The 144,179-nt window shown below is 31.1% G+C and overlaps 13 protein-coding genes across 28 annotated transcripts; 6 read left to right on the plus strand and 7 right to left on the minus strand.

Moving 5' to 3' along the window:
- Positions 1-4,581: 4,581 nt before the first annotated feature.
- On the minus strand, positions 4,582-8,669 carry LOC113846425 (ultraviolet-B receptor UVR8-like). The gene is made up of 7 exons (XM_027474674.1): positions 8,465-8,669; positions 7,732-7,771; positions 7,340-7,612; positions 6,884-7,233; positions 6,379-6,780; positions 5,658-6,042; positions 4,582-5,180 (listed from the first exon to the last, which is right to left on the minus strand). The coding sequence occupies exons 3-7, from the start codon at positions 7,553-7,555 to the stop codon at positions 4,938-4,940; spliced, it is 1,596 nt and encodes a 531-aa protein (XP_027330475.1). The 5' UTR covers positions 7,556-7,612; positions 7,732-7,771; positions 8,465-8,669; the 3' UTR covers positions 4,582-4,937.
- A 3,274-nt stretch (positions 8,670-11,943) lies between these two features.
- On the plus strand, positions 11,944-13,202 carry LOC113846235 (photosystem II core complex proteins psbY, chloroplastic). Its single transcript, XM_027474265.1, has one exon. It carries the CDS (start codon positions 12,327-12,329, stop codon positions 12,933-12,935), a length of 609 nt encoding a protein of 202 aa, XP_027330066.1. The 5' UTR covers positions 11,944-12,326; the 3' UTR covers positions 12,936-13,202.
- Positions 13,203-27,700: 14,498 nt separating this feature from the next.
- Positions 27,701-29,552, plus strand: LOC113874860 (uncharacterized mitochondrial protein AtMg00810-like). The gene is made up of 3 exons (XM_027513072.1): positions 27,701-27,763; positions 28,292-28,387; positions 29,196-29,552. The coding sequence occupies exons 1-3, from the start codon at positions 27,701-27,703 to the stop codon at positions 29,550-29,552; spliced, it is 516 nt and encodes a 171-aa protein (XP_027368873.1).
- Positions 29,553-33,272: 3,720 nt separating this feature from the next.
- Positions 33,273-34,004, plus strand: LOC113874861. Its single transcript, XM_027513073.1, has one exon. It carries the CDS (start codon positions 33,273-33,275, stop codon positions 34,002-34,004), a length of 732 nt encoding a protein of 243 aa, XP_027368874.1.
- Positions 34,005-35,712: 1,708 nt separating this feature from the next.
- Positions 35,713-37,660, minus strand: LOC113874862 (very-long-chain 3-oxoacyl-CoA reductase-like protein At1g24470). The gene is made up of 3 exons (XM_027513074.1): positions 36,962-37,660; positions 36,063-36,132; positions 35,713-35,985 (listed from the first exon to the last, which is right to left on the minus strand). The coding sequence occupies exons 1-3, from the start codon at positions 37,624-37,626 to the stop codon at positions 35,713-35,715; spliced, it is 1,008 nt and encodes a 335-aa protein (XP_027368875.1). The 5' UTR covers positions 37,627-37,660.
- Positions 37,661-41,053: 3,393 nt separating this feature from the next.
- Positions 41,054-41,885, minus strand: LOC113848091 (protein NOI4-like). Its single transcript, XM_027477476.1, has 3 exons — positions 41,650-41,885; positions 41,293-41,481; positions 41,054-41,182 (listed from the first exon to the last, which is right to left on the minus strand). Exons 1-3 carry the CDS (start codon positions 41,656-41,658, stop codon positions 41,156-41,158), a joined length of 225 nt encoding a protein of 74 aa, XP_027333277.1. The 5' UTR covers positions 41,659-41,885; the 3' UTR covers positions 41,054-41,155.
- Positions 41,886-48,359: 6,474 nt separating this feature from the next.
- LOC113847348 lies at positions 48,360-54,396 on the minus strand. Of its 8 annotated transcripts, XM_027476386.1 has the most exons (11): positions 54,155-54,396; positions 53,885-54,074; positions 53,658-53,750; positions 53,232-53,443; positions 52,836-53,060; positions 50,500-50,735; positions 50,069-50,129; positions 49,342-49,466; positions 49,174-49,236; positions 48,941-49,065; positions 48,360-48,785 (listed from the first exon to the last, which is right to left on the minus strand). In XM_027476386.1, the coding sequence occupies exons 5-11, from the start codon at positions 52,870-52,872 to the stop codon at positions 48,635-48,637; spliced, it is 798 nt and encodes a 265-aa protein (XP_027332187.1). In that variant the 5' UTR covers positions 52,873-53,060; positions 53,232-53,443; positions 53,658-53,750; positions 53,885-54,074; positions 54,155-54,396; the 3' UTR covers positions 48,360-48,634. The 8 variants fall into 8 exon arrangements, with proteins under 8 accessions (XP_027332187.1, XP_027332186.1, XP_027332190.1 ...); XM_027476389.1 differs by lacking the exons at positions 52,836-53,060; positions 53,232-53,443; positions 53,658-53,750; positions 53,885-54,074; positions 54,155-54,396 and adding an exon at positions 51,224-51,438 and having other exon boundaries at positions 48,608-48,785; positions 50,500-50,569; positions 50,624-50,735; XM_027476385.1 differs by lacking the exons at positions 52,836-53,060; positions 53,232-53,443; positions 53,658-53,750; positions 53,885-54,074; positions 54,155-54,396 and adding an exon at positions 51,224-51,448 and having other exon boundaries at positions 48,391-48,785.
- Positions 54,397-55,106: 710 nt separating this feature from the next.
- LOC113848442 (vacuolar sorting protein 39-like) lies at positions 55,107-67,598 on the minus strand. Of its 2 annotated transcripts, XM_027477953.1 has the most exons (13): positions 67,290-67,598; positions 61,459-61,926; positions 61,173-61,384; positions 60,639-60,770; positions 60,406-60,549; positions 60,107-60,219; positions 58,771-59,197; positions 58,094-58,417; positions 57,318-57,539; positions 56,842-57,084; positions 56,243-56,686; positions 56,039-56,137; positions 55,107-55,827 (listed from the first exon to the last, which is right to left on the minus strand). In XM_027477953.1, the coding sequence occupies exons 2-13, from the start codon at positions 61,856-61,858 to the stop codon at positions 55,624-55,626; spliced, it is 2,964 nt and encodes a 987-aa protein (XP_027333754.1). In that variant the 5' UTR covers positions 61,859-61,926; positions 67,290-67,598; the 3' UTR covers positions 55,107-55,623. The 2 variants fall into 2 exon arrangements, with proteins under 2 accessions (XP_027333754.1, XP_027333753.1); XM_027477952.1 differs by lacking the exon at positions 67,290-67,598 and having other exon boundaries at positions 61,459-62,007.
- LOC113848444 (protein FAR1-RELATED SEQUENCE 5-like) lies at positions 66,487-87,412 on the plus strand. Of its 4 annotated transcripts, none has more exons than XM_027477957.1 (8): positions 66,487-66,497; positions 73,310-73,315; positions 80,490-80,635; positions 81,731-81,893; positions 83,746-84,170; positions 86,126-86,337; positions 86,467-86,827; positions 87,123-87,403. In XM_027477957.1, the coding sequence occupies exons 4-6, from the start codon at positions 81,794-81,796 to the stop codon at positions 86,324-86,326; spliced, it is 726 nt and encodes a 241-aa protein (XP_027333758.1). In that variant the 5' UTR covers positions 66,487-66,497; positions 73,310-73,315; positions 80,490-80,635; positions 81,731-81,793; the 3' UTR covers positions 86,327-86,337; positions 86,467-86,827; positions 87,123-87,403. The 4 variants fall into 4 exon arrangements, with proteins under 4 accessions (XP_027333758.1, XP_027333759.1, XP_027333757.1 ...); XM_027477958.1 differs by having other exon boundaries at positions 86,752-86,827; XM_027477956.1 differs by having other exon boundaries at positions 86,126-86,827; positions 87,123-87,404.
- Positions 72,547-75,877, minus strand: LOC113848443. The gene is made up of 2 exons (XM_027477955.1): positions 75,191-75,877; positions 72,547-73,063 (listed from the first exon to the last, which is right to left on the minus strand). The coding sequence occupies exons 1-2, from the start codon at positions 75,767-75,769 to the stop codon at positions 72,932-72,934; spliced, it is 711 nt and encodes a 236-aa protein (XP_027333756.1). The 5' UTR covers positions 75,770-75,877; the 3' UTR covers positions 72,547-72,931.
- An 11,016-nt stretch (positions 87,413-98,428) lies between the features above and the next one.
- Positions 98,429-103,435, plus strand: LOC113846085. 3 transcript variants are annotated; one of them, XR_003501628.1, is made up of 7 exons: positions 98,429-100,275; positions 100,365-100,503; positions 100,701-100,848; positions 100,939-101,184; positions 101,608-101,895; positions 102,095-102,253; positions 102,884-103,435. XR_003501628.1 is itself a non-coding variant. In XM_027473954.1 (6 exons), exons 1-6 carry the CDS (start codon positions 98,646-98,648, stop codon positions 101,884-101,886), a joined length of 2,421 nt encoding a protein of 806 aa, XP_027329755.1. In that variant the 5' UTR covers positions 98,617-98,645; the 3' UTR covers positions 101,887-101,931. The 3 variants fall into 3 exon arrangements, 2 of the variants coding, with proteins under 2 accessions (XP_027329755.1, XP_027329754.1); XM_027473954.1 differs by lacking the exons at positions 102,095-102,253; positions 102,884-103,435 and having other exon boundaries at positions 98,617-100,284; positions 100,939-101,076; positions 101,107-101,184; positions 101,608-101,931; XM_027473953.1 differs by lacking the exons at positions 102,095-102,253; positions 102,884-103,435 and having other exon boundaries at positions 98,617-100,275; positions 101,608-101,931.
- A 6,857-nt stretch (positions 103,436-110,292) lies between these two features.
- LOC113847051 (endoglucanase 3-like) lies at positions 110,293-113,523 on the plus strand. The gene is made up of 6 exons (XM_027475896.1): positions 110,293-110,487; positions 111,608-112,111; positions 112,226-112,375; positions 112,481-112,592; positions 112,924-113,087; positions 113,178-113,523. The coding sequence occupies exons 1-6, from the start codon at positions 110,293-110,295 to the stop codon at positions 113,502-113,504; spliced, it is 1,452 nt and encodes a 483-aa protein (XP_027331697.1). The 3' UTR covers positions 113,505-113,523.
- An 807-nt stretch (positions 113,524-114,330) lies between these two features.
- On the minus strand, positions 114,331-117,408 carry LOC113848261 (zinc finger SWIM domain-containing protein 7). 3 transcript variants are annotated; one of them, XM_027477708.1, is made up of 6 exons: positions 117,353-117,408; positions 116,435-116,511; positions 116,322-116,343; positions 116,120-116,225; positions 114,525-114,632; positions 114,331-114,432 (listed from the first exon to the last, which is right to left on the minus strand). In XM_027477708.1, exons 2-6 carry the CDS (start codon positions 116,493-116,495, stop codon positions 114,331-114,333), a joined length of 399 nt encoding a protein of 132 aa, XP_027333509.1. In that variant the 5' UTR covers positions 116,496-116,511; positions 117,353-117,408. The 3 variants fall into 3 exon arrangements, with proteins under 3 accessions (XP_027333509.1, XP_027333510.1, XP_027333511.1); XM_027477709.1 differs by having other exon boundaries at positions 116,120-116,229; XM_027477710.1 differs by lacking the exon at positions 117,353-117,408 and having other exon boundaries at positions 116,120-116,229; positions 116,435-116,554.
- Positions 117,409-144,179: the final 26,771 nt, after the last annotated feature.

Below are 144,179 nucleotides of genomic sequence, written 5' to 3' on the forward strand. Positions count from 1 at the left end.
TACTTGAAAATTAAATATAAATTTTTTATAAATCATGCCAATGAATATGTAGCCTAGCTTTTTTTATGATTCTTTAAAAATTTGAGGGGAGATGAGTTTTTTTAGTAAAGTTATAAAAATATATATATATTTTAAAATTTATCACTGGCAACTTTTGACAGTTTTTTTAATACATTTTTAATATTTTATTAATTTTAAAAATTATTATTGACAATTTTTTATTTTTTCAAAATTTTAATATTTTAAAAAAAATTATCAATTATTTACACTTTTTCAATCTTTTATCTTTCAATTTTTATAATTATACTAATTTTTAAATTTTATTTTCTTTAATTTTGTAAAAAATAATCATTATTCAGTATGTATAATTTCTAAGTATCCTATATAAAAAAAATAAAAATTTTAGGTAAGAGTGCATTGCTGTTATTTGTTTGGGGGAAAAAAATATTCATGTGCGGATAATGATAACTACACCTAGTACAGCTTTCCCTTTGGCACATTCTAATCAAACAAGCTAGTAGAGAAATGGAAATATATACCCCGCAGTTTCAAGTTGTACTATTTATTCTCATTAATGATAAATTTCTAGAGAAAATTAATTAATTTGACTTCAAAAAACTATAAAAATAAATACAATTATGTTAGCAAAATCAGCTAATTTAAATTCTTTGTGATAATATTTTCATGAATCTGTTGGGGAGTCCCCTCAATCTCTTTACAACGCAATTTCACAATATTATATTAATATATATTTTATCTTTTATTATTAAACATAGAAGGAAAGAAAAAAACACTGCAAATACAATCAAGTTATTCCAATTCAAAAATCTCAACTTTGGACGGGTGTTCATCATGGCTCTGTAGCTACTTGAACTTCATCAATTAATATATAACAACCAACCAAGTACACACAAAGAAGCTGAATAATGGTTAAGTATTTGAACTAAAATAAGATCCAATCAAAATCAAATAAAGTTAAATTTAAAAATAAAATAATAATATTATATTAATATTTTTTATATTCTTAATTTTATTATTATTAATATTTAATTATTTAATTATTATATTAATATATTATATTATAATTTTTTATTTATAATAAATAGAAATTATTTAAATATAAATTATATTTTATTCAAAATAAAAAAATTTATAAAAATATAATAAAAATTAAATATATAATAATAATAATAATAATAATAATAATAATAATATATAAGGTAACTCTTTTTTATTAGTATAAAATTTTTAGTCACAGTATCTATAAAAAAAAAATTTAGGATATCACGACACACTGCTTATATTAATCCCTGTCTTTTTCATAATAATAAGAAATAATTAATTTTGAACACTCCCATGACATTTTCTCATTAATTATTTTATATAATAAAGAGAAGTTCCCGGATAGTGGGAGTACAAACACAGTTGATTAATTAATTAATATCAGAAAGATCCATGATAATGATGCCATTACACATAAACAAAAATTTAAAAGAAAAAATAATTAATGCATGCATGGACATCAAGAAACTATTGTTTCTTTGCATGCAACCTATATGAAAGAATCCAAGAATGTGAATGGCACACAGATGATGTGAACTTAGAAGTAGAAGAATCCGGCTAGAGCCGCAGCGGCAGCAGCAGCTCCGGCGACGGCAGAGAAGTAGTGGAGGGAATAGGTGGCAGCGCTGGAGGCAGAATCCTTACCAAAAGCACCAGGAGGCACGGGTCCACCAATGGGTCCAGCCACAACACCGTTTGGTGAAAGAGCTTTGCCACCCTTGATTCCATCCAAGTATTCATCATCATCCCCATCATAGTCATCAGCAGAAGCACCTGGTGCACTTGCTTTATCCGCAGCACGTGCTAGGCCTATGATGGCGAACATCACAAGGGCCAGAACCACAAATTGCTTTGTACGTGCCATTTCAATTCCCTTTTGTTGTTGTTTTTGTTAATTATTAATGTCTGCAGTTTTTCTCTAAGCGAAGGGAAATAGAGAAAAACTTTTATTCTGGTGGTTGAAGAAGGGTCCTATGGGGAGGGTTTATATAGGTTATGGGGTGCATTGCGATGTTTAAGGAAAACCATTTACTACAGCTAACAGGTTTTGGCTATTTAGAGTAACTTATAATTACAATTGGAACGTGGTTCATGGTTCCTAGGTAACAACCCTTCTTGGCTTTTGTTTGTTATGGCTCTAATTATAGTACTGTGCTAAAGAAATCTTCACCTTTGAATGCGGGATTGTAGCAGAAGAATGACAATGTGAACGTAAAAATGGGGTACAGGGGTATACTGAGGGAAATGAGTGGATGGAATGTGTGTATCTGTATATATTACAAAGTTTTATATAAAAATTATTTAATATTTTATTAATTAACTTTATTATAACATTAATATTTTATAAAAATTATGAGATACTTTCCTGTGTATAATATTAAGTTCATCTAAAATATAATGTATATAGTTATGAATATAATATTAGATAATTTAATAATTAATTTTATCAAACTCACGCGGTTAAAAAAGATATTAAGTAAAATAAGTGTTGAAAGTTTATTCTAGATGATCATAGAGAGAGGAAAAGATGCTTTTTATAAATCATTGCCTTGAAGACAATAATTAAGAAATTAAACATTGATCAAATATTTTATTATAATTTTTAATAAAAATTATTTATTAGTTTTTAACAATTATTTTAAAGATAACAATAAACAGAACGATAATATTTTTTCTCCTTTTTGTTTGATAAAAGGTAAAAATTGATTTTGGTGACACCAAATGGAGATTAACACATGTTAATATTGTTTGGGAAATGGTACACATTTTCTGAACTCGTGCTATCTGCAAAAGGAAAAAGTAGGGAAGCATGTGTCCAATATAACTTGAACAAGTGGAAAAAATCATTCATAAAAACCACATTTTCCATTAGTTTTTTATGTCATAATAAGTTACTCTATTACTTTGATTTATAAAACTATTCCTTTAACCTCAAGTGAAAACATTAGAAATATTAGAAACTTGTTTGAGTATTTCACAAATGTTTTAAAGTTTAAATAAAAAAATATGAATGGAAACAAATTAAAGAGAATAATAGATTATCAAATTATTAATAATAAATATTAGTTTGTTAAATATGCATAAATTAAAGAGATAAAAATTGTAAAAAAATGAAAAAAACTAGAGAAGTAAATTATCCAAATTAAGACATGTCATCTTTGTTCATATAGTGTGCAAAAATTTAAATTGGAATTTATTAAAATTTTAATAACTTCAAAATTTTAATTTATCTAAAGTGAAAGATGTATTCAAAAGAAATAAAATTAAAGTAAATATTATAAATCATGTAACTTCACAACTTTTAAAAAAATAATTTTTAAAGTGAGAACCTGAATTTATAATATAGAAGTATATTACTATTTAATTAAGGATTGATCACTCTCATTGTGTCGTTTGTTTTTATGATGTTTTTTTTTTTTACTTAACTAAAGTGGATACGGACATTTTTAAGAAAGTAGAGAAGACGTTTCTAAACTTAATTTTGAAGAAAAGTAAAAATGAAAACAATAAATGAAACCCAATACATATATTCACACTTTGCTTGACTTAACAAGTATTCTATGCATTCAAGTAGTATTTTAAATTTAGGTAAAGTTTAATGTTAGTATTCTTTTGCAACACTATTTGAGTTCTCTAGAAGAATAACTATAGTGACATTTATATCTTTCACAGAATGATTTAATAACACTTTTTTTATACGAATTTGGTGATGTTTAAGTCTTCAAAAACTTATATAGTGATAAATTGTTGTAGCCTCCCTAAATGTTACTTACCATCATGAAATTTATACGACCATCAAGTTGAATGCCTCCCTACCACATCTCAAGAGTTGATTTTATCTTCGTTCTTTAATTTCAAAAATAAATTTTAGTTTTAACTACTATTTTATCCATTTTTTTAAATATTTTTATCTTTCTTCAATTATAATATACTATTCAATTATCATACATAATTAAATACTATTTATCTATAATATCATAAAGTTTTTATTATAAAGTAAAAATAAATTTTATAGATCAATAATCTAAAAAAATAGTAATAAATATTTAATTATAAAATTGATTCACAATTTTAATTACAATCATAATGTGTGTATATGTATGTGTAATTAAAATTAAAATAATATTTTTTTTTATACTTTATCAATATAATATTTTTACACTTTCAACTAATTACAATGTAAGATAAATATAAATCCTAAAATAATTAAAAAATAAATAGTTTTGGTTTATATAATATGTGAATAAATGATAATATTTTTTATATTAATATATTTTAATACTTTTTAAAAAAATTACCAATATGATTTTTAAAAATAATTTAATTATTAATTATTTTAAATAAAAATACTCTTATGCGGAAATTAATCGTAGTTTTTCTAAAGTGAGAGAAAATAAGGATGTATCAACCAATTACGAGATGTTCTAATTCAAATAAAAATATAGTTTTTATGGACCTTTTTTACACATTGTCACTTTAGATCAATAAAATCCAATCATTAAAAACAAGTTAGTGATAACGAGTGAAAACTAAATTAGTAAATTTCACCAACTTTGTCTAAGCAAATTATCTTATAATAACCAATTCAAAAGTCAAGACAACTAAGCTGTATATGAACCTTCACCAATTTCAGCTATCAACCTATAGTTGAAGCCCAAGATATCTAATATCAACCACAGAATATAACAGTAACTGTGGATGAGAGGCCTTTGTTAGCTGTTGCCTAGCTTGGACCTTATCTATGCATTCTTTGATTCTATTTACAGAATAAACAAGGGACTAAAACACTAAGTGCTATGCATGGTGTGCATAAATTGGATGATGCATGTTGTAAGGAATTGGGGGGCACTGGCACACACAATTAGCACACACAATTAACCAAGATCAATATCAACCCTCTCTGGCTTTCCCCTTTCAGTCTGGTTGGCAACAAGCTCTACTCCTAGTTGTCCTTTGTCTCCAGCCCCAAAGGCATACAGCTTCCCTGATTCAGTTAGTGCAAAGGTATGTGCATTCCAATATATGGAATTGGTCAGACTAATCTGTACCACCCTTTCATTGACCTGTTTCAATGAAGTCACAAGCTCTGGACTTGACACATTTGCATACCTGTTTCCCTGCACAAGTCCAAACATATCATTGTTCATTAACTTCATTTAATTTAGGATTTTTTTATTGAATAATTTTTTTCATAAATCATCTACCTTATAGAAAGATTAAACTTCAATGGAATGCACAATAGTCACCAATATAAAATCTCATTTAGGTTTGTGGTACTTGTGCCCTGGCTATAGGGGCTTTTATAGGAAAATGTGGTCAAGAGTTCACTATGCGCTTTGCACATGAATCAAATAATGCAATGCAAGTCATCATTCAGATTTGGACATAAATTAACACATAATGCATAATATGATTTTAACAAGGGCAAACTTCAACTGGATGCTTCATTCTAAAACCGCTTCACATTTGGAACTCATCTACAAGTTCCAATTATTGTAAAGCAGTAACCACTTCATGGTGCAAAAATCAGTGAAGGCCACTTCTTTTGAACCAATCCAAACTAACAAGGAAAAAAAGAAGGAAGCAAAGAAGACCTGTTCATCATTTCCAGGGTTATGGCCAAGACTAGCAGATTCTCCGCAACCAAATGAATAAACGTCACCATTATCAGATACTACAAAGGTGGTATAATCTCCTGTAGCAACATGAACTGCTTTGACATTTTTCAATGCCTCCACCACCTTGGGCACTGATTCACATTCTTCATTTCCATGACCCAAGCAACCATAACGGCCCCATCCCCATGTGCAAACACGGCCATCCTGCCCCACCACAGCTGCATGCCAAGCACCAGCAGCAACCACCATGGGCTGAAGGTTTAACAGCTGAAATTGTTCAATCAAACGTGGATACTTCTCATCAGTTCTTGAGCCGTGTCCAAGCTTCCCACCCAAGCCACATCCAACAGAGTACACTGACCTGAGAAGATTTCAGAGAAGGATCACATAATCAATAAACATAACATACAGATAGATATTACTTATTACTCATCAAAATGATAATGAAATGAAATGTAAAAACTAGTTTACTTAAGAATAAAAAATCATCACACTTTCATAAATATTGAATTTGTGGATTTGTATTGCACATACATGTAAGAAATTGAAAAAACAGAATGGAAGATATGTGTTGACAGTTACTTTTTCACCCCAGCATGAAAGAGTGCCCAATTTGTAGCATATGATATAGCTCTCAATTCATTTCTTGTGAAAAAAAAAATGCCATAGTGAAGATAAGGAGACAGTTGGAGCTCACATTCCACTGGGTTGACAAGCCAAACAAAGCAGGTAGCAGAATCCAGCAGCTATTTGCACTACAGGTGTGTGTTCCAGAGCTCCTAATAAAGGGCGGGGTTCCACATCATTTGGATCAGTGTGGTGACAGAGTTTGCCATCACTACCCCAAGAAAATGTAAAAACCCTGCCTTCTCTTGACAGTACAGCTGTGAAATAATTTCCAATTGCAGCTTGCACAACAAATATGTTTCTCAAAGACTCGACTAACTGCGGACTAGTAGCCATTTTAGATCCTTGAATTCCAAACTCAGCTTCACCAAAAGAGTCTTTCCCAAAAGCATAAACCTTCCCAGAATCACTGATCAACATTGTCCTCCCAGCCCCAGCAGTAGCTTGTATTATTCTGATACCTTGCAAAGCTCTGCAACATAATGGAGTTATGTTAACTTCAATTCAACAAGTTCACTTTCCACTTTTCCTTAAGCTTACAGTAAAGGAACTATGGAATGTTCAAATGTTCCAACCTGATTGGTCGAGGTTGCCATTCCTCTTCAGTGGTGCCATGCCCAAGTTGTCCTGAACTATTAGACCCAAATGAATAAACAACCCCTTTTGATGTCACAGCAATGCTATGACCAGGACCTGCTATTGCCTGTGATTTCTCCCTTCTGCAACAAGCTTCTCCAGCCAGCAAAAACCTCAAAACCAATTTCCAAGAACCACCACATCTTTGCTTCAAATGTTGTCGTTGTTCTGTTGTCAGTGGCTTAAAAATGGCCCTCTTCTGGCACATGTCCAGCGCGGCAAGCTCCGACAACGACAAATTGAAATCCGGAGCAAAGTTTGCTGGCTGCCTGAAGAAGGAGCATGTTGCCTACAAAAGCACATGATCAGAAATGAAACCAGAACCATTAGAATTAGTACTATTAGTATTCAATTAGCAACTCAAAGGCTTAACTGCAGACAAGCACAGCACTTGCCTCTAGTTTAGCAAGGTCTTGTGGATACAAATTACATGCTGTAAGGACATGAAGGACAATGGATGGATTAGCAGACAAAGGAAACTCTCCGGGACCGGAGTTTCCGAAGCAATGGCGTTGCTGCCGTTGAAATGTCGGCAATTGTGTGGCAGTAATTGGCTGTTCAGGGATGTCATGGTATTGGATAGTTGGGGTTCCGCTTGTAGTGGCATCCATGGGCACTGCCAACCTTACACAGTGCCCAAATTTTGAAGAAGAGAGGATCTAACACTTCTGGGAATTACCAAAATATGTGCAAATGTATTACTACATCAATTCATTATTTCTCTGCTTCTCTAACTGTTATAGTATCTGAAACTCTACACATTGTTCTAACTTACAAAAGTATGTACCTCAAAAATATATTTGACTAGCAACTCTCAGGTCTCAAACCTACAAAGAAAAACATGCTTATAAAAATATGTGCCACAATTTTTTTTCTTAACACAGCTTAATTACACGATTATCTGTCTCTATTTAGTATGGCATTATAAATCAAAGGCACCAGAAGTCATGCATTTACACCAACAGAATCATGAAACTGATGATCATCAGAAAGAAAAATAGATTTTACTTTTCACAAATACCAAACTAAAAATTGTTTCATAAAACACTTGATCAAGATGACCCGTATGAGGAAAACTGAGGATGATGAAAATAAGGTGAAAAATCCAGAAAAACTTTGAGAAGTATAATGTTCCCAGATGATGGGATATTCTACAATTATACAAACAAAAGAAACCCAAAACAAAAAACAAAAAATTCTGATCAAAGGTGAAATCTTCGTTCACGTGAACTCATCGACACTCATCAAAGGTTGATCGTCACAATCAAAATGAATCAAACAACAAAAGTCTTCCTCCATGTAGAAACCAAAAAAAAAAAAAAAAAACTTTTTTTTTTTATTTTGACTTTCCCAGATCAGGGAATAACAAGTAACCCGATGAACAAGTACACTTGTGGAATACGCAACCATAAAAAGGAGAAAGTAAAACCCAAAAAATTATACAAAAAAAAAAAGGTTTGGGTGAATGGCACATGGAAACGTTATAGATCGATGGAAAGGCACATGGAAACGGTGATTACGTGGGAGAGGCATCAACAACGATTCCTCAAACTGAGTCTGCACCATCGGTGGAGAATTGTACAGAAAGTTGCTATTTTTTTTGTGAAACAAAGAAGAAGTGGGTATCTGATGAAATGGCGTAGTGGTAACAATCAGATTGAGAGAAAGAGAAACGCAGAGAGAGAAAGAGAGAGCAGAAATTTTGTATAGGTTTTGAGAGTGAGTGGATGAATCAATAATTTTCTAGTTTTATACTATAATTATTATTTTTATTTTTTTGTTCTGATGAAACCATGATGAAGATGAGGTGTCACTTTTACTACGTACCAACTAGCAACAATTCTCGGTTCTTACTGTTCAATATCGATCTTATGTATTTAAAACAGTATATTTTTATAAAAAAATATTAATCTCAGTTTTAAAAAGTAAGAATAAACAATTGAAAGTAATATTTTATTAAAAATTTTATCATTTTAAGAATAAAAATAATATAATAAATTTTATATTTTAATAATTTTATTATTATATATTTAAATTTAATTTTAAAGACTGAAGTTAATAAAATTATTTTAAAAATAACAAATATAATAAATATTTGAAAAGAAATACTATTATTTGATATTTAAATTTAATTTAAAAGAAAATTTTGTTATATAAAATATATTTTAATTTTTGACAATTATATTTTATATGAATTATAGTTTTTTAAATTGTTTTTTCGGAATGTTAAAATTATTAAGCATATCTAATATATTATTATCTTTAACTATAAAAAAGTATTTTTAATATATCAATTTTTTTTTTATAATCCTAGCATCATCCTTTAAGAGCCGCGAATAAACAACTAAAAAAGGTTTTTTTATTAAAAAAATAATTATCACCTTCACATATAAAAACGCCTTCAATATTATATTTTTTAATAAAATAATATTTTTAAATAATTAAACTTAACTTTTATAAAATAAAATTACAAAATCAGTTTTTTTATTTATTTATTACAGGGTCTTTTTACAAAAAAAAAAAAAAACCCACATGTATTACTATTTTAAAGTCAGCAATCTATTTGATAGACTTGCCTAAAAATGTTAAAAAATAAATAAAAGTTTGAATATTAAAATTAAAGATTCAAATGAATTTAGACGTTTTTAATTTGTTTTATTTAAACTCAAATCCAAATGAGTTTGAGATACATTAATCTCATTTGCAGCCTGCATTAATTTTTTCTGGCAAATAAATATATTTTTAAGGTAATATTTATTTTAAATTAAATTTATTATTTATAAATTAAAAATATTAATTTTTGTATATTAAATTTATTAATAAAATAATAATTAATTTTGTATTATAATAACAAAAATAATGATGATGAAAGTAAGGCAATATAATAAAATATATATAAAACTTTTTCAGTTTTATAATTGAGAACCTAATTATTATATTCGTTTTGAGCAATTAAAATAATCTTAAGTGTTTATTTAATTTTTTAATGAAGTAATCTGATAATATTTTTATTTTATATCTATGTGATAATTATTTGATGTTGTAAATTTTAATGCACTTAAAAATATATTTTTAATATAAACTTTTTTTATTTTTAATACATGTTAAATAGGGGAGTTGCATTTCGGCCAATTCTTTCAAAATTTGTACTCCTCTGCCAGCTCCAATTCTTTCAATGTCTTAATATTTTATTTTAATTATGACATGTATCCACTTCTTTTAACAAGGTAAATCCTTCTGTAATCTGAAAATTGAGAGAGTATCTTATATTCATGTATACGTAGAATAATTATAAGTATTAATTTTAATTTTAATAATAAAGTTAGTAGTATATTTTAAAAAAATGTAAATATTCTTTAATATTTTAACATAATCTAGACAAAGTCTTTAATATATCTTCAAGTTTAAGAGCACCACAGCAAACAGCAAAGACTTTTTACCAATACTATAATATATTAAAAAAATATATATTTTGAAATTTCAAAGTCTAATCTAGGAATCCTAGTTATTTGAGCAACATTTTTTGTGTGTGACTTTAATACATGCTTTATGCTTTAGATGAAGATCAACTTTTATACATTATATGATTTCCTAAAATTAATAAAAGAATAAATATTTTATTATTTTAAATAGAATTATATTAAAACAAAAAATGAACTTTTCAGTACTTTGTTAGCTTTTTTGATTTTTTAAAATAGAGTATTTTACAAGCTTACCTGCAAAGGATGAAGGGTGTATGCCTTTTAAGGGAAATATATTTTGAATTATCGAATGAGGCACTTAAGGGTGTCTTTTTTTTTTCTTTTAATAAGATGCAGTTTTAATTTCTCTTACCTTTCATAAATCAGATATAGTTTTGAGAACAATGTACGGGAAAAAAACAAATGATAAAAACGACCATATATAGTTATACAATGTCAATTTTAGTGATACAAGCAATAAAATTATAATGTTTTAAATTAATGTAAAATCATACATAAGAAAAATAAAAAAAAATAATTTTATTAAAAGTAATAATATTTAACAATATAACTACATTAATTTTTTTTTAATAAAAATATACTTTGTATAATTTATTATCACACACACAATATTATGTATGTTAAAAAAATTAATTGATAAAACAACTTTAAAAGCGAGTTTGCAAAGTATGAATGTATTGTCACCAAACGAAGAAACATCTGTAATCATCCCTAACTTCAAAACTAAATTAAACATTATCAATATCATCATCGTAAAACCTTTATTCATTTAAGGTATGTCAAAGCATTTGCTACGCCTGCTTAACATTGTCCCAAATTTGTCACCTCTTTTCACATCGTAGTTTTATGTTCATTTTTCTCTGTTAAAAGTTTCATCACTATCTTACTTTCAAAACGAATAGTGATAAAGATATGTATGTTTTACTCTTAATAAATTACAATAAGTCATAATTTAATTAATAATATACTATTTTTAATTTTATTTATAAGAAGTAAAAAATTATTTCTTTAAGATTAATAAATATATAATCATATCATAAAATTAGACTATATTTTAGAATTACACGTAATATTAAATGGCCCAATTAGTTACTTACATACTAAATAAATAAATATATCTACATATATAAGAAATGGATAAGCATTTTACTAATATAAATTTTACGATAGATAATAGTATAAATTTTTTTTGAGATTAACACATCTAAAAATAAATATTTATTTCTATAATTAAAATTAAAAAATGTTAATAATTATTTTTTTTGTTCGTTCCAAACCAAAATCACAAGAGTCACGTTGGAGAATAGGACTTCCATTCTCCCCTTTTAGGCATTAATAGGATAGGAACCGGAAGCCCGATTAACTTGGGCCAAGGACCCAGCTATTTTATTAACCATAATGTCTGGAGGCCCATTTTAATTGGGCCAATCCACCACATGTCTCAGACTCCCAAAAAAAAAGAAACCATAGGATTCTACTTTTGATAACGACTTAACGTGGCGTCAAACACTCAATTCATTAATCTAAAGAACTTTAATTTTCATACACTTCACTTATACAAAATTTCTATCTCACTTTCACTTTTTTTTATAATTTTTTCTTCCTTTCATAACATTCGCTCTTTCATTTTTGTTTTCTTATTTCATTATATATATATATATATATATATATATAAACATTTTCCCAATCTAAAACAAGCGATAAGAAAGGGAGGAACATGAGGTCCAAATCTCATCCAATGCACTGTTAGGATAAGAGGAGAATCTAGAATGCACAATACCATTGGACATCAATTCTCCGACGTGGCTTTTCCAAATATATTCCAAACGCAGAATGCTAACCGCATTCCTCCTCAGCTGCAAGAAATCAACACCACGTCACAAGGTTCACCTCATCATCAATGGCATCAACAATAGCAGCAATGGCAATGATCAACACAAAGTGCCTCAACACAGGGTCACCAAAGTTCCCAAACCCCACCAAGCTCATAACTTCGAAAAAACCCATTTCCCTTCTTTCCCTTCAGAACCTCCCAAAGGGCATGGCATCAAGAAAACCCACAGAAAACACAAAACTTTCAAGCCCCATAACAGGCACAGCAATTGCAGGAGCCATTTTCTCAACACTTGCAAACTGTAACGCCGCTTTTGCTGCGCAGCAAATAGCTGATATAGCTGAAGGCGATAACCGTGGGCTTGCACTGTTGTTACCCATAATTCCAGCCATAGCTTGGGTTCTGTTCAACATTCTGCAGCCAGCACTTAACCAACTGAACCGCATGCGCAGCACCAAAGGGGTGATGATTGGGTTGGGTCTTGGGGGGTTGGTGGGTTCAGCGTTGGTGTCAGCACCAGATGCTTCGGCTAGTGAAATTGCTGCAATTGCTGAAGCTGCTAGTGACAACAGAGGACAGCTTCTTCTCTTTGTGATAACACCAGCTATACTTTGGGTGCTCTACAATATTTTGCAGCCTGCTCTCAACCAGCTCAACAGAATGAGATCCGAGTGATTTCCTTATATAATTCAAATAATAGGCTCTCTTTTTTCTTCTTCTTTTTGTGGGGGTGTATGCAGTGGGATCTCATACATCAATTCTCATGTAACTTGTATCTAATGCTATATTTCCTTTTCCTTTTTTGTCTTGCCCTTCTATTTATTCTGTTCCTAAGCCAGTTTTTTTCTTCTTGCTGCAACTGATATGCTGCCTGAGATCTGATTTATCCATACCCGTGATTGAATATTGAATATTGAATTTATGACAAATTTGACACTTTTTTTTTTTTAAATCTTGCATAAAATTCTCTTAATTTTTATAATAAAATAATATTGTATGATTTTCTTAATTACATAAACTATTTTAAATAAAATTTGTTAAACCTTGTGGATAATGAATGTAATTTGCCCTTGACTCTATACGTTCTTTGCGGTTTCGAAAAGGCTTTTAGAATCGATTGTAATACTTGGCATGTTGCTTTGCACCTAAGCTGTGATAACAACTTGAAACAGGAAACAGAAAAGAGAAGGAAGAAATTAAGGCAAGAATGCAGAAATATAAAAAGAAATTTGAGATACGTTTAGTAGCCACCATGTTGTTTTGCTAATTTCTTGTATTCATATAGATAGTTACCACCAAACATTCCATTTCCATCAAACCACCCACTTGCCTTTGTTTAAGAGACATAAAACAGAAAACACGATGAATCAACAATAATCACTGGTGAAATTGGGGTCCAAAGAAGTACATTCAATGACAAAGGCAACCAAGGAAAAGAAAACACCACGGTGTAGTGTTAGAATCACCACGAACATAGATGATTTAGAGGGTGTTGAAACACTTGAAGAGGGGAAGTAAAATTGACTGAAAATAACTTATGACTGTTTTGGTTTTTAATTTTTAAAAATTATATTTTACAATAATTTTAAAAACTGTTTTTAAAAAACAGAAAACAAATAAACTCTTAATTTCTTCTCCTACTCTCTCTTTTATAAGATATTAAATTAAATATAATAAATATATTTTTTAATGATATATGCTATCAAATGTGATAAAACTTACTAAGCAGTTTAAAATAGTAGAATTAGGGACCAACTACTGTGACTGTAATATATATTGTTATTGGACAACCTACAAAGGCAAGGCAGAGTGCAGTTTAACGAGTTTATTGGTTCTTTTAGAAAATGATGACATTTTTACTGAATTAGGATTTTATCCATATAGCGGTGTATGCTGCAAATCTAGTTCTAGGAAATTATATTTTTAAAAGTTTGTTAATATGGCGGTTAGAATTGGCAAGTAGGAAGGAATTGATTCTGTTATTTTTGGTTATGTCTCTAGTAACATTTATTTTTAATTTTTGTTATCATTGTATTGTATAAAAATAGATCATACATAATCAATGATATATATAGAGAGTTTTATTCATCTTCTTTTAAAAACTTCTGATTCTTATATTCTAACATTTGGTATCTTGAGCTTTAGGTTCATGATCCACCATTGATTTTCACTGTGAGATTTGATTAAAAACATTAGTGACTGAGAGACGTTTGTTCAAGTTGTTCTTGATGGAAAGAACTAGGTAAGATGGAGGGTTCAAATGAAGACTCTTTTCAGGTTTCAAGAAATATCTAAAATTGTCGAGGAAAGATATGTTGAATTGGAGAAAACGACTTCTAAAGCTCATAAACTTTTGTATAAGAAATGTAAAAGTGTAGATGAAGCCGACTTTGAGAAGATTGCCACTGCCAAAACAATCATGGAAGCTTAGTGCATTTTTGAGAAAGCTTATTCTGGTGATGTCAAGCTAAAGAAAGTAAAGTTATAGACATTGAGGTGGTAATATGAATTGCTCCAGATGGAAAATTTCAGAAAAAGTAACTAACTATTTTACTCATGTTCTTACAATTACAAATTTAATGAAAGGTTGTCGAAAAAACCTTAGAGATCAAATGATAGTTGAGAAAATTTTGAGATCTCTTTCTTCTCAGTTTGACTACATAGTAGTTGCAATTAAAAAGTCCAAAGATCTTGAAACTTGAAAGTAGAAGAGCTTCAAGGATCTTTGGAGGCTCATGAGTAAAGATTGAATGAAAGAAACTCTAAGAGAGTCTCAGTTCAAGCTTTGCAAGCACATTCTACAAAGTCAAAGGAAAAAGAAAAATGGAATTCCATGAAAGAACGTGAAGAATTTTCAGGTAGTTATAAACAAAAGGAATGGAAGAGAGGGGAAGAAGTTTGATAAAAAGAAGGTGCAATGCTATAATTGTAGTAGATATGGACGCTTTGCAAGTGAGTTTCGTGACAAATAGAAAAATAGAAAAGTAAAAAAAGCTGATGAAGCTAATCTAGTAGAAGATAATATTGATTCAGACTTAGAACAAATCCTTTTGATAATGACAAAAAAATCAAATATAAAAGAATGTGAGACATGGTATCTTGACATGGATTGTTCAAACCACATGACAGGAAACAAGCATTGACTTATAGATCTAGACACCTCAAAAAATAGTATATTAGATTTGCAGATAACATAGACATAAAGTCTAAAAGAATTGGAAATGTTGTGATCAATAGGAAGGATGGGAGGAATGTCATAATTAGTGATGTCCTTTATGTTCCGAACATGAAAAGCAACTTGTTGAGTTTCAGACAGCTGCTTGAAAAGGGATATTCAATGAAGATGGAAGATGGCATGATGAGGTTATATGATCAGAAGGAGAAACTCATTCTAAAGGCTACAATGTTAACTAATAGTACATTCAAGATTAATTTTAAGGTAGCTGAAATGCAATTCATGGCAGTAGTAATGAATGACGACACTTGGCTTTTGCACTTTAGGTATGGGCATTTGAAATTCAATAGTTTAAATAAGCTTGTTACTGATTGAAATGGTGAAATGAATGCCTTTGATCAAACCACCAGCAAAGGTTTGTGCAGGTTGTATAGTTGGTAAATAACCTAAAAATTCTTTCAAGCAATCAACATCTCCTAGAGCTACAAGTTCACTTGAAGTTGTGCTTTCAGATGTGTGTGGACCTCAAGTGCATTAAAATCTTAAGAACAAATGGTGGTGGAGAATACACCTCAAATGAATTTGAAACTCACTGTGAAAGGAATAACATAGTATATGAAGTTACTGCACCATAATACCATAGCACAATGGCTTGACTGAGAGAAGAAATAGAACTCTTATGAATATAGTGAGAAACATGTTGAAAGAAAGAAAAAAACCTTCCAAAGGAGTTATGGGGTGAAGTTGTCACTACAACATCTTACATTCTAAATAGATCTCCAACAAAAAAACTGCATAAGATGACACTTGAAGAAGCTTGAACAGGAAGAAAACCTCAGCTTGTACACTTAAGGGTATTTAGTTTAGTGTGCTGGAAATATGTCATTGATGAAAGGAGAAAGAAGTTGGATGACAAAAGCACAAAGGTGATACTTGTTGGTTACCATCCCACAGGTGCCTACAAGTTGTATGATCCAGTTACAAAGAAAATTATGTTCAGCAAAGCAAGTTTGAGATGAATAAATTTGAAAAGCACCAACATAGAGAAATTCCAATGTTTACAGAAGATAATCTTGATGATAATGTCATTGAGACAAGAGGAAGCAGTTGTATGACTGGACAACCACAAAGACCATAAAGAGTAATTCAACCTTCAGTAAGGTTAAGTGATTATTGTCATGACCTATTTTTATAAAGGGTCAATGACATTCTGTATCACTATTCCTGATTTTATTATTTACTCATAGGATAATGTACGCGTAGATTAGAGTATAATTATTTTTTTTTAAATTTACTTTTCAGTGTCTCAATCAACAAAATAACAATGCTCCGAAGGCATTTTTATACAACCTAAGAATTTACATAAATAAGTTTATACATATACAAAAATTTGCTCTACTAGGAGCTCAACACACAAGTTCTCGAATAATAATAATTTCATTATTGAAAACTCTAACTAAATAATTTAGACCCATGACTTAAACCTAGACTATCAAAGTAAAATTACAATCTTCACCAAAAATTTTGACTTCATGCTTTTCTCAGTCAAACCTTCCAACATGATTAGTAGCTACAGAACCTGTCACATCTATTCACGTATCATAATACGATCATTGTCACACACACACATACCCCTAATACAGACAAAATAGCAAGGGTGAGCTTACAAAAAATAGTTATAACCATTAAATTATGTAAATTTATTTATATTAAATTACCAACACAATCATTAGATCAGCTTATTATTCAATAATTCTCCATCACCTTACTTAGCAATACAATCCCTTTTATTAAATCACTGAGTGTCGACAACTACTATGATGACATCAAGAACAACATCAACAACATCAACGTCATTAAATCTCTACACAATAATTATAACAACAATTCAGCTATATTCAGCATTACAACATTAGTAAATCCAGAAGAAACTTACCACTCAGTACATTAGCTTACCACTCAGCATATTTACCTACCACTTAGCATATTAGCCTACCACTTTTCCATACTATTTCAACAACATCATATATTAAACAGTTAAATACAACTGTCATAATACTTAATAATCATTTTCAGCATATTGTATAACTATATTTCAACAATTATTTTGAATATAAATAAATTTATATATTTCACACATCAAGCAATAAAACTTTATCATAACACTTCAGACTCAATATTCTCAACGCATATATCATAGTATTTCAGCATATTACATCTCATTATCGCATCCTAAGTACTATTTAGCAACGGAGAAATTCACTCAGATACATTATTCTAAGTTTTAAACTATGGTTTGATAATTCAACAATGTGTTCTCGGCTAACACCAAATTAAACTCCTAGAGAATTCAGCGTTTAGTAGACAAACAAGCTAACTCAAATAAGCACCCCTTACCTGAAATAAATTTTCCTTAGATCAAACTTCACGTGGGTCCTCAATGAAAGAAACAATGCTCGCGGGTATAGATTTCCTTACTAGCAAGAGTTTGAGACTTTAAAGAAGAAGAACCTAAGAAATAAAACCCAGAGTTAAAATTAAGGTCTCGAGACCTCACCTAGATCCACATAAACAATGGTTCCCACTTTGATTGGGAAAAACTTCAGCCTTGAGAAAGTTCTGTAAGGTGAGATGATGAGAGAACAGAGAGAAAATGAGAGCAGAAAGCTTTCTAGTGAGAAATAAATGTTTCTGGACGTTGAGGCTCCTTAAATACCCCTCCAGCTCGCGTACTCTCGCTTGAGCAAACTAATTCTCGTTTGGGTAAGCTCATCCTCGCTTGGGAAAAAAAACCAGACAGTGGAACCTTCCATATTTTTTGCTATTCTCACTTGAGCGAAGAACATCTCGCCTAGGCGAGTAGCATTCTCGCCTGAGCGAGATTGGGTCCAAAGAGTTACCCATTAATTCTGCTACTCCTCGCTTGAGCGAGCAGTTCTCGCTTGAGCAAGATTCTAGCTTGGGCGAGGGGACAGTTAGGGTGATCCTATCTTATCTCGCTTGAACGAGAACACTCTGCACCCATAACTCTAATTCTCTTTCCCGATTGAAATAATATCAACTCTTAACCATACTTTCTATATTATCTTACATACAACACACTTAATAATCATTTTCAACTCACACTGTACTTTACATTCAACAACATCATCACACAACATAGCGATCACACTGCTCCCAATTCAACAAACATACAACCTTTATATATATATATATATATACACACACACACACACACACACACACACATTTTAACATATGAAAATTCATACACTTAGGTGTACACGACACAATTCAAAGGGAATAGTAAATATATTTACACCAATCTGACAATTCTTCCCCTGAAAATAAATTTTCATCCTCAAAAATTTCACTCGTCAAGAAAAAAATGAGGGTGCTGCTCACTCATTCGATCTTCCAACTCCCACGTCGCATCACCTGTAACTGGATCCTAAACGACCTTCACAAGTCAGATTGACTTGCTCCTGAGTTCTTTAATTCTAGTATCTTCAACATTTGCAGCTAGAAGTGTAATCAACAAATCATCTCGTATCTGCACCATATCTGGTTCTATCACGTGAGTTGGATTCGGAATGTACTTCCTTAATTGCGACACATGAAAGACATTATGCAATCTTGCGAGTTGAGGTGGTAATGCTAACTCATAAGCTACTGGTCCTCTGCGACACAATATCTGATACGGTCCAATAAACTTTGGTGTTAATTTCTTTGCCTTTAGAGCTCATCCCACACTAGTGGTTCGTGATACTTTCAAAAATACATGATCACCCACCTCAAATTCCAAAGGTCTTCGACGCCGATCAGCATATGATTTCTCATGACTTTGAGTTGCCCTTAATCTCCTCTATTTAAGTTCAACTTGCTTTATGGTTTTCTAAAGCATTTTTGGTCCAACCATTAAAAGTACTTTGTCTTGAAACCAACAAATCATAGTTCAGCATCTCCTGCTATACAAAGCTTCGAAAGGCGCTATGCCAATGCTTGAATGGTAGTTGTTATTATAGGTAAATTTCACCAGAGGAAGCATGTCTTCCCAATCACCCTTCTGATCAATAACACAAGCATGCAACAAATCTTCTAAGGTCTGAATACTTCGCTCTGACTGACCATCAGTTTGAGGATGATATGTTGAACTCAGTCTTAACTGGGTACCCAAAGTTTCTTGAAAACTCTGCCAGAATTGAGAAGTGAAGCGAAAGTCCCTATTAGAGATGATGCTAGCAAGTGCTTCGTGTAACTTAACAATCTCTTTGACATAGAACTTAGCAAGTCTCTCCAAGGTATAGTTCATATTAACGGGCAGGAAGTGTGAACACTTTGTTAATCTATCAACTATAACCTAGATAGCATCATGATTCCTAATAGTTCTCGGCAAATGGAATACAAAATCCATAGTTATACTGTCCCATTTCCACTCAAGGATCTCCATGATCTGTAATTCTCTAGGTGGACTACGATGTTCGCTTTTGCTTTCTAACATGTTAAACATGTCTTAACAAATCTGGCTATTTCACCTCTCACTCTTGGCTACCAAAATATTTGCTTCAGATCTTGATACATTTTTGTTACTCCAGGATGAAGATTAAGGCTACCCTTATGACTTTCCTCTAAAATCTTTCTTCTTAACTCAGCACCTCTTAGAATACAAATTCGTTCCTCATACCAAAGAATATCGTCTGAGCTTCTATTAAAACCTTTGTTCGATCTGTGCTTAAGAGGAATACAATCTGGCATAACCTAGAATCCCATAACTGCTTATCTTTAATCTCCTATAGGAATCTATTAGTCAGTACAATCTTGCCACAACTGATCTTCTTAGGCAATAAGTTCATGTGTAAGTTTAAGTCTCGAAATTGCTATATCAAAAGAGACTTACTAACTCTAAGGGAGAAAGCTTGAACTACACTTCTGCTCTAAGCATCTACTACTACATTAGCCTTGCTTAAATGGTATTGAAGTTGAAATTCATAATCTTTAAGAAATTTCATCCAGCGCCTTTACCTTGTCTTCAGTTCTCGTTGATCGAATAAATGTTTAAGGCTTTTATGATCACTGAATACATCAAACTGTGATCCGTAAAGATAGTGCCCACCAAATCTTTAGAGCAAAAACTACTGTAGCTAACTCAAGGTCATGCATAAGGTAGTTCAACTCATGGGTCCTTAACTAACGCGATGTATATGCCACTTGTAACGCCCCTAAACATAGACTCCATGAGTTGAACTACCTTATGGGGTCTATGTTTAGGGGCGTTACAAGTGGCAAGCAATATCAGGAATTTGATTCTTTGTTGTCAAGGGTAAAATTGATCCATTTCTTTGCTTGGGGACAAGCAATCGTTCAAGTTTGGGGGAATTTGATAAATGCTTTCTATACTTGATCCGACATTGTAATTCATGAATGATAATTGAGAGTTTTAAGCTATTCATTGATAAAATTTACTATTATTAATTTCATTTTATTTATATTTCAGGAAAAATGATCAAGAAGTGAAAGCTTTAAAAGATATTGAGACTTGAAACACATAATGAAGCCAGAGATATACACGGGCAAGTACATGCTCGTGTATATGAGTGTGTATCTCACTGGTCGCGTTAATTGAAGTGTATCATCAAAACCAGAGATGTACACGGCTAGATACATGGCTGTGTACATGAGCGTGTACTTGTCAGGAAAGATTTGAAGGACACCTATTAGAAAACAGAGAAGTACACGACTAAAGTACACGGGCGTGTACTTTTACGCGCGTCAGAAATTTAACTTTTGCGAGAACCCTAGGACAGATCCTATAAAAGGAGAACTGGTCTTGAATGGAAGGGGGCGATTTTTGGAGACGAAAGACTCAGAGACGGCAGGAGGATAGGATCAAGCGTTTTAATTCATCTCTTTTGTAATTTTAATTTCAAGATGTTTAGGTTCTAACTTTCCTTTGAGTATCTAGATGTAATGAATCCTAATTGACTAAATTTTCTGGAATTCTTCTAATGTTATTTCATGCTCTTTTCTCTTGGGTTTAATTAAGTAGTATCAATTTTCTCTATCTTGTTTTCTTGTTTAAATTTGAGTAAAATTCCTGCATGAAATTAACATTGCTCAATTAAAAAGACTTGAATGTATTTCTAGAGATAGAAAGACGTAAGTTTTCTGTATTAGGATTAACCCTAATTATGGAATTCATAATGAACTTAATGCAACCTAGGGGTATTAATTAAGGAAGAGATTCTGATTAATCAACTGAGGGTTAGGAATTATTATCCTTGAGAAAGGTATTGATTTAATTTGGAATTTCCTGCAGCGATAAGGGTTTGGAACTAAGTAGTTGAAGAAGAATTTCAGTTATTTGGACAGTTAGGGGGATTTACAGTCTAGATACTTGCCTTTTTACATTGAATACCTTTAGTCATAATTTTCTATAATTTATTTTCACTAGAATATATGTTCCTTTTAATTTATTATTCTTTTACTTTTAGCAATTTCATCAACAAGGTTTATTTTTCATATTTATTAACAATTACGCAATTAAGGAAAAGTTTCTTAATAACAGTCCCTGTAGATACGACACTTGGTACTTTAATTTTAATTTTAATAATATTACTTCGACAACGGGTACACTTGCCCAGTGATCAGGTTTTTACACATCAATGATCTCTTGATCATAAGATATGATGAGTCTGAAATTAATCACTTCAAGGAGTAATTGAAGAAGGAGTTTGACATGACTGATCTTGGGATCATGTCTTACTTCCTAGGATAGAGTTTTGTCATAGAAATAGAGATCTAATCTTGCATCAGAGGAAATATGCCTCTAAGATGTTAGAAAGGTTCAAAATGAAAGACTGCAACCTAACAAAATGTCCTTTTTGTATTCTATCTAGGTTATGATATAGGAGCTTCTGGCCAGTAATGGTATCAGAGCCTTCAAATTATTTGATGCTCATATCCTCAGGGTTTATCGGCTGGACAACTGATGCCCACCTACTGGAGATGTTGTATCCACAGTCGTCCCTGTCTGTAATAAAGTCACGATCACCTGTATTTATTCAGAGCCTAAAGTCTCTGTTAAAGAAGGGGATAAGTGTGATAGTCATTATAAATAAAGTGAGTAAGAGTTACCACAACACCATAAATACAACCACTACACAAACATCTACAGAACTTTCTCCAATCTACCTAAACTCACCACTCTCTTTACCAAAAGAATGTATCCATACAGTAGCCCACAAAATTGACAACCTGGTCGAATATACATATGTCCCTAAAGAATCAAAAATAGAGGAATCAGTAGTCCCTCTATTGAGTCCTTACAATGTTTTCAGAAGGCACAAGTCTTTTGCCAATAAAGTAAATAGACTCATTCTCAGAAAAAAAATAACCCATTAAAGAGTATGTCTAATCCTCCAGAATGGATCAGTGTGAAATCAGTGCTTCACCAGAGGAGCAGTTTATCAATCTCGAGATTCTCCGAATGTTCATAAATCATTGGAGAGAAGAGGGATACACATCCTTTCACTTTGGAGCCGTCAGACTTATTCTATTATTACATGGTAGAAAGAATTTACATGTCTCTGCTAAGATCTCATTACTAGACACCTCTTATATTTGTTATGAACATGCACTGATTGCCACCCTTTTAACCAATCTACATGTTGGGAGTGTTGTTCACACAATTTTCCTAAACTACAATGTTTCCTTGAAAGATAAGACTCCTCCCACCAAACTAAAAGTTCAAATCCAACTGTCTGGAGTTGAAGAAGCTCTATTTGCAACTCTCCACCATCAGATTATATATAGGTTGCAGAATCATGCCCATGATTTACCAAGCCTAAGTGGAGCCCATGATAACATGCTTATAGTAGCAAATAGGGATGAAGATGATATCCCTTTCATTACTTAAATTCCAAGACAAATCTCTAGGGATGAATTGATTAAATTGATCCCTATAGAACGGACGACTAATTATGAAAAGATCATGCACAGTAGAAAACCAATACGATCCACTGAAGCAACTTTCAGAAAATTTGTAGATGGATCTGTCATTACAGTCTTTAAAAAACCTGATGTTAAAAGCAACTCATCCTCCAACGTTTTTCAATCTATGATGATCACTCTTGGAGAAGGAGAAGATGGGATCCCTATATACAGCTTCAAAGTTGATGGTACCCCCATCTATTCAGACAAGTTTGATAGACATTTCATGTGGGATGTTGATCCTTCTATGTGTGATCCAAACTGTGACTGTTGGATGCATACTGGAGATACCTTAGAGGAAGATTCTGATGAGGATAACCACAGAAAGAAGAAGTCATGCAAGTCTCCTCCTAAACCAAGAAGGAGAGATCCAGGATATTCTCCTTAGGTAGGGATCAGACAGAAAAAAGAACCTCTTTCCCATTTATCATGAAGGATTAAGAATCCTTAAGGAAGAAGGACTTTTGTTAGAACCTCCAAATGATCCTGATCTAATCACATGGCCTCCTCCTCCATCACTTTGCAATTCTTTTTTCCTTAATCCAGAAAAAATGCCTCAACCCATTCCATGCATGATGTTTTCTCAAGAAGATTCTTCTTCTCTTGAAAGGAAAACTGATCCAATTACTAAGGTTAACTATAGACCTTTAGTAATATCTTTAGAAGTTCAGGCTGATAGTAGCCTAAAACCTTTGTCTCAAGCTGAGGAAGTTTTAAACTAGCAAACTGAAAACTCCTTAGCTCAAAATAAGATTTTGAAAAAGATAGACAAAAAAATGGACAAGATAGTTGAATTGTCCAAAAAAATGATGAGAGATTACAATATCTATCTGAGAAGCTTCGCAAATATTAAAGAGTTTCAAAAGCAAGTAGTCAAATTAGAGACTGATATTGCAAAGCTTACAGAAGAAAAGGCAGTTTTTACATATGAATATCATAGAAAGGACAGAGAAATTAGGAGACTGAAAAATCAGTTGCAAGAAATAGATGATATTATTGCAGCCAAACAACAAAATAGGGAGACAAAAGTGAATCCTTTTTTTGTTCCACCACCTGTACAATCAAGTTATTACTTTCCTTTCAGTCCATCTCCTTTTTATCAAGGTACTTTTACAACACCATCTTATTCTTTACCCTCTGCATATAGACCTAAACCTAGGTCTTCCACACGAGACTCAAAAGGGAAAGGAAAGATGAGTATTTCTTCCTCAGAAACCAATAAAACAAAAGATTTAGACTCTTCAGAAAATGAGAAATCTCCACCAAAAAAGTCATCCAAGGGAAGTCAAGAAAAAACACCTTTTATAGGTGTAATTGTTGAAGAAGATGACCAAGTTGATGATTCAAGTTCCAGTTTATCTAAAGGGACAGAATCCCATGAATCCTTAACTACTAAAGCAGAATCTCATGAAGAATCTTATGAATCTTCAACAACTAGAGATTCTCAAAGTGAATCAGAACTTTCAAAAACAAAATCCTCAGAAGAAAATTTCACCGACATCACTGAAATGTTGATGGTTAATACAACACAATCTAGTAATGAAAGAGGATATTTTTATGATTCACCTGAAGAAGAGGAAGAAATCAACAGAAGAGAAAGAAAAGGATCTAAGATCAATGGAGGTCCTTATTTCATACTTGATGATGTGTCTCCACAATATTGGAGAAAAAGATTGTTTGATTGTGGAGCATGGCTAGACACTCAATTCATAAAATTAGATGCAGATCCATATAAAGTTATTGAAGAATTATGTTGCAGAATGACTAGCACCCTGAAAGAATGGTACCATAATCTTGGAAATGTAAAACAAGACCAGTTTCATCAACTGAAAAATACTCGTCAGGTTCTTGGAGCTATACATTAAGAATTTGTGGGTGACATAGATCTTTATGATAAGAAGACCAGTCAAGAATATTTTGAGATAAGAGGCTGCTCTTTAAAGAAAAGTGATTTAGAAAAACATCATAAGAGGATGGTAGAAATTTTCTATCTTTTCAATAGTTATAATGATGTTAGTCTAAAAAATATTTATGTTGCCTCTTTTCCTCAAGAATTACAACCAGAGATTCATAAACTTATTGCTGCCCAAGGACAAGACTTGACCAATCTGAGCCTTGGTCAAATTCATCAGAAGATATAAGAATCTCTTGACAAACTCTGCGGGACACATCTATTTATTTCTGATGTGATGAATGAGAGATCCAAGTTTACCAAAGCTTGCAAAAAGAAATTGGATGTAAAGACAAAAAATGTGTTTGTCTACCCATGAAGAAAGAAAAAGGAAGGATAAGAAAGTTTTCAAAAAAAAAAAGATGAAGATGATGAAGTTCTTCAAGAAGAAGAGCAGAAGAGGGAAAAATAGGAGCACAAGATGCTTCATCTGCGGGGAAAAAGGACACTCTGCAAAAAAACTGTCCTAACAAAGATTCCAAAGCTTAGAACTTGGTAAATTCATTAAACCTTGTTGAAGGAGATATTGAATCAGAATATTCAGAACAAGAAGAAGCATATCAGGATACAGTCTTTGCTATTCAAGAATCATCTAATGATTCTTTAGAAACTTTAAGCAAAGAAGAAGAGTATATTCATCTTTATTTTACTCAAGAAGTAAACAGTGTTTCTTAAACTCCAGCACAACCCTGTGTTGAAGTACAAGTTCTCTCCAACAAATATGCTACTCCAATAAGAGCCATAGCTTATATGGATACTGGAGCACAGAGGACAATGATGAATCCAGAAATTCTTCCAAAAGAATACTAGATTAAAAACCCAACTTTCTTTGTAGCAGCAGATGGAAAGCTCTTCAAAACAGACTTAATCTCCAAGATGTCCATTGGAATTAAGTTTTTCCCAGATTATATAATTTGGATGAAAGTCATTAGAAGCCATCTTTCTAACAAAGATATTCTTCTCAGAATGGATGCATACTGTTTAGTTGAAAAGCTTCAGATTCTTCCCAAAGGGATCAAATTCAAAAGAAATTTCAAGCCCTACACTGATGTCTTGAAACTTTATTCTCTTGAAGAAAGTCTAGAAGAATATTCTGAAATTAAGGAAAAGCTAAAAAATTTATGTGCAGATGGTCAGGAGAATTTTTCTCATCATAATTCAATTTGGAACAATTCAGAGTTCTTTATAAAGCTTCCCTTCAAACTCAATGAAGACATCAATCCTACTAAAGTCATTCATCATGGAATGAGTCCAAGTGATCTTCAAATGGCTAGACAAGAATGTAATGAACTCCTTCGTCAAGGATTGATTGAACCAACAAAATCAGAATGGGCATGCCAGACATTCTATGTTGAGAAGAGATCTTAAAAGCTCGGGAGAAAAAAGAGGTTAATAATTAACTATAAACCGCTCAATCATTTTCTCAAAGATGACAAATTCCCTATCCCAAAAACTTCTTCTCTCCATACTCTCATCAAAGATGCCATAATCTTTTCCAAATTTGATTTAAAGTCTGGATTTTGGCAACTTGGTGTTGATCCTACTGATAGGTACAAAACTGCTTTCTGTATACCTACTGCTCAGTACCAATGGAAAGCTCTTCCATTTGGTCTGAAGGTTGCACATTCCTTATTTCAAAAAGCTATGCTCAGAATCTTTGAGCCTATCCTTGATAGTATACTCATCTACATAGATGATGTATTATTATTCTCTAAAGACACAGAATCTCATAAAAACTTCCTAGATAAGTTCTTTAATCTTGCCAATACTTATGGGATCATGTTGTCAGAAAAAAAGATTCAGTTAGCTCAAACCCAGATAGATTTTCTGAGAATGCACTTTTCTCAAGAAAATTATCAATCTCAACCTCACATTGCAGAAGAACTCTTGAATTTTCCTGATGAGAACATCACCATCAAATAGATTCAACAGTTTCTTGGAGTTTTGAATTATATTAGGGATTTTATTCCTAATGCAACCAAATATACAAGTCCTTTGTCAAAACTTCTAAGAAAGAATCCTCCACCATGGAGCACTGAACAGACTGAAGTTGTTCGTCACCTTAAAAAGATAGCTCAAAATCCTCCACCGCTTAAGATTCCTGGAGATGGTAAAAGAATCTTACAAATTAATGCAAGTGATCATTATTGGGGAGCTGTTTTACTTGAAGAAATCAATGGAAAGAAAGCATATTGTGGACATGCTAGTGGACAATTCAAATAATCTGAGAAGCATTATCATACTACTTACAAAGAAGCTCTGGCAGTAAAAAATGGTATCCAAAAACTTGACTTCTATCTCAGAGTTCATTATTTTGAAGTTCAAATGGATAACTCTGCTTTTCCTGCACTTCTTGAATTCAAAAATAAGATGTCACCTGATCTTCAGGTTCTCAGATTAAAAAATCAGTTCTCCAAGTATGATTTTACTGTTAAGCACATAAAAGGAGAAAAAAATATTGTCCCTGACCTATTATCTAGATCAAAAAAGCCTATCTCCATTATTACCTCTGCACATAGTTATCCATTAATATTCCCACTTAATATATCTGAAGCAAGCACTAGTCACCAACCTCTTCACATCTTTCCACCTAAGTTCAGTAATGTTGGTTTCCTCACCATAAAATACATTAAAGATTTTGCTCGAAACCATATGTTTCATTACCTAGCCCTTTCTCTTTATAACCATGGTGTCATACCCAAACCTTTATGGTTCCATCCTGATGCTCCTTACCTGAATAATTTTGCCTTATTAATGGATTTTCCTATGATCAAAGAAGACCTTTTATGGTGTGTCACTCTCTTATTTCATTATCCTATAGTCTTTCCCACATTCAAGATGTTTGAATTTCTTCATAATCCTCAGCATAAAACATCTCTTTTATGGACATTCTTAACCTGGTTCTAACCTATTCAGTATTGGAAGAAAGACATTCAAACTGAAATGAAGAGAGTCTGCATTTGGAAAGAAATTGATTTACCTCCTCCTGAGTTTCCAAAAAATATTACCGTGGTAATTATTCATAGACCTTATTTCAAACATCCAGTTTCCAATTTAATCTATACTCAAAATCAAGTTAGATTTTGGAACACGTATGGAAGTATAAAGGATATAACAGAACTGGAAAGACTATCATTTCATCAGGCTGGTTTAATCACTCATCTCCATGTTGAAAATGGAGCTCAGAAAGAAATGATCAAAGTAAATTCCACATGTACAAAGTTAAAATCCATGGACATTATATGCCCTCCAGATCCTCATGATCAAAATATGTGGAATAAAATCCAACAAGTAAAACCACCTGTGATTTCTTCCAATATTACTTTTGAAAATTAGGAAAGAGAAAGTCATGTCATAATTAGTGGTGAAGTTGAGTCATCACATGTTGTTGACACAATAATGGACTCTCAAGATCGATACGAATTTGTAATGGATCAAGAAGGATGGGAAACTGATGATGACCCAAATTTGTCTCCAAGCTATGAACCTATTTGCAAGGACTGAAGAATCTTTGAAAAAGTCACTTTATGTAATAAAGCATCTTTATGTATTATGGTTTTTAGTGTGACTCATATGTACTTAAAGTTTTCTTCTTTGTTTGCTTGCCCAAAGACACTTTGTAAAAGGTTGGCTTCTCATCCAAACCTGTCCCCTATAATAATTATGTCTGTTGTCCATCCTCTATATATGGATGAACTCTTGCCCTTTAGAGGCAGATCGAACTGAAATAAAATTTGTGTTTTCATATATCATAAGTTCTTTCTAAACTTCTCTCTCTGAAAGCTTTGTTTATAATGACTATCATCTAATCCCTGACTAGAAAGAAGTATGCTTCAGGGAAAGGTCAATAGATTCAACTCTTTACAAGCAGATAGTTGGAATATTGAGATATCTATATCATAGCAGGCCTGGCATAGCATATGGTGTTGGCATTATAAGCATATACATGAGTAATTCCAGAGTATCTCACATGGCTACAGCAAAGAGAATTCTGAGATATGTTAAAGGAATACTAGATTATGGGCTTTTGTATCCAAGACCAAAACCTAATCAAAGTGTAAAGCTAATTGGTTTTTTAGATGCAGATTGGAGTGGAGACATTGAAGATAGTAAAAGTACTACTGGTTACATCGTCAAGTTGTTTGGATCAACAATTTGGTGGAGTTCAAAGAAGTAGGAATCGGATGGGCTATCAATATATGAGTCTGAATACATTACTACTGTCTCAGCAGCATGTCAAAGTAGCATGGTTGGAGTTCATTGTTGGAAGAATTGAAGATCAAGCTTGATGTTGCAGTGTTGTTCAATATCGACAACAAATCTACAATTTACCTTGCTAATAGCGATGGAAACAGGCCAGGTCAGGTTAGGCTTTACTCTAAACAGGCCTAGCCTGTAACATAATTATTAGGCCTGAGTCTGACCTGTTACCTGTTAAAGGCTTTATTTTAGGTCTGGCCGGACCTGTTTAAGTGGCCTGACCTGGGCTGAAGCCTGTTAACAAAGCCTGTTAAAAAAAAATTAATATTAATGAAAATATAAATATTTTATTATTAAATTAGTTGATACATTTTTCTAATTTCTATCTATGTTCTTAATAATTATAATAATATTTATATAATTTTATAAATAATTTTTAAAATATTATTTAAGTATTAATTATAAATATTTTATATTAATAAAATTTATATTTATATTTTTTTATTTATTTTTAAAATTATATAAATAGTAAATATTTTAGTTTTATTTTAGAAACATATTTTGTTTATTTAAAGACATCTTATATTCAACAAATAAAGTTATAGTAAATACATAAAATTGATAAAAAAAAAAAAATAACATTTACACAGTTTGTTGAATCAATTAAAATAAAATTATATATTTTCAAAAAAATAAATTGAAACTTACTGCAATATATATATATATATATATATATATATATATATATATAATGACAATAATAATAACTATTAAATTAAAAAAAATAATTATAAAAAATAACACTTATAAAATTTATTGAATCAGCTAAAAAATTTATTATATTTTAAAAAGTAAATAAATATCGTCATTATAAAAATTGTAGATGATAAATACTTATATTATAAAATTCATAGATGAAGAAAAATAACATATGAGCATAGGAAGAATTATTAAAATTTATATTTAAATTAAAATAACTTATATTTCTAAATTTTTATCTTAATTAAAATATATGTGATAAAACTTAATATAAAAATTTAAACTTAATGTACTATATATATAAAATGAAAACAATATTAACTATTAAATAAAAAAATAATTACAAAATATTTAATTTTATTTGTCTCATTAATTTGTTATTTTAAATTAACAAATAAATGTAAAATTAACTACACTATAATATTAATGTAATATAGATAATATTACGGATATAATAAATTAAAACACATACTTATAAATTACATATAAATTGATAAATTGACTAATAATTTAATTAAAACATGTGCAAGTTATGAAAATATATATTATTATATAATTTATTTATAATTATATTATTTATATTATTTGTTACATTGTCTGATTTTATATATATATATATATATATATTAATATATATTATAATAAGTTTTTTATTTTATTTTGTTATTATTTTTTTTATAAATTTTTACTTTCAAATAAAATATAGTTCAGATTTAAGCAATCTCTATTTATTATAAATAAAAAGAATTATAACATAATATATTAATATAATAATAAAATTAAAAGTATAAAAAATATATTAATATAATTTTATTATTTTATTTTTAAATTTTATTTCGTTTAGTTTTAATTACGTCTTATTCTTATTCAAAGACTTAACTATTTTTTAAATTGTTTAAATATAATAATTTATTATTAAATAAATTGATTATTGAAAAAGTGTAATCATGTATAAATATTTTTAATTTTTAATATAATATAATTTCTGTTTATTATAATTATAAATAAATAAAATTATAACATAATATATTAATTTAATAATAACAGAATTAAAAATATAAAAATATATTATTAAATAACTTTATTATTTAAATATATTTTGATAGCTCTATTTTTAAATTATAATATATATATATATATATATATATATATATATATATTTTATACAGGTCAGCTTGTCAGGCTTAACATGCTTTATAAACAGCTCAGACCTTACTTGTTTACTTAAACAGGCCTTAAAAAATGCATGAACTTGGTTTGTTTATTAAAAAGGCTAGGTCAGACCAGGTCAGACCAAAACCAGGCCAGGCCACATGCCCCTGTCAGGCGGTCTGACCTGTTTCCATCCTTACTTGCTAATAACTGGTAGAACATAGGAGGTTAAAGCACTTTAAAACAAGGTACAATTATCTCAGAGATAAAGTCAATAAAAAAAAGTTGAATATGATTCAACGTAAGATAGAAGTGCAAGAAGTTGACATATTGACAAAGCCACTTTAAGGAGAAAAATTTTACCAATTAAAAGAAAAGCTTAGAATTATGAAGATAAAGAAGTAGATTTAGATAATTATATTTTTGAAAGTTTGTTAATGTAGCTATTAGAATTAACAGATAAAAAATAATGATTTTATTTTTTTTAATTTGATCTGTAATAATATTTATTTTTAATTTTTATTATTCATTGTGTTACATAAAAGTAGATCATACGTAATTAATGATATACACAGTTTTATTCCTCATCTTCTCTAAACTTCTCATTCTTATATTCCAACATCATGATCCATTCAAATTATATTAAATTGAATTAAATAATATATTTTTATATACTAAATTCAAACTGCACCTTTCTGTAATGAAAATATCACCCTGGAGAGCATCCCATTGCGTTGTTCTGTAACTTAACAGTAATAACGAAGTTTTTGGTCAGTCAAATTTAACCGCACGTGATCTAGTTTCATCCTCTCCCTTGGCTTCGAGTTCGCTGTCCTCACAGTCTCTGTCTTAGTGTTATCAACAGCAACAGTAAAAGTAAAAAGTAAAAATATAAAATATAAAAGAATAAAAGAAAAAAGTGTGAAAAAAATAGAATCTATCGTTGTGCGCGATCTTCTGTGTCAATTCATTTCACTTTGATTTCTTGCGTACAATCATGGCTTTGCTCCGAGTGTTTGTCAATTTGTTGGCTGGGATTAATTGGACCCATTACTTTATTTAAATCCTTTTTATTTTTCTTTTGCCTGTCCCTGCTGCCCGTTGAACTCTGTGTAGCAACATAAATCAATATAATAATATTTCGGAAATAATTATTACATTTTTATATTTTTTTATCGTATTATCTATCACCTTCTTTACTTGCTCTCTCGTTTTTCTTTTCTTTTTTATTCAATTCACACATTCATCTAGTGAGTTTTTCAAATTAACACAATATACAAGAGGAACACCAGTAAAGCATTTTTTCAATTGATTGAAATTTTCAAATAGCAAAGAATTTTTTATAAAAAGGGTAAATTACAAGTATTTGAATATTTTTAAAAATTAATTAATCATAAAATATGTTAACAAGTGTTTCAGTAGCATTTTCTGAACAGACAAAAAGCAACGATTAAACAGAAGAAGCAGTGCCATCTTGACTCATTAATTGCTGCACTTAAGGCACCACACGAGTATTTTGGTCCCTGCCATTTCACAGTTGTGAACGGCGTATCTATCATCCTTTTCCTCTTTTTCTTATTTATTTTGTTTGCTTTGTAATTTGGCTTTCTTTTCGCTCTCTTGGCCTTGAAATTTTCAAGTTTCCAGAAATTTTCATAGTTGTCCCTCCCACCTGCCTCATCCGTTTCAATCTCAATCTCATGCGACACAGAAAGCAAAAGCTTGAACATATATATATATATACTCAGTTTATCTATTCTAAAGCATGAGCGATATGCACGCGGACATGAAAATCACGCTCCCGAAATCATTCATCCTAATCAGGTGCTTCCTCGTCTCTCTCTTCCTCTTCCTCTTCCTTCACCTATTCTCTGCACACAACTCTAAAACCATAACGACCACAACCAAATACCTCAGAATCCGACCCGGCTACTCCTCCTACGAGGCCTACTTACAGCGCCAACTAAACAAGACCCTCAATCCCAGGCTCCGAAAAATATGGACAACCCGCGACTGGGACCGGAAGATACCGGTTTTCGCACGCTTCTTCGAGGACCTTAAGGATAAGAAGCTTCTAGAAAACACGTCCAAAGCGCTGTGTATTGGTGCACGCGTGGGGCAAGAGGTGGAAGCGCTGAGGCGAATCGGGGTGGCTGACTCGGTGGGAATGGACTTGGTTCCCTACCCGCCCTTGGTGGTTAGTGGTGACTTCCATAACCAACCGTTTGATAACGGCACGTTTGATTTTGAGTTCTCGAATGTGTTCGACCACGCGCTGTATCCGGAACGGTTCGTGGCGGAGATCGAACGGACGTTGAAGCCGAAGGGCGTGTGCGTGTTGCACGTGGCTCTGTGGAGGCGCGCTGATAAGTACTCGGCTAACGACCTCTACAGCGTTCAACCCCTTGTCGGGTTATTTAAGAATTCTGTTTTGGTTCACGTTCGCAGCGTCGATGGTTTTGGATTGGACACCGAGGTTGCGTTCCGTAAGGTGGAGCCTCCGCGTCACCGATTCTAAATCAAATGCCTTCTCTCTCCTTCCTTTTTATTTCTTTTTTGTTTTTTCATTAAAGTGTCTGCATTACTTTCTTCTTTGAATTGGTGGTGATGACCATCATCAAGTTGCTTACTGCATTGTGTTTGTGTATTTGGCTAGGTGACGAAACATGGGATAGCACATTTCTTCGTTATAGGAAAATATTGTTTGTATTATTACAAACGAATTTTTTTTTTATATATTTTCTCTCGAATTATTCATTATGATTATTATTTTTTATCTTTTGTTAATACCTTCGATCTATAAGCCTTAATACTTTATATTATTTTTACTCTTAAATTACTGGAACCAACGTTACTAAGCACTGTTAATGTATTATTACATATTTCTCTTTTGTAGTGGGTGTAGACGCATGCTTACACTACGAATATGAACAGCAAGAAATAATGTAAAGCAAGAGGCAGAAAAGATAGAAGAAATCGTTGGAGTTCCACTATTTTTTTTACGGGAGTCTAACTAATATTTAGGATCAAGCTAATGGTTTATTACTATATTAAAAACAACGTTAATAATACATTAAATAATTTGTTCGCATTTTTCTTATTATAGTCAATATTTAAATTAAGTGTCACGTAATGGACAAATCAATAAAAAGGATAATTATGTCCACACTTTGTGGAACACAATTAGAACCTGCTGGTGATAACCACCGTTTACTTCCCCCTCTTTTTTATTAAGAAAAAATTATTATTTCCTGTCGTTAAATGGGATGTTAAACAGATGGAAAGTGAAAGAATAAAAAAAAGGAGAGATAAGATAAAATTATGACAAATAAAAGAAAGAAAAATGAAAATAATTGTAGAATTAAAAATATTAGAGTTTTTTTTATTAAATAAAAATATTTTTAAGAGTTATCTTAAATATTATTCTTTTTTTTGTTTCATTACTCTTGCATTAATATTTAATATTTTTATATAGTATAATAAAATATTTATTATTAATAATAAATTTAAAATTTTTCTAATTTTAAAAATAGTCATGTAATATGTTTGAATTCTTTTATTCAAAAAATTTATTTTAGTTTAATTAAGTATGTGCTGAGATAGGTATTATGTATTTGTGAATTTTAATTTTGGGAAGTACGAAATTTTATTAATTCATTCCTTCTTGCATACGGAATGCCATATTCTTGTTTCTTTGGTAAACTATGTTTTTTTTTTTCTTGACATAAATAAGAGTGGAACTCTTTCTTTAAATAATATTTTTATTTGTTTTTTATGTTTTATTATATGCAATAGTGAGTTTTAATATAATATTTAATTTTTGAAATTTTATTAAATTTAAAAATTCACGAAATATAGTTTTAGATAAAATATTGATTTAATAATATTTATGTAGTACACAGAAAATTTACTAATATAAAGTCCTAAATATATATTATAATTCTGATAGAAAATAAATGTAAATTATGTCTATAAAAAATGATTAATATTACTTTCCCAAAACTTGGTGCAAAATTAGACAATATTTACGAAGGAGCTCAATTTATAAACGAATCTATGAATTGGGAGTTTGAGCTATCTAAATTAATTAATGTGATCTAAGAGCATCTTAATCAGTTATATTAAGTGGGTTCTACAGAGGAAAGAGTTGCCTGCTTGTGCGTACAATTTCTTAAATATAAACAAAAGTCTTGAAAGTTGATCCAAGCATTAAAATAATATAAGGTCTAAGTGCATGATAGAGGACAATTAAGCAAAGCCATGTCTCCCTTTCTCCGTTGCAAACCAATGGACAAGCGCCAAGCATCAAGTAGTGGGTCAGGGATTAAGCGTGCGAAGAACCACTGAACCGAGTGAGCCCAATAAGGTGTGCACTTTGGTTCGTATCCAATTTTACGAATTGCAGCTCTTGCATAAGCCTCAGGTGTTGGTATGAACAAAGAATCTGTCTCAATAGATGCTACCCTTGACACCATATTCGTTGCAACGTACAGTGGTATCTACATTCATCATCTCCAAAAACACAGTTAATCATAATAATTGAAAAAACATAAGTATAACTACGGATTGTAACTACCTGACACTGCACGTGGATCCCATACTGTCTATACTCCACGTACAGAGATCTTGATAACTGATCCACGTAACTGCATGTTCCATCGTTAAAAAATCACTTTCGAAAAGATGAGTATAATTAAGCACATATAAAAATCACTTTCCTTTCCAACTGACGAAACAGACACGGGTCATTTCTTCATTATTCCAACATCAAAGGAAATAAATTAATGTAAGACTCACAACTTTGAAAATTAGAGAGAACTTGTTGGGGAGATGTATGTTTTATTTCTGTGACATCTCTCTTTCTCTAATCATGCTTTCCAAATGACGGCTTAAGTTCATTAGTTTATTAACATGTAAACAAAATTTTTATTTTTCATAACTTATGGATTATTCACAATTTGAAAATATTTATATTTCATTATTTCATTTGATAATTTGGTGATAAAGATATACGTTAGAAATTTAACTACATTTTCTCCTTGTCAAATATTCATTTAGTTTTCATTACCGACCACGAAAGAAGATCCAAATTAACCGTTTCTTTATCATTCTTATTTTCATAATAAAAATAATAAATTAATAAAAATATTGACCTTGTATATGAAGATATATTATTTTTCAAAATTATTATTATTATTAGCAAGTGAAAAAAAATGAGATAACAATATATATTGTTTATTTTATTGAAGACAAAATCTCTGTTTTAGAAATAAACATGATAATATTAAAAAAAAAAAGTGTGTTTTGATTTTTGTCTAAAAATAGATGTTTTAGATAAAAATTCTGAAAGTTATATTTTTTAAAATATTAAAAACTGCATTAATTTTTAAAGTAAAATTATGGTTAAAATAGCTGAAATAGTGTGTAAAAGTGTGACATGAGAGGTTATCGTAGAAGAAGGGTGAGAGAGCTTACGCCTTGGTAGCAGCGTAGATAGTAAAGAGAGGATGGGAAGGGACAACGACGGCAGCACCGGAACCAATATTAACAATGGCACCCTTTTTCCTCCGTAACATGGCAGGCAAAACCGCTTTGGTTACTCTGGTGGTCCCTTCGATGTTGACTCTCACAATGTTCATCCACACCTTCTCCTCCACTTCGTCAAAGAACGTGGCTCTCGGGTACGTGATCCCCACATTGTTTATCAAAATCCCCATATCCAAACCCTTACTCACCTCTTCTATTCGCCGGAGTCCCTCCGACAAATCGCCCGTGAAATCCATCTCAATAATCTTCACCAGACTACCGGGATGTTCTCTTTGGATTTCACGAGCAAGTTCTTCCAGCTTCTGGGAACTTCTACTGACGAGAACGAGGTTGAGGCCTCGCCGTGCCAGCTGGACGGCGAAGGCTTTACCAATTCCGTCGGTGGATCCGGTGACGAGGGCCCATGAACCGTAGCTTCTGCGGAGGTCCTTGGGGGATCTGAAACACGCGTTGAAGATGCGTATTAAGAGCGAGGTGAGGTGGTTGACAGTGACGATGAAACCGAGGCATGTGATGAGAAGTGCTGCCAAGTGCAGGTACTCGTGAACAGTGATGCTGCTGCTGCAGGAGGCTATAACTGTCTGGAAAAGCATTTCTATTTCCTTAGTTTTGCGTCTAAGCTTTGCATTCGTGTCTCCCTATTTTGAGTGAGCAAAACCGTGCCTCCATTTAAATTTTGTGACAGGTGTCTTCACCCACAAGCACATGCACGTTACCGGAAGTTGAGAATTTTAATTAATGAATATCGCACCAACACTGATTCCTCCACCTAACAGACCATAATTCCCCCCACACCTAATCTTCTTTCTTACCAATGTCCTTATTATTAAACAAGTTCTTCTATGATAAACTTCATTTGTAGTGTTGTCTATTAGAGAGACTATATAATAGATATTCATGATTAAAATAATAGTTATCTACCAATTATATAACTTTTGAAAAATGATTTCGTAATTTATATTTGTTATTTTTTAATAATAATTAAGTATTGTTATTATTATTTAAATGTTAGTATTTGTCAGAGTGGGGTGATGAAGTTGGCATAATGGGACTAGACCGTGAATCAATTAATGATTGAAGTTGTCCTAATAATCGACTTTGCATGATCGTATTATTTTTCTTTCTATTTATTTCGTCTTAGACCAGTGTATCCTAACACACTTCCTTGATCAGTCTTGGATCTTGAATTCTTGATTAACATTTTTTCAGTTTTTTGGTTGGGTAAGAATGGTTGTATCTTTGATTAATTCTTTTTGCACATTTTATGCTTTTCTATCGTAGCTGGTCCCTCTGGCATATATATGGTGAACTAGTTGCCGGCACCTCTCTTCTCTTCTGTAAATTTAACATGGTATCACGAGCTGCAACATGTATCTGAATATTTCTAAGGATTAAAAGTAAATTCATTGATGACAACTTAAGATATTGTAAGTACAAAATTGAAAAGAAAAGAAAAAGAAAACCCGCAACTATACACCTAGCACTGATAATGACGTCTCAAGTTAGATTTTGCAATGCATGTCAATTAAATAACAACTTTTTATATATAGTAAAAGATGTCGCGGTCTAATGAAATGCTTTGTTGGTCTAAAATAAAGAAAATCAGCCATTGATATAATTTATTTTGTTAATTATATATATTAAGTGAGTATTGTAACATAAAAACACGAAACACTTAAATAAGATTCGTAAATTAAATAATATTATTGTTTAGTCCTTCAAAAAATATAATTATCGTTGATTTAGTTTGTTAAATATTTATAACGCTAAGTTGTTTAAATATTGAAATATATAAAAAATTAATTTGTTTTAATTATAACTTAATAAAATAATTTATTAATCTGTTATGTGAGAAACTTATTTGATAACTTAAAATTTTTAATATATATAATATTCCAACCTTTCATATATGTGAAAATTTTGCAGGTGATTATTTTAATTTAAACTTATTTGATGAATAAAAACACAACTTATTACAAGTAATCTGTGTAAGCATAAATTACAAGTACACTCGAGGCAATGATTTTGTTAGTATATTTTTTTAACACGTTATTTTTAATTAAAAATTATAAAAATATAAAAAATGTTAAATTAAAAAAAAAATGTTAAAAAGTGTGTCGGTTGCATTCCTCGTATTAACAATCTATCACACCCCTTTCCCTCTGCCAAAACAGCTTTTCATAATTACTTTGGTGGTCCTTTGGAGATACAATGTGGTCCATCTGAATGATTTCTATATTATATTACAGTTTTTCGCTTGGATTTCGCCTGCAACTGTTTCAAGCTTAGTGTCAACTGGTTGGTGAAAACTTTCCCTGTGTCTGTGTGGTTTGGGGACTCAAACTAATGACCCATGTCTTACTATAATGTCTTTCTTAGATCCCAGACGGGTGTTGTAGATCCATGTAGCTAATGAAACGCAGTGCATGTTTAGAAAATTCACAAATTTACATTAAACTATGTTTTAATGCAAAAATTAGAACACTGTGCTAAAAGGAATCGAGTGAATTTGATGTCAATTAAAAATCCTATTAGTGATTGTGTCACAAGGAATGACATCATAATATTGTTATCTACTGCCAGCTCCTGTTACTGCCCAACTTTACTATATGCTAATTAAATTCAGTTTGTATTGTTATTATTTTACACTTACTTTATTTTTGTATATATATTTTATTTTTTATCAAATTATTTATTATTATTTTTCCATGTCTCTTATCCTTCTGCTCACTTTATACTTCTTTATTAGATGTGAAATAATCATTTCTCAATACATCATTTGCAGCTTTTAGACAAGATTGGGGGGTTCATTTTAAAATAACTTAAAACAAAATGAAAAGGATTATTAATTTGAAGTGATTTTTATGACATGATAAACTATTTTATTACTCTTTCGTATGTACTTCATATTGGCAGTGACAAAACACACTTAAATTAAATAAAAAAATAAAAATCGCTGTACACGTCACCTAGTGTATTCTATTATCTATTATTTATGATTATGGAGGAATCTATTATGTAAACTTAAACCTATAGGTGAAAATTAATAAAGAACCCAACTACAAATCTTACAAATTAATGGCTTCAATTATTTATGTTTCATATCTAAGTGACATTCAAGGGGGCCAACTCGACAAAGTGATGTAGGCCATTGCCTAATCAGTTACATAGAATGCCCGATTAGACCAAAAAATGAATGACTGATTTTGTTTTTAGGATTTGATCGACTCTTTAGGTGTAGTACATTTTAGAATATAAATCAATTTATTCTTCAAAGAGAGGTTAGGATTAAGTTGAGAATCATCAATTTTCATGAGCCTATTTGATTGGAATTTTTTATATTGACAAAGCAGTGTCAAAAGGAAATGTCTTTTAACAATAACAATGCCCTAATTAATTCTAAACCCCTCACCAATAACCTTCCTAGCAGCTTAAATATTGATTTTCAATTTCCAGTGCCAAAAGTTGAATATGAAACGAATAAGAAATAAGTAGTGTTCCACTCTCGGCTCTAAATAAAGTCCATGTCTTGCGTTATTTAAGAACAGCGCTTTGTATCAAGTTATTCGTTAATATTATAGTATTATTATACATAAAATATATATTCAATACATATCATCATCAGTTTCACCCAAACGTGGTCACCAATATGCTGCTGGAGTAAAGAGCCTCGCTTTGTCTTCATTCAACAAGAATCATCCCGGTCGTAATCATCATATTTAAGTAGAAGAAGCCTCTTGAAAGATGGCATAAGCTGAAATAACTATAGACAAAAAATTGCCATGTTGAGCACATCAATATCATGAAAGTAATAAGAACCAACACATCCCCTTTGTGTAATTGCAAAAGGTAGTTTATTGATTCACCTATTTACATATTACTTCTGACCGGTGCGTACAAGTAGCTAGATCCATGAAATGTATTAGGTGGCAATAGGAAAACAGTGAACAACTACAACCTACAATGATAATGGCTCAGGCTGCAACTATTTTCTCTCTCTCTCTCTCTCTCTCTTTTTTCCTTTTTCTCTAATCCGTGGTCTGGCGACAAATTAGCCTTAGAAGAAAAGTGGAGAATCATGATAATCATCCCAAGCAGCAGATAAAACAACCTTATTTATGTCTAAGGTTTAAAGCAAAGCCACTTTTTCTGCACCCCAAAACATAAGCATAGTATTAGCTATTCAACATCTTTGTAGAGAAATATTATTATTATTGTGTTGAAAAAGGAATATATTAAGATCACCAATTGACATGTACCTTGCCAGATTTATCGTCATCCTTGCGGGAACCATTTCTTCGCTGTGATGTAATACGCTGCGATGCTCCTCCACCAGTTTTTTTCTCATCTCTGGCCTTGTTGAATATAACAGTGAATCCTTCAGCTGAAGCAGGATCATTCACATCCCATTCCCCGAACTTGGGTAGTGGCCTTCCTTGTTGTTCATACTGCACAAGCAAATATAATCGTTTATATGTATGTATGTATATATATATATATAAAAACAGATAAATTATTCACAAAAATGAAAATAAAAAAGACCCTTTTGCTTATTATCATAAAGAATCATTGAAAATCTCGGTATTATTGCATCTGAAATGGTAAGATGATCTTACCGAAGCCATAAAGATTTGAGCTTTGTGATATTTGGAGGTTACCCAAATTTCTGGGGAAAAGGAATAGACAACAGAGGAGAAGAGATAGAAAAATGGAAGGATGGGAAGATATTGAAATGAATTGAATGATTAAGGAACAGGTTGGGAATTGCAACATTTTATAAAGGGGTGAGGAAAATGAAACGAGGCGCAAGCCAAGCTAGTTGTTGGGTCTTACCATCATGCGTGTCACACTCGTCCAAAACGCGGGTGATTTGGTTGCCTCTTCATTTTCCATTTTATTTTTAGGGGAATATTCCTTCAAAGGTTAACAGAAACCAATGTTGAGTCCCAAGCCAACGAGGCCATATTCCAAATATGGGAGACTAACAAATTCAAATACGAAACAAGCAAGCCAAGTGACCGCATTACAAAGTATTTACAAACCCAAGATACCTATTTATGGTAAATAAATTACATGACAGGTTTTCACACAATTACAACAGAAACTAGTAAATATATTAGTGCACGAATATATTTATATTTTTTATTAGTTAATTTAATTTAAAAATATAATTTAAATATAAAATAATTATTAAATATTTTTTTAATACGAAAGAAAGATTAAAAAAATTAAAAACTTTTGATTAATTTTTGAAATAGCTTATATATATATATATATATATATATATATATATATATGTGTGTGTGTGTAAAATTGACTACACCATTACTGAGTGTATTAAATTTTATAACGTAACTTTATCTACTTATTACTCTACACATTAAAATTTAAAATATATAAAGTCGTTCGCATTGACTCCACTTACTTATTACTCTGTACATTAAAACTTAAAACGTATAATTTATGAATTAAAATTATATTTTATTCACACTTATTATGTTTGAATTGTATTTAAATAATATTTATTAGTTTTATTAGTATTCATGGTTATATTATGTTACAAACGGCAACATAAATATTTATACTATAAATTAACTTAAATTACCGTTGTTAAAATTAATTATAATATTTTTTATAATTTACGAATTAAAATTATTATTGTATTTTAATATAATCTATATTTTATTATGTACTTCTAACACTAAAATATATTTTGAATTAAAAAATTAAACTTACAAAATAATTAATTTATAATATTTTTTGTTAAATTAAATTTATAATAAAAGATAAATTTGTATATTTAAATTGTTCTATTAATTAGTTTAACATAATCTATATTTCATATGTTTCTCTTATTTTAATGTTTTATTAGAATTGATAGTTATATTATATTAGAATATTCTTTTATTGTAATAGAAAATATTCAATTAGCTCAAAAATGAATGAATACTTAAAAAATAATAATTGTTGAGTAATGTCACAAAATTATTTTTTTATAAATAATATCAAAATAAAAAATTACACTTATAAGATTATTATTTTTATTGTAGATTGTTAAATTATATTTTTAATAAAAAATTTATGAAAAAATTACTTTTATGAAATGTAGTTTGAATTAAAAAAAACACATTTATAAAAAATTACTTTTATTATAGATTGTTAGATCAAATTTCTAATGAAAAGATAAGTTTACATATTTAAATTATCTATTTAATTAGTTTAATATAATATGTAGTTCAATATATATTTCAAAAACTAAAATTTACTTTGAAGTAAAAAAATTGTTAACTTAAATTTCTAACAAAAAATTTATATAATAAAAGTAATTTATTAGAAATTTTATTATATATTATATTTTATTATTAACTATTATACAGATGAAAAGATAAATTTTATTATATTATTTATTAATTTTATGACTTTTCATATATCTCTAAGTATGACTTAGTCTTTATTTATATAAGTCATGTTTAGTTGTTTACACAACTTTTAAAAACTTGCTCACCATCCTTTCTATTGTCATCTTAAAAGACAAATTTATATATTTGAATTGTCTTATTAATTAGTTTAACATAATCTATATTTCATATGTTTCTCTTATTTTAATGTTTTATTAGAATTGATAGTTATATTATATTAAAATATTCTTTTATTGTAATAGAAAATACTCAATTAGTTCAAAAATGAATGAATGCTTTAAAAAAAATAATTATTGAGTAATGTCACAAAAATTATTTTTTTAATAAATAATGTCAAAATAAAAAATTACACTTATAAGATTATTACTTTTATTATAGATTGTTAAATTACATTTTTAATAAAAAAAATTTATGACAAAATTACTTTTATGAAATGTAGTTTGAATTAAAAAAAAATACATTTATAAAAAAATTGCTTTTATTATAGATTGTTAGATCAAATTTCTAATTATTTCTAATAAGAATGACTATAAATTGCTTTAAATTATCATTTATTAAAAATAATTATAATATTTTTATAATTTATGATTTAAAATTATATCCGATTTATAAGTTTAAAATAATTTATAATTTAATATATATTTTATTATGTATTTTAATATAATCTATATTTTTCATAATTTATGAATTAAAATTATTATTGTATTTTAATATAATCTATATTTTATTATGTACTTCTAACACTAAAATATATTTTTAATTAAAAAAATTAACTTACAAAATTATTAGTTTATAATATATGTTGTTAAATTAAATTTATAATAAAATACAAATTTGTATATTTAAATTGTTTTATTAATTAGTTTAACATATTCTATCTTTCATATGTTTCTTTTATTTTAATGTTTTATTAGAATTGATAGTTATATTATATTAGAATATTCTTTTATTGTAATAGAAAATACTTAATTAGTTCAAAAATAAATGAATGCTTAAAAAAAATAAGTATTGAGTAATGTCACAAGAATTATTTTTTTATAATTAATATCAAAATAAAAAATTGCACTTATAAGATTATTATTTTTATTATAGATTGTTAAATTATATTTTTCATAAAAAATTATTATGAAAAAATTACTTTCATGAAATGTAGTTTGAAAAAAATATTTTTGTCCAAAATACAAACAATTCAATGCAAATAACACAAGTTGATGAGATCAAAGCTTATTTAGACAGCAAGTATGTAATTTTATAAATAAATTAATTTAATTAACCATTTAGTTAAAATCATTATATATTCTTTTTTATGCTAATTTCTCTAATACCATAAATTTATATATTTTTTTAGGTATTTATAATAAATTTATAATTATTAAGATTTAAAATATTTAAATTCACTATAGAATATATTACATAAACAAATTTGCTATAAATTACATTAGATTACAATTTATTAAAATTATTTATAATATTTTACATAACGTAACAATTAAAATTATAATTGATTCATATTTATTATTTTTGAACTATATTTAAAGAAAATTTATTAGAATTTATACTTATATAATCTTAATAATGGTAATAACAAACTATTACGAATGACAATTTAATAAATAATTACTAATATTTTATATATATAAAAATAATATTCTATAATTATAATTAAACAATATTCTATAATTATAATTAAATAATATTATATTAAACTATATATTTATTGCTTATTGTATATTTATTAAGTGTACAAAATTATATATAATTTTTATAAATAAGTATTACTAAATAAATAATAGTAGTTGTTATACGTATAAATTTTTAGTCAATTTTATTAATTAAATTTTATATTGACTTTGATATTAAGTGTTGTATTCTTTTTTTTTTTTTTTAAATAATATTGAACATATTTTTCTTTTTTATATACTCAGACTTTTATGAATTTATAAATATTATAATTATTGCTCATATTTCAGATATGTGTCAACATATGAAGTAAGTTGGAGAATTTTTAACTTTGACATACATTATAGAAACCCAACTGTTATGAGATTGATCTTCCATTTACCAGGAGAAAATTTAGTTACTCTACAAGATTCAGAACATTTGCCAACAATTATATGAAGAGAAGGAATAGAACAAACCATGTTTACAGAATGAATAAAAATGAATTCTATAAATTGTAAAGCATGCATGCTAACATATTCTGGCTTTCCTACAAAATTTGTTTGGGATGATAGAAACAAAAAATGGAAACAAAGGCAGACTGGAAAAACAATTGGAAGATTTATTATACTCATCCAACATCTGGTGAAAGATATTACTTAAGAATTTTGTTAAATATTGTTCAAGGATCAAAAAGTTACGAAGAAATCAAGACAGTTGGTGGAGTGACACATAAAACTTTCAAAGAAGCATGCTATGCTCTTGGCCTTCTAAATGATAATAAAGAGTGGAATTGCATTGAATGAAGCAAGTCATTGGGCCTTACCTTCTCAGTTAAGAGAATTATTTGTTACAATTATTCTTTTTGGTGATGTTACAAATGTTAAGAAACTATGGGATAACAATTGGCAAACACTATCTAATGATATTCTTTATAAAAAAATAAGGTTATTTCATCATTTTGGTTTAGAATTCACAGAACAACAGATCCAAACTTATTGTTTGATTGAAATTGACAAGATATTGATGAGAAATGGAAAAGTTCTCTTCAACTTCAATGGAATGCCTTTACCCGATAAATCAGCAGTAGAAGTGATGGACAATAGACTGATTAGAGAGGAACTTGATTATAATTTGAAGAGTTGAAATTGGAACACAAGAAATGTTACCCATTACTCAATGACCAACAAAGACAAATATACAATGAAGTTACTAATGAGGGTCTCTGCTAATGTAGGTGGACTTTATTTTGTGTATGGCCACGGAGGAACTGGAAAAACTTTTCTTTACAAGACTATCATTTCTAAATTAAGGAGTGAGAAAAGAATAGTACTTGTTGTTGCATCTTCGGGTACTTAACCACTTCCTTATACTTGATTTTATATTTTTATTAATTATATATTTCTCATATTAATTATATATTTTTGTTATTAACTTTTGTACTTACACATGTAGTATTTTATTTTTATTTTTCAAATTTTAAAATTTACAAATATAAAAATTTCAAATCAAATTTTTCGCTTTATTATATTAATATAAATTAAATTTTTCATTAATACTTACAATAAAAAAAATACATTATCTATAAAACTTATAAAATATTCTTTTATTAAATAAAATAAAACAAAAATATTATTTTATTAATATTACACACATAAAAATTCTAAATTTTAGTATTAGCATCATCAAAATTATTTTCTGTTTGTTATAAAAATTATAAAAATATCCATTAAAAATTAATATTTCTTACATTTTAACGAATACTTTCATAAACTATTATATACATGATTTTATTTATGTCTCATTTATTCTTATTTTAAAATTTTATAGGTATTGCATTATTATTGCTTCCGGGTGGTAGAATAGCTTACAGTAGATTTCAAATACCATTAGATCTTTTTGAAGAGAGCACATGTTCAATCAAATAAAATATTCAGCTTGCTCAGTTAATAATTCAAACAGATCTCATTGTTTGGGATAAAGCACCAATGATAAATAGATTGACTTTTGAGGCTCTTGATAGATCCCTCAAAGACATTGCTAGTTATAAATATCCTAACAATACGTCTAAGCCATTTGGAGGAAAAACAGTACTTCTTGGAGGAGACTTTAGACAAATATTACCTATAATACCAAAAGGACGATGACAAGACATAGTTAAAACATGCATTAATAAGTCATATTTGTGGGATCATTGCAAAATTTATATGTTGTCCAAAAGTATGAGAATTTTCAACAACTCCTCTTCAAGTAAGGAAAATTCCTTAGCACATGAATTTAATAAATGACTCATACAAGTTGAAGATGGAAATATACCAACAATTAATAAAGAAGGAGAAGACATTCTCATGTGGATAAAAATTCCAAGCCAATATCTACTCAAGCCAATGGAGAATTCACTCAAGCAAATTTTTGAAAGCACATATCCAAATTTTCAACAACAAATGCGGGATGAAAAATATCTTCAAGAGAGGGTCATACTTACTCCTTTAAATGATATTGTTGATGATATTAATAATTATATCATAAACATGGTTGAAGGATCAATAAAGTATTACAGAAGCTCTGACGAGATTACAAAGCAACTGATAAAATAACTGAGCAAGAGCTTATGTATCCCGTAGAATTCTTGAATACTTTAAATTTCAATGGATTTCCTCTCCATTGCTTGCAACTCAAAGAAGGAATGTCAATTATGCTACTTAGAAACATCAATCCTGCATTAGGAATGTGTAATGGAACAAGACTCCTTATCATACGTTTAGGAGAGTGGATAATTGAAGCAAAAATAATTACAGGAAGCAACATTGGTGCTAAAATACTTATTTCGCAGATAATTTTAACAGCAAGTGACTCCAAGTGACCTCTCCTTTTAAGAAAAAAACAATTTCCAATAAAGGTATGTTATGCAATGACAATAAACAAAAGTCAAAGACAATCGTTAAATTATGTTAGATTATATTTGTTAAAACCTGTATTTAGTCATGGTCAATTATATGTTGTATTGTCTAAAGTAACGTCAGCAAAAGGAATAAAAATTCTTATTATTGAAGAGGATGACAAATATATAGGATATACAAAAAATATTGTATATAAGGAAGTATTTCATAATCTTCCTCAATGTAATTATATTTAATATAATAATTTTTTTATTATATTTTTATATTTAAATTATATATTTTATATTTTAAAATAAATTAATTTAATAAAAATAAAACAAACTCGCGCAACGCACGGGCATATTTACTAGTATATATATAAAATACAACCGTTAAACTTAATTTATATGTCATTTTAGTCATTTTAAATCTTAATTGTAAATGCATATTTACAGAGGCATAGATGGATAATCTGTAATATAAGAACTTGAACATTTCCTTAGAAAATGGGGGAGACAACACAGCTGCCATTAGTTGCTGCATTTGCAAACAAACTTGGATTCGCCTCTGTATGATTTGTGTGTCACAATTGTTACACATATGTACAACTAATGGATAGATATGGATGCATCCGTGAATGGAGATCACTCATTTAATTTCCGCTTTGGGGTATCTGATGTATACCGCCATAAAAGCCCTCCAATCAGGTTGTTCAATGCATGGGAAGCCATGGGAACCACAACGCTAGAGGATAAAATTGCAGCATATCCATAAACAAGACCAACGAAGGTTGCCCTGGAACACACAGAATCTTATTCTAATTTAATAAATGGAAAATAGATGTGATCTAGAGGAAATGCCTAAATGGGGATGTCCAGGAGGTTCATCAAAATCAACCATACAATTCTCAACAAGAGGGAGGCAGGGTAAGAAATGAGAAAGATACGCACCAGATGGCAAAGGAATACTTCCGACCATTGCCTAGGTGCAAAATGCCAAAGATCAAGGCAGCCACCCCAACACTGTTCCAGTTCATTCCCAAAAGTGGAAGAATAGCACCTCGGAAAAGTAATTCCTGAAATTTGAGATGGTAACATAACATGCCATATCAGGCAAATGAATGAAATGATGAAAAATAAGCAACAAAGATAAAATAAGCCAAGGAGAGTAGCTCTCTTTTAACCTCACTAATACCAGGCAGAAATGCAACAACAATATAATCCAAAGGTTGAAGTGAGCTAAGGACCTGATTCAGAAAGCAAAATATTTCCAGAGTTCAGCAAGGCATCCATGTACCAATACAGCCAAAATCATAAAGTACATTTCCAGAGTCATGGCTTGATTCAGTTACCTGCTCATTGGCTGCTTCACTAGACTCAGCAAAATCTGTCCATGTCTTCAATAGTAAATAGCGACATGGTGATATTAATATCACAAGTCCTGCAATCAACTCAAGATGCCACATTTCGAAACCAACTGAAGCCAAAAGAAAAGAAAGAAAAATCTTAAGATACTTAACACATTATAACACATTCACAAAACATTTACCAAGAAACACGCACATTTATATTCACTTCAGGCACTTGATAAAAAGCATAACCAAAAGTCCCTATTCATGAATAGATCCTCTGGAAGTCAATGTATATTAGGCCTTAAAAGTTCCATTAGAAGAATTGAGGTAATATGGTTTCATGTCAGTATTCATGAAATTGAAAATGTCACAATAAATAGATCCGAACACAAGTAGCATTGCTCCAAATATATGAAAATATAAAGGGAAGGTTGTACTTTCATGCCTTGTGATAAAACAAAATCCAAATGATCAAACCCCCTGGTTTAATAATTCTCACGCAAGATACACTTGAATATCCAACATTGCCATACGCATTTCAGCGTTTCACAAACGTCAGTACTGGTCTAAGGTAAAAGCACATTCCCTGACGAGAACAGTTATTTTATGCAATTAAGAGTCCAAAAATTGTTCTTTATCTTTTTATATAAAAATCCCTTCAGGTAAAGGATAATCCATTGAAGTCTGAACCACAAACTAAAACTAAGAAGTAAATATAAGTACATACATGATACTTCTGTAGAGCAGTCCAAGATTGGTAATCCTTCCACTGATGCAACATGAGACACCTGCAAGTTGTAAAAACAAAACAAGGCACAAAATAGACATGATATCCCATGTTATAGGAACTTCCACAGCTAACCATCTTCAATCAAATTGTGATAAATTTAAGAACTCTCTTGTCTTGAAGAAAACTAAAAATTGACTGCAACTAATAACTCAGTTTAAAGATTAGAACTTTCAATCTCAATTTAACCTCTCCCAACAAATGTGTGTAAGGAATTGAAGATCGGACTGAAAATATCTTTATGATGGCTGAATAAAATATAGCTAAGCTTCATATGAAAAATCATATTTATATCATTAAGATAGACGACAAACTTGGGAAAAAGTGACAAATGGGGAAACTGATCTAGCAATGCCAAAAAGGAAGAGCACCTGCCGAATCACTATTCCGAAAGCAGCTATGAGAGCAGAAGTTATTGTGCAAGCTCGAAGCACAGCACTCCTCGAAGGTATGGGGTTAGAATTGTGGGCAATTGGATTAAGAGAAGTGTCCAACTTGTCATTTTGAACAAATTTATCATCTGAGAGATCTCTGAATGCTTCTGGTTCATCTCTTCCGGATTTGTTCAAAGTCTTCTTGGCAAAAGAACATGTGCTATATCTACTCCCTATGAGAAAAAGCAAAACTCAGATGTACCAATTATCCCAAAAGTTTAAGCTATTAAGTGAAGGTTCGTGAATGGTGTTTTATATAACATCTCTAACGCACCCCAGCACGCAAGATGGACTTAAAGCGTAAACAACGATGGTGCAGACCCACTTACCTTGTGCATAAATTAAACATTTTTATCAAAAGAATGAGGGAAGCATGAATCAAACTATGAAGTGGGATGTTTTGGGCGGTAACAGCTGACGAGCATTGAAAATAACAGTGAAATTATATCCAGTACATGACATAACCACATTAACACAATCACGGTTAGTTTATTGTACGTAATTGAAACTGAATCTACAAGGATTTAATGAACTTCACATTTTTAAAACAAACTGATTGAGCTTTCTCTTCATGTATTCTAACTAATTTGAGTAAATGGAAATACATAAAATAGAATTGAATAAAAAATTGCAGAAGCGGGTGAGGAAAGTATGAACTAACTGTGAGGGAGAGTGGTGAAGGAAGAAGAATATGTGGTGTGAGGAATCCAACAGTTGAGAGTAGACGAGAGTGTAGCCATACAATGAGTCTATTTACAGTTTTTTCTCATTCCAATTGGGAATTAGGAATTGGGAATTGGGATTCTTCTTCAAAATGCAAGTTCATGCTGTCCAAGCGTGCGATTCTTATTTTCGCATAAAAAATAGCAATTTTCAAACAGCCCCTTCCTTCTGCCCCAAATTTCCACCTATTTGAATGGAGGTTGTTTTTTATAATTTTTTTTAAGTATCAATATTTTATTAAAGATAAAATATAAGTATAATTATTTTAATTTATTAGTTTTTAAAAAAATTAAAAAAATATATTAAAATATTATTAATTTAATTTACACGTACGATTAAATTTTTAAAAAATAATATTAATTAAATATTTTATTAATATTTAATATACTTTATCAAAAATAATATTATTATTCTGAAATCAAATTCTTTATGCTACTACAAATTATATTAAATAGAGAAGAGTTGTAATGTTATATTTTACGGTATAAATAATTTATCTTTAGTAAAATAATATTTTTTTAATAATAATATATTAAATGTTAATAAAATATTTTATTTTATTAAATATTATTTTTTTAAGTATCTTGCAACGAGTTCTTAAAAAAATCGATTGTTTATATGAATTAGATTAATTAATTATTAACATATATTATTAATTCTTTTCAAAATTGTAACTTGTTAAAATATCTTTAAACTCTAAATTTATTTTAATAAAATGTTGATATTTAAAAAAAATATTAAAATTATTTCCTTTTTTATCTTCATTCATAATATATACTACTATTGTATATGTCATAAATTAATTTACTAATTTTAAAATTGTTTCTTTTTATTTCAAAACATAATCATATAGATTTTCAATTTTATATTAGATTTAATTATATTTTTAGTCTTTTAGTTTTAACAGAATTAATATGAGATAATTTTATATCTCAAAAGTAATAAATTTAGTGTAAATTTAATAAAATTTAAATAATTTTATAAAATATAAGATTAGGATACCAAGAGAGAAAATTTTGAATTTTTTTTTATTTTGAGTCAAATTTGATATTTTGATTTGTTAGTTTTAAAGAAATGTTAATTTAATTTATTTACTTTGTAAAAAATATGAGAATTTAACACATACGTTACTTGGTTGACAGTGAGAGGGACAAGAAGTTAAATAAATGAATTTGTGGTTATATAATTTTCTTCTTCATAAATTTTCATTTTTTTAATGTAAATTTTGTTTAAATCACATCACATATATCTACATATATTACATTAATGACTATTTAATTTTGAGTTAATTTATCTGACTAAATCACTAAATATCTTATATGGGATAATTAAAATTAATAATAAAAAAATGTCAACTTTACTTTTTTATTATAATAATCAATGAATATTTAATATAATTATATTTATCTGAATTCAAACTCAAAACTATGAATTAAGTAATAATTTCCTGTTAATTAACTTACGTGTGGAATGGTATAAATATTTTTCAGTACGCCAATAAAAATTATATTATTCAATATATCAATCTATAAATATTTTAAAGATCTTACTTGCTATTTCATAACACGCTGCAGTATCCTTTTTCATAAAATAAGTCTTTCCAAGGTCATGATCAGAGAGTCTTCATCATCCCAAACTTCATATTTTGGATCCATTTTGACTGGAGGGTCTCCTTCAACGTGACTCAACTTCTTTTGTCCCTTGAGCGTTGTGCAAATCAACTGAGTCCACTGTAAATAATTTCGCCCATCAAGGCAATAAGAACCTTGCATAACCTGTAGATCATTGGTACTTAGGACAGGGGCTGTCTTGTCTTGAGACATTGGAAGAATGATAAAATGCAGAAACATAAGTCTAGTGAACAGTAACTACTTAAGCTAAAATCTCCTAACAGTACTTAAAAGGCCGTATTAAGATGTGTGGCTGGGAAGCGGCGCGTGACGTACACGTGCCGGAGACAGAACCGGCAATTGGCAGCAAAATTTTGGGGATAGGTCGACCTTGAAGAAGCGCCCCTCCTGGTGTGTTTTCCGGTTGGGTCCGCAGTGGTCAGTGGCAGACAGCGGCAGACGATGCTAAAAGTGAGCAGATTCGCAGCAATGAAGCTGCCTAGAAGATGTGGAAGCAAAGCCCTCTAGATCGAGACCTCTGATACCAACTTGAGAAAAGGAACAGAATATTATTTGAATAATATTTGAATTGCTTAATTATTAAGAGCCTGCACAGAATACATTTATACAGACTAATAGTCTTCTAATTAAGGAAATAAAAAAATGTACAGATCAAATCTGTCCTAATTACGGAACAAATCTCCTAATTATATTTTACAACATCATGAAATCAGTAAAGCCACTCTATTTCCCGATACTCACATGAACCATCAAAGGCTGAATCCAAGAGATCTGGATGGTTACAGATCTTTCTAAGTTGAATAACCAAATTATTAAGCTTACTTGCAGCACATCCTGCAACAAAGAATTATAATACAGATCTGTTCAATACAATTTCATAGACAAAAACCCACATAACTGGAAGTACAAGTACATGAGCTGCAAGTACACTTTTTGTTTTCAGAGCAAAAGTTGGAAGCAAATCTTACTAATTGACAATTTTTCTTGTAAAAAGTTCCCCAATGTCTTATTAACTAAATGATCCTGCAAATTCTTCTGATGCTCAGTCATGTTTGCATAGATAATAATCTCCTTTTTTCGTGGCAACATAATCTCAACATCAGACTTCATTCTTCGCAAAAGAAAGGGTCGAAGAATGGCATGAAGTTTTGCTACTACCTGCATGTGATAAATTCATTAAGCCTTTCAGTTTATATGAGAATGGACATGTAACACAAAACCAATCTTAGTGTGCATACTTGTGTCCTCCGTTTCTCTTCAAGTTCTTCTTTAGTTGATCCATTACTACACTTTCCTGACAGATTAAACCTACAAGGAGTTTAATTGCATAGAAGAAATTAAAACAAAACATGCAGTTTTTCTTTTAGCATAAAACCAAAACCAATATTGTCAAATGACAGAAAAACCATTGATCATATAGAAAAGAGCAAAACAAAGTCCTAAGCAACAACTAGGTTTCATAGAAAAGCAGACTTTGCCTATGTAAAATTCATACAGGTGAGCAGAAATGGGGCTAGGGGCAGAACTAGACAGATTCTAATGAAAACGACATTAAAATTGAGAAAATATCTAGTAGTGATTGAAAGAAAAATTATAAATTAACTTAAACAATATCAAACTGATCAAAACTTATTGAATATAATGGAATCAGCCAAACTGTTTCCCTTCAATACGCTAAGTGATATTGATGCAAGTATATATATATAAAAAGCTCTCATTTGTTCAATATAAAACACATCAAACATTTTCAGGCATAGTTTTTTAACAAAATCAACTCAGAGTTGACATATCATCAGAGGTTACTCGAGGAAAGAAGAAAAGCATGATCTTAAATAAACAATAAGCAACGGATACTAACCATGACTCAAATTCTTCAAGGGATGAGAAAATATCAGGTAAAATGAAGTTCAACAAAGACCATAGCTCTGCCAAGTTATTAAATAGTCAATAATCCAATTGTCAATAATCATTAACAAATCATTTACTTATCTACCTAGAAATCTCATTCACCCAATTTGAGAGGGTTGATAGAGGAGCAATTATCATGTATGGTCCCTCCAGACCTTTCCCTTTTAGATGTGAGAGAAATCCAATTGTTTGGATTGTCTTTCCAAGACCCATTTGATCAGCGAGAATCCCATTCAATCCATTTTGCCACAATGAAATCAACCACTTTACACCCTTCAGCTGACAAGGCTTCATTTGAATTTGAATTTGATATATATGTATCATGAATTTTTTTTAGTTTCCATAGAATGGAACCATACACAGCCAAATCATGAAAATTCTGTGTAGTATACATTCTAGTTGTGGCGAGTTTTGTATAAGAATCCTAGATTATTGCAATTCTTCCCAATACTATATACAATTTATCAATATATTTTAATAATAAATAATATTGAAATTTAACTTTTATAAATTTAGTGCAGATAATACAACACATAAGAAAAAGGAGGGAAAATCTGCTCCTTTTCAATGCTTAACAAATAAATATCCGACCCTCTAACCCGAATATTTACATCACAAGAAAATAAACACATCGCGCTCTTCACATACCAAATCTCACATTTTACACGGACAGTAAAAAAGAATTCCGGAACACATTAGTGTCACTGCGGTAATAATCCACCGACCAGCAGGTACCATGGGTAAAAAGCACACACTCATAAGAGACAATTGGACCACCCATCGGTATGGCCTCTCACTTTTACAATCGCTTCCTCAATTGAGATCCTTTGCCTACTGCTTTCATATTTTGAGAATCTCTGAAACAGACAAAGTGTACGAGAGTGCTTCCATTGGGGTAGACTGCAAAAACACTAGTCCCTATTTTCTTATGGCACAGAGAACACATGCTATCACTGGTTATCTTCACAACTGCTTTCCTCTGACCATAGAGTTCATCTTTCACCTGTGTGAACAAATTGAATCATGCTCCTTGCTAGATACTAACAAAACAAAAGTATGCAAATGCGCAAGAGCGCGACTCATTGACTCCGCCATGTTACATCCTACAGTACAAATACTATGAGGTACGAACTAATGATGTTGTCCAATAATTCCATTCAGAAGTAAGAAACTTTTAATGATGGCTAAATTTTTTATTCCCGGTGTATGCTTACCTGAAGGTTCTCGCTCTGTCTCAAGCTCTTTATCACTGAACAATTTCGGTACATTTCACTAGATTTTCTCAGAAGGGGTCCAAGAAACGAAAGCAGGTCCTGCATATTATACATGCAATTTTATACCAGATTGAAGAAACTAACAAAAGTTTGACCAGAAAAAAGTAATTGTGTAGCTATAGTGCACTAGCAAGCAATGGATACCTGTAATTTAGTCTCTTTTGGTAAAAGTTTAAGAGCCTGAGCTCCATTTATTCTATCCCACCTGCGGCTCAACAAATCAAGGACCTCATCAAGCATGATAGTAGAACCACTCTCACTATATTCATCTGCATCACCATCACTCCTGCCACTGTCAGTGCTGCTCAAACCAACTTTTGTGTCTTCTGCACCCTCTATTGCAGCAATTTTCTTTGATCCTCGGCCTCTACTTTTTACCGATGTCAATGAACTAACTTTTGGAATGGTTGTATTCTGTGGGGATAACAGATTTGTAATTCTCTTCTCAAAACCTGCTGTGGTCCTTCGAGGATTCAAATAGATTTGTAGAAGCACAAGGTATATGTTGCTGGAATATTTTACAGATGGCTGATGGGTAGACTCATAGACCCGATCACAATAAGACAATGCCAGTTCCGGGACATTAAGCTACAAATGAAAAACACACTCATTCGTCAGCATTAAAACTGATTTATATGACACTCATACACGAAGCAATGATCTTATGCATCAGGGATATCAGAAAATGTCAACATCAATGAGTCTCCCCTTCACAATACAAAGATGATATATACTTGATCTACCTTGTGAACATACAAAGATAATGCCAGTTCATGTTGGTTCATTTTTCCCAACAATATTGCACGCTCTTCATACAAAGCATCTGGTGGAAGTCGTTTTAGCAAAGCCTCTGGACTGTATCCTGATATGCTCTCTAAGGCAGACAATAGCTTTTTCCTTGTCGGGGAATAAGCTTTCTCATCCCATTTTTGTTGAGCACTTAAATCAGCATGCCACTCGAGTACTTCAGAAAGATAGATGTGTACCTACATTGCAGAATACTGTAAATTCAGTGTGTTTCTCATACTATTAATCAAATAGAAAACATGTTGACAATAAAGCAACTGAGTTTGCAGCAGCATCACCATAATGCTTTTGCAAAATTTTTACAAGCTATTTACATGAAATCCACCAAAACCGCTGTTCCCATCAAGCCAAAAGAAAAAACAGAATTCATTCATTCCTTGTAGCCTTTGAATAATATGCAAGAGGTCCTCACCATTTCATTCTGCAAATTGCCCGATATGGCATTCTCATTCATTGCAAGCATGAGCTCCAAGTACCTAGCTTGCATGTTTGGAGAATGCTGCTTCAAATATGAGTTCACCATATCAGCTGGAATATTTCCAGACAGAAAGAGCTCAATAGTTTGAGATGGACAGCTTTCCAGAACAAGCATTGAGAACTCCAGAACAAGTATGGGGTCGGTCCCACATAGCGGCTGCATCAGAAACCACCAAATTAAAAACCAAGAATTGGAAACAACTTTTTACTTTGGAGGATTTGGAGTCTCCTGGAAAACTTAAAATCCACATGTAATGGAGATTGAAAACATCTTTTTATGATTAATTGGTGAGTGACTTTACGCAGACAACACTTTCCAGTACAGCTAGATGCAGAGGAAAAGTAGCCCATATAGGAAAAAGCTCAAACTATTGCTGCTAGCATATCAGAGCCACAAAACCAAAATAGTTCATATTTTTAACGATAAAGTGTCATTTGATCTAGACTATCAAATAATGCAAAAGAAGAATATCTTCATATAATCTCCATTAACACTAGAACACGTTATAATACCTGGCATAATAAATACACCACCAACTTCTGTGGAGTGTGGACTTACTATCTTATAGAATCTAATATTACAGATACTACTACTTCCTAAAAGCACCATCTATATTAGTCTTAGAGGCAGTAAAAAAATTAGCTGTGACAACTTTTTAAAAATTAGAAGGAAAATATATGAATTAAATTTTTAACCAAGTAGAAAATTACCTTGAGATACTCAACAATATCCTCAGGCTTGAACCTTTGAGTAATTTCCAATTGGCTAGATTTTGACTCATCCACCAATTTGTGAAGAAGTTCAAGAGCTTCCCGGTGCAATGAGTTGCACTTGTAAAGTTCTAATAAAGCAACATGGTGGTTGCCTTTTTGAAGTATTTCCTCACATATTTTCAAATCACAGTAGTTAATACCTCTCAGTAATTCTAAAGCCACTGATGATTGTCCAGTTAGAAGCAATGCTTGGAGTAGAGCAGTATCCAATATTGAAGCCAACTCCCGAGCTCCTGAACTAACAGGTATACTACCACGCCCCTGACACCAACAATTTCAAAATGATAACTTCAATAACAATGGATATAAATTATTATTATTTAAATGTTTTGATATTTCAAAAGAGATTAAGGACATTATATGTCCCACAGGCCACAGCTTTATCATCAATCTTGCATGTGTGTGTTGTGAGGAGAATGGGGCATATCGAGTGAGAGCACACAAAGAGCTAATCATTTTATGCTCTCATGCTCACACTTGATAAACTTCTTATATATTTATATAGTATATACACACACATGCATATCCACACACGGACATAACACTCACCTAGTTTGGAGATATATTCAATATGGAAGAAAACAAAAAAGTATAATAAAAACTAGTTTATTTACCTTATTGGTTTTCCTAAACCTATTATAGGATGTAAAGTTATCCCCAACGGCATCTAAAACAACTTCTTCAGTTCCTTCGGCAGTGGCCTTCTCAATAAAACTATATCTCTTCTTCTGTAAATATTTTATGAGAGCCATGAGCATATTATGGTTCATTTTTTTGGATTCAAGTACTGCATTCTCATCAGATTCTGACATATGAGATGTTGATGAGGGTTCCATATCATCGGACACACCTGAAGAACCTCTCGAGAGATATGAAGCATCCCCATAAAGATCCAACTTTTCTGGCTCATGAACAATAGTTGTCTTGGGAAGGATAATGGATGGATATAGAGAAAGCACATAGGTTATTTCCACTTGAGATTCCAGAAAATGTTCCATGGCCTCCTCATAGCTCCCATTGTCAAAAAGATAGTGAGCATATCTGTAACAACATGATACAAACACATTTAACAGAACTTTAATAAAAATGAAAAGTAAGCAATAATTAATATGTTGAGCTGATATAATTTCAAGAAATTACTAACAACTAAATATATAAATGCATGAAAGCAAAATCTTCCACCAAACAAAGTTAACTTTATCATTAATGTAAGCATCATTATGCAACTCATAGTGGCCCAGTGACCATTATCAATATTGTATACTGATATTGTGGGGCTAGAATACATGACTGAAATGAGCTTACACACCTAGTCTGGTATTTCACTTATCAGAGTGTAAAGACTTTGTTTATAACTATTTAATGATAAAAATGATTATGCATGACATATAGTTTAGTATATTTCTTTCAAAATATAGGAATTCCTGATACATTGTTCAGACCACAATCTACTTGTATCATACATAATCAAAGTCCTTTTGTTATCATATTTTAAGTCCTTTACCCATTAATGAAAAGAAGACAATCTACCGTTCTTAATGTTGGGAAAAAACAAATTGACCACTGCGACTAATAAGTTTATTAACATAAATGCATAGCGCACCCCAACTTAAGCTAATATCTAAAAACACGTTAAAGGTTTACAAGGAACAATCAGTGATGAATATAACATGCATTAGACATTTCTCTTTTTGTTTACATTAGCTTTGGTGATCATATTGATTAGTCCAGACGATTCATTTCGATCATAACTATCCCCGAATCCTACAAATTTCAAGACATTCAACAATTAATATGCAAAAGTTTGAAATAAATACAAATTTAAACTGCCCGCTAATTGGTGCCTAGAATTGAGATGAACTTAAAATCAAATGTATTCAACTGAATAGGGGCAACATGTCCAGTTTTTCTTTCTTTTTTTAAAGGAAGAAGCTCATAATGATATATGACCTTAAATGAATTGACCCCTCCTTTGCAGCACGAAGACTTGAATCTTCGGGTGGAAGAAGCTTGCACAACGACAAGGCCTCTTCAAAGTTGCCAGAAGCTGTTAATTGGACTATCTGCAATGAAATATCAAAATCCTTAACTTCTGATTCATGTTTAACATGTGACACAAAATCAAGTACAAAATTTGATAATGTAGTGTAAAAAGAAGTGATATGATTCATTGCTCTACCATTTGCATTAGAAACCATAAATAGAAGTCACGGCAAAGGACAACAACCATTCAACTATATTTGAAATACCTGGGCTCCAAGAGGAACAGGGAAGAGGCCATGAATAGAATTATCCGAAGAAAGTATCACAGAATTATTGCTTTGGCAAAGATGGCGAACATTTCGTAGGACAACCGTTTGTATTAGTGGATAAGGATCTCGGAGAGACCGAATCTGCAAAATGCAACCAAAATATAACACATTGATCCAAAACCTCTTGACAACAAGACAGATCCAGTAAATTATTTCAAAAAGTTGGCTACCTCCACAAATCTGGGCAGCAAAGCTATAGCGTACGGCTTCTGAATCACAACCTCCACAGGAGCCTCTGACCAACAAATCCTACCTTCAGGAAGGAGTTTCCCATTTTGGTCCACAAAGACTCCAATGTTCTCCTATAAAAATGCATCAACAAAGCAAATTACCTCCTCCAAAACGAGCAATACAAAACACAAAGCAAGGAAATTCGAAGAGTTGGCTAGGCCACAATTTGGATCAGCTTATAGCCTATGAAAACTCTTCAACTGAGACAAGTATTTTATTCCTAACGAAAAAGTCCATTTAAGTCTATAAGTACTCATAGAAAAGTTAGATAAAAGAACTTTAAAAGTTCAGTTGTATTAATTGATTTAACTTAACTTACGCGAGAAGGTTAATTCATTTCACCTCCTTAATCCTTTTTATTTTCTTCTCCTCTAAGTACTCGTTAACAAGTTTATCCCAATAAGAATCTACACCATTGTGATATTGCACAATCAATCACCACTCGGAAACACATTCGCAGACAGAACAAGTACCTTTCTAAGAAGAAGCTCTCCGGAGGGAAGTGATACGACGAGAGGTGGCGCTAGTCTCCCGGAAGTAAAAAGCTCAGACAAAGAACCGTTGGAAGCATTCAGAATCATATACTCTCTTCTAATCCCCAAACATATATTCTCACCACACCAACACATGGACTTCACCGTATCCGGCACACCAAATTCTTTCACCTCCACGAATCCTCTGCCACCTACACCCACACATTCAAATTTCAATATCAATTTCAATTAATCGTAAAAAAAATTACGTCAATCGAATAATTACCGTCGTGTCTGAAGATGCAAACGCGCTTTTGCCTGGCGAAGCAGAGGAAGCCTCTTTGGTGGTCCCAGCAGAAGACGTTGGCGCCCTTGGCTTTGGTGATAACTGCTATGGTTTCGAAAGAAGGAAGTTTGTGAAAAGTGATGGATTCGGAGAGCGATATAAGAAGCTCTCTGGATTCGATGACCTCCATTGAGAGGACGGGCTTCTTCGAAAACCCGACGAGATTCTTCTCCAACGCGTAAGGCTTAGACCGATTGGAGGATTCGATTTCCGCGGCATATATTCGGAGCGATCCATCGGAGCACCCGACGAGGAGCTTCGACCCGTACGATTCGATGGCTTCGATCTTGTCAGGGCAATTGCCTACCACTTCCAAACAATCGTATGCGCTGTGCACCATTTTCTTCTACCCCGCTCTTCGCTACTTCAATCCCACATTCTCTTTTTCTAAGCTTACCTCAGCTTGCTCTTCCAAAAAGAAGAGACAGATACATCAATTATAATAATCACTGTTTATTTTACGTTTGACGCATAAACAACTCTTTCTTCTTGATTCTAGGCTAAGTTACATATTTAATATTAAATTAAATAATTATATTATTGTTTCGATATTAAGTTATATTCATCAAATAAAAAAAGTTGTATAATTTTATAAAAGATCACAAAATATTATAGAAGATATGAAACGGGGCTAACAGCCTAGATTTATAACATTCTAATTGCTATGTAGCATGTTTAAAAAATATGCTACATACTCATTTAAGGTGGTCATGCATTATTATAAAAACCATCTAAATTTTCTTAAATTGCCGAGACTAAGCACTTAGAGGTGTCAAAAAGGGCACCAGCCCTACCCAACATTAAAATAACCCATTGCACTTATATTAACTAAAAAAAATTAATTAAGTTATGAATTATTTGGCCCATAATATATGGGTCAGGGGTATTAATATAAGATAAGATAGAATAGGATTTGTTTGTTATTCTATCTTGCAATTCCCTGTATATTGTTTTCTGTATCGTAAGCTATATTCTGCAATTCTCTGTATATTGTTTCATGTATCTTAGACTATATTGTTAAACTTATTGGTCTATATAATGGCCAATAAATGAATAATACTTTAAGTTGCTTGTTTCCCAGCAACTTCCTTTATGGTATTAAGAGCCTAATGTTTCTGCGTCAGTTTCCTTTTTTTTTTCACCATGACTTCTGCAAACCAGTCTCTCAAAATCTTCGATCCAAAATCACCATTTTATCTTCATCCCTCTGATCACCCCGGTGTTCTTCTCACTATTGTTCTGTTACGTAGACAATCTAACTATGAAAATTAGGCAAAAATAATGCATAATGCATTGAAAGCCAAGAACAAACTTGGTTTTATTCTCAGCACGGTCATTGCACCCACTGATGAGACCTCTGACGAATCATGTGCATGGCCTTTATGTAATTCCATGATTAATAGTTGGATCTATAATACTATTGACCCTCAATTGCAACCATACATCAAGTGCTTTGAGACGGCCAAAGCGCTTTAGGATGATCTCAAGGATTGCTTTGTTGTAGCTAACATTCCTCAAATTTTCCATCTAAAAGCTTCCTTTACAACTATGAAGCAAAATGGCACATATGTTACTGATTACTACACCAAGTCCATATGGGATGAATTAGAATCCAGTCGCACATCTAATGCTTGCACCACAGGTGATAATTGTGCATTCAAAAAATCTATTGATACCGAACAAGAAAATGATTGGCTCTATCAATTCTTTATAGGTCTTGACCACACTATCTACAGCAGTCTTATCACTCAGATCGTCAATACCACCCCACTTCCCACTGTTAATCGGGCTTTTGCCATGGTCATTCAAGAGGAGTCACATAATACAATAATTCGATCTTCTGAAATGCCTACTGATGCCCTCAGCTGCGCTACGACCAAGCCATCCACCACGTCATTTAAACCGCAAATCTCCCACACCCATTGTGGACTCCCAAACCATGATGTCTCACGATGTTATAAACTCCATGGCTACACTAATCGCACTTCTACTGGTCGTGGTCAAGGACGAGGATGATCCAATTCAGGACGTCCACCCGTAATTTATGCTCATGCAACTCAATCAGGTGCTTTCTCTAACGAAGGAGGCTCATCCAAACCTTTGACAATCAATGATTTCACTCCTAAAATGCTTCAACAGTTAATATCCATTGTTGTTTCCTCCAAAGCTTCCACCAAAAAATTATCGGGTATGGTGTCCTCTAACCATTATTGGCTACTCGACAACGGTGTATCTCAATATATGACAGGAAGTATTTCCTTCTTGTCTAATATTCGCACCATTCCTCCTTGCCCGGTAGGCTTACCAAATGGGGCTCATATTTTTGCAGTCAAGTGTGAGGATGTTAAACTAACCTCCATATTATTAATCACTAATGTTCTCTACGTCCCGTCGCTTACATACAACTTGATCTCTGTTTCTCAGTTGCTACGTCGAAACAATTATGTTGCCATGTTTACTGATTCCACTTGTTTTCTACAGGACCAACATACGAGGAGGACGATTGGACAGAGTGTTGAGCATGAAGGGGTGTATGTGCTGAGTCAACCCACATCGGCAATGGTTGTTCAATGTGATTCTTCTTCAAGCTTATGGCATCGGCAGTTGGGCCATCCTTCTCAGCAATGTCTAGCTTTTCTACCATTTGTTTCTAGTTCTAATAAAACAATAGATTGTGATGTGTGCCATAGAGCCAAACAAACACATTGTTCATTTCCAATAAATAATAAACAGAGTTTATGCCTTTTTTATTTAATTCATTTTGATTTATGGGAACCATATAGACGTGCCTCTTCCACTGGTGCACATTATCTTCTTACTATATTAGATGACTTCAGCAGACATATATGGGTTTATCTTCTGCGTGATAAACGTAAAGCATGCCTAACTATAATAAAGTTCATTACAATGGTACACACACAAGTCAATATCATGATTAAACAGGTTCAAACTGATAATGGCAGTAAATTCCTCACTTCTTCCCTACGACGTTTCTTTGAAAACCGCGGCATCCTATAACAATTGTCATGTGCATACACGCCACAACAAAATGGTAGAGTTGAACCCCACCATCGCTATATTCTCAACATAGCACGTGCATTACGATTTTACGGACAACTTCCTGTTACTTTATGGGGTGAATGCATTCTCACAGCTGCTCATGTGATAAACAGAACTCCCACACAACTGCTCAAAGGAAAAACTCCATATGAAAGACTTCACAACAAGCCACCCAAGTATGATCATATTAGGGTCCTTGGATGCTTATGCTATGCTATAGTACTCTCTAAACCAACTGATAAGTTTTTCGCTCGATCGCGAAAATGTGTTTTTGTGGGCTACCATTCAAATAAAAAAGGATGGAAGGTATTTGATTTAAGTACTAGAGAGATTTTTGTGTCATGCGATATCTCCTTTGTTGAGGACACCTTTCCATTTGCACTAAATTCAATTGATACACTCTCTACACAAGTCACTGCACCACCTGCAATCATATATGAACCGTATGAAACAGAACCACATTCCTTAGATGTTTCATCCCCATCACGAGAGCCTGAGGAAAGGGGGAGCACCACTATTTCTCTACAACAAGCTTCTATAGAACTTTGTCGATCCAGCAAGTCCCATCGCCCACCAGCATATCTAAAAGATTATCATTACTGCACAACTACTACACCCATTTCTATCAATGCCCTCTCCAATTGTTCTCCAGGTATTCTTTTTCCTATTGAAAATTATGTTACTAATAATGTTTTCTCATTACAGCATCAAAATTTCTTAGCAGCTGTTAGTAGCAACATAGAACCGCGATCATTCAAAGAAGCGATGAAGGACCCACTATGGCAAAATGCCATGAAGCTTGAAATTCAAGCTCTTGAGGATAATCAAACATGGGTAGTCACTCCTCTCCCACCTGGATCTTTCTCATCAAATATCACTCTGATGGCTCTATTGAACGTTACAAGGCCAAATTGGTCATTGCTGGCAACAACCAAATTGAGGGGGAGAATTATAATGAAACTTTTGCCCCTGTCGCAAAAATGGTTAGTGTACATATTCTTCTTTTTGTTGCTGTTGCAAAAGGATGGCATATTTCTCAACTAGATGTACACAATGCTCTTTCTTAATGGAGACCTTGAGGAGGAAGTGTACATGTGATTTCCTTCGGGTTTCAGTAGTGGTACTACAGGTTTAGCGTGCAAACTGCATCGATCCCTGTATGGCTTGTTACAGCCACCACGAAACTGGTTTGCAAAACTAAGGGACTCACTTCTGAGCTATGGCTTTAAACAATCCAAAGCCGATTACACTCTATTCACATTCACTCGTGAAGATGAATTTGTAGTGGTTCTTGTATATGTTGACGACATCATCTTGGCTGGTAACAATACTTCTGCTTGTGCTCGGGTTAAACTTCATCTCCAATCATGGTTCAAGATCAAAGATCTTAACAACCTTAAATACTTTCTAGGTATTGAATTTGCTCGAAGTTCTTCTAGTTTGTTTTTAAGCCAACGAAAATTTGCAATGGACATTATGAAAGAATGTGGTTTACTCGGATGCAAACCATGTGATTCGCCCATGGATCAAAATCATAAGTTAGCTCTTGCTAATGGCCCACCTTACAGTGATCCAACAAGGTATCAACGCTTTGTCGGACGTCTTGTGTATCTCACTATTACTCGGCCAGAATTAAGCTATGCAGTGCACACTATCTCTCAGTTTCTTCAAACCCCACTACAAGAACATTATGATGTTGTGCTGCGTGTTTTGCGTTATATTAAAGGAAATCCAGGGCAGGGATTACTCTTGAGCTTTAGCTGTAATTTTCAACTACGTGCATATTGCGACTCAAACTAGGCAAGTTGTCCGATCACTAAAAGATCCATCACGGGCTACTTTGTTTCACTAGGGAACTCTCCTGTCTCGTGGAAATCTAAAAAGTAACACAACATTTCTCGCTCCTCAGCAAAAGCAGAGTATTGGGCGATGGCAGATGCTACAACTGAACTATTATGGGTCAAAGGTTTCTTGAAGGACCTAGGCATCACACACTCCATGTCAATGAAATTATGTTGTGATAGCCGATCAACAATACATATTACCTCCAACCCTGTGTTTCACGAACGCACAAAACATATTGAACTCGACTGCCACTTTGTTCAAGAACATCTAATGAACAAAACAATCTCAACAGAACATATCCGTACTTCTATCCAACCTGCAGATCTTCTAACAAAAGCGTTTGGACAGAAGCAATTCTAGTTTCTCATATCCAAATTGGATATCTCTTCCCTCTATACTCCAACTTAAAGGGGAATATTAAGATAATATAAAAGTAGGATTAGTTTGTTATTCTGTCCCGCAATTCTCTCTATATTGTTTCCTGTATTTTAGGTTATATTCTGCAATTCCCTATATATTGTTTCCTATATCTTAGGCTATATTATTAAATTTATTGGTCTATATAATGGCCAGGAAATACATATTATTTTAAGCTGCCTGTTTTACACCAACTTCCTTTAAGGGGGATACCACATATTAACCCTGAAAACACTCCTAACTTTTGCCATGCAGCAACAACATAACAAAGCCATAACCTAATTTATCTTCTCCCTCCCCAAAAATATTAAGTTTTCAAAATAAAAAAACAAAGATAGAACTTCACTTGCATATACCATCCCTCAGCGATCTATGAATTCCGTTACAAAACCCAAATGCAGAATGCCATAATTTTTAAAAAAATAATAAATTGAACAGATCAATCGAACCAAATCAGCTAAGAAACACAGAATCTCGCGAGCAAAACCGCAAGAAAGAGGACTAGCAATGAGAAAGGAAGCTTCTAGAACCCGGATCCATAAACGGGGAGAACCAAATCGTAGAAAGTAAAAGAGAGGCACGGGATGACGTTTTTCGCTAGATTTAGAGTGCTGAAGCGAGAAAGGTCAGGGAGACGAAGGAGGCGTGGCAAGGTCCGGCGCCGATTTCAGCCACAAGCACCACCGCAAAAAAGGTATTCCGGGACCGGAATGGTGTGGCATGAATCGGATCCCGCCTTTTATGTTAAATCTTATTTTAGTAATTTTCATTGCAGAAAAGGAACCATAATTTATTGGAGGGAATCCAGTGTCTCCACCGACACTGCTCTCTCGCTCCTGTATCTGGACACGTGTCCGTCATGTCTCTCTTGTTTGTATGATCTTATTTACAATCAAGTACTACTCATCATCGTTATATCCTTTGTTAAGGATTTTAATTTTGGTTTTAAACAATATACATATATTTTTTTATATTGATTGATGTTGACTTCAACGACCAACTAATGAATTTTGGGGATCATGGATAGATATTGTTAGATAAAACTTAAAATTAGGAGACTGTTAGAAGTATATACTTAATTCAGGATATTTGTAGCTTTAAAAAAAATTCATATTAGTCATCTTGTGTATTTTGTTGTAAATTATGAGAAAAAAATGACGACTTGTTTAATAAACATAAATTTACATAATAATATTTTTTCTTTACATTTTTTTATTATAAAATAATATAATAAGTTCAGCTTGACATTTCAAAAATAATAGAAGATTTTTAGGTATTTTACATAAAAATTTATAGTATTTTCTTAAGAAAACAATTATGAATTATTCTTTAAAGAAGTTGAATTAAGATCTAGGTCTTAAAATAAACAGTATTTCTATAATTAGACATGACAAAGATTTAATATAAAAGAAATTTTAAATTGATTTTTCATTTTAAAAATAAAATTTCATGTCAAATTATATTGATTATCTGATCGAATAATTTCATTATTTGCAGTTGTCTAATTTTGAATAATTATATTGATTATTATTTTCAAGACTTTACAAAGAAAGGTTTAATTGTCATTTTTTCTTCTTATTTTTTGTTTGTATTGTATTTGATTTTACTCTTTTAATTTATTTTTAAGAAAAAAATTTCAATAATTTGAAATTTAAACAAAATTCATCTTATTGCCTCCAGATTCCTATTTTTTTATTTAAATTTTTACAAATTAATCTGATTAAATTATCAAGGGTTGTGAAAAGATTGATAGTAAAATCAATTACTTAAATTAAAAAAATAGTAAAAACTTAATTAATTTTTAAAAAATTGCAAGAACCAAAATTACACCTAAAAAAATAAAAGTATAATATTATTTATTATATACTAGAGTCTTTATTCTCAAAGACAATACAACCTTTACATCTACTCTCATTTTCACAAGCTATGTGTGTCTTATCCATTTTACTACACATCTTATGGATCTCGGCATCAAATGAAATCAAAGTTTTTTAGTTAGTTATTTAATATAAATATACATTTTCTATTCTCTTAACTATTTGAATTAATATGTAAATTTCTTCATTTAGTATTGAATATAATAAAATATTTACAAATCATTATTAAAATAACATTTTTTTAATTAAACTTAATTTGAATTTTTTAAAATTTTAAATTAAAATATACATTTCTTAAAACTGGTTAAATTTTAAATTTTATATTATGTTTGACATTTATTTAGAAATATTCTTATAACATACTGAATACTTGTTATTTTGTGCCAATATTTTGATGACTTTCTTTCTCCCTCCGCAGGTATACGAAACGATGGCTCCTTCGTACAATTGGAGAAGGAAAAGAAAAGTAATTTTAGGCTTTTAACCCCTCAGAAAGTAAATATGTGAACAGTGTATTGTACAGCTGAATATTAGTGGTTTGCATTCTCAAATTGTTTTTTCATATTTTTAAAATATTTTACAAACTCTCTGATTATCGCATTTCTTAAGATTGAGGTAAAAAAATTCAAAAGATATAATAATACGATGTATCCAATTTATAATTTTAGTACGAGGGTTAACACTCAACTTGGGCACAAACTTAGTACAACATGTGAAAATAAAAGAAGTATGAGCTAACATTGATGCTTATTTCGGAATAGGAAAGTGTTGATCGTGGAAGCTAATTAAGATTTGAGGGCCACAAAAGAAATTGCAAAAGCATTTTCTGAATCAACCATTGCAACCAGCAAAAGCTAACCTTGTGTTTAGACTACACCCTTTGTTCAGAAACTAAACAATACTCTTATTTTATCTTTATTCAGCTGTTATAGTATCTTATTATTTTGTATCCTCTCCATAAGCATATCTTTAATGTTTCAAAGCATAATTCCATTAAATCAAAACTATCTTTAATGTATTGACCACCACATATTGCTTTGAGACATTAAGCTTGCTGGTTTTTTCTGCATTTAGGAAACGCTTTATCTTCATTTATTTCTTCAATAATAAGGATGTTCATGTTTACAAGGTTGTATTTCAAAAGATATATCCATGTAGCGGATGAGTTTAGGCTACGGAAAATTCTAGCACAATACTTCTCACAGAATCCAATTTTATTCCATTTGATTAGTTCCTTTCAAATTTCCTAAAAAAATAATTTCAACAAACAAATATAGTTAAGTGACCTAAAAGTATTTGATTATAGTGAAAGTAAATTATAATCACAAACAATTTTTTTGTGTGATATTATATGCTCTAAAGTTGCCATCGTAGAAAAAATTTTAGTTAACCACCACTCTTATCCCCTGGCGTTTGTCTCATAGCTGTTAAAAGAATTGTCCATTATCATCACATAAAAAAAAATTGCTTTATTGAAGAAATCTATATACCTTATTGAAGATATTATTTGTCAAAGAATTTCTGAATGGATTTGAACGATCTCAGTTTAAATTATTCGACTGAATATCTATAATGAATATAACTTTCTTAATGATTCAATTATGGTTGGCTCTGATACCAATTGTTAGAAGACTCTCCATTATATATTAACCCAATTGATCATCCATATTAGATCAATAAGAAAGATAAATAACAGACCTTATTATTAGATATTCATTAGAGTATAAAGTACATACCCGGATCCATTACGCTTTTGCTGCGGTTAAATGACAGCGGAAGCTTTAGTCTAGGTAATGGACTTCACTATGAGTGATTATCGTTTCTGTTGCAAGTTGATTCAAGAATAGTGGTGTTATGGTCTTCCTTAACCAAATCGCCGTAATCCCAATTACAGGGACTTTAGAGCCAAACTCCTGATGGGAAGAAGTATAGAGGCAATATTTTTTATTTTTTTTGATTTGGTCTATTGGAGACCAGCACCGCTAGAGGGGCTTATTTTTATATTCACCTATTAGGATTCCCACTATACCGAAATAGGCCAAGTCCGGTATCCACTCATATGGACCCACATTACTTCCTACGGTAATCCAAATGGGCTCACCTGATGCAGATCACTTGCAATTAGCCCAATTAGCGTAAATAGCTTAATATAAATGTATTATTATATTTAATATGTAGCCCACACATTATTTATTGGAATAAAATAATTCCAACAAGCTTTGCATGTAGAGAGATCCATACAAATACAAAACATTGTTAAGTGATTGAATTATAATTCTTCTCTCAAAAAATGGCATTGATTACTGGAAAATAATCCTTTCTACATTGAAGAAAAGGAGGCACAAAATGCCTACAAACTAGAAGACAACCAGGACTTAAATTTGCAGAATGATAAAGCAAGATACATGTGTGAACCATCAACCCATCTTTATTTCTTAATTCATCAAGTTACTTTTCTTTCTTTATTTCCTAATTTTAAATTCTTATTTATTCTAATTTAAATTTATTTACCCCCACTTAATAACTTTTTATAGAACGCAATATTCAAAAATTTAACAGTTAAATTATTTTATACGAGACATCAAATTTTATACAATTTAGACATTTGAAGGTATCTTATCTAAAATTTGATATTTTATTATATTTTAAAAATATATTATCGGTTAAAACAAAATAATTTGATAAAGTATTTATTAATTTTATTTTTATATAAAACTTTGTAAAGTTAATTTACTTGATAAGAACATTCAATTGAATTGATTAATCTTGTATTTTATAAAAAAAATATTAAGTAGTATTATGAATCAAGATTCATTAGTATTAGGTGTCAAATTTGAACTCTTAAAATACTTAAGAATTTATCATATAATATAAAATTGATCAATTCAATCGTCAACTTATTTTATATTATCTCGATAATTATGTATAATGTGAAGAGATCAAATTATATCAATATAAATCATATTTACTCTTATATAACGAATAATTTAATCTAAAAAATAATTTTTATTAATTTAATTATTAAATTATAATTATATATTATAAAAAATATTTGTGTCAAATTTTGATAAAATTAACATATATAATATTGTTATTAAAGAGTTATTGTTTTTATAAATTTTAGAAGTACATATTACATTATTTTTAATATATATAAATAAAATATTAAATAATTTTGAATCATTCTCAAATTTTGCATATATAATCTACCTAATTATAAGTTTTAATCTATGTTAATAGAATTTTTAATTTAACAGTTAATTTTATTATTAAATTATTCAAAGAAAAGTTATTAAAATATATAATTTGAAAATTTCTCCTTATATATATACACTTCATTTTTTTCCTACTTATTTTTTATTATTTAATCAGGCTACTTATTAATCTTTCACAAAACTAGATGACCTAAAATTTCCAACTCACTTTCAAAATGAATGAATTTGTATAACTCTACTTTGTAATTGATAAATAGTAGGACAAACCGATACCGGACGCCTTTAATTTGTAACCACTTGAAATTATAATCTACATTTTTTAAATATTATTTATTCGAAGCTTATTTTGTGCCGTGTTGCTGTTTGAATTAGATTTTATACAAGCTTTAAACATCAATATATTTAACTTATTTCAGAACCTACACTTTCTAAATTTATTTAATTTTTAACTTTTTAGAGAAAAAAAAACTAATTATCTAAAATCTTTAAACATTTTTTGATAAAAAAACATTTATTTCTTTAAGAACACTATACCCGCAAACACAAAAATAGCAATAACATAGTGCCAAGATTCATGGTAAAAATATAAAAGTCAGCATATTGCTTTTCCCTCGTACATTCCCAATCTAGAATATCGTAAATTTCATCACAAAATCTAAATCCTAATTATTGTTTTAATCTATTACAGTATTACTTTCGGCAATTTTCTAGTTAACAACGATAACTAAATACATCACACATTCCAAGCTCCGTGTTGTTTTTCTGTTTGCAGTGTTCCCCCAAAATAAAAAGTGAATTTCACAGCAGAAACATATTTGCAAGAGAGAAATTAACAATATGATACGATGTCATTCATATACAAGAAGCTACTGAAAAGCTTCATAAAATTCAACTCCCACACACATAATAGATACACGTAATCATACAAAAGGATTTTTATATTATTACAGCCATTATTGCATTTCACACTACTTTCAATCAAGTAATATATAAAATCCTTCATCTCATACTCATCACAGGCCTCAGAGTCACACTTGAAGCTGGCAGAGATGGTCGCACTATGGGAACACGTCTCACAACTGAAAATGCTTCATTAAGACGTGCAACGCGACCCATGAGCTGAGATACCTTCTGAAAAAATCACTTTTATGAGATAAACATTAACAAAACCATGATATGCAAGTGGATGTGGATGCATAACCAGTCCTCCGCAACAGAACATTAATAATCAGCAGATAATAATTTAGACATGAATGAAACTGTAAAATGTTTTCTTCATGGAGTGAAAGTGAAAGTCAAACATATTAACCAACTAACATATGTAGTAGATTACGGGAAAATGCACATCAGTTTCTTGAACTACTGTTTAGACTAAAGAAAAATGTGAAATAATACTTGAAGATATGGAAAATTATAATATATAGTGAGTCATTTGAAAACACCATCACTCTGGAATATTATAGAAATCACTTGCATAAATTTTCAGTAAATTTTTTCAACTATGTACTGCCTTTCATTTTTTATTCTTCTAATCATTGATGATTTTTTCTAAAATCTTAATGAATCCACGTGTATGACAAAACCACTAATTGAAGCCATACATTCTGAATTTATGATCTCCACAAGCTTTTCTTAACTAATGAACTGCAGTGAAACAAGTAAGGATGACTCCATACTAAGGATAGTCAGCATAATAAAAGAAATAGTAAGAGAATTGATCCTCGTTATGCAGGGCAGAAGCCAAAAGAACTTATCCAAGTCAGACACCAAACAGGGTATTCAAACATATTCGCATTTGTCTTTGCTCAGTCCTCCTGGAATTGTGGTTCACTAAAAAGCTTTTGGGTTACTAAAAAAAGTGAATCATTTAGACTTCATTGGCACTACACCAGAAAAAGAGGATACAAAACGGAGAATATGAGAAGAAATGATAAGACTAGATAAGATAAAGCCAATAAACTCTTGTACTATCCATTAATTGGAGCAGAATTATTTGGTGTGTACATATCTCAAGCTAACACGTTTACATCAATACATAATGTATCCTTTATTTTTATATTATCACCAACAAACAAAGCATTTATTAGATAAGAATTAATATTAGAGACAAAATGCATAAAATATAGCTCAGGACTACGAGGTGGGGTCGGCCACATGCACCCTTAAAGATGAGATCAGTCTGATCCTCCCACTAAATGCACCACAGGACTACACAAACTACACACCAACACTAAGCTCCAGACTCCTTAATTTTTATCTTCTACAAAAACTGCTACAAAGCTAGAAGCAGCGCCGGCACACTAACAGATTTACAGATCAAATTCACGCTTTTCACATCATTCAAAATCTCAATCTAATCAAGTTCCCATTGTTAAAATTCAGTGGCTATCACAAGAAATTCTAGCACTATACATAATCCCCTCTCTAATTTCTCTTTGCCCAGCTAAAAACACAAACCAGTGTCTAGAAATTCCAATTCCAACGCTTGTACACCCAGCAGTTCAAATTCTTTTTCTCAGGACTATGAGCAGCCAATTTGAGTTGTGAAACATTTATTGGCTTTCAGTTATATTTAATAATGAAATCAGCATATAACTACCAGTAAATATACAATTTATTCCCAAAATAAGATGTTGATTGTGTTGTTTTGGTCATTGAAAGTCCTTGCATACAAACCAATCCCCAAAGTGGTCAATTCACAAACAACACACATAGACAAAGAAAACCTTTCAGAGATTAAAGCAATATTGACAAGTAACATCTTTCAGGATTTAAATTGTATAATTAAGATGTGTTTGGAATAACTTATGAAAAGCTTATGAAAATAGCTTATGACTCTAATAAGCTCTTTTCAACTTATTTCAATAAATCTCTTCATATAACTTATCAAAATAAGCTCTTTTCAAATCATGTCAACAAGTTTCAAGGTCAAATTTATGATACAAACTCCATATGCAATAAAAGCTTATCGAATAAGTGTTTAATTAAGCTGTTACCCAATCGGCACCCATTCGTATACTATTTGCCAAAAGGAGCCTTTAACTTTAACGCAACTCCCAGACAATTTGCAACATTACAAGTGCACGTTTGGCTAATTTTCTAAAAGACCTCTGGACAACAGAAACACAAAAAAGAGACTTTCTTTTTTTTAAAAGAAACAATTGAAACCAAACATACATTATTAAGTGCGTGTTTCGTTAAACTTAATTCGAAAACGAAAAAGCGAATATGTTTGATGATAAGAAAGAAAGAAAGGACCTTATCATCGAGAGCGAGGTTAAGGTTGAAGGAGGATTGAGTCTTGCGCTTCATTCTGTACAGTTTCCTTCCCAGCAACATCAATCCCAAAAACGCAGCAGCAGCAGCCACGGAGAGAGACCAGAGAGGAAGAGGAAGAGGAAGAGGATTGAGCCAATGCTTCAACACCTCAAACGGGACCTTCCACCAGACGATTTTCTTCGGTTCTTCTTCTTCTTCTTCCTTACCTGAATCGAGAGGAACGAGGTGGCTTTGGGGCTCCGGCGCGAGAACAGCGGTGGAGGCGTCGGAATCGGAATCGTTCCAGAGAGGGTGGTCGGGGTTGGGGGAGGGAAAGAGGTGGTTGGCGACATAGGAATCGTCGAAGTTGCGATCGAGTTCGGAAGAGGAATTGGAACTGCAAGTGCTTGAATTGGGGTTGTGGATGGGAGGGTTGAGGGAGAAGTGATCGGGCCTTAGAGAGCCCAGTGGGGGCCCATGAAAGACCAAAGGGTCTTCCTCTTCGACGTCGTTTTGGTGGTGAAGGAGTTCCCACTCCCCTCCTTCTGGTTCGTATTCTCCTTTTCTTCCATCCATCATAACTGATTGAACGAAGAAAAGAGAATGAAAATGAATGTAACAAACAAAGAACCCTCTTAGACTGTTACCCTAACCCTAAGTACACTCTCAGCAATAGCATAGTAGCATACCTGCACACGATAGGAATTTCCAATTTAATAATAACCCTCACACCGTTCACTCTTCCTTCGCTCCACTTTCAATATCATGTAAATAAAATAAAGTTTTAAATATTTAATCATGGTTCTTTACTCAAATTTGGAAGTTAGTATCTACGTATAAAAAAATTAGTAAATTAATTTTTATATTAATATTTATTTTTAATTTAGTTCTTACAAATAAGTTTAGGATAAAGGTTAAACAAGTAAATAACTAAATTAAAAATAAATATAATATAAAGATTAATTTATAAAGTTTTTACATGTAGAAACTAATTAGAAATTTGAGTTAAATGTATTTTTATAAATCTATAATACAACTTTGGTTTGTATTTAAATTTTGATGATACTAAAGAAGTGAATAAAAACGTAGATAAATGCGTTGGTAATTATGTTGCTAACAATACATGTGAGGGTATATTTGAAGATAGAGAAAATTTTGATAAGAGATTGAAATTTGAGATAGGTGAGTGTGGGTAAAGACGGTGAAGTGATTGAGAATATAAAAGATTTTAGTAAAATTTGTTAAGAATTAATTGAGTTTTTAGAATGGGAAGTTAAGAAAAAAATAGACTTTGACTCTATTAAAGGTTACCCCAAAGGAAGAAGAAGAAGAATGAAAATAATAAAATTAGAGTCAAGGAAAGGGAAGGTGTGAGTGAATTGTAAAATTAATATATAAATCAACAGTGTATTATAAATATATAAAAATATTTTTGACTTAGATGTGTAAATTAGTCTCTACATATAAAATTTTGTAAGTTAGTTTCTAAATATAAAAAATTTATAAATAGGTCCTAATACTAAATTTATTCTCAATTTAATCTCTTACTTATTTCACGTTATTTATTTTAAATTTAATGACAAGAATTAAATTGAAAATAAATATACGTATAAGAATCAATTTATAAATTAGTCTTTAGGATTTAGGGTTTATAATTTTTTTACATGTAAAGACTAATTTATAAATTTGAATGAAATATAAAGATTAAAACATTATTTAAACTTAAAATAAATTTAATTATTTAAATATAAAGGTATTTAAAAGGAATTATATATATATATTCTAAAAATATATTTTCTATAGATGATATTTGTAATTCATCTGATATATTTTAGAAGTGTTTATTATTATACTCTTAAAATTAAAGAGATATTATATATATTTTTTATATTTAGTGTTGTAATTTATTTGATATTTTATAAATTAAGAGTGTTTATGTTTTTTTAAATAAATTATTAATAATAGTAAAAAAATTATTAACTTCACTATGTAAAAGAATATAAAATACATTTTCATTTTACATAATACGGTAAAATTTACTTATTTTACATATTAAAAATATTTATATTTTTAAATAAGTTAGTAATTTTTTATTTATTAATATAAAATTAATAACAATAATTATAATCGTGAGAAGACATAAAATGTAAAATACCGTAGAAATTACTAAATATAAGTCATTATCGAAAGGGCAACTTGTTGTTTTAAATTAGATAAAAATATGCTTAAAAACTTAATGAAATTGCAACATTGTAAGAAGTTGTAAATTTGTTAACCTCATAATATCAAGAATAGTTAGAAATGTATCAGTACCCCAAAAATAAATTATAACAAAAATCAACCTTTAACTCGAATTCAAAAATATATAAATAAAAGCAATTAATACTTCATTATGCATAATGAAAAATAAAAATAAAAAGAAATCAAAACCTATAATAAAGAATCATAAGAAAACATAACATGAAGAAAAATAATAAATAAAAACAATTAATCAGGTGTTGAAAGAAGAAAAGTAGTGCACAGTAGAAAGTAAAATAAATCAATGACAATGTTTAAATTGGCCAGAGTTTAGCAAAAGAAAAATATAAATGATGAAAATCCGACATTTTTATAATTATAAAAATACATTAATAAATATGATTTAAAAATTAAATTACTTCCTAGATATTCATTATTTCAATTTAAATATTATTTTATTTAAAATTTTAATTTTGTACTTTTTTCAAATATTTATTTTATTATTTAAATAATATCACCATTTGATGTAAAGTCTTTATTCTCATTTAATATAAATATTTATCCATTTGATTGACATATTAATATAATTTCAAGTAGAGGTTGAAATTTTGTTGTAAAGTAACAACTGTACACATGTAATGATCGGGAAATTTTAAGGGTTTGTCAATTATTATAGAATATAATTACATTGTTTAATTAATTTATAATAATATTAAAACATATTTATTATATATTATAAAATATAAATAAGTTAAAAGTTTTATAATAAAAAAAGTTATAAATTATTTGTGTAAATATATACTAACAATATAATATATTACACCAACAAATAATTTTGTCAATAAAAATATTACTCCTTTTAATTCTATTTATAAAAAATAATTATTACTGTTTTTTGTTTTAAAATATAATAAACAGAAATATTTTTAAAATACATTAGTTGTTAAATTATTTTTATATTTTTATTTATTATAAAATTTATATTATCAAAACATTTATCTACTTTCCGTATAAAATAAATAAGTAATTTATTTTTTTTATAAAAAATATTATATACTATCAAATAATAATATAATATTTTATTTGTTAATATAAATTTTGAACTCTAAATTAAATTTTTTTATATATTTTTCTAATTAAAAATTAAAAATATTTATATATTTTTAAAATAAATCACTAACTCTATTATTTATTAATATAAAATTAATTATTATAATTATTTCACATGTAAAAATCACATAATATCTTCTCATTTTACATAGCATTATAGAATTTACTTAAATACTAATACTTTGGCTATTTTTATTTATTAATAAATTTTTATAATATATTTATCACTTTTTTTACTTTATACTATAAATATTTTTAGTTTAAATATATTTTAATTACCTCTAAAAAGAATTTATTTCAAATTATTATCTGTTAATTTTTTTTATTTTGTATATAACGTTAACCTCTATCAGTTAAATGTCACGTCACTCATAATCTTTCTTCTTCACTTCACTCATAAATTTTCACATTACGAATCCACAAAAATAAAATGAAATTTAAATATGTTTTAACTATATGTAAATAAGAGTTATTTCGTGTATTAAACACTCAAGTTATTTGTTAGTGATGGCCATGTCTTGTGTGGGATCTGATGAAATAACAACAACAAAGTGATGACAAAATAGATCTACATAATGGGTGACCTTTTGTGTAAAATTACTCGATGACCTCTTGTGACAACATTGAGAATGAAAGTAAGATTAAGGTAGAAAAGTTCAAGTATTAAATGATAATAAGAAGTTGACACATAACATATTTTTTTAAAAAATTTTGAATTTAAAATTATAAAAAAATAATGAATTTATTTAAAATAATATAATATAATAAATAATATATATATATATATATATATATATTAATATTAGTATTTTAACTCGTGTACTACACAAAAGTATTTTGTCAAAAATACAAATTTTTAAAAAATCATTCTAATGAATTAAATATTTATAATGTATATAAATTTTAAAAAAAATTTAAATAAAAGATAAATGGTTATAATAAAATTTTATAATAAAACATTATACTTTTCTATTCAAAAAAATTAACAAATAAGAATTGATAATATTTTTTATATTATATATTTTTTCAAAAACTTATTTGAACGTAAATATATGGTAAGAATAATATTAGTTAGATTTAATAGATTATAGTTATACTTGTAATGTACATGTTGAATAAAAAAATATTATTTTAAATTAAAATATAAAAATAAAATTTTAATATTAATAAATAATAAACTTACAGTAATAATAGATAATTATAAAATATATAAAATATTTATAATATGTTTTTATATATATATATATGATACTCATACCGCACCTATCCCTATTAAAATTTGTGAATATTTTAGCAGATGTTGTGGCTAAATTTTGCGTATGTATATTGATTCTTTTACCTTTTATCATTCTTATTTTAAACTGTTCATTGATTTCTTTATCCATTACCATCCTTTCTATAAACTCTAAAATATATAAATAACAATTTATCCATAAATAATTTATTCAGTACACTAAAAGTAAATAAATAAATACTTGCTAAAGCAACAATATTAGAAAAGTGCATATATAATTATAAATGCTAAAATATTCTATGCATGTATTAATATTAGTAATATTACAATGATATTTTTTAAATATATAAGTCCTGATTAATAATGCTTAACAAATTAACTTATCCTAAAAAATAACTTAAATTTATCTACTATTTTATTAACAAAACGTTTAAAAAATATATAAAAATGTAAAAGAAGTAAAGGAATATGATTATAATAAAAATGATAATTTTAAGGGGAGTAAACTCTTAATAAATAATATATTTTTATAATATAAATAAATGTTAAGTTTTAAATAATATATTTATAAATATTATAGTTATATAAAATTTAATATATATAATAATAAAAATAATATAAAATAATTTAATAATTAAATTGGTTTTGTGTTATGTGAAAAATTATTAAGTTTAAATTTCAAGATCTAATGCGTGCTTTAACGCATTCTACCGCAAGACTGAAACAAGCATTGCGGAAAATGGTTCACGTGCGAATCAGGTTTTATGAAAAAGAGTAAACGCTAAAGAGTGCACGTTTTTAGGGCATTGAAGTCGAGACAATTACAAACACAGCACTCAAACGGCAGGGAGGACCACACACTGGTTTGTTACTACGTGAAAATGTTCTTCAATTTTCATCATTCAATTTTCTCCTTATAAATACGATATTTCTTGTTCTTTTCAAATATTTTACTCTCTTTTCTTTGATATTTTCGTGATGAATTTGACCCTTTTTTGGGTTTCGATTTCGAGACATGACTTGTCCACGTAATTGGTTAACTAATTATATGATATTTGTTTTCTGGGGTAGCTATGGAAAGGTTCGAGTTAATCAAGGAGTTTTGCACTCTGCATTTCTTATTTTAGGTTTTGTGGAATGGAGTAAGAATTCGGGTGATGAATAGATTAACCAACTGGAACCCATTTATGATTTATGAGTCAGAATATCTTTGGATATTTTTTTTAGACATGTTTGCTGGCTGATTAGTTTAGAGAAATAATTGCTTGCTAAACTAAACTAAGTTGTATGCTGAAATGAAAATCTTCACTCTGAAAACCAATTTATGATTTACAGTAAGCTAAACTACATTGGTCGCCAAATGAAAATCTTTACTTTGTGGAAGCTTTCTGTACATTGATAGTCCTTGTAATATAACAACAGGTGGTGTCAACGTGGTTTAGGGAACATGTTGATACTTTAGAATTGTATTTAAAATGGTTGTGATGTGGCAAAGATGGTTTCTGAAAAAGATGCTCCCATTCTCATTGTTTTCTCTTTACTCCTCTTCTTTACTGTCGCTCCTGTGCTCGATTAAATTTTCATTGGCAAATTCCATATTGCGCATGTAAATAATGCTGCACTACTTAGCAACCTGGATTTTCATTTGAAGACTTTAGAAACACTAGGAGACAAAATCATATACTGTTTTGTCCTTCATTTTCTGGATGCATCAGGACTATCTCAGATTCTCATAAGTGGTAATAATAATATTTTTGTTCTACCGGAAAATGTACCTGATTAATTTGAGTTGCATCATAATTTTCTTAATGCACGCCATTTAAAATAAGAGGGCCTAAATCACTTCTGATTTGAATATGGTCATTATCACTTTCATATTTTCTTGTATAAAATTTATTCTTATATTTAAAACAAAATTATGAGCTTATTCATTATAACAATCTGTTAAATCTGGACAGGTTCTATATAGCAAGTCTACATCTATTTTTGTGGTTTGATGATACCATACTTTGTTATGCTACATGGAATCCCGATTAATTGAGGGAAATGGCGAGATGGAAGTTTCTGGGGATGTTAGTTTGAGTACGTATGAAGTTCAGATACACCAAGAAACATATGAAGGTATGCTATTTAATTTGTTTAATTTTGAATGAATAAAATATGATGCATGTTTTAATGTTTAAAGCCCTGCATGCTGTGTTTATTGCATTGCCCTGGGATGTCTTAACACTAGTGATTTAACTAGGGTTCATTCTACTTGTTCATGGTACTCCTCAAACATAGTTCCACTTCTCAGCATTCAAATATTGTTACATAAAATCGAAGAAGTCTAAAAACTATGCTACAAAGTACAAACAGTATCACATGTGTGGAAAGCCCATTGATACATGGGAATCAAAGAGAGTTTGTATCGGCAGTCACCAATCTTAAAGCCCACTTAACAGTAGTGGGGATGGAGTTACAAATCTAATTTACAGTTTGTTGCATGCTACTTAATTTTCTGTTGTGGTGGACATAGTTTATATCTTTACAATATGCCTGAATTTGATATGGTTAAATATTTATTCAATATTCATAGCTTATTCCTACAACACGCAGCCCCTCCCAAATGTTGTAAATTTTGTTGTTGCTTCCCAAGCTCCACCAATGAAACATTTTATGTGCTTGTTTTGCCTATATCCTCCTTAAACAAGAAAATTATGAAAAACACAGAGCTTAATAACTCGTAATGCAATATGCTGTTCAATTTTTATGCATATAAGACAAGGAACCAGCCAAAATAAGCCATGGACATAACATCAAAGAGAGGGAATAAACAATTCTTTCCCATAAATTGTGTAAAAGGTAGCACAATGCCATGCCCTTGAGGATGTAAATATTCAATTTATGCTCTAGTCATCTACTCCAGCAAATAATACAAATTGCAGATTAACATAAAGTATTGACCTCTGCTTTTTTTCTGTAAAGAAAGTCATGAGATAGTGCTTAAGGGTGGTAGGACACACCCTGGATCCTCCTAGCATACCAAAACAGATTGTTCCTTGAGATAGCAATGGCCTTAAAATCAAAATTGTATTGGTAGACATTTCCGAGCCAACATTACACTTTCACATATATATCAGGAAATATCTGACTAAGGTCTGCAAAGTATTAACATGTCTTTGGTATTTACAGATTACCTAAAAGGTGCTTTACGAAAAAACTCATGATTAGAATGAATAAGAACAGAAAATAGGGTGAAAGAATCTAGACCAAACTCTTCACTTGTATTGTGAAAACTGGAAGTATGATTAGAAACATGAATTTTTCTATCATTTAGATCCTTAATCAATGGAAATTCTGAGGGGAATTAGAGCCCTAAGTAGATGTTATTTTTTTAGTGGAGAATTTTATGATGGAACATATGATAGAGATGGGGAAAAGCTTCCAATAAAGAAATATTCCCTGACTGAATGTTCTTTTAAAACCTCATACAAGAATCATGACCCAAATCCAAAGAAACCAGTAGTCTATCTCAAAGAAGTGTATTGTTGAGAGATACATTTCCAGGGATTCACATGAGTTGCAGTAATTTTTGGGATGGCATCCTTCCACTGCTCATCTTTATTGTTTTTCTCTTTTTCTTGATGTGGGGAGGGGGCAGGGGGCGGAGCTAAGAAAAGAACCAGAATAAGATTTATGCCTGTCTCTGACTCTATGCATGTTTGTACATATGTTAGGTAAAGGTTCTACATAGGGAGAAATGAATCAAAATGTCAAATCTCAAATGACATTTAACATTTAGACCTTCTAGTTATATATAGAATTCTTGATTTCTTTGTTTCTCTGCAGTTGAATGACTGCACTCTTTGAATTTAAAGTACTTTCTCCATATATCATTATTAGCAAATGACACAAATGTTATCTCCTGTATTATTAATTCTCATTACAAGGAAACATTTTGATGGGTTCAGAAGATTTATTTTTGTGACAGTGGATCCAAATGAGGGGTGTAGAGCACTAGAGAGTTCTTCAGGGGGAGAGTTGGGTATCTGTGATGATCATGCTATTCAGGAACCATATGAAGGCATGGAATTTGATTCTGAAGATGCTGCGAAGATATTTTATGATGAATATGCCCGGCGTGTAGGATTTGTCATGCGTGTTATGTCTTGTCGACGCTCAGAAAAAGATGGTAGGATTCTTGCCCGCAGGCTTGGATGTAATAAGGAGGGTCATTGTATCAGCATTCGAGGGAAATTTGGGTCAGTTCGAAAACCAAGGGCCAGCACAAGGGAAGGTTGTAAAGCAATGATTCATATCAAATATGATAAGTCTGCAAAATGGGTGATAACAAAATTTGTGAAGGATCATAATCATCCACTGGTAGTCTCTCCACGAGAAGCACGCCAAACAATGGTAGTTTCATATTTCTTATCTAACTGAATACTGGAGTATTTGACAAACATAGTACACTTCAATTAGTCTTCTGCAGTGTTCCTTTCTTAATTCAGTATATTTTTCTGGTTGGTAGACGTTGTATCGTGCCTTGGTTTTCCAATGGTGAAAGATTTAAATGCCAACGTTGGTTTGTGGAAACTGAGTTAATACTTGTATGATATCACGCCTTGAATCTATCTTCTGTCTTATTCCTACAACACATATAAGTTTTTGATTCCAGAAGCTTCTCTACGGAACTCTAGTTAGAGATTACTCTGTTATATTCATCAACAATGACCATATCTTTTTTATATAAAGCATTCATTGGGGCACAAAATTTAGGATCATTGAGGCACAAAAATTTAGGATGTGTCGAATAGGTATGTCCAGTATAAATGTAGAAAGGTATTAACTGAGTCAACCCTTCGCATGTACCTATTTATGAAAAACCTTCATTTCTCCACATACCTATCCCTCCTAGGTCAAATATATGTGATACAGACACCTTTTTTATCAAGAGCTTCGGCAAGACTTTTTTTTTATTTTTTATTGTAGGCTTATTTTGGATTGAATACCATGTGTAGGTCTTTTTATTTCATTTTGTATGTTTGCATCAAACAATGCAATAAGATATAGCCTGAATCCTGCTTGTTTTGGCCTTCTTGTCATGAATCAACTACTGTGAAAGATTAAGCTATGTGGTGAAGACACTTAAATGATTTTGTATTTATTATGCTATCTCTCGCAAGAGCCCTGTGGGATTGAAGTGTAGATAATGGATACCCCTAACCTTGTACTGAAATTTAACAATTTATAATTTAGAAGAGTGAGGGCTACACAGATGGGATTCTACAATTCTTGACTTGTGGTCATAGAGGTTCTGATAATATGTCATGACTCAATTATCCTAATTGTTGAGCCATTAGGTAAGATGATGGTAGTTAAAATCCTGATTTGAATAATAAAATCCCCTGATTTTACAATTTTGGAAGCCTTACCAATTTAAATCATGGGTAAAATCATTGTAAAATCCGATTTGGATTGGAAAATCTATCAAATCATGGATTTCACAATTTCATTTCAATTCTGAAAATCCCTAAAAAAATCCTCTTTTGCTGAACCCTAATGTAGTTGATGCCGCTTTCTTATCTCTTTTTGATTGATCCCAATTTGCCTCTAGCAGCTTTGAACCCCCTATGACCATAGTCAACTTTCATCCCACTGTGTGTGCAACCTGTTCTGCAACTAACCTAGCAGTGTGATACTGCTGAGTTTGAGTCTAGTGCTGTTGTTCTTGTTGTCCTTGCATCTTTTCTGTTCTGCTCTATATTTGGCCTATGAGTTTGACACTTAGTGGCTTAGGCATGACATTCTTATGGAATATGGGTTATGATTTATGACTGCTAGTCTATTTATTGTTTTTAATGATTTAATTTAATTTATGCTAGCATGTATATGAATTTTGTAAAATCTTATGATTCGATTTATGATTTTCACCTCCCTTTATGATTCAAAGTAAAATCATGATTTCAACTGCTTTGTAAGACAAACGGTTTTATGTCTGACACCTTGCTGTTTAAACTAAATGGTTATCTAACCTAACGTACATGTCTTATGTTTTTATCAGGCTCATTACTTTTTTTTCTCAATTTCATACTGGCCTACCTATCCCTATGTAATTTCCACAAAAAGGAGAACAGTTGATATAATTAAAAAGGTTATTAACCGCAACAACCACAATAGTTTAAAATGCTTCTGTACCAGTACAATGTGTTGGCAAATCTTTGCTGTCTTTTAGTTTTAAGGCTTATGTGCAAGTAGTATAACTTTCCATTTTATGTGAAGAAAATTGTATGTTTTGGGGCATTTTATATGACATATCTGGTTCCTTAAAGCAAGGTGAAGTGTTTGCTAACATTGCTTTTTTGTTTTAGGATGAGAAGGATAAGAAAATTCAAGAATTAACAGCAGAGCTTCGGAATAAAAAACGATTATGCGCAACATATCAGGAACAGTTGACTTTTTTTATGAAAATTGTTGAAGAGCACAGTAATAAGCTTTCTACGAAAGTTCATCATGTAGTTAATAATCTTAAAGAATTTGAATCCATGGAAGAGCTGTTGCACCAGACTTAGCCCTGCATTATGTGAGTATTTTAACTCTACATTTAGTAGTTAACAAATTTTTTCATAATATATCTATGCTTGTAAAGAAAACAATTTTATTTCTCACTAAAGATCTGATGAAATTTTTTACGATGCTCTTTCCTTTTCAGTCTAAAACTGTGTACAGCTTGTACATGTATCCTAGCAATGGTTAATGCTGTCTATAGTTGGTTTTGCTTAATTTCAAATGTCATTAGGGAACTAGATTTCCATTTTATACTACTGTGTGATGTATTGACTTAATTCATGTATTTACTTGGGGCACTGGTTATTATAGCTCTTATCATTTCAAGCAGAATTATATTCATATGTCAATTGTCTAACAATTTGTATTTGCATCTGTGCAAACTTGCCTCCTATTTACTTTTATATAAAATATTGGTTGTATCTTCAAGATTTGGGATTCAGATTGGATGCTATCTCTTAAATTTGGACTAGGACTTAATTCAACCCTAAAAACTAGCTCATAAGGTGAGGATTAGACATTTGAAGCGTGAAAATTGTAATTAATTTTTTTTTAATATTGCATTGGGAATGCCATGGGTCCAGCAGGTAGGAACTGCATTGGAAAAGCCCGAGATCAGGCAGGTTGTGCTGAGAAATCTAAAGGGCCAGGTTAATTACATTGAAAAAATCAGTGGGGCTGGATTTTTATTTTTGTTTACTTTGTTTAGTCAAGGGTGACCTAATTTTGGATCTACAATAGACTCCGACACTCTCTTAATTTTGACTAAGGCATAACTCAATCCAAAAGCTAGCAGGTAAGGTGAGGATTGCTTTAGTCTTTCTAAGTTCTACTTTAGCTATATTTGTAGTCAATGTAGAACTTCAACAATGTCAATAAATGGTGTAGAACTTTGCAGTCAAGAGAATTTCAGCCATGCAATTCATCTAAGGCTTGTGCAACCTCGTCACCTCCTAAAGGCTAAAACTGAAAGTCAACATGGAAAATCCAAACTCTACAAAATGAAAAACATGCAAGTCGTCAATTATGTTAATGATAAAGAAAGAGGGACCCCGTTCATCTCAAGTTTTAGAAACTATTCATAGCATTACACACTGTGTGGTTCAAAGGAAGGGAGGGGAGGAATTTTAATGTAGGGAAGAGATACCTCGTTCATTTGATTCACAAGGGGAGGATAGGTGAAATAAATGAATTTATTATTATTTACTTAGAATGGTTAAATATACATATTAAGGATAATTTTGTCCGATTAGTTGAGCGAGGAGGGATTTTGTCTTCTTTCCCCCTCTTCTTTCCAAAATATTGAACCAATCATGAGAAATTTAAAAAATCCCTCCCTTCCCCTCCACTTCCTTCCAACCAAACAGTATGTTAATGTTGGAGGTTTGAAAATATAACTATTTTCACTGACACCCTTTAGAGGATTTGGATTCCTGATAAGGATTTCTGGTCTTTAAGGATGCAACTAAAAGCCTGCAGTAAGCACACACTTGGCTCCTGGTGGTGTACCACACTTGGTTGAGTTGCATTTCTATGACATTGTTAGTCTTGCTCTCAACTTGCTCTACTTTGATGATGTGTATATCAATGGGTAGTAGGGTACATTGTATATAGGAAATCTGATTATAGGGCTGGTGGGTTTGGCATGGTCTACAATGAAGTGCTAAAAAAATGTGAGGGTTGCTTTCTAGAGAGATATAGGGTTCAGACGGGGCCTTCCTAAATTCCAGACTGAAATAGCAATTTTGTCAAAATTTTGCCATCACCACTTTGTTTCACTAGTTGAATTTTGAATTCGGTCAGAAATGATACTTTTCTACTAGCATAATGGGAAAAAGTCATAGGAAGTAGTGTTTGTATGGTTCCACTCAACTCTCACCTGTCTTGGAAGCAGCCTCCTGAAATATGCATTAGTGCATAACGATATCTGCACAACGTGTTCATTGGTTAGCATTAAATCAGGCAATGCATTGCTTGATGAAAAATAGTGGCCAAGGTTGTTGACTTCGGTCTTTAGTGGTGCGTAGTGTTGCAAACTTTTATTTATAAAATCTCGCTAATTAGTACTTTTAAGGCATTAGTTAAGAAATTAAATATATTAAAATTTTATTGGGATTTTATGTTAGATTGTATTAAAAAATATGGAAGAATGTGTATTTATTATATTTTTTAACACTTTTTTTTACTTTTAGTTTTTTAATTAATGCTCTAAGGTTATTAGTTAGCATTCGTTTTATTTATATAATTAAATTTCTTTAAATGAACAAATACTATTGTCAAACATTAACTTTATTTAATACAAAGAAGTAAATAATTATCATTCATAATATTACATATAAAATATGCGGTTAATATTTCTTTTATCCCAAACGTTTGATTGTTTGATAATTAAGTCACTGGGTTTTAACAAATAAGTTGAATTTAGAAATGTCAAAAAGTTCAATTGGTCCAGTTCTAACTTTAGTCCATGTAGGTTAGGGCCAAAAAGTACTATAAATCAAAAGTTCTATAGACAAAAAAAGTCACTGGATAGGGTTAGGGTTAGAGCTTCAAGGATTAAAAAATTTCAACAATTTTAAATTTTTAACTCAAATTTAATTTTATAATTAATTATTAATCATTAGTGCAATCACAGCAAAATGGAACATAAAATGACTTATTTAAAGCATTTATAAAATTTAAAGGAGAAAAATAATTAAATTAAATTAGAGGATAAAATTGAAATTTTTCTTAAAGGTAGAGGATGATTTGCTTAATTAATATGTTATTTATTAAATATTATTTACCAAATAAGTATTAATTATTAAAAAATTAAAATATGATAAAAAAATTCTTACATTTAAGTGTTTTTATATTAATTAAAATTATTATTTTTTATTAAAAGTGACATTGCAATACGATAAAATATTAAAGAAGAAAATATATAAATAATATTCTTTCAACACAATTTTTTATTTTTTATTCTTTAACTGGTATTTTAAAGGTGTAAAAGTCATTTGTTATCATTTATCTCTCTCTCTCTCTCTCTCTCTCTCTCTCTCTCTCTCACACACACACACATATATATATATATATATATCTGGTAATTTAAATTTTTCTAACACAATTTTAATAAATACTTTTAATGTTTTAATTTATTAATATTTATTGAAGATTGTACGATAAAAAAATTAATAAATAATTTTTTTATTAAAAGTAGAATATATAATATTATCAATTTATTAAATTGTATAATATTTTAAAATTATATAAAAATATTAAATATAAATTTTATCATGTATTTTTAATTATGCATATGAAAAACTATTTTTTAATTAATATCCTTTATAATTGAGAATTGTAAAATAATAGATATCTTTTGTCTAAAAGAACAAATACTATAAAATAATGATTATATAATTTTATTATTTTATGTTTGTAGATAAATATACTTTTAAAAAATTAATAAAAGATTCTAAAATAAGTTTTTGAAATATCATTTTACTAAAATTGATTTTAATTATTAAAATTTTTTAATTTAATTGTTTAAATTTAAAGGATGTAAAATTAAATAAATTAAAAATTTAAATATAAAATTAATTAATAAAAAATTAAAATAGTGGATTTTTTTATAATAAACTAATAAAAAAGTTTAAGATATATAGTTTTATCTTTATATATTTTTATATTTTTTAAAATTAGTTTTAATTTCAATTTTTTCTAAAGAAATTACTACTTTTAATAATCATCGTAAACTATGATTATTTTTTACGAAAGATAAACAGATGTTATTAAAAAAAAAGGTACTCTAGTTTTATTTTAATAATTCTTTTTTATTAATATAATTTTTATAATAATTACTAGTAGTTAATAACACGTTTTTCTTTTACAAATGGAAGTGATTGTCGTTTAATCACGTCAAAATATAGCAATTTTCTCAATAATTGATGTAAAATAGGTTGACATAACTCCTCTTTACTTCCATGTAAGTTAAATTTAATTAATAAAATTAAACAAATGTAAAAGTTAAATTTAATTTAATTTTATAATATAATTATATTTGATATTATTTTATGATAGAATTTTAATGTATTAAATGAATATTTTTTATATTTTAAATGTAATTTTTAATTTATTTAAATAAAATAATTTAATAAATATTATAAAAAATATATAATAGTTATTACTTACTTTGTAAAATAAGTGAGTTAACTCACTTTTAATCCTAATTTTAGTCTATTATTTTCTTTATTTTAGGACTTAGGGTTAATATAAACTCATTAATTATTGACTTTAAAAAACACAGATTTATATAAGGGACTAATAGGGTTGGACTCGAATTTTAACCTATTTTGAGCTCTAGTTGAATTAAGTATATTTAAAAGGCAAAGCCTTTTAAGTGTAATTTTTTTATTCACAAAATTAAAAAATAATGCGTAATTTTAGTCATTTGCTAATCTAATTTTTAAAATTATAAAAAAAGTTAAAATTATTAGAAATTGATCGTTTTGGTTTTCAGAATTTTGAAATCAATAATTTTGAAATTATAAATATCTATTAATTTAGTTCTTTAAATTAAAAAAAAAAAAATTAGTCCTTAAAGCAGCCTCTTGAAATATGCATTAGTGCAGTAGGATATCTGCACAACCTGTTCATTGGTTAGCATTAAATCAGGCGATGCATTGTTTGATGAAAATTAGTGGCCAAGGTTGTTGACTTCGGTCTTTAGTGTTCCTTAATTTTGCAAGATTTACTGGCCGGGAGCCTCTTATATCATAACCCAAAAAGAAACTATCAGCACTTTCTAATACTTTGAGCAAACCCAAGAGCTCCTCCTTATATAGAGGATGGACAGCAAACCTAATAATTACACACGATAAGGTTGGATAAGATTCCAAACCTTTTACAAAGTGGCTTTTTTAAAGCATATAAAAGCTTAAAACTTTAAGTACATCTGAATCACACAAAAAACAAAATATCTAAAGATACTTTATTACATAAAGGTTATTTATCAGAGATTCTTCAGTCCTTGCAGATAGGCTCGTGACTTGGTGACAGATTGGGATCAGTACTTGAGCTGTAGCTAAGAGAATCATCTGGATCTTGTGAATCCATGAATGTATCATTATGTGAAGACCCTTCATCTTTGATTATTACATGACTTGCTGTTTCCCAATTGCCAAAAGTAACACTGGAACAGGTTACTGGTGGATTTATCTGTTGAATTTTATTCCAGATAGATGGATTGTCATTATCAGAAGGGCAAATTATGTCCATCGCCTTCAATTTGGAGCATGTAGATTTTACTTTAAGCATTTCTTCTTGAGCTCCATTTTCAACATGAAGATGAATATTTAAGTCTGCCTGATTAAAAGGTGGTCTGTCTGGTTGAGATATTTCTTTGAGATTGGGATAAGTATTCCAAACTCTGACCTGATTCTGAGAATAAAGTAATTTTGTAACAGGATGTTCAAAATAAGGTCTATGAATGATTACCACCGTCACATGTTTTGGAGTTTCTGTTGGAGGCAGATCAATTTCTTTCCATATGCTGAGTCTTTCCATTTCAGTTTGAACATCTTTCATCCAATCTGGAATAGGTTGGTACCAGGATAAAAATTTCCATACCAATGTTGACTAATTTCGAGGGTCACTGAGGAACTCAAACATATTGTATGTAGGAAAAACTATGGGATAATAGAATAAAAGAGTAGCACACCAAAGATACCATACATCTTCTTCTATTAAGGGGTAATCCATTAATAAAGCAAAGATGTTTAAGTATGGTGCATCAGGTTGAAACCAGGTAGGTTGAGGTTTAACATTACGGTTATGGAGGGAAAGAGCCAAGTAATGAAACATATGAGTTTTGGCAAAATCTTTTATATATTCCACTGTAATGGCCCCATCATTTCTCATGTCAGGAGGAAATGGAGGAAGAGGATTGTGATTAAAGCTAGAACTAGCTTCAACAGTGTTGAGGGGGAAAATTAATGGATATGTGTTTAAGGAGGTAACAATGGCAATAGGCTTTTTTGGTCTGGATAAGAGGTCAGGGACAACATTTTTTTCTCCTTTGATGTGTTTAACAGTAAAATCATACCTGGAGAACCAATTTTTCAGTCTGAGGACTTGAGGATCTGGTGGCATCTTATTTTTGAAATCAAGCAGTGCAGGAAAAGCAGAGTTATCCATATGGACTTCAAAATTATGACCTCTGAGATAGAAGTCAAATTTTTGAATACCATTTTTGACTGCAAGGGCTTCTTTGTATGTTGTATGATAATGCTTTTTAGATTCCTTAAATTGTCCACTGGCGTGTCCACAATAAGCCTTTTTTCCATTAACTTCTTCAAGTAAAACAGCTCCCCAATAATGATCACTAGCATCTGTTTGTAAAATTCTTTTTCCATCACCAGGAATTTTCAATGGGGGAGGATTTTGAGCTATCTTCTTCAAATGTCGAACAGCTTCAGTTTGTTCATTACTCCAGGATGGAGGATTTTTCCTTAATAACTTTGACAAAGGACTTGTGTATTTGGCAGCATTAGGAATAAAATCCCTAATATAATTCAGTACCCTAAGAAACTGTTGAATTTGTTTGACTGTAAACTTTTCATCAGGAAAATTTAGGAGTTCTTCAGCAATGTGAGGTTGTGGCTGATAATTTCCCTGAGAAAAATGCATTCCCAGAAAGCCTATCTGGGTTTGGGCTAACTGAATCTTTTTTTCTGATAACATAATCCCATAATCATTGGCAAGCTCAAAAAATTTATTCAAAAGGATCTTATGGGATTCATTGTCCTTTGAGAATAATAATACATCATCTATATAGATGAGTGTACTATCAAGAATGGGTTCAAAGATTCTAGTCATGGCTTTCTGGAAGAGAGAAGGTGCTACCTTTAATCCAAATGGAAGGACTTTCCATTGATATTGAGCATTTGGTATATAGAAAGCAGTTTTGTATCGATCAGAAGGATCAACACCAAGTTGCCAAAATCCTGATTTTAAGTCAAACTTTGAAAAGATTATGGCATCTTTGATTAGTGTATGCAGAGAAGAGGTTTTCGGAATAGGAAACTTATCATCTTTGAGAAAATGATTAAGAGGTTTGTAATCAATGACTAACCTCTTTTGTCCTCTGATCTTCTCAGATCTCTTTTCAACATAGAAGGCTTGGCATGCCCATTCAGATTTGGTTGGTTCTATCAATCCTTGACGAAGAAGTTCAGCACATTCTTGTCGAGCCATCTGGAGATCAGTTGTACTCATTCCAGGATGTGTGGCTTTGGTGGGATTGATGTCTTCATTGAGCTTGAAAAGGAGTTTTATAAAAAACTCTGGATTGTTCCAAATTGGGTTGGGATGAGAAAAATTCTCATGTCCATCTGCACATAAGGTCTTCAACTTTTCTTTGAGTTCTAAATATTCTGTTGGGCTCTCTTCTAGAGAATAAAGTTTCAAGATATCTGTATAAGGCTTGAAATTTCTTTTAAACTTAATTCCTCTTGGAAGTATTTGAAGCTTGTCAGTTAAGCAATAAGCATCCATGCCAAGCAGAATATCTTTATTAGGCAGATGAGTACCTATGGGTTTGATCCAAATGATGCAATCTGAAAATAACTTGATTCCAATAGGCATTTTGGAAATTAAGTGAGTGTTGAAGACTTTTCCATCAGCTGCTATAAAACTGGTAGTGTATTGGGTCCAGCATTCTTTTGGAAGAACCTCTGGATTCATCATAGTTCTTTGTGCTCCAGTATCCATGTAGGCTATGGCCTTGATTGGAGTAGCATATTTGTTAGTGAGAACTTGGACCTCCACACAAGGTTGCGATGGAGTTTGAAGGATACTATTTACTTCTTGAGTAAAATAGAGAGGAATGTATTCATCTTCTTTGCTTGATGAATCTGAAGAATCATCAGATGATTCTTGAATAGCAAAGACAGTATCCTGATCAGCTTCTTCTTGTTCTGAGAATTCGGATTCAATATCTCCTTCAATGGGATCTAATGAATTTACCAGATTTTGGGCTTTAGCATCTTTGTTGGGGTATTTTTTAGCAAAGTGTCCCTTTTTCCCACAAATGAAACATCTGGTTCCTTTGTTTTTCCCTTTTTTGGTTTTCTTCTTGAAGTACTTCATCTTTTTCTTCTTTTTTTAGAACTTCTTTACTGTACCTTTTTTCTTGGATGGACAGACACATTTCTTTTCTTTGCATCCAATTTCAAGGTATTTTTTCTTGCAGGCCTTAGTAAATTTTGATCTCTCATTCATCACATCAGAGATGAAAAGATGTGTCCTGCACAATTTATCAAGAGATTCCAGTGTCTTCTGGTGGATCTGGCCAAGGCTTAGACTAGTTAAGTCTTGTCCTTGAGCAACAATGAGTTTGTGGATCTCTGGTTGTAGTTCTTGAGGGAGAGAAGCAACATAGGTGTTTTTTAAACTGACATCATTGTATCCGTTGAGAAGATAGAAAATTTCTACCATTCTTTTATGATGTCTTTCTAAGTCATTTTTCTTCAGAGAGCAACATTTCATCTCAAAATAATCTTGCCTGATTTTCTTGTCATAAAGATCCATGTCTCCTACAAATTCTTGATGTATGGCTCCAAGAACTTGGCGAGTATTTCCCAGTTGATGAAACTGGTCTTGTTTGACACTACCAAGATTATGATACCATTCTTTTAGAGTGCCAGTCATTCTGCAACAGAATTCTTCAATGACTTTATAAGGATCTGCATCTAATTTCATGAACTGAGTATCTAACCAGGCTCCAAAATCAAGTAATCTTTTTCTCCAGTACTTTGGAGAAACATCATCAAGAGTGAAATAAGGACTTCCATTGATTTTTGATCCTTTTTTCTCTCGTCTGCTAGTCTCTTCTTCCTCATCAGATGAATCATAAAAAGATCCTCTTTGATTACTGGATTGTGCTGTGTTGACCATCAGCATCTCAGTGATATCTGTAAATTCTTTATCAGAGGATTTCTTTTCTGGTGATTCTGATTCACTCTGGGATTCTTCGGCTGTTGAAGATTCATAAGATTCTCCATGTTCAGCTGATTCAGTATCTGAAGGATTAAGTTCATCTTCTTCAAGAATTACTCTTATAAAAAGAGTTCTTTCTTGGCTTCCTTTTGAAGATTTTTTTGGGGGAGATTTTTCTTCTTCAGAGGAGTCTAAGCTCTTTGTCTTAATGGTTTCTGAAGAGGAAATACTCATTTTTCCTTTACCCTTAGAATCACGAGTGGATGACCTGGGTTTAGGTCTATAAGCAGAGGGTAAGGAATATGATGGTGCTATGAAAGTTCCTTGGTAGAAAGAAGGTGGACTAAAAGGAGAATAATAACTTGATTGATCAGGAGGTGGAACTAGAAAGGGATTTATTTCAACTTCCCTATTCTGTTGTTTGGCAGTGATTAACTCATCCATTTGTTTTACTTGTTCTTTGAGTCTCCTGATTTCTCTATCTTTCTTGTGGTATTCTCCAGTGAAGACAGCTTTTTCTTCTGTCAATTTTGAGATGTCTAACTCCAGTTTTGCAATTTGCTTTTGGGACTCTTTGTAGCATCTTCTGAGCTTGTCAGAAAGATATTGGAGCTTCTCATCATTCTTATGGACAGTTTCGACAATCTGGTCCATCTTACCGTCCATCTTTTTCAAAAGTTGGTTTTGGGCCAAAGAATTCTCAGTTTGCCAGTTGAGAACTTCTTCAGCTTGAGATGGAGCCTTAAGAGTTCCATCTGGTTGTATTTTTTAGGGTATCACTAAAGGCCGAGTGTTGACCTTAGTGACAGGGTCTACTTTTCTTTCCAAAGAAGGAAAGTTTTCATCATACTTGGTAAACATCATACAGGGAATAGGAATTGTGTCCTTTTTAAGAGGTGCACTGAAAGAATTGCACAATCCTGGTGGAGGTGGCCATGTAATAAGATCTGGGTCACAAGGTGGTTTGTTTAGCAGGCTTTCTTTTCTTAGGATTTCCAAAGCCTCATCATAGATAGGCAAAGGTTTTCTTTCATTTCTGATACCTACCCATGGAGTAAATCCAGGGTCTCTTCTCCTAGGCTTAGGAGGAGGTTTGCAAGGTTTCTTTTTCTTCCTTCTTTGATTTTCTTCATCATCATTTTCTGATTCTTCATCAGATGTATCACCAGTATGCATCCAGCAATCACAGTCAGGATCACACATAGAAGAATCAACATCCCACATGAAGTGTCCATCAAATTTATCAGAATAGATGGAGGATCCATCAGGTTTAAAGCTGTATACTGGGATTCTATGTTCTTTCCCAACAGGATGACCATTAGTGATTGGAAACAGTCAGAAGAAGGGCTTGGTTCCTCTTCAGGCTTTTTGAATATGGTTCTAACACCACCATCAACAGATCTTCTGAACGTGGCTTCAAAAGATTGGATAGGTTTGTTGTTTTGCCTGATCTTCTCATAGTCAGTCGTCCATTCAAGTGGAATTAGCTTGAGAAGTTCTTCCCTGGGAATTTGTCTAGGAACTTGGATGATGGAAGGAACATCATCTTCACTTCTATTGGCTATGACAAACAGACTATCATTTGCTGTTCCTGAAAGAGGTAGATCATGAGCATGATTTTGTAATCTGTAGATCATTTGATGATGAAGAGTTGCTGTGATAGCTTCTTCGATTTGTTCAGCTCCAGTGAGCTGAATCTGGACTTTCAGTCGGGTTGGAAGAGTTTTATCTCTTAAAGAGACATTATAGTTTGGAAAAATGGTGAGAACCACACTTCCAGCATGAAGGGTGGTTAATAGTGTTGCAATAACAGCATGTTCATAATGGATGTAGGTGGAGTCAAGGAGAGTGATTCTGGCGGTTACTAGAAGATTTTTCCTTCCATGCAAGGATAGGACTAATCTTATTGCACCAAAATGTAGAGCAGAATATCCCTCAGTCTTCCAATGATCTATGAAAGTTTTAGGGATTTCAAGGTTGATGTACCTTTCCTTCTTTGTAGCAGGTATCTCACACTGGTCCATTCTGGTGGATTGGACATACTCTTTGATGGGGGATTGCTTTCTGAGGATCAAAGCATTGACTTTGTTGGTCCAGGATTTATGTCTCCTGAAAACATTGTAAGGACTTAAGAGAGGAGCTATGGATTCCTGAATTTGAGCACCTTCAGGAACATAGGTGTATTCTATCAGGTTTTCTATTTTATCAGAAGCAGTTCTGATACAATCTTTAGGTAATGAAATGGGAGAATTTACGAGAAGAGGAGAGATTTCAGTAGAAGTGTCTGTGGGTGTATTCATGGTGTTGTGGTAACTCTTACTGACTTTATTTGTAATGAATATCATATCTCGCTAATTAGTGCTTTTAAGGCACTGTTTAAGAAATTAAAAATATTAAATTTTTATTGAGATTTCATGTTAGATTGTATTAAAAAATATGAAGAATGTGTATTTATTATATCTTTTAACATTTTTTTTTACTTGTACTTTTTTAAATAATGCTCTAAGGTTATTAGTTAGTATTTGTTTTATTTATATAATTAAACTTCTTTAAATGAACAAATACTATTGTCAAATATTAACTTTATTTAATACAAAGAAGTAAATAATTATCATTCATAATATTACATATAAAATATGCGGTTAATATTTTTTATCACAAACCTTTGATTGTTCGACAATTAAGCCACTGAATTTTAACAAGTGAGTTGAATTAAGTATACTGAAAATGCAAAGCTTTTTAAGTGTAATTTTTTATTCAAAAAATTGAAGAATAATGCATAATTTTAGTCTCTAAAATTATTGAGCATTTGCTAATCTAGTTTTTGAAATTATAAAAAAAGTTAAAATTATTAGAACTTGATCCGTTTTAGTTTTTAGAATTTTGAAATCAATAATTTTAAAATAATTTGTTTAAATATGTTGAACGTATCATAGTGTGGACACATTCTTAAATTTTAAAAGTAATTTATTTAAATAATAATATTTTATCATTTTAATTTACAATAATATGTCAACTAATTTTTTTCTACTAATATAAAAATTAATTAACATATTATAATACTAATTATTTAAAAATTAAAAATAACATACCTTTTAAAAACTTGAAATTTTTGGTGCTTCCTCATTCCTTGGTCAAGTGAGTTCCCTCTTCCCTCTTGTGAAGGAAGAGAGGAGTAACACTGCATGCATAATTGCATATCATGTGTCACATCAAATGTCACGTGAAAGAAGAATGACATTTATGAAGGAAGAGAGAGACTGTCTGCGCAACTTCATCACACAACTCAAAATCCAGCGTCTACTCTACTCTGTTTATGATATTGTGATAATAACAAAACAAGAAAATATGCAAAGGCAAGGTGACACTGTGTTCCTTGAGGATTGGCTGAAGCGCAGGTCTGGTGCCGACCCTAACAAACCCCCCCCACCCAACGCCAGAGCCATCGTTCAGGCATGGGCCGACCTCCGAGCCTCCCTCCAATCCTCTTCCTTCGCTCAACAGCACCTCTACCATCTCAACACCTTAGTCAATTCCCAAGCCTCTCTCCATGTTGCCGAACCCCAGGCTCGCCTTCTCCTCGCCATTCTCCAATCTCCCAACCTCTCTCTCCCACGCCACTCCTTTCCTCTATTCTTCAGACTCCTTTACGTTTGGGCGCGAAAAGCCGCAAACCCTAACCCTGCCGTTATCGATTCCGCGGTTGAGGTTCTCTCTCGTGTCATTTTCTCTTCTCAGTTGGATTATTGCACTCCGATGTTTTTCTCTGAAGCGATTCTACTTTTGGGTGCGTTTTCTTTTGTGCATTCTTTGTCTGAAAGAACTAAGACGCTGTGTTTGGACATGTTATGTAAAGTGTTGATAGATAGGGGTGAGATATTAGGTTCCTTTGTGCCTGATGTGCTGGCTGGGATTGGGTATGCTTTATCGTCTTCTGTGGATGTTCATTGTGTGAAATTATTGGGTTCTATGTTTGGGATTTGGGGTAAGGTAAATGGGCCTCGAGGTAGTGTTGTTGATGGGCTCATGGTTCTTTATCTGATTGAGTGGGTTGTGTTGAACTTGATTAAATTTGGTTATTTGGATAAGATACGCGTTTTTGTTGAAGAAGGTTTTCGGGATTCTGAGGGGCGTGCTTTGTTTGCTGTTTTCATGGCTGCGGTTGGAGCTTTGAGAGCTGCTGATAGGTCTGCGATGAGTGGTGTGAAATTGGATGTTTTAGCGGGAATGAGGGCTTCTGCTGTTGCTTGGATTGAGGGTTTTGTTAGTGGTTTGGTTTCTAGGACGTTGAGGTTTAATAACTTGGCCAGTGATCCTGAAGACAGGCTTTTGCTTCGGTGTGTCTCGTTGGGATTGGCTCGAACTGGATCATTCTCGGGCCATTCCTCCTTGTTTGTTTGTCTTGCTTTGGCATTGACGAGTGAAATATTGCCATTGACACGTCTTTATGAATCGGAAAATGAAAATTCAGGTAGTTCGAGTGGACTGGAGGTTAATGAGATCAAAGAACATCTGGATAGTATCTCGTTCAAGGAAGCAGGAGCCATAACGGGGGTTTTCTGCAATCAATATGTTTTAGCTGATGAAGAAAATAAGGCTATGGTGGAGAATCTTATATGGGAATACTGTCGGGGTATCTACTTTAGACACAGGCAAGTGGCCATGATTCTTAAAGGCAAGGGGGATGAGATGCTTGAGGGTCTGGAAAAAATTGCAGAATCTGCTTTCCTTATGGTCGTGGTCTTTGCCTTAGCTGTAACAAAGCACAAGTTAAACCCCAAATTTTCTCAAGAAGTACAGATGGAAGTCTCGCTGAAGATACTTGTTTCATTTTCTTGCGTGGAATATTTTCGCCATGTCCGCTTGCCAGAGTATATCGAAACCATTCGCAAGGTGGTTGCAGGTGTTAAGAATGAGCATGCTTGTTCTTGTTTTGTGAACTCCATGCCCTCTTATGTTGACTTGACAAATGGCCCAGGTATGACTTGTGTAGTTACATTTTAATGTGAACTGATCATTTGTCATTTTATTATTTTTTGCATTTTGTAAGATTCCGTTGTCTTCTAGACCAGAAAACCAAATACTTATGGTCCAAGGATGAAGTGCAAACAGCTCGCATTTTGTTTTATCTGCGGGTCATTCCGACTTTCATTGAATGTTTGCCCAGGCCTGTGTTCCGTGACATGGTAGTTCCAACTATGTTCTTGTATCCTCTATGAAATAAGTACACATTTGGTTTCGCTTTGATTTTTGTGCACAATAGTTGCAGCCAAATGTTTTATCTAGAGTATTTTATTTATAATCTATTATGGACACTAGATATGCTAATCCAAACATGCATTAAATAACCTGGCCACATTATCGTGCAAAGAAAACATTCTTCCTTATTTAAAATAAAACTAGATATATGGAGCACCCAAATGGAAAAGTAGCTCGAGCCTCTCATTCTGTGTTCATGGCATTTATGACTATGGGGAAGGAATCTGAAAAGAATGATAAAGTTTCATTGAAGGAGCAGCTTGTTTTCCATTACATACAAAGATCCTTATTGGTACTTGATTATACTAAAAATCTTAATCCTAAATGACTGCACCTGATAATTATTAATGCATTTTCATATTATCGTGTGATATGAATATAGAGATATCCTGGCATTACTCCCTTCGAGGGTATGGCTTCTGGGGTTGTAGGAATGGTCCAACATCTTCCTGCTGGAAGCCCTGCTATTTTTTACTGCATTCACAGTCTTGTTGAAAAAGCCAATCAGCTCTGTTCTGAAGTATTTGCTCATGAGGCTGATGCATGGAAGAAGCGGCAAGGAGAACCAGAACCAAGCAAGAAATTAATGGACTTGCTCTTACGCTTAGTTTTCCTTGTTGATATACAAGTAAGCTGTTAATTAATTATGATTAACTTTTTTTTTTTATATTATTTTTCCATTTCATTTAAAGCTAAGAAATCTAAACCTTCCAAGACCCAAAGATGGTACATGCTTATAAGTTGGGCAGCCTGTTAAAAAGTAATTCATTTAATGTTTAAGGATTAAAATTGATATTTTGGAAATTGTATTATTCCAGATGCTAAATATTGTCTTCTTTGAACTTGATTATGCTAGCCTCTTTGAAGTTGAGCACTCTAGACCTTCCAAAACTCAGAGATGGTACATGCTTTTAAGTTGGGCAGCCTGTTAAAAAGCAATCCATTTAATGTTTAAGGCTTAAAATTGATATTTTTGGAAATCATATTATTCCAGATTCATGAAGTATTGTCTTCTTAAACTTGATTATGCAAGCCTCTTTTATTACTTTAGGTCTTGCCCGATTTGATGAAACTATTGGCACAGCTGATCACTAAGTTTCCACAAGATGCTCAGAACATTGTTCTCAATGAGTTATATTCACAAGTGGCTGATTCTGATGATGTTGTCCGCAAACCCACATTGGTTTCATGGCTGCAGTCATTATCTTACCTTTGCACAAAGACTACAAATCAAAATGCAGCTTACCACAAAAGTGAAAGTGAAGACAATCTGACTTTGGCTGGTATTGCAGAACCATTAAACAGTGGAAGAGCAACTGCACGACTCTAAGAGATTCAGGTCTCTCTCTCTTGTGGGGTACTCCAGTTGTTTTTGACATTATTTTTTATCTAATAAAGTCTATAGTTATGTTAGATCTTACTAATGGATCTTGTTACTGTATGTCATATATGCTGAGTCAATTTTTCATGTCATTTGCTGCAGTTAGCTTTTCTAGTATTCTGGTTTGATACACTATTGTGATTGTGCCTGTTCTCAGGTTTCTCAATCGACTTTTCATATCATACTTGAGGAAGGATTTTATCAGCCTCTACAGCTGTTCATTCTCATCCTCCATAGCTTCCCAACCAAGACCTGTATTCAATTCAGCCTCCAGAGCCGTGAGGACTAATGTTGCTTACCAGAGTTCCTGATTCAGGTCCATTTCAATTTTCCATTTGATTTCCTTTTTCTATTCATGTTTGTGATTCAACCTTATGAAGTTCTGTTCTTTCTGATTCAACTTTGCTTGAAATATTTAATGAAGTTTTGAACCTTCTGTTGTTGTAGTTTTTCTGTGATTTCAATGACAATATGATGAGGATGTGGTTGGTTCATTTTGAATGTTTAATTGGCAACTATAAACAATACACTGAAAATATATCGATCATGGGTTTGGTTAAGGGAATGTGATATGCGTGTTCTCCCTTGAGTCCTAAGTATTTATAATATATATTTCTTAAGTCAAATAGAAATGCTTCTTTGTTGGGTTTAGAACAATATAATAACTTTCATTTTCTACCTCTATCTGTACGAACTGCCTTCAGCCTTTTTAAATATGACATGGATTATAACTAGATGATGTTGTGGGTTGGTATTTGAAAATGCTGCCAGTTCTTTTTTATGCTTATAAATAATAATCCATTCCTAAACCTGGAATAGTAATCCAAAATAGCTCAAGATTGCGACAAATCATAAAGTAAGGATCGATTGTTGTTAAAATATTAACTGAACATTCATTTAAAATGAATTAAATAAACCTAAGTATTTGTTATATTTTTTTATGCAGATGTCTGTAGCAATTAAAAGAAGATTTTGTATGCTACTGATGCAAAGAATCAGCATTATATTCAGGATTTCCTTTACTGAACCTTGAATCCTGTTGAAGCTGAAGCTGAAAGTGAAACCTGATTACTCCCAAAAGTGAAGCAGAAAGTGGAGCCTGATTACACCCAAAAGCCTTCTGTGATGACGAGATAGCGACTAATCCTTCCCCATGATATGGCCATATGAACTGTCATAGTTGTAGCGGTGTGGTGCTCTTCTTTTCTTGTAAACTGGATGGATAATCAGAGGATATTCTCACTGGTCTTTCCAGTAAACAGTGCTCTTCTCATCTTCCTGTTCACCTCTTTCAAGAAGAGCTTTTCTGTTGAACTTGCCTTAAATGGATGTGGTGCTGCAATTGTATTTTGTATGATTGGAGCCTCTGCTGTATAAATTAGTTGTTAAGTCTTTCTGAATACTTGGTGATGTGAAACAATTCTGATTCAAAATGACTTAATTGCTGTGTCCAATTTTGGTGTTATATGATTATGAAATCATCCTTAATTGAATTCTTCTATTGTTCTGCAAAGTCCCCCATCCCCTGTATCCCTACATCTGTTTGTGTTGCATGAATGGAGCAAGAGAGTAAAGATATGATGCAGACATTATTGAATCCTATTGGTACAAACTTTATAACTAACCGTTTGAAGTTGATATAGATTTTTTGGTGTCACGTCTTGCACAATTGATGATTACTCGATCGTTGATCTGTCACTAATGCCAACAGAGGCGTATGGCAGAATTATTCTATTGGCTATGATGTTCAAGGATTTTTGTTGTTTTTCTTTGTGGTCGACGTTCAAAGAAGTTTTTAGTTAAAATGTGTGACTTTGCATTTGAGCTGTACATACGTTGTTCTGCGTGTTTTTCATTTAAAAGATTTTCAATTTTTATTATCTAAAGGAATTTTTTAAATATGAAGAAAATGAATTTTCTTCTTTCAAACAAGAAATTTTAGAACTGGAGAAAATTTAATGCAAGCAATTGGTCTCATTTTTCCCATTCCAAGACTAACAAACCACCAACTTCCATGACAATGACAGATCTTGACTTAAAATTTTGGGAGAGTCATTAGATATTGACTAAAATTATTCTATTAAAATTCATATATAAAATTTTATCAAAACTTCTAAAATAACATGTTAGCAATAATAAACAAATATATAAAAATAGTAAAAAAAAAAAAAAAAACTTGATGTAGAATGGTTAACATTGAGAGTGCTTAAAATTATAAGCAGTAAAAAAATTGACCACGGTCCTTCGCGGCCCCAAAAAGTTCTGCCACTGTTCTTTGAAAACATAATGGAGATTGTCTATCATCATTGCTGTTACCATAAGCATGATAACGAGATAAGTCAACCCTTATTGGCACCAAGTTAATCATTTAATTATATTTTTCGTAAGTGTCCTTCTTAATGTAAAATAAACACTAATTTAGTGTCTAAATTAATGTTCAAAGATATTGTTTCACGATAAACTTTTCATGGACATGATTGAACATTATATTACCCCCAATAACTTATGAAAGAACATCTAAAATGGTCCCTGAAAATATTTATAGACCCAATTTAGTCCTTGAAGAAAACAAAGTTATCGAATAATCCTTTATTTTTTTTCATGGGACAGGTTAGTCCTTTTTATTAAAATACACTTGTTTAAATTAATAAATTTTCTGTTATATATAATACAATAGGTTTTTAGAAACTTTTTTTAAGCCAAATTTATCTCTAAAAATTAGCTCTAATATTTAGAAATATGTAAATTGACTCTAAAAATTATTTTTAGAAACTAGTAAACTAATTTAGTTAAACAAAAAAGCTTTTAAAAATTATTTTATGAGATAAAAATTACATGTGCCACCTTAACTAATCAATAGCTTATAGAAGCAATTTTGTTAAGTTAAACATAGATCTTTTAATAGTTTCTCTAAAAAGTTTAATAAATTAGGAACCGTTTAGTGACTTTTATTTTTTTTTTAAAAAAAACTAAATTTTGTCTAAAAATTTTTAAGGACTAATTTGATTGCTTACTTTAAACTTCCTGTATTTTTTTTAATTGATGTTAAAGATGAATAGAATCTTGTGATTCCAAAAGTGTTGTGGAGTTTAGAGTTGAAAAATAAGAGAAGGGAAAATTAAATATATTTTCATAAATATATTTATAAATTAAGAAATTCATTATTAAAAAAACAATAAGAGTAGTTTATAAAAAATAGTTGGATCAAAGAAAAGAGTGTAGGTGAAAAAAAAGCAATAACACTTAATAATTTATATTGGTTCACTTAAAAATATGTTTATGTCCAATCCTTAACAATAAGTAAGATTTTTACTATTTAACTCAAGTTATAGAGGATATTTAATATACTCAAGTATAGCACAAGTCTTTTTAACTCAAGTTATAGAGGATATTTAATTATAAGTATTCTTTACACAAATGTCTTTTTAAGTAAAACTATTTTTTCAAGGATTACTTAAACCTTTTCAACCTTTCTATACACTTAGAAATGTTGAGTTTTTTTTTTACATTGAAGATAAAGAAGACTTTGATTATTTAATAATACGAAATTCACTTATATCGGTATTTTAGTTTGCATGGATGCTTATCTTCATTACATAGTTTAACAATGATAAGATTATGTTAGACACAATCATATATCTATTAAACAAAAAATATTTTTTTTTTTATGAACATGTATCTTTTATTGTGTCAAAATTAATTTTTTTCTTTTTTCTTTTTGCTTTTTTGTGCAAATGTAAAAAATAAGTAAAATAATATTATTGCCTCATTTAAATAAGTATAATTTTTTTTAACATTAGTTCTCTTTTAACTAGAGCATGTTTGTTTATTATTTTTTTAAATAAATTTCTCTTTTTAAAAACTATAAATACATGTATTTTTAGTTTTTAAAAAGAGAAAACTCTTTTACAAATAGTAAACAAACATAACCTTAAAGTTGTGTTTAGTTTTTAAAAAGAGAAAATTCTTTTATAAATAGTAAATAAACATAACCTTAGAGTTGTGTAACTTTAAAATAATGGTTGTTGAATTTTTTTTAACGGATTGTCAATTTTTAAAAATTATATATTATTTTTCAATCATCTTACAAATAATATTTTATATTGAAATACCTGAACAAATATATTAAATACATTATTAAAATCATCTAAGATTTAATTAATTTTTAGTCATTAAAACTAGTTTAGACCTTCAATCATTGATGGATTTATTTTTACTTTAATAGGTAACATATATTTTGTTCCATAAAAGTAAAGATACTGTTGTACATTATTTGACATATATATCTCAAACTGTTTACTAATTTATCTTTCACTCATTAGAGTTTTGAAACATGAAGATTTACTTGTGTATACACAAAATTAAGAGACTAATTCAAATTCTTAGGATGTGTTTATTATCATTTTTATTTAAGTTTTTCCCCCTCATATAATCATATTATTAATATGGATATTTAATATAAAAAATTAATAAAAGTGGTAATAGGCACATAAGAGTGATAATAAACTCTCAAATCCTTTAAGCTTAACTGTTGCAATTTTGCTAATCTTTTGTACAAATTTATTAATATTAAAACTTATTCGTAAGTTTCTTTGGACTTGTTTAGCCCGTTGATAATAATAATAATAATAATAATAATAATAATAATAATAATAATAATAATAATAATAAATAAATAAATAAATAAATTATTTTACACTGTATATTTCATTATGTTATAAGCATGGACCACCTTATTTGAAGGACTTTAATTTTGCTAGTTAAAGTCCAACCCAATAAATAATTTTTTAAAATATTGATGAATATCACATCATATCTTATATATTGAAATATAAAGGAATAATTCATGAAGTTTTCCTTAATTTCAAATCTGAAAGATTATAATAACAAATACCGAAAAGTATAATCTAATAATATACTTGAACATCGCACTTTTTTCTATAAATATTTTTTTACACTTTGTCATAATATAATATAAGGACCATTTTGATAAATAAGATAAGATAAAAAAGGTATAAAGACAATATAAGAGAATGATTAATTTTTATCTTATTCTATGTTTAATGAACATCATGCTAATAACACAAATAATATTATATTACTCTTTTTAATGTTTGAAATAAATAAAAAATAATAGAACAAAATATAAATTATATTTAAATGACAACATTATTTTTTTATATAAAATAATATTTTTTTAAAATAAATTTTATTTAATTTTTTTACTTTTAAAAATATATATATATTAAAAATAAAAAAATTATGTACATATAATATTAAAATATTAAACTATGATAAGTTTATTCAGTTTTTTACAATAAAAATTTATTTTTAAGTAAGAAATTGTAATTAGAACAAAAAATTATAAAAGTTTAAAATATATTTTATAAAAAGATTAAAATATTATTTTTACAAATTTTAAATATACTTTTCTGAAAAAATTATAATTATAAAAAATACTCTTTTAAAAATAATTATAAAAAAGTATAAATTATAAGCAATAATGTAATGAAAAAAAAAAAGTCATAATATCCACTCATAATCATTTTTAATATAAGAATTTAAGTGTATGATATTGAGATATGCTGTACAATAATGAACAAATATAAAAAATAAAATAAGATGATTCCGATCACGCAAGAAGTCTTTAAGAGTATCAAACTTAGAACATTTGTTTTAGCATCTTTCGTAAATATGAAAGAACTGAATTGAAGTATAGAAATTTTAGAAGATCATTTTAGTGTACTGTGTATGTTTTTAATAAAAGATTATTTGTTTAGAACATGATTACCATCATTTACTTATATTAAGGGTTATGGGAAGGCCTTGAGAATCAAATAGCGTAGAACACTGATGAAAGCAACCCCAAAAGCCTTTCTTAGTGCATTCTCTTTGCCCATATCAGATGCATCCTACACACCAATCTCCATTTTTCAACTGTCACTAACAGTTTTGACGTTATATTTCACTTTTTGTTGGTACCCAATGCCATCATTTTCTTCATTATTCATTCTCCAAAGCTATTTTGTCTCGTGAATGCATCAACGTTGGACTTCTTTTCTGCTTGAAAACTTCAATTGGGAGATGCTCTATTTTACCCTCCATCCTCTTTTTTATTATTCTTTTCCCAAATATGTATACAATTCCCTTTAATTTTAAGTCCTCATTAGATTAAAAATCATTTAAATTTTCACATTTTAACACATTTCTCTTCAAACATTATATTAATTTATGATAATTTCTAACGTGCCTTCTAAATCATCAAGACATTCCATATCTTTTCACCCATGAAACAATGGTGTTAGTGATTTATTTAGAAAAAATATATAAATATCTTGTAATATCTAAAATAATAGAGAAATTATAACTATCAATTTAACGAGAATATATAATGTATAGCAAATACCTCAATTTATTTCCATTTATTTATTGCTGTTAACTTAATGATTTATTTTTATTTATTTAAATCTAACTTGACTAAAAAGTTCACTTAACAATTTTTTGCCAAGATTTGAAGGTTTGTTTTTATTCTAATTATGTAGAATGATAACAAAAGCCGGGGGAAAAGTCAACAATGGAAGCTTTTACGTAATAAATTGTTTATGGAACTATTTAACAAAGTTAAGGCATTAGTTGTTGAAATGAAAGGTTAAATAGTATATCATCAAAATCACCAAACACGTTTCTACATGCATTAAGTTAGTTCTTATTATAAACTAGCTTTATTTATTTTTTCAAAGTATAACAAAATGTTTCACAAATATTTAGAAATATACTCTGAAACACACTTTTAATTTTCAATTAAAATTTATTTAAACTATAAAAGTACATTTTAATAATTTTTTTTGTAATTTTTAATAAATTTTAACTAATAATTAAAATGTGTTAAATAGTGTATGTTGGTTTTTTTTTCTCCCACTAAAACAATTCTGACACAAGGTTCATCTCACATTTTGCAAGGTTTAATTTAATTGGTTCATTGCATGCATGTCCCACAATTTTAAAGGAAGCGAAATCAAAGAACTTTGAATGGTTTGGTCCAAAAGGATAGGGAAAAAGAAGATAGGATTTGAGGGGGTCGAAGAAAAGCACAAAATTTGAAAGGAAAAACAAAGAAAAAGGGAAGAGATTAATATGCTAATTGATCCCTTTTGGATGCACAATTCGGCGCCGTTTGCTTAGCGTAATTGGAGGCCCATTTTGGTATAACCCTCAAAATGGCGCCATTCACGCCTCTTCTTTTGATGACAGTTTTGACAAAAAGATAACAATAAACGAATGAGGAATATTAGGAACTTTGAGCCAACTTTTCCAAACTGTTTCCCCAAACAGGGTTTTAGGGCCTCCAATTTTAGTCCTTTGAGGACACACATGCCTATGTGATGAATGATGATGTTTCATAAGTTATTCACATGAGCAACACAATCACACACTGCTTTCATGCTCCTACAATCTCATGTCCTCTTTTCACGCTTATGCCCTCCTTTTCTATTTCTTCTTAATATTTTTTTTCTTTGATTTTATAATGTAAGTGTTATATGAAAATTAAAATTCACTTGTTAAATGTGTATATTAAGTTAAAGGAATATGGATTGCAGATGAAAAATGACGTAATTGGTACATTGGGAGAAAATGCATCATTCAATCTGTATCTAATGCTGATTTATTCAAATATAAAATACCAATAATTTATATTTGATTATATTAACTGCACCCTTTTTTTTAATTGCACTGAAAATGGTAGATATTTAACCAGTCACGTTTTCACTATTTTGTGCATTTATAACATGATAACAAATCACGAGAGCAAAATTAAATGACTGATTTTCCTTATTTCATACGTTTAAAAGGAAGAAACCAACACGGAAAAGAAAATGATATACCTTTAAATTCACGAAATATTGATTCTATTTCCAGTAAAAAGTGTCATCATAACTTGCAAAAATAGAGATTAATAACCACTGAACTACAATAAAGCAAGACGAAATTGGTGGCAATGCATAATAGAAATGGTTTGAAAACCGGTTTAAAACTTTAACGTTGGAATAATGCTTAAGATTTATTTTTCATATAAAAATCTCCATGCAGGGACGTTTGAACATTGTCAAATTCTAAATTTTCAAATTCCCACTTGAATGGTTAAGGAAGTCTATAAAACAGTATATTATGTGCTTTTTCTCTATATGTTTTTTATATTTTTCTTGTTATGGTCCTTTAAAAGCCTTAATATACGGCAAGTGATTGACTCTGCTTTGCATATTATAAAAAGGGTAGCATAGAACTCAATTGCTTCAAGCAAATAGTGGCAGAGAAAGTAAAAGCAAAACACTTTGGTGCTTCTCCAAGGTAGTGAGCATGAGAACTTGCTTTTCCTTCTTGTTCATGCTCACATTGTTGTCGTTGGGAAATGTCCAATGCAACCCAAATTATAGAGAAGCATTGGCAAAATCATTGTTATTTTTTCAAGGCCAGAGGTCAGGAAGGCTTCCTACTGACCAACAAATCTCATGGAGATCCAGTTCTGGCCTTTTTGATGGTCGCTTAGCCAATGTAATAATCTTTTATTCTCATTATCTTCTCACATCTTGTTTTGTTCTGTTTGCTTCTTTTAATTCAACAAAATATTGGTGCATTCCAATCTTATATATCTTCTTGTGTTTGTTACTACTTGTAGGTTTTAGTAGTAAAATTCTAATTTGTGTTTCAATGTAGGGGTATCTCTTTGTTAGTTAATAACTCTTTTTTACTCTGCTTCGATGCTAGTTTTCTTGAATTCATTTTTTCTTTTTTGGTTGAGTCTTATTTTCTTGCATGTTTGGGGGGCATTTGTATTACCCAAATTTGTTTTTTATGATGTCAGATTGAATTTTGCAAAAAATAATATTGTTTGTTTTTTAAATTGAAGTTTGCTTGTAGAAGTACAATATGATCTATGTATGAAGATGAGAGTTATATATTAAAATTTACGATGATTTTTTTAAATATAAATGATTTTACCTAACTGCCAACAATGGTATATGACTTCGAGTGAATTTTGGTGGGCGTTATCCGATTGCTCTGTAGACTGTAGTGATTTAATCAGGAAAAGGACCGCTGTAAACATTAAGTCAGCGGCTTCAACGACGCCGAATATTGATAACTGCATTCACTCCTTTTTCAAACGATTGAAGTAACTCATTATTTTCACTATTTTATGTATGAAATTTTCAAATTAAAATTGCAAAAGCATTTTAGTTATTGAATTAAAATTATTTATGATAATATTATATGATAAATTCTCCAGTGCTCTGAAAAGTAAAAAAATATCCTATACTCTTATATCGTTAATTAATCATAACTATTAATTTTAGTAGTAAAATTAGTAATATATTTAAAAAATTCATAAATATTCTTTAATATCTTATTATAATTTAGAAAAAGTATTCAATGCTCTTTCAAGCTTAGGAATACCGTAACAAGCACTATATTATATTAGTTCATTTAACAACAATTGTCAAAATATTGTGTGCAAGTCATATGCATAGTTATCATTCTTATCAAACGATGTACTTAGAAAATAGTTAATAACAATTATCATAATAACAAATGTATTAATAATCTTTTCAAAAGTTCTTCATTAAAAATGGTTACATTACATACAATTGATTAATAAATGTACTTTGTTTGGCAGGTGGATTTAAGTGGAGGATACTACGATGCAGGAGACAATGTGAAATTCAATTTTCCAATGGCATTCACCACTACAATGCTATCATGGGGCACACTTGAATATGGCAAGAAAATGGGACCCCAAATCAAAGAAGCAAGGGCAGCAATTCGTTGGGCCACGGACTACCTCCTCAAGTGTGCCACATCCACACCTGGTAGGCTCTATGTTGGGGTTGGAGACCCAAATGTAGACCACAAATGTTGGGAGAGGCCAGAAGATATGGACACTGTTAGATCTGTGTATTGGGTCTCTCCCAATAGTCCTGGTTCAGATGTAGCTGCTGAAACTGCTGCTGCCCTTGCAGCTGCATCAATTGTTTTCAGAAGGGTTGATCCAACATACTCTAAGCTGTTGTTAAGGACTTCCCAACAGGTTTACCACTTTGCTTTGCAGTATCAAGGTTCTTATAGTGATTCACTTGGATCTGCAGCTTGCCCATTTTATTGCTCATATTCTGGTTTTAAGGTAAAATCATTTTCTTTTTAGTTGCTAGTGTTTAATGCCTATTTGTGGTTTTCAATCAATGTTGTTTGATTGGACATGCAATGTTGGGTGGAGGTAACTTTATTTGTTTTCTAGGATGAGCTATTGTGGGGAGCTGCATGGCTTTTCAGAGCAACAAATGCTGTCTACTACTATAATTTGGTGAAGTCATTAGGAGCCGATGATCAACCAGATATCTTCAGCTGGGACAACAAATATGCTGGTGCACATGTCCTTCTCTCAAGGGTACTATATTGGCTATTGTATCATCATTGATTGAAAAGTATGAAGAGTCAATTAGTTTGTTTGACTCTTGTTTGTTTCTATTGTTATTGTTAATTGTTGCTGCAGAGATCACTGCTGAATGGTGATAAGAATTTTGATCAATACAAGGAAGAAGCAGAAAATTTCATGTGCAAGATCCTGCCCAACTCTCCGTCTTCAAGTACACAATATACACAAGGTAAAGGCAACATTGCTACTTTGTTTCAAATAAGCAATGTCATACAAATGGATCAATCAGAGTCATGCATTACCAATATTCAAGAAAATTCCAACCTACTCATACATGCAAAAATGCAATTCTCAAGTGCTTTTGTGCTACCTTTGAATTTTGAAGTAATAGCATTATGTAATCCAATAGTTTTCTAAATAATGTCAAGAATGGAAAATAATGTCATGTAACTGTTAAATATTACCAAAAAAAAAAATTGCACCCTCGATCAATATGCTTTGAAGTACATTAAAAGTATATAAAAGGCACTATTTTATGTGTTACTTCTATTTATGGGCAGGGGGACTCATGTTCAAGCTTCCTGATAGTAATCTTCAATATGTGACATCTATAACATTCTTGCTTACAACATATTCAAAGTATATGTCAGCTACAAAACATACATTTAATTGCGGCAATGTCCTTGTAACTCCAAATACCTTAAGGAGTGTTGCCAAAAGACAGGTAAGTCTCATTATTTCAACCTAAGTAAGTTCAATATTCTCTTCTCTTTTCCCTATTTCATTGTTAACAGAACTCTCTGTAAAATTTCAGGTTGATTACATATTAGGAGAAAACCCATTAAAAATGTCTTACATGGTAGGTTATGGTCCGTATTTTCCTAAGAGGATTCACCACAGAGGATCTTCCTTGCCTTCAATAACAGTTCATCCACAAACCATAGGCTGTGATGGAGGATTCCAACCATTTTTCCATTCCATGAATCCTAATCCTAACATATTAATTGGAGCTGTAGTTGGAGGTCCAAACCAGAATGATGGATTTCCAGATGACCGTAGTGACTACAGCCATTCTGAACCTGCAACTTACATCAATGGTGCTATTGTTGGACCTTTGGCATACTTTGCTGGTATCCGTTAATGTCTGATTGACTTAAATTGGAAGGTTAAGTAGGACTTGGTTATCAAGTGTAGATATTACCTTATCTCCACCCAACCAAGGGATGTCTACCTACCCCAAAAATGGATGGTGGACTTTGAAGTTAGTGGTGTTTATTTTCAGTCCTTTGATACAAAAATGTAACTTGCAGCAATCATATTCCAATATATATTACTATGATTTACGCCACATGGTGCATCATAATACCTAAAGTTTTTGTCATCGCATATAACAGTTAGGCAGGCTCATCTGCATCCACCCCTCCCTGTCCCAACTTTTCTCCTTTTATTCTTTTCATAGTAATATAAAAAATGCTAAATTCAGATCCTTCAAAATACATGAGATATATTTTGAGGAACAATATGCAGAGTTGGTAACTGCTAGTGTGAAAAAAAAAAAAGATGAAGCACAAAGTTAACAACTTGTAAAGGGTAAATAAATAAAATTTTCTTGGATACAGAAATAAATGAACTTAAGAGAACTCACACTACTCACCAGCAATTGCTGGGAAAAAAATGCACCAAGCACAATCTAGATTCTCACATTCTCTTTTAGAATTATTCATTTTACTATTTTGAACCATCAATATTTTATTAAATCATTAAAATAAGTTATATTATAATTTATAATTAGCCTAAAACTTAGAATAATGTGTCTCCCAAGACAATATGCAAGCAACATTTTCAGTTCATTGGAATAACTTGCCAATGTTTCTCTTGGGAAAAAAATACAAGCTCAAAGAGTCTCATCTAAACACATTTTGACAGCTAGTATATATATATGTGTGTGTGTGTGTGTGTGTGTGTGGCTATAGTTTGGATAGCAACAAAGCTAGCTCCTCATCAGACACCTTAACTTCAACATAAGATCCTAAGGATGCAGCAAGTCTTGCAGCTAACTGATGTTTACACTGGAATACAAATGCATATTGTATATTTCAGAACTAAAAAATATGAATGTTTATAATCAATTGAAGATAATGAAACAAGCATATGGCCTTACACAAAGTTGTTCTCCTCTGCTAACAACATCATAGAAGAAAGAATAACAGGCACAAAAGTTTTCAGCAAAACACAGATATTGGTCTTTTCTTCGGGATTCCCCCATAACCTAAACAAGTGGAGAGTAAATACATAATCCAAAAACAAAAAAAGAATGATTTTGTAGGTTCTCAAAATTGTCATGCAAAGCCTAAAAAAATTATTTATTTTAAAAAATTCAAAATTCGTTTTTTTGGAGTAGCCATGTTTCTGAAAATTTAGATTTTGACCGAGCACAATGGCATTGTGTGATTCATATAGCGGACCTCACTTAGTGAGATAAGGCTTGATTGCTGTTTTGAAAAATTCAAAATTTGAAAATCATAGCCACTACATTTTTCATTTTGGCCAACTTGTAGCTCCTGTAAAACTATATATCTCACAGCTCTTTATTTTTACCACACCACCTCCCTTGACCCTCTGACCTCTCTATTTCATCAAATAACTCATCATATTTACCACTCTCTCTCTCAATGGCATTGAGTGATCTATATAGTCGACCTCACTTAGTGAGATAAGGCTTGATTGTTGTTGTAAAAAATTCAAAATTTGAAAATCATAGCCACTATATTTTTCATTTTGACCAACTTGTAGCTCTTATAAAACTATATATCTCACAGCTCTTATTTTTTACCACACCACCTCCCTTGACCCTTTGACCTCTCCATATTTCTCTCTATTTCATCAAATAACTCATCATATTTACCACTTTCTCTCTCTTCTCTAGTGTATACACCCAATGATAGAAGTGATAAAATCAATTATCTAACTAACTTAGGCTCCATTGGATTGGGCTAAAAATGTCTGTTTTTTATTTGAACAACAAAACTGAAGTATAAGCCCAACCTGAACTCAATAAAAAAAGTTCAGATGAGTTTGACAAAAGAATTCCATAATCAATTTAAAACTCTGTCTGTCTTTTTTTTTTACTTTCTAAATTTAAAAGTGCATTTGGATACACAACTTATTTAAGCAAGTTCTTTTTAAACGATGACCTGCCATAAATTTAACTATGAAACTTGTTATGATAAACTGAAAATAAGTTATAGCAAAAAACTTATTAAAATATGCTGCAAAAAGCTTATGGGAGTCGTAAGCTATTTCCATAAGCTAGGTTGACTGACCTAAATAGGGTTATTTTAAAACTAATTTTTAAAATAGAGAATTTGGTAAACGAAACATCAAAATGAGTAGTTTCAACTGTAAAATTGCAGGGAAAGGCTAAAACAAAAGGTGTTATACACCAGACACATTCACTTGTGGCGTCTTTTGCTTTAATTTTTCTGTCATTTTACTATTGAAACTATTCATTTTGGTATTTTGTTTATAAAATAACCCAATTTGGGTCAATCAGACCGATAAGCTAATTATAAGCTCTAAGAAGTCCTATGTTTTGGCGAGATTAATTGGGCCAGCCTGATTCATTTTGCTACCTCTACCTAACTCACAAGGTTTGAAAAAAAAAAGTGATTTTTGAAATTATGTATCCAATTTTTGAGCAAAATTTCCAGAGCTACTGAGTGGAAAGGAAAGCAAAGAGAGGTGTAAAGGTAAAACCTGAAAGATGAACCTTCCACTAGGGTGAGCAGAAATCTTGTTGACACCTCTTTGATCAACAATTCTAGTGGCTCCCTCAAAGTTCTTGGCAAATAGGAAATGCAAACTGGCATTGAAAACAATACAACTTCAATTGAACCACAAATTACGCTAATAAGATTTGAAAAGAACACAAAGGAATAATGGGAAGCAATTCACTTACGTCCATAGTTGATCATCATTCACTGTGACATGAAAATAAGAGGTTGTTGGATCAGCGTCAATATTCGGGTTATAGAAAGTTCTAGAAAGTAACTAAGTAAGTTAGTTAGCTACCTGTCCGTGTAGACTCAATTTCCTTCCATATTGCCTCTGCAACCAAACTGCATTCACTCATTTTATATTATTGATTACTGAAAATATAATAATATATCATTTTCAGTTTCTTGTATTAATCGATGAATAATGAAGACAAGAGAAGAAGATGGAGATGATGGAGGAGAAACCTTAATTGATTAATGATACAAGCAATTCAGAGACACGCTTTAACTTTACTTTCGTATCAGAGAAAAGGTAAACGAATGAAAGCACGGATATAAACATGGCCCAATTAGGTTCTACAAAAAATCTTCACCACGACCTTCTAAATTCTTCTTGGGCTTTCTCTTTCAAAATGAACTTCACACAAATTTCACCTCCTTTTTATTTTTTTACATCACCATAGTTTTCTTCTATAATTTTTTTTCTAAAATGTCTTTAACAAAAATTTAAATTATTAAATAAAAATAAAAAAATTCTGAAATTAAACAATTTCTAAACTTTATTTTTTAATTAAATTTTGGAATAACTTTTTTTTTAATACTTTTCATCTCTATTATATTGCGTGTTTTTTTTTCTCTCTCTCTCTCTACTGATCTAAGCAGCATTACTCTTCACATACCATCAATTATATCGAATATATTAGAGAAAGCTTAATACAATTACAAATAACGCAGCATTCACTTTGGCAAAGCCAGAGATTTTATACCTTAAGGGAAAGCAGCATTCACTCAGAATAACATCTGAAAAGAAGTAAAAAAGAAAAATTTTAAAATCTGCAAGTGACGCCAAAGATCCACAGCATAAGCAAGTTGAAAATTTTAAAATCAAACAAAAACCCAGAAAAGGCTATTTATTTCCCCAAACATGGGGTTAAAAATGAAGGTGAACTAGCACTAGAAGATCATAGAGAAAAAAAAGTCACATATAACATACCTGATGCATGTGCGGTTGTTGGGGACGAGATTTGATTTGATTCACAGGAGAAGTGAACAAAAGAAAGAGAGAAGAGGAAGAATCAATAGACGAAAGTGCCACCGGCACGAGGGACAGAGCGAGTACTCACAACCATAACTCAAACCGTGTAAGGCTTTTTAATTTAATTATTGCTTTTTTAAAAATAAAATACTAAATTTTATTTTTATTTTTTAAATTAATTTTCTGCCTGGGTAAGGTATATGGCTTATGTGGCACAGTTTCGTCATTACGCTCGCAAAATTCTTTTTTATTTTTTTATTTTTAAATTAGTATCACCAAAAAAAAACCTAAAAAATATAGGATTGTGTTAAGTGTAAAATAGGTACAAGTTTCGCCACTAAAATTGCAAAATTAACGGCAATGTATACACCTGTGGAGTGATCCTACAAATTTTGTCATTAAAACTGCTAAAACTTAAAGTGTATTATTTAAATGATGACGAAACTTGCCCAACTTTCTTTTGTCCAAATTTTTTGAAAGTTACATATGGGATAAATTTTGCATTTAAAAAATGGACGGAGGATTTTGAAAGAGTAGCATACATGGTTAGTTCCGTATAAGTTATTTTTAACATACTAATATATTTAATTTTTAAGTATGAAATTAATTACTATTATTAATTTAATTTAAATTAAATATATATTAAATAATATATTATTTCTTCAAGAAATAAGTAAATTTTTATTAGAATTTATTTGTAACAATCATAAAATTTATTTGTTTTTAGTAGAATTTATGAAAAAAAAGAAAGAATGAGATTTGAAGGAATGAATTTTAAAATAAATAAGAAAGTTATTCAAATAAAATGAGGATTAAGTTTTGAAGCATAAAAAAAAATCATTTTAAATTTAATTTTGGTTGTAATCATATTATTTTTAAATAAATTTTACGTTTTTTGGTTGATGAAAATGCTAGATAATATATAATTTTAAAAATATATTTGATGATAAAGATATTAATTATATAATAAGTGCATATCAACAACAACCGAATAGAACTGATATTGAGTAATATGTGGATGTCATTATTAGTGAAAGTTCATCAATTTTATCTTGAACTTAAATTTATAACTTTCACAACGCAATAATAAAATTCTTGTGAAATATGATTATTATGAAGATAAACTTAATATTTACAAATTATTTTAGTAATAAATTTATTTGTCAAGAATAAAATTTAAAAATTTGTTGCATTTAAAAAGTTTGGAAGGCAAAGTAAAAAGTCATTGTAAATGTGTTTGGTGATTGAGACAAATCATACACTATATTGTCATGCTAGTTAGAGTACATGTAATTACATACTCCTAGATCTATTTATCATATTGAAATTAAGGAGTATGTGGTTAATCATAAGTGGATAACAAGTTTAAAGTATTTCATCAGTTGTACTAGTAATTTTGTCTTGAAGCTTTCAAAATTTGTAAACCTTAATACAAGCAGATAACATGTTCTTATATAGTAAGTATCGTCATATGTTATTCATTGCAACAACTCAAAATGGAAATAATTGTGTCCTAATATATTTTGCAATTGTTGAAAGAGAATCTCTATTAGCATGAGAATGATTTTTTACAATGATTCTTTTGCATGTTAAAGATAAATCAATAATTTATTTGATATTGTATCGATATGAAAGTATGTGCATATGTATGTTGTAGGTTTTTATGATGCTAAAATGACAAGAAGAAGGAAACTCAATGGCATGAAGATTCTTGATGAAGAATAAGCAAAATGGCAAAGACAAATGATTAGAATATTTAGATTTTAGAAAAATTTGTTAAAAGTTTTTCTCTCTAATAAGTTTATTGGCCAGTTTAAATTAATCAAATTTTACTCAAAATAAATTTTAAGATATTTATTTTGATTTGAGGAAAGAGTAAACGATGATTGAAAACTATCAAAAAAGTGGTAAAACTTCAATCTTACAAGTTCTGAGTTTATTGTAATTGATTATCAAACGATGATTGAAAACTATCAAAAAAGTGGTAAAACTTCAATCTTACAAGTTCTGAGTTTATTGTAATTGATTATCCTACACAATAATCAATTATCATGTTGTTCTTATACCCAAAGTTCAAAATCTCATCTATGAAATCAATTACACAGTCATGTAATCAATTACCAGAAAGTGACAATTGCCAGTTTTTTAAATTTTGAACTATGTAATTGATTACAAGTTCATGTAATAGATTACCAAAGACCAGAATATGCAAAAATGTGCATTTTGAAAAGATGTATCCTTTTGAATTAATTTCTAACAGTCCATACAAATTGTTTAATATAAATAACATTTACTAACACTTTCAAACGGTTAGAAAAACGCATTGCAAAGATCAATTGAATGATCATTCTCATTCATCAATCATCTTACTTAAATCTTGGCCAAATTCTCTTATTTTTTTAAGAAAACTTTGTAGGACTTCAAGTTGTATTATTTTCTCTATTCAGAGAGTAATTTCTTGTATTATTATCAAAGTTGGGAAAAGGGTGAGGAATCCCTTGTAAAAACAAGAGTGTGGTATCTCTTGACTATTGAGAGACTCAAACATAAAGAGTGAGGGATCGCAAGGTGTAAGACGAGTTTTTGATTGTAAAGATTAAAAGAAGTAATGAAATTTACAAGTAGGTTGCTTGAGAAAACTGGACATAGGCCACAAAGTGAGTGAATCGGTATAAATCAAGTTTGCAATATTTTTTTTTCCTTATCTCTTTAATTTATTGCAAATCTATTTTATTGATAGTTTGTTTGTTTACATTAATAGACTCTCAAATCTCTTGCATTTTCATCTATTAAGTTAAGTTTGTGAGTTAAATTCTTAAATATTATAGAAAAATATTGTAGACTGTGAAATCTAAAAAAAAGTTTATAAAATCAATTCACCCCATTCTCTTGAGTTCATTGAGGCCACTTAAATAAAAAAGTATTAAAAGAGCAATGTCAAATCCACACATTGAGTGGCAAATAGCAACCTCCAAATGCTTATTATGTATATTACATTTGTTATATTGCTAGCAATTGAAATCACATGTTTCATTTATGTTATTTGTAAGTTATACACCATTCAAGGTAATATTTAAGAAAAAATTGAGAAGATTTCGTAACGAATTGGAAAATACAAAGGTGAATTGATAACTTATCAAAGGAGAAATGGGCATTGACCTATGATGAGGAAATGTGACGTTATAAACTTATGACCACAAATCTTGAAGAAGCAGTTAACAAGGTTTTGAAAGGTATTAGAAACCTAACCATAACTGCACTTGTAAAAGCCATGTATAAACATTTGGTTGAATATTTTGTGAAACACAAAGAAGAGGCTATGTCTAACCTTAACAATGGAAGCATGTTTTGTCATAAAATAATGCTACAAATAAAAAAAAATAACACAAAGCTTTGTTACACCATGTTCATTTATATGACATACAAAGAATAAATTTTGAGGTTAAAGAAGTGTTTAATTCAATAACACAAAGGAGTAGTCACAAATAGAGCATTATATTATCTATGAGGTATTCTGAATGCAAAAGATTTTAGGCATACTGATTTTCATGTTCACATGCAATAACTACATGTACTACTGTGAATATTGATTTTTGACAATATATTGATCTTTTTTGTTCAGTGCAATATGTTGTGAATGCATACTTGTCACAATGTTAACCTCTCGACAATGAAAGTCACATTCTTATAAAAAGTGAATAGAAGTTGGTATTTGATGATCAAAGAGCAAGAGGTAAGGATTGACCAAAGTCAACTTGTATTATAAACAAAATGGACTCAGTTGAATCATAAATTAGACAACGATGTAGGAATTGAAACCAAGTCGGTCATAACCAATGCCATTGTCCTTAACAAAACCAAACTGATGCTCACAAGTAATAGTTGTTAGTTGATTATGAACCTATCGATGTGTTTACTATTTAATGCAAGTGTTATTAAGCATGAAATTAGCCACTATAAAGGCAAATGATAAATACTGAATTAAGACATAAACATAGAATAATACATCTAATAAAATAAACAAGTGTACAACTACAAGATGCATAAATACCATAAAGTACTAAAAACTAAAACAAACAGCTACATATAATACAGTTAGTGGTCATCCCTCTTCTGATCCTGATACTCCTAATCTAATGGGATCAATATGCATTGCCTAAGTCTATCTTAAGCTCCTCGATATGAATTCTGATTCACATTCAAGTTTCTACATATGCAACAATGCTAAAGTCAAATTAATGCCAAGTGCAAAGGGTTGTATGAATGATGTATTAGGAGGTCCTTGAAAGTATAAGGCAAGGGCAGGTGGTGTAAAAAAGGAACTTTCATAGTGAGGAGATGTCATAAACATGTTAAGTCATGGGATGTTATGCATGTTGGGTTCTTTAACTCATAAAAGGTAAAAGAGTCATGCTCATCAATGCTAAAGTAATCCACTCTCTCAAGTGCATTACCCTAAAATAATAAACATTATTTAATTAATATAATCAATATAAATAAACTAACAATCTTAAAAGTATTTACTGTTAATGCCCTAACAGTTTTCATCCTTGGTCATCCAATATCGAGTATGACTAACATATCACTGCATATAATCTGAATTTAAACTCAACAAGCCTTACTGCATCTCATTAGTCATCATCTAGTCTCTCTTTCCCAAATGTCCAACACAACTCTAAATTTAGTGGACCAATTTTTGCCAAGTCTTTTCTTGAAGGGTGAGATCATGTAATTGGTCAGCCTAGAAAGGAATCCTCAGTTTGTGCTGAACCATACCAAATTGATACATCACTTGTTCAGGTTGGTGTCACTCACAAACCTGAAAACATATAAAGGGTACCATCGCCCTTCATAAATCCATGCCGTCTAACAAATATGGGACAACATATTTATCAGTTGCACACTGTATGAAACCTATACAATTTGTATCACGATATTAAAACACCAATTTAATTATACATCTACATACAAGTGAAATATAATAATTTAATATAAAACAAGTGTTTAAACCAATTAAATAATACTTCACATGTTTCCCCTTCCTCGTAGGTTGTGATAATCATATGCAAGTAACGTTTTAATACATAGATGAGTATTGAATTGATAAATTATAAGTTATTTTACAAGTTAGCTATAAAAAGAAAAAGACAAAGAAAAAGAAAAGAAATTCAACTCACGACACCATAGGGAAGATAAAGATGTGTGTGTGGGAGATTACTAGGGGGTAGATAAGGGAATCTATCCTAAATCCACATCACAATCAAGGTAGCAAGTTCTCTATAACAATATGATCAATGTTGATGGTCATGCATAACTCTAGTACCAAAAACCCTAGAACTACAGAGCAAGTGAAAGGTGTGCATCTCAAGCCTTTACCTCTTAACCAATGTAGCAATCAATTCTAAATCACATTAGTCACTCCAATGAAACTGGTTGACTCGAGATGAGAAACAATTTCCTTAGGAACACCTTCGAATCCACTAAGAATAAAATAACTTTTTTTAATCATCAACGTCACGTGATCACGTCCATCCCATATATATATATATATATATATATATATATATATATAGAGAGAGAGAGAGAGAGAGAAATACTTTAAAATTGAAGGAGTGATAGATTCATTAAGTTAGATGAATAACTTTACTCTGTTACCCAGATGATATCATCTATAAAAATATTTAATTATTAATAAATACACTAATCTCTTACTTTTTAAAGTCTAAATAAAATAAGTTAAGTAATCTTTTATTTGATATTAAAATTAATATAAAAATTATATATACGTACATTACATACAAATTATTATTACATCTTAATTAATACAAATATCAACTTAGTTGAAATAATTTTTAATTATACATATCTTAGATACAGGTAAATTCTTTAATTACAATTAATTATATAAAATATTTCTTGCATATAAATAAATTTGTCATATAATTTTTTTATGCTTATATTTTTAACTTAAAAAATTATATCTCCTACTTATCTAATATAAAATTAATATTTAAGGAATCTTTTATATGATATTAAAATTAATCACAAAAATTTATATATTCATACAATACATAAAAATTATTATTACTTCTTAATTAAAAAAATTTAATTTTAACATAATTATTAATACAAATATTAACTTAGGATGTGATGATTTTTATATTTACATATCTTACATACAAATAAATTCTTTTATTACCATAAATTATATTATATATTCTGTATATATAAATAAATTTTTCATATAAAAGAATATATTTACAGTCTTAACTTTAAGATTTAAATCTCTTACTATTTTAGTCTAAAATTTATATTTAAGGAATCTTTTATTTGATATTAAAATTAATTACAAAAGTTTATATATACATACAATAATACATATAAATTATTATTAAATCTTAATTAAGAAAATTTTAATTTTTAATATAAATTATTAATATAAATATCAATTTATATACCCTACATACAAATAATTATTACAACATCTTAATTAAAAAATAAATTTTTTAATTCAAAATTATTATTAAATGAATACATTTAAAATTTAGTACATATATGAATAATGAATTTTTGTAAAGAGAAATTAATACAATTAAAATAAATATAATTATTTAATGTTATAAAATTTTCTTAACCAAGTATAATTTTTCTATTCTTTAATTTTTTTTGAAAATTTAAATTCTATAATACTGAACATCGTATTAATAATATTATAAAAAATAACTAAAAAATTAATAAATTTTAATTTCTCTAACAATTTGTTACAACATTATACTAATTGCATGTTAGTAAACTATATTAAAATATTTTTTAAACTAATTAAATAATATTCTTATATATATAAATATAAAAAAAATTAAAAATAAAGTGTTATTACTAGGCTTTGCTGAAGTATACTTCCTATCACTAACCACTAACCAAAAAATTTAGGTATTTTTAAACTTGCAACAATTAACAAATAATAAAATTATATTTTTATATTATTTTTTACCTTAAATCAATAGCAAAGTTTTAGAAAAAAAATAAAAAAGAAGAATGGCATGAAAATTAACAGGAATAAAAAACAGGAAGAGAAAAGAAGTATGATGAAGTTACTACTAACACGTCTTTATTTAAATAAGTATTTATTGTCATCTTATATATATATAAAATATTACATAACCATGTTATAAAGGCATTATGTTCAAAGTGAGGTTATTACAAATATCTTAAGTTTTTTCTAAAATTATTTAAGTATCAAACATTATAGAAAAATGTCTTTGTTTGTGAAATTTTCATGGAGTGATTAATTAATTATACAACATTATCAGTTTTGGGTTGAGGTTGGGAGTTTTGTTTCTGCAGGTCGGCTAGTGTCATAAATATATCTTCTTCCTTTAATAGAGATAGAACATAAGTGAGTGCATAATTTTTATTTTATGATTACTATGAGCAATCCATGCTCAAAACCAATATTAGTTTGCTCTAGTACCTATCAGAATAGGCTAGCAAAATTTTCATTGCCTGTGATACAAGTTAGCCATACTTGTTTCTCTATAAGTCTTGGGATACTCTCTTATCTCCTATGGTCAGACAAACAATATTTGCTCCTTGCCTATATCATCGCGTATTTAACTTATTTAACAATCACAAACACAAACAATATCATAATCATCAATTGTTCAACAAGTACATTATCATCTCTATGTCAAGAGAACAAACAATCATTACTTTATTTACATGACTGTTTCTCATAGAATATGCTTATTCAGCTATGATTAGACCATAATTAACTTGCACTAAGCTTATATCTTAAGCATAATTAGGTATACATGGAATATAATAGACCACATGGTTGTTGCCAAAGTTTCTAGCCTACTTTCCTCCCTATTACACATGATTTTTGTGCTATTTGCATGTCCAACAAGCTCTAAATATAAGCTATCTACCATAAAAATTTTAGATTTTATTTCATTCATTTACTTGTCTAAAATGGACTTCCATCCTAGGTGCTTCTAGGGGTATTTTGATAATTTTGGTCAAATTTTGTAATTATATTTATTTTATAATTTACCTCTTTCTAAACCTCATATAATTCCTATATTCTATCTTGAATAGTAAAAAATTAATAAAAATTTTAGAGTATTTATTCTTTACTTATATTGCCTGATTCTTCATTGATTGGTCTTATTTTGGTTAATTTTTTTAAAATTATTTTAATTCTCAAATCTTTATGCACTCGTTATTTCTATTTCATTAAGATTAATGTAATCTAATAATCATGATAAAAATCTGATATGTTATAACTAATATTAGAGAGATGTGTCAGCATTTAGGCAAGTTTCACTACTATCGTAACGACACTAATTATCGTCACGACAGGCTTGAGACAAGTACAATATTGTCACATGTCCTTAAACTCCTTTAATTATTTATTTTGAAAATCTTAATTTTTTTTATTTCATCAACTATCACACTTCTTGGGTGACACTAATATCACCATAACAAACACGAAACACACACAATGTTATCACATGTCTTCAAAATTTTCAAATTGTTTATTTTAAAAATCTTATTTATTTAAATTTTTTTTATCAACTATCATACTTATAGCAAACTTTTCATAATAATAATCGTTGAGGCTCTGCGTGTTTTACTTACTAATGACAATTTTCATAAGCATGATATGTTGTATCATCTTAATTGTAATATATTTTTAGTGATGATATCTATTTTAAATTTAAAATATAAAATAAATTTTGACAATAATATTGACAAAGCTTTTATCATGTGATCAAATTCACTTCAAACAAAGAATTATTTTTTAAAAAAATTTATAATTTAATAATTTATTTTAAAAAAGTAATAATTAAATAAAAAAAAACCAATTGTGTAGTATGTTTGTGATGTCATGTTTCTGCCTCTAGTAGCTGCCTCTACTAGCTTCGAATGATATTGATAATTTAGATTTGGTTTCTTATAATAAAGCTTCAGTAAAATATTTTAATATTTTCATAATCTATTATATTTATAATTATTATTTTTATCAACTGAAGTTGTATCACATGAAATCCTTCTTTTATGACATACACTTTCGTATTTAAAGTATTTAGAATTTTTTAAGGTTTTGTAATAAATAAATATATTTAACTTTATCAAATTAGATTAATCAATGAAAGAAAATATTGAATTTTACATGAATTATGATTCTATAAACAATTTGTTAAGTTTTATGGAATGATTTATATGATTACGGTAATTAATTGTCAAATAATTAAATTAATGAATAAATAAATTTATTTATTTACTATTATATATTTAAAATAATAAAATAATATGCATGATAAATAGATATCAAAACAAAATTAATCAAGTCATAATTGAAATATATCATCTTCCAAAATCTTAAATGATATTTAGAATGTCCTATAAATTGTTTTACCTACTAAAAATAGTAGGTTTTTGATATTCACTACTAGAAAAGTGCTTAATACAGACGGCTTTACAGACGGATTTGTGGAATAATTTTTTTTTTTCTGAAACATCTGTCTGTAAATCTGTCTATATTACAGACGGATTAAAATCCGTCTATAATACAGACATATTTTAATCCGTCTGTAAAATATGTCTGTATTTAGCCCGCCTTTTGGCGCCAAACGTTATAGACAGCAATTACAGACAGATTTTTTCGTCTGTAATTTGAAAATAGGAGGAAATATTATAGCGGGAAATTACAGACGGATTTTCCCGTCTGTAAATATGGCGGTTTTAACCGACCTTTCAGGTGGCAAATTACAGACGGATTTTTCCGTCTGTAAATGGGATTGACGCATTTACAGATGAAAAAATCCGTCTGTAATTTGCCACCTGAAACGCACCGTTTCATTAAACCCATTACAGACGGATTTTTTCGTCTGTAATGACTGAAACCCATAAAAATCGTGTCTCCTCTTCCCCTCCCCCATTATCAGAACCCTCTCTCTCTCGCTCCTCCCCTCTCTCTCTCTAGGAGCTCAGTGTTTTGGCCATTGCGAGTGATTGGAGCAACCATTTGAAAGTGTTTTTGCATCATTGTGTTCCTGGTACGATACTCTAACTTTTAATCGGTTTAGTTTTTTAATTTTTTATGTTTTTTAGAGACTTAAAATTTCTAAGATAGAGTTGTAGGATTGGAGATTGTATGACTGGGGGGAAGGGCGTAGAGGTCCTTCTCCGAACCTGATTATTGTGTGCTGTGGGATTGTTTGTGTTTGTGGAGTTTGTATAATATGCATGTTGTGGAGTTACAAGGAGATGTGCTCTAGAACGGTTTAGGATTATGATGTGTTTATGTTTGATGTATCGAATAATTTATTGTTATATAATTTATTAGTTGATTTTAGGTGAAATTTTCATTTTTGTAAAAAAAATGGTAAACAAAAGTAAGGAAATTAACATGTATTAGGGGAGATTCTGCCAAAATTTATATTAAAAATTTCTGTAATGTATTTTAGAAGGTTGATACCATATTGTATATTTGCATTAGGTTTATATAGTTCTTGAGGAAGATGTATCTCAGAAATCGTCAGTGGATGTATGATAGGTTGCACCCAAGTCGGGGGGGGAATAAAACCTGAATTCTTTGAGGGTGTAGAGGAATTTATACGTGTCTGTTGTACTTCGCAGCAATTCATCACTAATCAGGTCGTTAGGTGTCCATGTTCTAAGTGTAAGTGTAGAAAATTTTTGGATATTGATTCAATTAGATATGATTTGTATAAGTTTGGATTTAAACATGATTATTGGATATGGAATGAGCATGGGGAAGAAGTTAATTTAGAAAATCAAGTAGGTAATTCAAATATATTACAATCAGGTGGTCATGTAGGTAATGTAAGTTGGAAAGAAAGCAATAGTCGTTATCAAGAAATGGTTTATGATGCTGTTGGTCCTCAATTTGGAATTTTTCATTATTTTGAATCTAAACAAGAACCTAATGGAGAGGCTGCAAAGTTTTATAATGTTTTAGAAGCAGCAAACAAGCCTTTATGAGATGAGTGTGTGCATTCAGAGTTATCTTTAGCAATAAGAATGTTAAGCATAAAGTCAGAAGGCAATCAAAGTCAGAGTTCATTTGATCAATGAGCTACATTAATTAGTGAGCTTAGTCCCGAACTTGACTCCATCCCAAAGGACTTTTACCAAGCCAAAAAATTAGTTTCCAAACTTGGATTAAAAGAAGTCAAAATTGATTGTTGTTTGAAAGGCTGCATGCTGTATTACAAAGATGATGCTGTTTTGACCAATTGCAAATTCTGTGGAGAGCCTAGGTTTAAACCAAGAAGAGGTAGTAGAAGTGGTAAACATAAAGATGTACTGCAAAGTAGAATGCATTATTTGCCTTTGATTCCTAGGCTAAAAAGGTTGTATACGTCTATGAGTTCAGCTCCTTACATGACGTGGCATGCTGAAAATAAAAGGAGTGATGGGATAATGACTCATCCATCTCATGGTCAGGCTTGGCAACATTTTGATCAAGTGTATCCTGAGTTTGCATCTGATCCTAGAAATGTAAGGTTAGGGTTATGTGCTGATGGGTTCGCTCCAAACAATCAATTTAATAAACCATATTCTTGTTGGCCTATTGTGGTTACACCTTTTAATCTTCCTCCTGAAATGAGCATGAAAAATCTATATTTATTCTTGACTGTAATAATTCCTGGTCCAGAAAATTCAAAGGCTAAAATTGATGTATACCTTCAACCTTTGATTGATGAGTTGAAAGAGTTATGGTATGAGGGTGTAGTAACTTATGACGTATCAAGGAAGCAAAATTTTATCATGAAGGCAGCACTGATGTGGATGATAAATGATTTTCCTGCTTATGGAATGTTGTCTGGATGGATGACTCAAGGGAAATTAGCATGTCCAATTTGTATGGAGGATACAAAGGCATTTACTTTAAAACATGGAGGAAAAAAATTTATGGTTTGATTTTCATAGGAGATTTTTAGATATGGAACATCCTTATAGGCGCCAAGCGTATAAATTTAAGAAAGCAACTGTTGAGAATGAGGACCCTCTCGCCCGTTTAAATGGTCATCAAGTATGGGATAGAGTTAAACACTTGCCAAAAATAACAAAAGTAGGAAAATCCATTAGGTTTCCTGGTTATGGGATGACACATAATTGGACCAAACAAAGTATATTATGGGAGCTCCCATATTGGAAGGATAACTTAGTTCGTCATTGTTTAGATGTGATGCATGTGGAAAAAAATGTATTTGACAATATCATGAATACTGTAATGGACACTGATCGAACTAAAGATAATGTCAAGGCAAGGTAAGATTTAGAAGAATATTGCTCGCGTCATGAATTGAGGTTACAACAACTTCCAGATGGTCGATGGTCAAAGCCAAAGGCAAGTTACACTCTGACTTTACCACAAAGACAAGATGTGTGTAAGTGGGTGAAGGAGTTAAAAATGCCTGACAGTTACGCTTCAAACCTCGGTCGTTGTGTGAATGTTGAACAAGGAAGATTTTTTGGGATGAAAAGTCATGATTGCCACATATTCATGGAGTGTCTTCTACCTGCTGCATTTAGGGAACTACCAGACCATGTTTGGAAGCCATTGACTGAGTTAAGTGATTACTTTAGGGACTTGTGTTCACCTACTCTAAGGTTTGAAGATCTATTAGTTATGGAGAAAAATATTCCTATCATTTTGTGCAAATTAGAGAGAATACTTCCCCCTGGTTTCTTTGACTCCATGGAGCACTTGCCTATACACTTAGCGTATGAAGCACGTGTATGTGGACCAGTACAATACAGGTGGATGTATCCGTTTGAACGAGAAATTGGAGGGTTCAAAAGGACTGTGAAAAATAGAGCTCAAGTGGAAGGATCCATATGCCAGGCATATATATCAAAGGAGACATCAAATTTTTGCACATACTATTTTGAACCTCATGTTCAATCTAGGAGAACTCGGGTTGGTCGAAATGATGATGGGGAAGAAAGTAGTAATGAGCCAAGTCTATCTATATTCAACCAACCGGGTCGTGTATCTGGAAAATGCGAAGAACGATGGATCATAGGTGATGAATCAGAGGCCGCCCACTTGCACATCTTATTAAATTGTGATGAAGTTCAACCATTCAAAACGTAAGTGACTTATGATTGCTTTAATGATTTTTTATGATCATGGTCATTCAAATCTAGTTAATGATGTTACAATGTTTACAAATATTTTGAACAATTATATGGTCACGAATCCCTTAATCAATTTCCATCATGGTTCAAAAGTTATGTAAGTCATGACATTTCCCTAACATGTTAGTTAATCGACTTTTTAATATTATTCTGTATTCAATCAATTGACATCGATTTATGGTATGTGTAGGTGCGTGATCCTAGTAATGGTATCACAGATCCTGACCTATATATAACTTGTCCAAATGTCCAAAAAATAAAGCATATTGTTGGCCAATTTACTTTATTAATGGGTATAAATTCCAAACTATTGAATCATGTCAAGGGAGAAACACAGATAATAGTGGAGTTAGTGTAAGAGGAAATTCAAGTGATGGTGACTGTGATTGGTATGGAAAACTTCATGAAATTGTTGAGCTTGAATATGCTGGTGAAACCATCAAAAGGATTGTCTTATTCAAGTGTGAATGGTTTGATTCAACACGCCCAACAGGTACACGTAAACATAACCATTACAATATAATTGAGATTAACCATACCAAAAGATATAGAGGCTTTGACCCCTTCATCATTGCACAAAATGCAAGGCAAGTATATTTCTTATCTTACCCTGGAAAATGTAATAAAAGTTGGAGGATTGTAATTAAAAGTAAACCAAGGGGTCGAATTGAAAGTGATGAAGTAGATGATGAAGATGCATATCAAATTGATGACTCAATTCCTTCACGTGTAGTAATAGACACTGTTGTCCCTCCAATTTTATCTTCTCCTTTGAATGAAATTGAAATAATTGACCCTCCTACCCAAGTTATAAGAAATAATGAAATGGATGACATCATAGAAGATGAGGATGAAGGAATTATGGATGAACTTTCATCGAATGATGATGAAGGTGGTCTTGAACTATCAGAGTAAATGAGGTAAAGTAAGTAGGTTTGTCAATTTACTATGTTGCCATGATTATTTAATTTGAGTTATCACCAATATTATTCATATTTTAAACAAATTATAGTATTTGTCTCTAAACATATATATGGTTTGATTCAGATATGGCAAGTAAAGGTAAGAAGGGTGTTGCTCAGCAAACTGATCATGACAACACTTCTTCACCTACTGCTCCGACTTCGACGTCCACACCAGCAATAATGCAGACCTCCCAGGTTAGGGGACAGGAGCAATTTATCATGGTGCCCAATTCTGGGTATATTGCTCCTCCCCCTCCAGTACAGCGAATTTCACACTCTGCACCCCCTACTACACAGGCCACACAGTCTACACAGGGCACAAGAGATGGATCCATTGCTGTTCCATCTATAAGCGAGCAGCAGTCATCACAGACCCAGGCATCATCGAGATCGTTAGAAACTTTGAGATGGGATGGGTCCACTTGGTAAGTAATTCAATCAAATATGCCTAACATTGCGTATTTTATGTGAATATTAGTAGTTATGTTTTATTTTATTGTGTTATCAGTTGGATACAACCACAGAAAGGTCTCCATCAGGTCACAGATATGATTAAGAAGATGTTTGATGCGCCTTACAGAAGTTTTGCAAAGGTGCCAAATGATACAAAGATGGAATGGTTCAAAGATTGGAAGATAATAATAGTGTATTAATTTTAACTAAGTGTAATTACATATGACTGTTTGTACCTCTTCTAATGAAATTGTGTTTCTATAGAGCAACTTCTCCATTCCCTCCCAGGATGAAAAGATGATTTTCAAGGCCTAGAAGAGTCGCATTGCAAAGCGACTAAGACAGATGTACACTGAGGCTCGCCAGGACCCTTCTACTGCTGATTGGATAGCACCCAACTTTCTTCATGCCTTGCAGGAGTATTGGGGTACGGATGAGTTTAAAAATCTCTCTGTAAAGAACAAGACAAACAGGACATCTAATAAAGGGGGGTCACTGCATACTGGTAGGTCTACGACTTTGGCTGGCACTAAGGCGAACTTGGTATGTGATTTTAAAATTCAGCTTACTCTATCTATAATTTCATATTTGAGATTGTGATTTATTTCCAATTGCAGGAGAAGTCGTTGAAGAGGCCACCTATTATTGGAGAGTTGTTTAAGAAGACACACACTCGCAGGCAGGACAAAAACCTGTGGGTTGATACACGATCTCAGGCCAAATATGTAAGTCATAGTTATTGATAATATATGTTATTATTAGTGACTTATTAAATAGTTCTCCAAACTAATATCTAATTATCTGAACTGAACTGTAGGATGACTATATTCAAAGGCTTGAGGAAGCATCTTCTTAGAATCCAGAATCAGTAGATGAGGATGCTATGTGGTCATAGACAGTGGGTGGACTTTATAAAGGTCGCATTATGGCATGGGGGCCGCTTTGCAGACTCCATGTCCCCTGCATCTGTCACTGGAGATGCCCATTCTCTTGCACCTGAGGATGTGGAGGACATGGTCCACACTCAGGTCCATGCCCTCAATGAAGAACTCCAGAAGCAGAATGAGGAGATGTGGAAGAGCAAAGAAAGTGCATGGAAGAAGAAGTGGGCAAAGAAAATGGAGAAGAAGATAGAGAAGAAGGTGGCGTCGAGAATGCAAAGGGAGGTCCAGCAGCAGATGACGCAACAACATATGCAAATGCAGCAGATGCATGCTTCCACTAGCTCCAGCACCACCGGTTTTCACCTCCATGCATCATTCCTCTACTGACTCCTCTTCTACTGATGATGATGCTCCTTCGGATTATGACCATACAGATTATTCCTGATGAAGACTTATATTTTATTTTTAAATGTATTTATTTAGATGTTTTTTTGTCTTCCTTTGTAATAACATTTAAATTTTATATTTTATAAATTATTTTGGAATGTTTAGATGTTGAATCTATAGTTTCTATTTTGTTTATAAATTGTGATAATCAAGAACAGCAGGAAATAACTATCTGTATGTTCGTCTGTAATGAAAAAAATCATCTGTAATGCTCTAAAAATCCGTCTGTAAATCTGTCTGTATAAACAGACTTTTTAGTAGTGATTGTTGTAGTTAACATTATACAACAGATAATGATAAATTAATTTAAATATAGGATTTAAAAATATTATATATTAAAATATGTTGTTTTTGAGAGAATAAAAAATATATGTAAATTTTGAAAAAAAATTAATTTTAAAAATTATTAATTGTAATTTTTGAATTTCAATAATTTAATTAAGTCATGCCTTAATCAAACATTATATATGCCTACCACATTTGTATTCTATATAAAAATGTAATTGCCTATATACTAGAGATACCCGAAATGGATCTAGGAAATTAAAAGATTGAAAGGAAAGTATGCAGTAGTAAGACTACTAAATGTTAAATGCAGAAATATAAAGTGCAAAAATTTAAAAATGCAGAAATTAAAAAATAAGAAATTGGAACAGCGGTAGAACTAGCATAGAACCATTGGAGGGAGAAGAGAAGAAAGCTATAAGACGGTAATCCGAACATAACCAGCTAAAGGGGAAAGAGAGAAGAAAATATAGAAAAGATTGAATTTTTATTGAAAACTTAAAGAAAAGACAAAGATTATTTCTGAAAGCACTTCTCTCTAACTTCTCTTTAAAGTCTCTTAATGAAAGGGTGTCTTACAAAATAGTCGAGGACTCCTTAAATAGAAATTAAAATTACTGTTTCTACAGTTCTAGTTAATTACATGAACTATTTGCTATAATATAGGTTACAATTCTTGGATGTCTATACTGAAACAATCATTGATAAAATTCTTCGATATCTTTAGACTAAGAATTTTTCTTTGTAAAAGTTTTAGCTTCATCTTGATTCTGAAGAAGAAGGAGGACATCTTTTAGATTATCCGTCAATTTTTCTTTTGAATCACATCTTGACAAGAAGGTTGCAATTCTGGTTTTTTGGTTTAGGAATTGGAAGGTTGCTGGGTCAGCATGCTTCAGTAACTGAGGAATACCTATGAAGACTGAGGAGCACATCTTCTTTTTTCTGTCTTGCTATATCTGTATTGCCATAAGAATACCCAGGCCAGAAAAAAATAGAGAAATATTTGAGATCTGCTAGAAATCCTGATTCTTGCAAATAGCTACTCTTGAGGTGGATGTATCCTTCTTTTACTGGAGAAGGAAAAATTTCTTCAATTGGTCCAAAGAAATCGCACCATTACAGAAACCAATTTAGAAATTCAAAATCTTAATTCTTCTTGAAATAGATTAGCCAAGAGTGTTAGTTGAGCTTATTTTGGACCCAAGAAACTCTTGTCCAAGTGTCAATGTAATCCTAATAGTTATAACTTACTTGGTCAAAAGGCTGGAAGAATTTTTTTGTATGAATTTAAATTTTTCCCAAAATATTTTGGAGTAAGAACTTTGAGGATTTGTATTGTAGAATGGGTAATGATAGATGGGTCTTTTTTATCCTTATAGTGTTTTATAGAGACAAAATCTAAATCCTCCAAGATGAATTTATAAGATTGTTTGGTTTTATTTAATGTATATGGCTAAAATGAAAACCAGGAGGAAAAACCTTGGATATAGCCTTACAAGGGTCCAAAATTCAGGTTCCATTTAAATCACTGAAGAAAATTTTCCTTTGGCTATGTAATTGTTTGTCTTTAGGAAGGCTAATAACTTTACTAGATTCTTTAGGAAGACTGATTGATTTTTACAACACCTTAAATTTAATTTCAGTAAATAAGAAATTTCAAAAATTTTTGAAATAATAAAATTTCTATTTTCAATTCAAGTTTCATCAACCATTTCAAATGAAGAAAGGGGGTTACAAATTACATCAAACATTTGCTATAGGACTTATTCAAATATAACAGTTTTCAAAATAATATCGTAAGTCCTATAGCAATTCCATCCACCCTTTCACTGAGTTTGGTGTTGATCGTCTTGATTACCTAAAAATGAATGTAAGAGTGAGTACACTACACTACCCAAAAGCACACAATCAGCATAAAGTCTCACTTCCAGCACATTACCAATACATTAAACCAATATAATCACAGGTAGCATTATTACACAACTCATGTCAATTTAACACCGATGCACTCAGGACATCGGCAGCACTTTACATTCATAAGTACAATTCATAAACTCATACATACGTACGCCAGCCACTCTTATTGTGGCACTGTGATCACAGATTTACACCATGAATGGTCGTCGGTTACCCTTGCCTCACGGGTACACGTGGGTAGTCACAGGTCGCTCAACAAAGATATCAATCAGAGGTCTAATCAGGAAGAGAGTGTGGCCCGTGGTGCACCTGTTCCATAGTCGGTGTCACCACCACTGTAACACCTTAAATTTAATTTCAATAAATAAAAAATTTCACAAAGTTTTGAAATAATAAAATTTCCATTTTTAATTCAAGTTTCATCAACCATTTCAAATAGAGAAAGGGGTTACAAATTATATCAAACAAGTGCCACCAGAACTTATTCAAATACAACAGTTTTCTAAAATAATATTCTAAGTTCTATAGCAGTTCCATCCACCCCTTCATTGAGTCCGATGCTGATCGTCTTGATTACTTGAAAATGAATGTAAGGGTGATTACACTACACTACCCAAAAGCACACAATCAGCATAAAGTCTCACTTCCAGCACATTACCAATACATTAAACAAATATAATCACAGGCAGCATTATTACACAACTCATGTCAATTTAACACCGATGCACTCACAACATCGGCAACACTTTACATTCATAAGTACAATTCATAAACCCATACATACGCACGCCAGCCACGCTCATTGTGGCACTGTGATCACATATTTACACCATGAATGGTCGCCGGTTACCCCCGCCTCACGGGTACTAGTGGGTAGTCACAGGTCGCTCAACAAAGATATCAATCAGAGGTCTAGTCAGGAAGAGAGTGTGTGGCCCGTGGTGCATCCGTTCCATAGTCGGTGTCACCACCACTGTAACACCTTAAATTTAATTTCAATAAATAAAAAATTTCACAGTTTTGAAATAATAAAATTTCCATTTTTAATTCAAGTTTCATCAACCATTTCAAATAGAGAAAGGGGTTACAAATTATATCAAACAAGTGCCACCAGAACTTATTCAAATACAACAGTTTTCTAAAATAATATTCTAAGTTCTATAGCAGTTCCATCCACCCCTTCATTGAGTCCAGTGCTGATCGTCTTGATTACTTGAAAATGAATGTAAGAGTAATTACACTACACTACCCAAAAACACACAATCAGCATAGAGTCTCACTTCCAGCATATTACCAATACATTAAACAAATATAATTACAGGCAGCATTATCACACAACTCATGTCAATTTAACACCGATGCACTCACGACATCGGCAGCACTTTACATTCATAAGTATAATTCATAAACCCGTGCATACGTACGCTAGCCACACTCACTGTGGCACTGTGATCACAGATTTACACCATGAATGGTATGACACTCTTACTACTTATTATGCCATCAATATAAATATAATATTAAAATAATCCAAGCAGTAAGAAAGCCACATGTATGAGTTTACATTTGTTCATATTAATAGAAACTAAATACACCATCTGCATCAGTTATCCAAATACGTATATAGCAATCATCTGTCAAAATATACAGTCATCCAGTCATATAAACATATACACATAGCTGATTTACATACAAAATAAATTGGGGTCACAATATCAGAGACAACAACAAAAATGACCTCACAAGCTTTTTCCCTAGACCCATGATTATCAAAAATACCATTTCCTCCAAAAGTTAACAGTACTCTAGGAGTAAATGGAAAAGTGAGTCTCATGGGTACCTGATGGGGATGGGGTATGCCCGTGGGCCTGGCCCATTTCTATCTAACAAAAAGATAATAGTGCCAGTATGGGTGAACTGTTGTCGTTTCCAATCGTACGCCCATCTTCCTTCAAGATCATATCTGACCGTGACGCTGATCTGGTATGGTGGTCGGGCCATTTGTGTCCTCACATACTAAACATATTCACATACAACACACATAGCAACTAAAAGGGTGAGACAAACCCATTTCAACCAAAGTACAGTAGAAAAGACGTCAAGATATTTACAATCATTATAGCAATTAGCAACAACTCAACACACAATGTACATGTCATGTATGATTCTGTGCATCACCTAGTTAATTGCTATATTGACACATGCATGTGGGCCCAAACCATTTTCTTTTTCTTTTTCTCTTTCTTTCTGGGAAGGATCAGGAGTTCACTGTCACCAATCATTCTTGGTCATAACCATCTCATTAGATAGTTTCAAAGATATAGCTCAACTGATTCTGAGAATCCATCCGGTTCTGTTAGGATAGTCCAGTTTTGCAGTGAGAACCGACAGCACAGGGTTGCGAGCCCTGGCCTTTGCCAAGCTCAATCACACCCGACTATCCCCAAGACTAACCTGGAGTCTCTCCTAGATTTCGTATACTTCCCATCCAACGCCACCATCATTACATGCTTATGATGCATGAACCTAATTTCAGTCTTTTAATTAGGTATCAAACATTTCTTTTCAATCAATAACAACATATGTTTCAAAATTTCACCGACAATCTAGCAGAGTTTCCTCTATAATTTAGATAATTCCAAATTTACTTCTCTCTGCAAAACAGCCAGAAAATTCCAATATACTTCGAATTTTAAATAGAGCCTCACTACCACCACATTTCACAACTTTTCTTTCATTTCAATGGCTCTTAAATACCTTTTTCCAATTATCACCACATTTCAAAATACCCATTTAAAATAATACTTTAAAATGAATTAAAATCCTTTAAATTATTTAAATATGTATATAGGTATATTTTAAATATATAAAAACTATTAAATAAATTTTGATCAAACCAATTGAAATTAAAGAAGATTGTTTTTAAATATCTTTATTTTGCAATTTTCCAATTCTTTTCAACTTTTAACAGACCTTCTATATGCTCACTCCACATGAATGATAGTTCATTCCTCAAGTATTTTAGGTAATCAATTATTTATATTGAATTCAACAAACAATTATCATAGAAACATCATCACACATAAAATCAATTTCAAAAAGGAATATCAAACAATTGTACACTAAGTATGGAAATAATTATAAATTCCTTCAAATAATTCATATATACATAGCAAGGAATAAAACACTCATCTCCCAACGTTTTTCTACTATACCCGTGAAAATAGATATGTCCCCCCTTACCTTGAAGTGTATACCGATTTTTTTCTCACCAACGATTTCTTTCCACCACTTCTCAAACCACGATCCTAACCAAATAATCATATATAATCATGATCAATGTTAAGAGGCATTAATCACCCAACCCACTACTAGTGAGTTGAAACTATCATTTTTTAATCTTCACAAAAATGACTTACGGGCTTTACAATTGTTTTCTATGATGTAAATGGAACACTCTAAGCCTAAAGGTGATTAAAAATAATTATTTTTCCTTCATAACACTCTTGGGACAACACCTCTAGACCAAGGGTTTTAAACCACCAAATGTATTTTTAACAAAACAAAAAGCACCAAAATTATTTATTATAAAATATAGAAAGATTAAGCTAATTAAAACATAATTTAGAAACAAAATTTTTGGACAAAATCTCACCCTCATGCCACTGTTCCAGCAGCTAAAAAGAGGGAGAAAATAAAAAATTAATCGGTTCAAAGTATTCAAAATGATGAAAATAGATGAAATATTAAAAAAATTTAATGAACTTACTTGAAAATTTAAGATGATCAAAGCTCCTTGGAAGAAAGAAAATAGGGCTTACGGAAGTGAAAGGAAGAAATGGGAAGCTTTAGAGACTAATCCTTATCTTAAATAGTAAAAATAATAATATAATATTAGAATTTTTACTAATTTTTTTAGTAATTAATTGAAATAATTAGATAAAAATCTCAAAATTTAAAAATAATCATGAAATATATTAAACATAATTATAAAATAATTTTTGACACTATTGATCCTTTAATTGGTGTCTAAAATTTTTACACACAATTTCTGCTTGAGCATATAACTAATTTACTTAAAATTAACTAGAAAATCCAAAAATGCTCATTAAATACAAAAAAAAAATTATTTTTATATTCCAAATAATATTTATAAATAAAATATAATTTTTTTATAATTTTTACTATTATTATTATTATTTTCAAAATAAAATATTATTTTTAACTTTATACAACAATTTTAACCAACACAAATTAACACTTTTTGAAACTTAAAAATTTTAAAATTAAAAATTACCAAAAATTTCTTAAAAATATACCTAACAATTTTGTCTAAAGCATCTCATGCTAATTCTATCCCAATATTTTTCAAAAAAACAAGTACTATATATTAACTTAGAATTATATTAATAAATTAATCGTTTAGCAAAAACGAGGATGTTACAAATGGTCGTCGGTTACCTCCGCTTCACGGGTACCACGTGGGTAGTCACAGGTCGCTCAACAAAGATATCAATCAGAGGTCTAGTAAGGAAGAGAGTGTGTGGCCCGTGGTGCACCCGTTCCACAGTCGGTGTCAGCACCACTGTAACACCTTAAATTTAATTTCAATAAATAAAAAATTTCACAAAGTTTTGAAATAATAAAATTTTTATTTTTAATTCAAGTTTCATCAACCATTTCAAATAGAGAAAGGGGTTACAAATTATATCAAATAGGTGCCACCAGAACTTATTCAAATACAACAGTTTTTTAAAATAATATCCTAAGTTCTATAGCAGTTCCATCCACCCCTTCATTGAGTCTGATGCTGATCGTCTTGATTACCTGAAAATGAATGTAAGGGTGATTACACTACACTACCCAAAAGCACACAATCAGCATAGAGTCTCATTTCCAGCACATTACCAATACATTAAACAAATATAATCACAGACAACATTATCACACAACTCATGTCAATTTAACACCGATGCACTCAGGACATCGGCAGCACTTTACATTCATAAGTACAATTCATAAACCCGTGCATACGTACGCCAGCCACGCTCATTGTGGCACTGTGATCACAAATTTACACCATGAATGGTCGCCGGTTACCCCTGCCTCACGGATACCACATGGGCAGTCACGGGTCGCTTAGCAAAGGTAATGGTCAGAGGTCTAGTCAGGAAGAGAGTGTATGGCCTGTGGTGCACCCGTTCCACAGTTGGTGTCACCAGCACTCTCTCCTCCCCAAGGTATTTCTACCGTCCTCATCTTCCACACCCCAGTGTATCGCTAAACCATTCACAGCACATTACAACGGTGCTACACGCCTCATTCACATACATTTCATCTACACACGCAATATTCATGCTTGCAAACGACACACAACCTATATTCAATTCACAGCACACGACATGGAGTCCACAATTATCGTTCATATTACATGGCCCTTGGGCCCACATTTTCACAATATTCATTCAAATATACGACATAAGTGCCCATACTCATTCTATCACACAACATTAACATATAATCCAAATCCATCAATTTCGTATCAACACACATAATGTTCACATATTACGACAGATGACTCACATTACATTTCTCAGCAATTTCCTACCCACAAACTCAGCCACAACACAATATTCAGCAGAATATCAACAATTCATGCACAAAAGAGTAGGATAGAGTCCCCCTTTACCTTGGATCGAAGACTCACATGCTAAATGCATCAAGAAATGCTCTCCCGCACGGATTGCGGCCTAAACACATGGAAAAACTCGATGAGAACTCAAGGATTAAAACTCACTTTCAAGCGTTCCCTACACGGATTCAACCTTCAATCAAGCTTCCGAATGGCTTTGGAGGCAATATAATCGGTAGAAAAGGGTTTGGGAATGAGAGGATCGAAGGGAGAGGGAGAAATAACCCTCCCCGAACCCTAACTCTCTTTAAATCCTTTCCTGGTCGCGACAGTCTTGCTGCAGCGAAAATATCAGACGAAACTGCACCTTAGTTTTTGCAGAATCTCGTTACAGCGAGACTGCACCAAAAAATATACCCCAAACTGTCGCTCTGTCTCTACAACGAGACGTCTCTCGCTACAGCGAGAAGGCGACAGTTCTGGTCCTTCCTCCCAGGGCCCTCTCGCTACAGCGAGAATTCTCTTGCTACAGCGAGAAACGCCCAGAATTACTCCCTGCACTTAGACACTTAGCCCATTTCAGCCCTATTTAGTCATGCATACACACAATACACACATCGATATACTTAATACACATAAATATCATTATCAAGTAAGTCAACACACACACATATATGTATTTAGATTTATATAAATACAATAATTAATATTACAAAAATTCGGGGCGTTACAACCACTCCCTCTTTCCCAAGGTATTTATACCATCCTTATCTTCCACACCCCAGTGCATCGCTGAACCATTCATAGCACATGACAATGGCGCTAACACGCCCATTTACATATATTTCATTCACGCATGAAATAATCATGCTTACACCCGACACACAGCCCACATTGCATTTAATTACATGGCACTAGGCCTACATTCATTTCACATTACACGGCACATGACCAATATTTATCTATATTACACGGCCCTCGGGCCCACATTTGTTCACAATATACATTCTATCATGCAACATCTAGCATACAATTCACATTCATCAATTTCGGGTAAACACCCACAATGTTCACATATCAATACACATGGCCTCACATTTCATTTCTCAATCAACTTTCATTGTCATTATCTGCACGTTTTCTACCTTCTAACTCAGCCACTACTTCATATTCAATCAATTACACATAAAAAAAGTAGGGTAAAGTCTCCCTTTACCTCGAATCGAAGACTCACACGTTAAATCCACTAAGAAGTGCTTTCCCTCATGGATTTCATCCTAAACACATGGATAAACTCCATGAAAAATATCAGAAATCACCAAAAACATAGAAAAGAGAGGAAAACAAAAATCCTAACCGTTTAAAACTCACCTCTAAGTGTTCTCCACACGGATTCAACCTTCAATCTAGCTTCCGAACGGCTTTTGAGGCAATTTAATTGGTGGAAAAGGGTTTGAGAATGAGAGGATCCAAGGGACTTCGAAGGGAGAGGGAGAAATAACCCTCCCCGAACCCTAATCCCCTTTAAATCCTTTTTTGGTCGTGACACTCTCGCTACAACGATATATTCTCGCTGCAGTGAGGGGACTCTCGCTGTAGCAAAAAACTTAGAAAAAACTGCACTCTGGTTTCTGCAGAATCCCGCTATAGCGAGACTGCACCCAAAAATGCGTCCCAAACTGTCGTTCTATCGCTACAGCGAGAAGACGACAATTTCAGTCCTTCCTCCTAGGGCCCTCTCGCTACAACGAGAATCCTCTCGCTGCAGTGAAGACAGCCCAGTATTACACCTTGTACTTGAGCACTTAGCCCATTTTCAACCTACCTAGTCATGCATACACATAGATATACACATCCACAACATACATATATATACACATATTTATACTCATTACACACAAAACACCATCATTACGCATTCAATGCAAATTTTCAACATCTATTTACAGTTATACACACATATACACGCATTTAGATTTATATAAATAACAATAATTAATATTACAAATTTTGAAGCGTTACAATTTTTGGGGTTGGTTGAAGGATTGGATAATAATGTTTAGGCTTGCTAAATCTATCTCTATATCTTCTTCAGAGGCAATGTCAGCCCATGATTTTTTGGGTAAACTTTTTAAGTTTCCTTGTTAGACAGCTAAAAGAGTGCTAATGGGTAAAGCATAATCGGCTTTAGTTTGTTTGACTGTTTTGGTTTGAGTTTGGAGGAAATCGACCTTTTTGGAAGTATCTTTTTTAGGAGTTCCAAATTGCTAAGTCGATGGCTCAACAATGTGGATAGCTTTTTGGGTTGATGACCTAACTGGGGTAGATGACCTTGAAGAAGTTGAATTGGAATTTGCTGAAACAGATTTTGATTTTGCTTTATTTAAAGTCAGAGCAAGTCTGACCCTTCCTCTATTTGTGGCTCCTCCTCAGGACGAGGTTGTTGCCTTCTTAGACATTCTATTTATCCTGTAACTATTCACGAGTAAGTTAATCAAGAAGAGAATTAGAAGTGCCTTTGAGATACTCAATATCAAAATAAAAAATACTTAAAATTGCTTGCCATTTTGCAAAAATTTGTTTGGAAGCAAGGTTTTTAACATATTTTTGAAGAATTTCTTTAGTAGATTTGCAATCTACCCTTATAAGAAATTTTTAATTTAGTAAATCAGATTGAAATTTTGAAACACATAAAACAATTGCTAAAACTTCTTTCTTAACAGTTGAATAATTCTGTTGTGCAGAATTTCAATATTTTGAAGTATATGCAATGATATGCTCATGAGAATCAATTCTTTATTTTAAAATGCCACCATATCCTATGTCAGAGACATCAATTTCGACAATTTTGAAAGTTTGAGGGATAGGGAGATAAAGATATTTTATCTCTCTAACCTTAGTTTTGATTTCTTTAACATCATTGGTATGAACATCAGTCCAGGAAGGAGGATCCTTCTTAAGCCTATCATGTAAGAACTTAATGATATTATTGAGATGAGGAATGAATTCTCCTACATAATTGA

The sequence above is a fragment of the Abrus precatorius genome, unplaced genomic scaffold, assembly GCF_003935025.1.
Source record: "Abrus precatorius isolate BTA unplaced genomic scaffold, Abrus_2018 Scaffold8, whole genome shotgun sequence".
In the NCBI taxonomy this organism is placed as follows: domain Eukaryota; kingdom Viridiplantae; phylum Streptophyta; class Magnoliopsida; order Fabales; family Fabaceae; genus Abrus; species Abrus precatorius.

Bases quoted from the DNA above. Each gene is read 5' to 3' on its own strand.
- LOC113846425 (XM_027474674.1), bottom strand. From the start codon at position 7,555: ATGGATGCCACTACAAGCGGAACCCCAACTATCCAATACCATGACATC. The intron at 6,781-6,883 runs GTTGGAACATTT...ATTATGTTGCAG, and splicing joins TGGCAACCTCGACCAATCAG to AGCTTTGCAAGGTATCAGAA. The intron at 6,043-6,378 runs GTGAGCTCCAAC...AAATCTTCTCAG, and splicing joins GCTTGTCAACCCAGTGGAAT to GTCAGTGTACTCTGTTGGAT.
- LOC113846235 (XM_027474265.1), top strand. From the start codon at position 12,327: ATGGCATCAACAATAGCAGCAATGGCAATGATCAACACAAAGTGCCTC.
- LOC113874860 (XM_027513072.1), top strand. From the start codon at position 27,701: ATGGATAACTCTGCTTTTCCTGCACTTCTTGAATTCAAAAATAAGATG. The intron at 27,764-28,291 runs GTTCTCAGATTA...TAACCTATTCAG, and splicing joins AGATGTCACCTGATCTTCAG to TATTGGAAGAAAGACATTCA. The intron at 28,388-29,195 runs GTAATTATTCAT...ATCCCTGACTAG, and splicing joins TTCCAAAAAATATTACCGTG to AAAGAAGTATGCTTCAGGGA.
- LOC113874861 (XM_027513073.1), top strand. From the start codon at position 33,273: ATGAAAATCACGCTCCCGAAATCATTCATCCTAATCAGGTGCTTCCTC.
- LOC113874862 (XM_027513074.1), bottom strand. From the start codon at position 37,626: ATGCTTTTCCAGACAGTTATAGCCTCCTGCAGCAGCAGCATCACTGTT. The intron at 36,133-36,961 runs GTAAGCTCTCTC...TGGAACATGCAG, and splicing joins ATCTACGCTGCTACCAAGGC to TTACGTGGATCAGTTATCAA. The intron at 35,986-36,062 runs GTAGTTACAATC...TGATGAATGTAG, and splicing joins GGATCCACGTGCAGTGTCAG to ATACCACTGTACGTTGCAAC.
- LOC113848091 (XM_027477476.1), bottom strand. The intron at 41,183-41,292 runs GTACATGTCAAT...TTTGGGGTGCAG, and splicing joins ATGACGATAAATCTGGCAAG to AAAAAGTGGCTTTGCTTTAA.
- LOC113847348 (XM_027476385.1), bottom strand. From the start codon at position 51,302: ATGGCTACACTCTCGTCTACTCTCAACTGTTGGATTCCTCACACCACA. The intron at 49,467-50,068 runs GTATGTACTTAT...TTTTGGCTTCAG, and splicing joins CTGCTCTACAGAAGTATCAT to TTGGTTTCGAAATGTGGCAT. The intron at 49,066-49,173 runs GTTAAAAGAGAG...CTCAAATTTCAG, and splicing joins TTCTGCCTGGTATTAGTGAG to GAATTACTTTTCCGAGGTGC.
- LOC113848442 (XM_027477953.1), bottom strand. From the start codon at position 61,858: ATGGTGCACAGCGCATACGATTGTTTGGAAGTGGTAGGCAATTGCCCT. The intron at 60,550-60,638 runs GTAGCCAACTTT...TGCATTTTGCAG, and splicing joins TGCTGCCCAGATTTGTGGAG to ATTCGGTCTCTCCGAGATCC. The intron at 55,828-56,038 runs GTAAGCATACAC...TTGTTCACACAG, and splicing joins GACAGAGCGAGAACCTTCAG to GTGAAAGATGAACTCTATGG.
- LOC113848443 (XM_027477955.1), bottom strand. From the start codon at position 75,769: ATGATGGATGGAAGAAAAGGAGAATACGAACCAGAAGGAGGGGAGTGG. The intron at 73,064-75,190 runs GTCCTTTCTTTC...TGATTTTTTCAG, and splicing joins ACCTCGCTCTCGATGATAAG to AAGGTATCTCAGCTCATGGG.
- LOC113848444 (XM_027477956.1), top strand. From the start codon at position 81,794: ATGGAATCCCGATTAATTGAGGGAAATGGCGAGATGGAAGTTTCTGGG. The intron at 81,894-83,745 runs GTATGCTATTTA...TTTTTGTGACAG, and splicing joins ACACCAAGAAACATATGAAG to TGGATCCAAATGAGGGGTGT. The intron at 84,171-86,125 runs GTAGTTTCATAT...TTTTTGTTTTAG, and splicing joins GAGAAGCACGCCAAACAATG to GATGAGAAGGATAAGAAAAT.
- LOC113846085 (XM_027473953.1), top strand. From the start codon at position 98,646: ATGCAAAGGCAAGGTGACACTGTGTTCCTTGAGGATTGGCTGAAGCGC. The intron at 100,504-100,700 runs GTATCCTCTATG...AAATAAAACTAG, and splicing joins GTAGTTCCAACTATGTTCTT to ATATATGGAGCACCCAAATG. The intron at 101,185-101,607 runs GTAAGCTGTTAA...TTATTACTTTAG, and splicing joins TTTTCCTTGTTGATATACAA to GTCTTGCCCGATTTGATGAA.
- LOC113847051 (XM_027475896.1), top strand. From the start codon at position 110,293: ATGAGAACTTGCTTTTCCTTCTTGTTCATGCTCACATTGTTGTCGTTG. The intron at 112,376-112,480 runs GTACTATATTGG...TTGTTGCTGCAG, and splicing joins CACATGTCCTTCTCTCAAGG to AGATCACTGCTGAATGGTGA. The intron at 112,593-112,923 runs GTAAAGGCAACA...ATTTATGGGCAG, and splicing joins AAGTACACAATATACACAAG to GGGGACTCATGTTCAAGCTT.
- LOC113848261 (XM_027477708.1), bottom strand. From the start codon at position 116,495: ATGAGTGAATGCAGTTTGGTTGCAGAGGCAATATGGAAGGAAATTGAG. The intron at 116,226-116,321 runs GTAAGTGAATTG...TTTCAATGCCAG, and splicing joins AATGATGATCAACTATGGAC to TTTGCATTTCCTATTTGCCA. The intron at 114,633-116,119 runs GTTTTACCTTTA...CCACTTGTTTAG, and splicing joins GTGGAAGGTTCATCTTTCAG to GTTATGGGGGAATCCCGAAG.